This window comes from Taudactylus pleione, unplaced genomic scaffold (genome assembly GCF_031769625.1).
Source record: "Taudactylus pleione unplaced genomic scaffold, aTauple2 ptg000008l, whole genome shotgun sequence".
NCBI classification, from domain to species: Eukaryota; Metazoa; Chordata; class Amphibia; order Anura; family Myobatrachidae; genus Taudactylus; species Taudactylus pleione.
Window position 1 is genome coordinate 3,254,210 of NW_028284411.1, and position 144,179 is coordinate 3,398,388.

General features: G+C 48.9%; 1 protein-coding gene, 1 non-coding gene and 1 pseudogene across 2 annotated transcripts; all 3 read left to right on the forward strand.

Annotated features, from left to right (window-relative positions):
* The first annotated feature begins 17,856 nt into the window (after nucleotides 1-17,856).
* On the forward strand, nucleotides 17,857-111,781 carry SMC3 (structural maintenance of chromosomes 3). The gene is made up of 29 exons (XM_088464790.1): nucleotides 17,857-18,265; nucleotides 51,952-52,027; nucleotides 52,132-52,170; nucleotides 54,772-54,839; nucleotides 58,081-58,152; nucleotides 58,257-58,336; nucleotides 58,631-58,709; nucleotides 58,815-58,932; nucleotides 59,020-59,195; nucleotides 59,350-59,430; nucleotides 60,230-60,394; nucleotides 60,833-60,954; nucleotides 61,558-61,771; nucleotides 63,058-63,161; nucleotides 63,538-63,637; nucleotides 63,785-63,945; nucleotides 80,318-80,459; nucleotides 82,323-82,473; nucleotides 83,778-83,930; nucleotides 84,393-84,544; nucleotides 84,734-84,892; nucleotides 84,998-85,105; nucleotides 85,241-85,349; nucleotides 86,020-86,267; nucleotides 86,440-86,652; nucleotides 86,893-87,084; nucleotides 88,113-88,290; nucleotides 89,511-89,617; nucleotides 111,303-111,781. Exons 1-29 carry the CDS (start codon nucleotides 18,251-18,253, stop codon nucleotides 111,372-111,374), a joined length of 3,654 nt encoding a protein of 1,217 aa, XP_088320916.1. The 5' UTR covers nucleotides 17,857-18,250; the 3' UTR covers nucleotides 111,375-111,781.
* LOC148542811 (U2 spliceosomal RNA) lies at nucleotides 66,733-66,785 on the forward strand (annotated as a pseudogene).
* Nucleotides 111,782-112,428: 647 nt separating the features above from the next.
* LOC148542812 (U8 small nucleolar RNA) lies at nucleotides 112,429-112,557 on the forward strand. The gene has a single exon (XR_015876972.1). It is a non-coding gene; the product is annotated as a U8 small nucleolar RNA (small nucleolar RNA).
* The last annotated feature ends 31,622 nt before the right edge of the window (nucleotides 112,558-144,179 follow it).

The following is a 144,179-nucleotide window of genomic DNA, read 5'->3' on the forward strand; positions in this document are numbered from 1 at the left end:
AGATTTTAAAGTGCCAGCTCCTGGTTAGCACACGTCTTTACCCCATTGTTATGACTCCAGTGTCCCCTAGTGGATGAAGGAGAAACAGAAATAGTGTTCCTAAAAGATCTGCGGTAGACTTGAGCATCTATCCTAAGGTTTTATCTCTTTCAGACACTTATACCTGTCCCTATTTTATTTTTCCAGGAACAGGGGAAGGTGAGTGTGTGAGGGGGTGGCTGAGAGAAAAAAATATGAGATATGGTAAGAACTTACCCTTATCTCTATTTCTACGAAGTCCATAGGGTTCCACAGGATACCTTGGGGTATAGGTGTGACGTCAGTCGCAGGGCACCAAAGAGTTAAGCTTTCAGCCTCCCAGGATGCACTAGGTCCCCCTCCTATACCCCGCCCCCGGGCCAAGGCACCTCAGTTAGTTACCAAGCCATAGGCCGGAGGAGGAGAAGGAAGAGAGAGAACAAAGATCTGGACACATACAAGAATCACATTCTCACCAGAGGGAGACGGAAAACCGGTAACCAGAGCAAAGCCCATCTGCAGCACAGGTGCGACAGGGCGGGAGTCCTGTGGAACCCTATGGACTTCGTAGAAATAGAGATAACAAGGGTAAGTTCTTACCATATCTCATATTTTCTACTTCAGGGTCCATAGGGTATCCACAGGATACCTTGGGGATGTCCCAAAGCAGTATCCTTTAAGGGTGGGGACGCTCCTGTGCAGAAAGGAGAATCCGCCGCCCGAAGGAAGCATCCTGAGAGGCGAAGGTGTCAAACCTGTAGTACCTCACGAAGGTATGGACAGAAGACCACGTAGCAGCCTTGCAGATCTGAACTGCCGAGGCACCACGTCGAGCTGCCCACGAAGGACCCACAGACCTAGTGGAATGAGCCTTCAGAGAAGGAGGGACCGGTAGGCCTTCATGAAGATAAGCTTCAGAAATAGCCATACGGATCCAGGCTGCCAAAGTTTGCTTTGAAGCAGGCCAACCCTTTTTACGGAAGCCATAGAGGACAAACAAAGCGTCCGACTTCCTAAACGAAGAAGTGCGGTCAACATAAGTCCTTAAGGCCCGCACAACATCCAAAGAGGCCTCACCCACGGAAAGACCCGGTGAGTTAAAGGCCGGAACAACTATTTCCTCGTTAACATGAAACTGGGAAACAACCTTGGGAAGAAACTCGGGCCGAGTGCGGAGTACTGCCCTGTTCCCATAAAAAAACAAGAAAGGGGGTCTACAAGAAAGAGCCCCTAACTCAGAAACACGTCTGGCCGAAGCAATGGCCAGAAGGAAAACAGTCTTAGCTGTTAGCCATTTAAGATCCACTGAGCCCAGTGGTTCAAACGGCGGTCCTTGGAGAGCCCTCAGGACCACAGCCAAATCCCAAGGCGCCACAGGTGGAACAAAGGGCGGCTGAATGCGGAGAACACCCTGCATAAAGGTGCGCACATCCGGGATTGTAGCAATCCTACGGTGAAACCAGACAGATAGGGCCGAAACCTGTACCTTCAAAGAAGCAAGGCGAAGCCCATGATCTAGTCCCGCTTGCAGGAAGACGAGAATCCGAGACAGACGAAACTCCCGCGGTGCATAACCTCTCGGTCGACACCACTGAAAGAACGTATGCCACACGCGATGGTATATCCTCGCGGAAGACGGTTTCCGAGCTCGTAACATGGTACGCATCACAGAGCTGGAAAACCCCCAGGACCTCAGCATGGCCGTCTCAACAGCCACGCCGTCAAAGACAGCCGAGTCAGGTCCGGGTGAAGGCAAGGACCCTGAGACAGAAGGTCCGGTCGTAGCGGCAACCGCAGAGGACTGTCCACGGACAGACCCTGAAGGTCTGAGAACCAGTGCCGTCTGGGCCACGCGGGAGCTATCAACAGGAGCGTCCCTCCTTCCAGTTTGAATTTCCGGATTACCCGTGGAAGGGAGACCGGAGGGAACAGGTATGCGAACCGGAACGTCCACCGGACGGACAGAGCATCCACCAGAGACGCCCCTTCGTCTCTTGTGCGAGACCCGTACACCGGCAACTTGTTGTTGTGCCGGGACGCCATGAGGTCGATTTCTGGAAGACCCCACCTGTCCACCAGTAGTTGAAAAACGTCCGGGTGCAGGGACCATTCCCCCGGATGAACGTCCTGGCGACTTAGAAAGTCCGCCTCCCAATTTAGCACTCCCGGGATGAAGACCGCTGATATGGCCGGAAGATTGCGCTCCGCCCAAACCAGGATCCGAGAGACCTCTACGAGAGCCGCCCGACTGCGAGTTCCTCCTTGCCTGTTTATGTAGGCCACGGTGGTAGCGTTGTCCGACTGGACCTGCACCGGGCGACCCTGGAGAAACCGCTGTGCCTGCTGGAGAGCATTGAAGACCGCACGGAGTTCCAAGATATTTATTGGAAGCTCCGCTTCTGTCGGCGTCCACCTGCCCTGGAACAAGTGTGGACCCGAAACTGCTCCCCAGCCCCGAAGACTGGCGTCCGTTGTCAACAGGACCCAATTTGGAACCCAGAACGGACGTCCCTTGTTGAGGTGGGTCGTCTGTAACCACCACGCAAGGGACAGGCGAACCTCCTGGGTGAGCACAATCGTCTGGGACTTCAGAGACTGAGTCAGCCCGTTCCACTTGGACAGGATCAGGTGCTGCAGAGGTCTGGAGTGAAACTGGGCGTATTCCACCATGTCGAACACCGACACCATGGAGCCCAGTAACCTCATCGCCGAGTGTAAGGACACCCGGCGGCTGTGCAGGCAACTGCGCACCCTTGACTGTAAAGCAGAGATCTTGTCCTCCGTCACAAAGATCCTTTGCTGTCCCGAGTCCAATAAGGCTCCAAGATGCAGAATCCTCCGAGACGGGATTAGAGTGGACTTCTGCCAGTTGATTAGCCAGCCGTGCCGTTGCAGCAGTGCAATGGTCAGGTCCAAGTGGCGTAACAGGAGCTCTGGAGATCCTGCCACCAATAACAGGTCGTCCAAATACGGTAACATGCGGACTCCCTGCAGCCGCAGAGAAGCCGCCATGACCGCCATCACCTTGGTGAAAACACGTGGTGCTGTTGCCAAGCCAAAAGGTAACGCCCGAAACTGGAAGTGGTCGCTGCGGATTGCAAACCTGAGGAACTGTCGATGGCGCAAAAGAATAGGGACATGCAGGTAAGCGTCCTGTATGTCCAATGACACCAAGTAGTCCCCAGGTTCCAGCGCCAGAATGATGGACCGTAGGGTCTCCATCCGAAACTTCGGGACCCGCAAAGACTTGTTGAGTGCTTTGAGGTTGAGAATCGGACGATATGACCCATTGGGTTTCTGTACCAAAAATAGATTTGAATAGAAACCCTGGCCCCTCTGGGAGAATGGAACAGGCACTATAACTCCAGCCTGGAGCATAGTGTGCAATACCTTCCGCAGCTCCGTAGCCTTGTTCCGGTCTGATGGGAGACCCGTGGTGAAGAAGCGAGCCGGGGGTCTGTGCCGGAAGGAGAGGGCGTATCCGTGGGAAACCACCTCCAGAACCCAAGTGTCTGTCGTAGTGGTCGACCAACACTGGGCGAACTGTAGCAGGCGGCCTCCCACCCTGGGATCCCCCAAAGGGAGGCCCGGACCGTCAGGCCGCAGGCTTGTCATCTGGCTTGGGGGCCGGACGTCTGGTACTCCATGCCTGCTTCCGGGGCTTGACCGATTTCTTAGGGCCAGCCTGTCGAGGAAACGACTGTGGTTTGGGCCCTAGATGACCGAAAGGACGATGGTCCCGAACCAGAAGGAGCAGCGGCCGACGGGAGACAAGCAGATTTGGCTGCCGCCAGCGTGGCCACAATCTTATCCAGATCCGGACCGAAGAGAACTTCTCCGGTAAACGGCAACGCTTCCAGACCTTTCTTGGAATCTGCGTCCGCCTTCCAGGATCGCAGCCACAAGGTGCGACGAGCAGCCACCGCTGCTGAAGAAATTCTAGACACCAGAGTACTAATGTCTAGAGCCGCCTCGTTGATGTAGGTGGCCGAATCACGGAGATTGCCAATCAACTCCGCCTGTTCGGCCGGACAGTCGGATTCAAAAGAAGCCTCTAATGAATCCGCCCAGCGCTCCATCGCTCTGGCAACCCAGCAAATGGCCATAGCCGGCCGTGCTGCCCCCCCTACAAGGGAATAAGCGGACTTCAGGCAGATTTCTACCTTGCGGTCCGTAGCATCCTTAAGGGAGGACATGGATGGCATCGGCAATGTGGCACTACGGACAAGACGGGTCACGTGAGAATCCACCTGTGGAGGGGATTCCCACTTAGCAAAATAATTATCCGCGAACGGATAAGCCACCGCCAGGCGTCTCTGCGGCTGGTATCTTTTGCCAGGTTGTTTCCACGCCTCCTCTAAATGGTCCACCAACTGACCCGAAAGAGGAAAGACTGTGGCATCGCCCTTCACATATTTGAAAAAGGCATACTTAGATTTAGCCGCTGGGGGAACTTCGTCCTCAATCACCAAGGCTGTGCGGACCGCCCGAATAAGTCCAGGAATATATACTTTGGACTTAGCATCAGCGTCCTTAGTATGGAGAGGTTCCTGATCGTAAGGATCCAGAATCTCCCCATCATCAGACGTCCCTTCGTCATCCTCATAAGGAGCGGACAGAGACGCCACCGGCCTTTTATGAGGCCGCATCACAGACTCCCCTTGCAACACATCCGACAAGTGCTGTACAGAACTCGTCAGGGAGTTAACCCACGCTGGGTCCTGAGAACCCGGGAGCGGGGAAATAGGGAGACTGTGGGGTACCACCAGTTGTCGTGGGAACCCCTGCATGGGTGACGACACCACAGACTGCTGGGACAAACCCATCGGAGTAAACGCGGGCTGCGGAGCTAACTGGCCCACTAAAGCTGTTAACGCCTGAGCGAAACAAGCCCAGGGCGGCTCCTGTACCGGTGCTGTAACCGTAATAGGCCGCGCCATGGACAAACACTGCCGGCAAAGGCCCTCCGCGCTACCCTCCCCCTCCGCTAACGGTACTTTGCACGTGGTACACTGTAGCCGGAGGGGAAAATCACTTTCAGACATGATGGCACCACGTATGTGACCTCTCTCACCAATTAAGTATTAAATAGGCGAGAGACCACCCTGCAGCACCGCACCGCAAGGGCTTTAGCAGAAGAACAGGGACAGTAATAAAGCTGACAGTTTAGAGAAGAAAAGTTACAGGCAGCGCTAGCACAGTCACATACAATGCAGAGAAATAACAATTCCTGCACTAACAGCACTGATTACTCAACTACACAGACACAGGGCCTGGTAGGACACAGCGCTGCATACAAAGACCTGAGCCACAGCGGAGGAGAGGTATGCGGGGGGACCCAGACCACGATGCTTCCGTCCAGCGCTTCCAGCAGCGTTCACCATGCGTTCTGGAGAAGATGGCCGCCGAGGAGCAGAGAGGAGGCTGGCCTGGGGGAGGAGCGCTGCCACAGGACCAGTCGGCAGCATGCAGAGAGGGCTGTGTGCAGCGGGGGAGGCGCCGGCTGTGAGACAGGGAAGGCGCGCTCCCCTGGCATGCATTTAACCCCTGGGACGCCGCAGCGCTACCGCTCTGCTGCGGTCCGCTGTCCCAGGGGGTAGTGGAAGCGCAGGTTGGTCGCCTGGCTCCACGCTGCAGCCAGTCCCCAGGGTGCCCCCTGCCTGGGGACTTAGGACCATGTGATCAGCGGGGACCCACCGCGGGACCCCGCTGCTTACCTCTGTCCCCCTTGAATCCGGCCATGGTCCGGAGCATCTGGGGTCACCGCTAGCTGTGACCCCAGACGCCCACCAGCATCCCCGGATCAGTACCGGCGTTCTGGTACCGGCGGGGTGTAGGGAAGACAGCATGGACGTCAGGACTGACTGTCCATGCTGTTCATCCAGATGTGCAGCCACAGCTGCATGAAGAAAAAGCTTCAGGGGCTCTTCTAGCCCCCACTCCAACAGGTGCACCCGACTCCGGCCGGGCACCAAACTAAACTGAGGTGCCTTGGCCCGGGGGCGGGGTATAGGAGGGGGACCTAGTGCATCCTGGGAGGCTGAAAGCTTAACTCTTTGGTGCCCTGCGACTGACGTCACACCTATACCCCAAGGTATCCTGTGGATACCCTATGGACCCTGACGTAGAAAACTGTTTGTGTAAGGGGGTGGCTGAGTGAGAAAAGCGGTGTGTGTGAGGGTGTGGCTAAGAGAGGAAAGCTGTGTGTATGATGGGGTGGCTGAATGAGAAAAGCTGTGTGTGTAAGGGGGTGGCTGAGAGAGGATAGCTGTGTGTGTAAGTGGGTGGCTGAGTGAGGAAATCTGTGTGTGTAAGGGGGTGGCTAAGAGAGGAAAGCTGTGTGTGTAAGTGGGTGGCTGAGTGAGGAAATCTGTGTGCGTGAGTGGGTGGCTGAGTGAGGAAAGCTGTGTGCGTGAGTGGGTGGCTGAGTGAGGAAAGCTGTGTGTGTAAGTGGATGGCTGAGAGAAAAGCTGTGTGTATGAGGGGATGGCTGAGTGAGGAAAGCTGTGTGTGTGAGGGGGCGGCTGAGAGAAAAGCTGTGTGCGTAAGGGGGTGGCTGAGAGAGGAAAGCTGTGTGTATGAGGGGGTGGCTGAGAGAGAAAAGCTGTGTGTGTGAGTGGGTGGCTGAGTGAGCAAAGCTGTGTGTGTAAGTGGGCGGCTGAGAGAGAAAAGCTGTGTGTGTGAGGGGGCGGCTGAGAGAAAAGCTGTGTGTGTAAGGTGGTGGATAAGAGAGAAAAGCTGTGTGTATGAGGGGGTGGCTGAGAGAGGAAAACTGTGTGTATGATGGGGTGGCTGAGTGAGGAAAGCTGTGTGTAAGGTGGTGGATAAGTGAGGAAAGCTGTGTGTGTGAGGGGGTGGCTGAGAGAGAAAAGCTGTGTGTGTAAGGTGGTGGATAAGTGAGGAAAGCTGTTTGTGTGAGTGGGTGGCTGAGTGAGGAAAGCTGTGTGTGTGAGGGGGCGGCTGAGAGAAAAGCTGTGTGTGTAAGGTGGTGTATAAGAGAGGAAAGCTGTGTGTATGAGGGGGTGGCTGAGAGAGGAAAACTGTGTGTATGAAGGAGTGAGAGTGATAAAAATTATGGTAGACTTACATGGATAACTTTTTTTCTTCTAAGTCCATAGGGTCCACAGGGATCCCATAGGAATATTATGGTTGGAGAGATCCAGGCACCAAACAGTTAAAGCTTCAGCTCCCAGGATGCCTCGGGTCCCCCTCCATATATATCCCACCCTTAGCCACAGGCCTTCAGTTTTGTTAACAAGCCTCAAGGCAGGGGAAGGAAGAGCAATTGTACACCAGAAACACCCTTATACAAGATGAGGGAATCCATGACCAAAAGATAAAATTACCCATACAGCCAGGTGCGTCAGGGTGGGTGCCCTGTGGACCTTGAAGAATATGAGTTATCTAGTTAAGTCTACCATAACTCTAATTTTCTTCTTCAGGGTCCATAGGGATCCACCGGGATACCTTGGGGATGTCCTAAAGCAGCTTCCCTAGGGTGGGGGACGCTCCTGAGCAGAAAGGAGAACTTGTTGCCTAAAGGAAATCCTGAAAGCCAAAAGTAGGAACTCGTCGCCCAAAGGAAATCCTGAAAGGTAAAAGTATCAAAGGCGTAGAATCTAAGACAAGTGTAAACAGAAGACCACGTGGCTGCCTTACACAATTGTTCAGCACAGGCACCATGACTAAATGTCCACGATGGCCCTACAGACTGAGTAGAATGTGCTGTCACTGTGCTTGGGACAGGGAGATCAGCCTGTGTGTTCACCTGAGAGATAGTCATGTGTAGCCATCTTGGCAGAGTCTGCTTATTAGCTGGCCATTCTCGTTTGTGAAAACCATATAATACAAAAATAGCATCTGATTTTCTAACAGAGTTTGAATATATAAATATGGAGAGCACGAACTACATCCAGGGAGGCTTCAACTACAGAAAGATCTGGAGCCTGTTAAGCTGGAACTGCAATTTCTTCAATCACATGAAAATGAGACACTACCTTAGGAAGGTAACCCTCCCTTGTATGAAGAACAGGGGAGCGACAAGAAAGCGCTGCCAAATCAGAGACTCTGCGTACAGAAGGGATAGCGAGGAGAAAAAGTGCCTTCGCTGTCAACCATTTCAAATCTACAGAGTCCATAGGTTCAAATGGGGGAGCTTGTAGCCCTTTAAGAACCAAAGACAAATCCCATGGTGCTACCGGTGGAACGAAAGGAGGCTGAACTCACAGAACTCCTTGAAAAAAAATTTTGACATCTGGTAATGAGGCAATCTTCCTCTGCAACCAGACTGACAGTGCAGAAACCTGCACTCTCAAAGTGGTCAGGCGGAGACCACAATCTAAACCCGCCTGTAGAAAAGCCAGTACCCTGGAAATCCTGAACACCTTAGGATCATACTCCCTATGGGAACACCATTGACCAAAAGAATGCCAAACTCTGTGACAGATGCGGGCAGAGGCAGGCTTTCGTACTGGAGAAATCTTTTGCTCTTAGGATGGAAGATTCAAGAGCCAAGTCGTCAAAGCCAGACAACGTAAGTTCGGCTGCTGGCTGCGTTAGCAGATCCTGCCATAGAGGAAGAGGATATGGACTGTCTATTGATAGATTCTGTATGTCAGTGAACCAATGACGTCTGGGCCAAGCTGGAGCCACCAGTATTACTGTTCCACCTACCTGCTTGAATATCCTGAGTACTCTTGGGAGGAAGGAAATCGGAGGAAAGAGATACGCCAGCTTAAAGTCCCATCTTACTGTCAGTGCATCCACAAAGGTTGCTGATGGGTCTCTGGACCTGGACCCGTACCTGGGGACCTTATGGTTGTGTCATGACGCCATGAGATCTATTTCTGGTAGACCCCATTTGTTTACCAGGAGCTGAAACACTCCCGGATGGAGAGACCACTCACCGGTTTGTATGTCCTGGCAACTTAAGAAGTATGCTTACCACTTCTTTCATGGCTGCGTAACTTCTTGTGCCTTCCTGATGATTGAGGTAGGCCACTGTAGTCACATTGTCGGACTGGATCTGGACCAGCTTGCCCTGAAGCAGGCCCTGTGCCATGACAAGTGCTTTGTATACTGCTCGCAGTTGCGGAATGATTATTGGCAGATGACTTTCCTGATTTGTCCATCTTCCCTGAGGTGTGATGACCTGTCACTGCCCCCCATCCGCGAAAACTGGCGTCTGTGGTGAGAAGCACCCAATTTGGAATCCAGAATGGGCGCCCTTTGTTCAGATGATCCTCTTAGCCACCACAGGAGGGAGTGACAAACCTCTGGAGTGAGAATGATCCTCTGGGACCTTATTAGATTATACTGTCCGTTCCACTTGGAGAGAATCAATTTTTGCAGAGGCCTGGAATTAAACTGTGTATACCCACCATGTCAAAGGTGGATACCAATGATCCCAGGACCTGCATTGCTAACATAATGGACACTCTTTGCTTGTGTAGCAACTTGCGTACTCGCAATGATAGGGCCACAATCTTGTCCTTTGGCAGAAACACCGTTTGTGTCGGAGAATCCAGAAGAGCTCCCAGATGTACCATCTGCTGTGTTGGAGAAAGCGATGATTTCTTCCAATTGATGATCCAGCCGTGCTTTTGTAGGCAGGCTATGGTCAGTTGAAGATGGTTTTGTAAAACAACCAGAGTTTGCGCCAATATCAGAAGGTTGTCCAACTATGGCAGTATTCTGACTCCCTGCTGCCTGAGATAGGCCATCATGACTGCCATTATTTTGGTATATACCCAAGGAGCCATAGATAGGCTAAAGGGTAGAGTCTGAAATTGGTAATGTTGCTGAAGGTCAGCAAACCGTAAAAATTGTTGGTGGGATGGTGTAATAGGAACATGCAGATATGCATCCTGAACGTCCAGGGAAACCATGTAATCCCCCGGGTCCATTGCCAAAATAATTGACCGGTGAGTTTCCATACGAAACTCGGGTACAAGGATAAACCTGAGGGTTTTTAGATTTGGTATATTGGTTTCTGAACCAGGAATAGATTGGAATAATAACTCCTTCCCTGTTGCAACACAGGAACCGGGAATATTACCCCCGCCTGCAGCAGGGTGTGAATGGCTTCTTTAAGGGCCAAGGCCTTGACTGCATCTGATGGAGGATCTGTGCAAATACACTTCTGGGGAGGATGCCTCCTGAAAGTGAGGGCATACCCGAGAGACTACTTCTCTGACCCAGGCATCGGTTGTTTGATGCCAATAATCCGCAAACTGAAGAAGTCGGCCTCCCACCCTGGGATCCCCCGGGAGGAGTTTGCCATCCGGTTTAGAGGCTGGACGTCTTGCCGGGCTAGACTTCTTAGTTTGTCGCCTTGTTGTCTTGCGAAAACTAGTCGGCTTAGAGAAAGACTTTTCCCTTGCTCGTCCCTGGGTACGGAAGGACCAAAAAGAAACCTGCCTAGACTTTATAGTCGCCGTAGATGGCAAACCTGCTGACTTTGAAGCCGCCAGAGTAGCTATTATTTTATCCAATTCTGCACCAAAAAGTACCTTTCCATAGAAAGGTAAGACTTCCAGCGCCTTCATTGATCCTATATCAGCCTTCCAGGATCTTAACCAAGGGGCCCTGTGTTCCACTATTGAAGCTGCTGATGCCTTAGAATCTAAAATTCCAGCATCTACTGCAGCTCCTCCCAGATAGGAAGCCGCTCCTCCCAGATAGGAAGCCGCTTCCCGTATGTGGGAGATATACATCATCTATACTCTGGTAGCATCTGGAAGAGAATCTTCCAATGCCCCCATACATTCTTCAACAGCTTTAGCTACCCAGCCATAGCTGGGCGAGTAACAGCTCCAGATGGTGTAAATATTGCCTTAAGACAGGGATAGGGAACCTCAGGCCTGTGGGCCATATAAGGCCCCCGGAATCATTTGGTCTGGCCCTCTGAGCTTTTTTCTGCTAGCCTCATTTGGCTAGCAGGGTGCCTAGAATGGCACCCTGCAGCCAAAATCTATGCAGCAGTGTGTCACCAGGAGCGTTCTTAAGACGCTTGAGACGGTCACATCGCTGCCCTTAAAGCTCCCGGAGCATCCTCAGGATGCTCCGGTCATTGCTGTAATCACCTGCATTGCTGTAATCAACATTGACAGCACGCCCCCTTTGATCGGACACAACGAGCGAAGGACTTTCCTTCGCTCGTCGCGTCTGGCGCATGCGCACGACGGAGCTCCCTCCGTCGTGCGCATGCTCAGTCCATAACATCGACCCACTTGCGAGCGGACAGCCGCTCGCGAGTGGGTCTGAATCAGGCCCACTGATGGAATAGGCAATGTAACATTTCTGATTAAGGGCCTGATTCAGAGCCGCTCGCTATTGCGGTCGTTCATTCTAAAACAAGGGGTGGCTATTCAAATGAACCGTTCGCTAATTGCGGTCTGTTCACGCCTCTAAGTCTGAACGAGCGAGCTAAACTTGCGGTTGTAATTTTGAAAAATACGCCCCCTGGCCGCTCGCATCATACGTCATGTCCGCTATTTATTAGATTAATCGTGTACATCGAACAGCGTATGACCCGCTCGCTGTTCTTGTGGCTGGTTTTTTCAACCGCTATTTTGCGAGCAGTTCAGAGTAAAAAAAAAACCAAGTGACGTGGTCAATGACGCTGCTGTATTAATTATGCACTCCCTTAAAACGCCCGTTTTGACCTTTAAGCACGCCTGCGTTCGGATCTCCACTCCCCGTTTTCAAGCACCTTCCCCTGTTACCACCCACATACGCCTCCTTCTGTCACTCAAAATAGCAGGCATTCACCATATATAGCGAACAAACGATTTTCGGCTGCACTGACTGATTCGCGCATGTTATTAAAATCCGTACGCATGCGCAGATGTGCGAACATCGGTCAGAACGAACGAGCGGCCGCTTATGAGCGGCTCTGAATGAGGGCCTAAATGCGTTACATGAGCATCCACTGTAGGAGGTACCTCCCACTTTGTACATACAGAAGCTGGGAAAGGATACAGCAATGTTATTCTTTCATTCACATAAAACTGTTTGTCTGGGTTACCCCATGTCCCATCCATAAGCTCAGTGAAAAGTCATCTTCCCACTAGAAACATATAGAACACAGATATACAGGGAGTCTAATTAGCCCTGATTATTTTTTTCAGGTGCAAAAAACAGGAATTTTCCATCATTTTTTTTTTTCACTTTTCCGCAATGGTTTTCTTGTGCTATTCAATTAGCCCTTTATTACACCCCCAAAAAATTCTATTTTCGGGTGAAAACACAGAATCTGTGAATAGGTCACGGTCCTATGAGTCTTCACGTCCATGATCGTGATAATGGGGAAATTATCTGGGATTTTTTTTTTCCCGCCTGTCTCAGGCAGGTGAAAAAGATTCCCAGATGACTGCTGGCTTTGGGGCTAATTTAATAACCCCCCGGGATCAATTAGCCGCAGATAATTGAATTCACCCCAAAGCCATCTTCCCACTAGAAACACGTGGCAAACAGTCCCAGGTACACAAATCAGCGCTTATAACGTCATCATCGCATGTAAATAAAAAGATATAGCCATTTGCACACTGGAAACATATAGAATACGGAGCCTGATTCAGACCCGGTCGCAAAGCTGCGTTTGCATGCAGTCATCCACAGCCAAAGTATGCAACCCCCGTGATCGCTAGCAAGACATTAGCACGCCCACTATGACTTGCCATGCGATCGCGGTATGTATTTAAACACCCACCAGCCTGACACAAAACGTCCACTTTCCCCTAGTAACATACGTCATCGGGAGTGTGATAAACATTCGGAAACATTGGACCCATACGCAGCACTTGCGGCTGACCATACCCTACCGCAAGCACAACCAGTGCTGTTGTGTTTATTTCAACAATCTGACGTGTTTGCTGACGCTGCATCTTAATTACGCAAGCCCCTGAAATGGCGTTCCAACGCACAGACACGTCTACGTTCGCATCACCACACCCTCGGTTCCATCTACCACCCTGTCACTACCCACAAACGGCACGTCCTGTCACTCATGCTTGCGGAGCGTCTGTGTACAGGCTGCGAACGCTTCCCGATCGTATTGACTGGATCGTGCATGCGCACTACGTCTTGTACGCATGCGCAGATTGCACACATTGGCGGACTGCGTGTGAACGCAGCCTTGCGACCGGTCTGAATCAGGCCCACAGTCCTAAGTATACATATCTGCGCTTTACATTAACACACTTAAATAAAAAAGATATAGGGTCTGATTCAGTAAGGATCGCTATTGCGACATCAATTACGCACGCAGTTCAACTGCGACAGTATGCTAATCCATTGCACAATGCAAACTCAGCACTACATAGGGACGCCCCCTTTACATTACACACATCCGTAATGTTTAGCAGAGTAGCGAAACCATCGGTACAATGGAGTACCATCGCAGCCTCACAGACACTTGCACAAGCTCTGACCTTACTCAGATATTGCTAACTTCATTGCACGCTATCAGGCCTCAGGCTGCGTAGGGCATCGCAGTTAATAATTTATGCACAGGCACCTCTGCAACGGTGTTCAAATGCACCGGCATGCCTGCGTTTCGCCAACCACCCCCCCATCACCTCCCCCAAATGACACTACTCTGCGTGGTCTCTGCGATGGCAGCCCTGATTGCAGTGGCCGGTTTGCGCACGCGCACTGTGACGCATACGCAGAATGCAACAATCAACCGATTGCGTACGTATTAGCAACTGCGATCCTTGCAGAATCAGGCTTAGAGCCGCATTCAATTTGAGCGGACCCGCGATACTTTTCCGCCTCCAAGACTTTTCGCCTACATCGCATGTTTTGTAGACGGAAAAGTATCGCGTGCGTGCCCGCGTATCGCCGTATTCAATTTGAAAGTACGCAAAAACGGGACCCGGCGAAACTTTAACAAGTGGAAAGTACTATCAAATAACAAAAAGTTCACCACCAGGTCCGTCAAGGCGCTTTAATGTGGTCAAATCATTCACTCCGAATCATCAAAGCTACTGAAGTTTCTTCACATGTGGTAGTTTCAATCTCACTCAAAAGAAAAAGAGAATAACATAGCATAAAACCTTTAAAACTATATGGATAATTTGCAGTGAATATCAGATGTATTCGTACCGGAACTATTGGTCTACTAAATCTAGTAGAAAAATCCGCTTTTAATGGGAGAGGATACCATCCTATAAAGACATCTATATGGTGGGTCTCTTCGGATAGACAATCCAATCCAGTAATATATAGAAAAAATTAAATCTTGATAGTGTGATAACGTTTTATTTATACAAGCAAAATTCAATGTCAATTGGACGCTTACCAGATAACATGGTCTACTTGTAACAGAGGTAGACAATATAGCAGAGTAAGTGAGAGATCAGGCGTCCCTGGGCATCCACGTTCCCCACCAAGGTAAGTGTTCAAACAAACTAAGGGCCTGATTCAGAGCGCTCGCTCTGAATCAGGGCCCTCCTCCATGAAAATGGAGCGGCCTCCTGGCCGCTCGCATAGCTGTGGGTCACCACCCACAGCATATGCGAGCGGCCAAAAAGATGGTCACGATGGTCTTGACCATCGGACTTGCGACGGAGACCCTGCGGTAGGGACTCCCTGCCACAAGCCCTGGAGTGATTTTGGCTCTATCAGACCCAAAATCACTCCCACTGACATCACTAGTGATGTCAGTGGGGCCGGCTTCAGACGGTAGGCGTTCCCATGGGAACGCCTCCGTCTGGCAGGCACGCCCACCAAAGGGGGCGTGCTGTCAATCAACATCGACAGCACGCCCCCTTTGGTGCGAGACCCGGAGCGATGGGAAGCCCGTCGCTCCCCGGGTATCGCGCATGCGCACGACGGAGCTCCCTCCGTCGTGCGCATGCGCAGTGGGGAACATCGACCCACTTGCGAGCGTACTGCCACTCGCGAGTGGGTCTGAATGACCCCCTAAGTGTCCTCCCCTCGCCAACGTGTTTCAATGCAAATGTATCTTCCTCAAGGCATGAGGGAGAGACACACTAAACCACATATTTATATCCCAACAAACAAAAAGAAACTCCCTTCCGGGAAAAACCTATTTCCAGACATGGAATCGCTAACATCTAGTGACTACTCATGAACATCCTTTAAAATCCCCTCCATATAATCCAGTCCGCATCCGCTCATTTGACCATCACAGATGTATTCCTCCTGATTATCCTCCACGCTCTTCCGTTCTCCAGCCGTAAGTATCGGAAGTCACGTGTGTACATTACATCAGCTGATCTATGTGCGTCACTTCCTGTGACTAAATTTCCGGACCATCCACTCCGGAGCTCTTGTTTGTGTTCCACCGGATAGCCCACCACCATATTTCCTAGTGAGCTTCCGGATCTCCGATTTTAAGGACCAGTTACTAAAGGGAATACTAGCGTTTCACTCCTTTCTCTTATAAGCAGACATTTTCTCGAATTGTATAATACAATTCAGTGGCAGCCATGTTCCAAAAGTTAACATAAAAAACAAAAGACATAAAAAATACATTAGCATCATGATAAATATGGTTATGAGACACTAATATTAAAATCAATATATAAAACCACAATATAATACCCTAAAACCAATAAATAATTAAAGGAACCATTTTAGTTCAAAATCCTTATTCAGACCGGTAGGTATAAGTGTTTTATAAGTATGAATCATATGCATTTAATTTTTAGCTAGATTTTTATTAATATCACAACCTCTACCATTGGTTATTACTCTTTTAAGACCATAAAAATTCTTAATATATTTCACATCACATTGATGAATATTTTTAACTTTCAATATACCGTAAGTCAAGAATGTGTACACTTTTTAGATTTAGATATATATATTGAGAATAATTTAATAAAAACCAAAAACTACCTCAAACCCACGGATTCCAGGTCGTAAATAGATCGGAAAAGTTGTCATCATCAAAATTGGTTAGAGTCCATTCCTCTAGGCCAATTAAAAAGGCTAAAGAGAAATTGTTCAGATAATAATGTGTTTCTTTCCCAAGCAAAGGAAATAGAACAACAATTTAATAAAAATGGATATGATCCTAAAAAAGTGTCAAAATCATTAGGTGTGGTAACTGGTCTGGACAGAAATACATTAATAACTGGTTCAGCCCAAAGGAAAGAAAATAATGATGAAAGGTTTAAATGGGCCTTTACGACTGATATACGTCTCAATATGCTCACGTACAGAGTATTATTAAAAAGCATTGGAAATTATTAAAAAAAGATCCAGTTATAGACGAAGAGCTACCTGCAATTCCAATTTGTATCTTTAGGAAGGCCCCAAACCTTAAGAATAAATTAGTACATAGCTCTCATCCCTCATCACCAAAAACATCAATTGCCACATCGATTGTTTTTTTTAGATGTGGGTCATGTATAGGATGTAGGAGTATTGTCAATACTTTTGGAAATAAAAAAACAGAAGTCGTCATTAACAATTCTAAGTGTACTATTAAGGATTTTATTACTTGTCATTCAACCAATGTGGTATATGGGATAGAATGTTCATGCAATAAATTTTATATAGGGAGGACTAGTCGACCTCTAAAAGTAAGAACTGCAGAACACTTACGCAATATACGTAAGGGACTACAGACTCATGCTCTATCCCTGCATTTTAAAAATATTCATCAATGTGATGTGAAATATATTAAGAATTTTTATGGTCTTAAAAGAGTAATAACCAATGGTAGAGGTTGTGATATTAATAAAAATCTAGCTAAAAATTAAATGCATATGATTCATACTTATAAAACACTTATACCTACCGGTCTGAATAAGGATTTTTAATTAAAATGGTTCCTTTAATTATTTATTGGTTTTAGGGTATTATATTGTGGATTTATATATTGATTTTAATATTAGTGTCTCATAACCATATTTATCATGATGCTAATGTACTTTTTATGTCTTTTGTTTTTTATGTTAACTTTTGGAACATGGCTGCCAGGTATTTGGTGTTTTTAAGCTGCTAAATAGCGTTTTTCTATACGTGGTGCAGAATAGTATTCAGTAGGTTTTTTTTTTGCAGAAAATAACTTATCCCAGCAAATTTGGGGTGCTTGAAAATGGGGGCCAGCATATTTTAAAGTTACTAAAGTTAAGTTTAAAAAAAAAATCGTGAAAAATCCACCTTCCGCAAGCCCCTGAAATGAAAAAAAAACACTTGGGGCATACTTGGGGACCCCCCCAGAGTCAAGTTCGCTAGTTTTTAACTTTGTCCCCCAACATTTATTTTTTTCGCCTCCCAAATTCAATGTGATTTTTTTGGGGTGTCCATAAGTTTTTTTTAAAGAATTTTGACACAGTTTACCTCTGGGGGACTGTCTGAAGGCTGCACGGGCGTTCCCGCAACATTGCACCCCCAATTCTGCACTTTTTTCCGGCTGATATTCATGGGCGAAACTTTTCCGCCTATTACATTGCACTGACTTTCCACCTGGGCGAAAAGTCTTCCAAATTTAATACGGAGGAAAGTCGAAACAGGCGAAAATGACGTCATCGGCGATAAGTTTCCGCCAAAAAGACGCAGAAACGGCTTTTCGCCTCGAATTGAATAAAGGCCACAGTCCTCTTCCCACTGGAAACATAAAGAAAAGGGAATCTTGTATACCAAGAAAACAGCCCCAGCTATATATATAAATATATATATATATATCTGCGCTTATAACGCCATCCTTCCACATTAATATAGATGTTATACAATGTATAACACTGAATACCATAGTGCTGTGTAAGCAATGTTATATGTACACGTCAGGCATAGTACACTATGGGATTGTGCACTTTATACAGAGCTTGTGACCATACATGCAGACACACAGTTACACACATGTTGTATGTGGACACTGGGATTAGAGCGGCTGAGTTTGGCGCCAGTGTCTCCCCCTCAGGACTGTACCATCTCCCCGGGGGAGGACCAGCAGTACCAGCACCGTCTGTAGCCGCTGTGTGTCCCCGTCCTGCTCTCCCCGCTGTCGGTGGGCGCATGTGTCCTCTCCCTGAGCAGCCGCCCGTCACCGGCCCCGCACTGCCCCGGAGCAGCCCCCTCCCTCTCCCGGCAGTTGCCGCGGTCCTCTCTGCGCCTCAGGAGAACGGGGCGCCGCCATTTTGTTTGCTGGCGGGAGACACAGTGCTGGAAACCGAGGGCCCGGGAGAACGGTCTCCGCTACCACCGATCGGGTCCGAGTGACAAGACCTGCGGCTCCCGGCTGCGGACAGCCATGTACATCAAACAGGTGAGCAGGGGGGAAGAGTGGGCCTGGGCGCTGCGGAGAGGCCTGGGCCTCGATTAATCAGAGTGCGCGGAGGAGGCCGGGGGATGAGGGGGCCTGTGTGTCTGCAGTTGGCTGAGAAGTTGTCAGCCCCTAGTTGCTGTAGCCCTGTATACATGTTACTTCTTAGCGTGCCGCCGGACTACAAGTGCCAGCATGCATGGGAACTACAGGTGCCAGCGTGCGCAGGTGATATGACTTGCTGGGACGTGTGATGTGCTAGCTGTATACTGTACCTGGGCACAATAATGCGGGGACTTGTCATTCCACCACCCTGAGGAATTGCCTCAGCATATGTCATTGTAACTTGTTACCCTATAGATACAGCGTTACACTATACATCGCTAGGTACAGCGTTACCCTATAGATACAGCGTTACACTATACATCGCTAGGTACAGCGTTACCCTATAGATACAGCGTTACACTATACATCGCTAGGTACAGCGTTACCCTATAGATACAGCGTTACACTACACATCGCTAGGTACAGCGTTACCCTATAGATACAGCGTTACACTATACATCGCTAGGTACAGCGTTACCCTATAGATACAGCGTTACCCTACACATCGCTAGGTACAGCGTTACCCTATAGATACAGCGTTACACTATACATCGCTAGGTACAGCGTTACCCTATAGATACAGCGTTACACTATACATCGCTAGGTACAGCGTTACCCTATAGATACAGCGTTACACTATACATCGCTAGGTACAGCGTTACCCTATAGATACAGCGTTACACTATACATCGCTAGGTACAGCGTTACCCTATAGATACAGCGTTACACTATACATCGCTAGGTACAGCGTTACCCTATAGATACAGCGTTACACTATACATCGCTAGGTACAGCGTTACCCTATAGATACAGCGTTACACTATACATCGCTAGGTACAGCGTTACCCTATAGATACAGCGTTACACTATACATCGCTAGGTACAGCGTTACCCTATAGATACAGCGTTACACTATACATCGCTAGGTACAGCGTTACCCTATAGATACAGCGTTACCTTACACATCGCTACGTACAGCGCTACCCTATACATCGCTAGGTACAGCGTTACACTACACATCGCTAGGTACAGCGCTACCCTACACATCGCTACGTACAGCGCTACCCTACACATCGCTACGTACAGCGCTACCCTATACATCGCTAGGTACAGCGTTACCCTATAGATACAGCGTTACCCTACACATCGCTAGGTACAGCGTTACCCTATAGATACAGCGTTACCCTACACAGCTAGGTACAGCGCTACCCTACACATCGCTACGTACAGCGCTACCCTACACATCGCTACGTACAGCGCTACCCTATAGATACAGCGTTACCCTACACATCGCTAGGTACAGCGTTACACTATACATCGCTAGGTACAGCGTTACACTATACATCGCTAGGTACAGCGTTACACTATACATCGCTAGGTACAGCGTTACACTACACATCGCTACGCACAGCGTTACACTACACATCGCTAGGTACAGCGTTACACTATACATCGCTAGGTACAGCGTTACACTATACATCGCTAGGTACAGCGTTACCCTACACATCGCTACGTACAGCGCTACCCTACACATCGCTACGTACAGCGCTACCCTATACATCGCTAGGTACAGCGTTACCCTATAGATACAGCGTTACCCTACACATCGCTAGGTACAGCGTTACACTATACATCGCTAGGTACAGCGTTACACTACACATCGCTACGCACAGCGTTACACTACACATCGCTACGTACAGCGCTACCCTATACATCGCTAGGTACAGCGTTACCCTATAGATACAGGGTTACCCTACACATCGCTAGATACAGCGTTACACTATACATCGCTAGGTACAGCGTTACCCTATAGATACAGCGTTACACTATACATCGCTAGGTACAGCGTTACCCTATAGATACAGCGTTACACTATACATCGCTAGGTACAGCGTTACCCTATAGATACAGCGTTACACTATACATCGCTAGGTACAGCGTTACCCTATAGATACAGCGTTACACTATACATCGCTAGGTACAGCGTTACCCTATAGATACAGCGTTACCCTACACATCGCTAGGTACAGCGTTACCCTATAGATACAGCGTTACACTATACATCGCTAGGTACAGCGTTACCCTATAGATACAGCGTTACACTATACATCGCTAGGTACAGCGTTACCCTATAGATACAGCGTTACACTATACATCGCTAGGTACAGCGTTACCCTATAGATACAGCGTTACACTATACATCGCTAGGTACAGCGTTACCCTATAGATACAGCGTTACACTATACATCGCTAGGTACAGCGTTACCCTATAGATACAGCGTTACACTATACATCGCTAGGTACAGCGTTACCCTATAGATACAGCGTTACACTATACATCGCTAGGTACAGCGTTACCCTATAGATACAGCGTTACACTATACATCGCTAGGTACAGCGTTACCCTATAGATACAGCGTTACACTATACATCGCTAGGTACAGCGTTACCCTATAGATACAGCGTTACCTTACACATCGCTACGTACAGCGCTACCCTATACATCGCTAGGTACAGCGTTACACTACACATCGCTAGGTACAGCGCTACCCTACACATCGCTACGTACAGCGCTACCCTACACATCGCTACGTACAGCGCTACCCTATACATCGCTAGGTACAGCGTTACCCTATAGATACAGCGTTACCCTACACATCGCTAGGTACAGCGTTACCCTATAGATACAGCGTTACCCTACACAGCTAGGTACAGCGCTACCCTACACATCGCTACGTACAGCGCTACCCTACACATCGCTACGTACAGCGCTACCCTATAGATACAGCGTTACCCTACACATCGCTAGGTACAGCGTTACACTATACATCGCTAGGTACAGCGTTACACTATACATCGCTAGGTACAGCGTTACACTATACATCGCTAGGTACAGCGTTACACTACACATCGCTACGCACAGCGTTACACTACACATCGCTAGGTACAGCGTTACACTATACATCGCTAGGTACAGCGTTACACTATACATCGCTAGGTACAGCGTTACCCTACACATCGCTACGTACAGCGCTACCCTACACATCGCTACGTACAGCGCTACCCTATACATCGCTAGGTACAGCGTTACCCTATAGATACAGCGTTACCCTACACATCGCTAGGTACAGCGTTACACTATACATCGCTAGGTACAGCGTTACACTACACATCGCTACGCACAGCGTTACACTACACATCGCTACGTACAGCGCTACCCTATACATCGCTAGGTACAGCGTTACCCTATAGATACAGGGTTACCCTACACATCGCTAGATACAGCGTTACACTATACATCGCTAGGTACAGCGTTACCCTATAGATACAGCGTTACACTATACATCGCTAGGTACAGCGTTACCCTATAGATACAGCGTTACACTATACATCGCTAGGTACAGCGTTACCCTATAGATACAGCGTTACACTATACATCGCTAGGTACAGCGTTACCCTATAGATACAGCGTTACACTATACATCGCTAGGTACAGCGTTACCCTATAGATACAGCGTTACCTTACACATCGCTACGTACAGCGCTACCCTATACATCGCTAGGTACAGCGTTACACTACACATCGCTAGGTACAGCGCTACCCTACACATCGCTACGTACAGCGCTACCCTACACATCGCTACGTACAGCGCTACCCTATACATCGCTAGGTACAGCGTTACCCTATAGATACAGCGTTACCCTACACATCGCTAGGTACAGCGTTACCCTATAGATACAGCGTTACCCTACACAGCTAGGTACAGCGCTACCCTACACATCGCTACGTACAGGGCTACCCTACACATCGCTACGTACAGCGCTACCCTATAGATACAGCGTTACCCTACACATCGCTAGGTACAGCGTTACACTATACATCGCTAGGTACAGCGTTACACTATACATCGCTAGGTACAGCGTTACACTACACATCGCTACGCACAGCGTTACACTACACATCGCTAGGTACAGCGTTACACTACACATCGCTAGGTACAGCGTTACACTATACATCGCTAGGTACAGCGTTACCCTACACATCGCTACGTACAGCGCTACCCTACACATCGCTACGTACAGCGCTACCCTATACATCGCTAGGTACAGCGCTACCCTATACATCGCTAGGTACAGCGTTACCCTATACATCGCTAGGTACAGCGTTACCCTATAGATACAGCGTTACCCTACACAGCTAGGTACAGCGCTACCCTACACATCGCTACGTACAGCGCTACCCTACACATCGCTACGTACAGCGCTACCCTATACATCGCTAGGTACAGCGTTACCCTATAGATACAGCGTTACCCTACACATCGCTAGGTACAGCGTTACACTATACATCGCTAGGTACAGCGTTACACTATACATCGCTAGGTACAGCGTTACACTATACATCGCTAGGTACAGCGTTACACTATACATCGCTACGTACAGCGTTACACTATACATCGCTACGTACAGCGTTACACTATACATCGCTAGGTACAGCGTTACACTATACATCGCTACGCACAGCGTTACACTACACATCGCTAGGTACAGCGTTACACTATACATCGCTAGGTACAGCGTTACACTATACATCGCTAGGTACAGCGTTACCCTACACATCGCTAGGTACAGCGCTACCCTACACATCGCTACGTACAGCGCTACCCTATACATCGCTAGGTACAGCGTTACCCTATAGATACAGCGTTACCCTACACATCGCTAGGTACAGCGTTACACTATACATCGCTAGGTACAGCGTTACACTACACATCGCTACGCACAGCGTTACACTACACATCGCTAGGTACAGCGTTACCCTACACATCGCTAGGTACAGCGTTACACTACACATCGCTAGGTACAGCGTTACACTATACATCGCTAGGTACAGCGTTACACTATACATCGCTAGGTACAGCGCTACCCTACACATCGCTACGTACAGCGCTACCCTACACATCGCTACGTACAGCGCTACCCTATACATCGCTAGGTACAGCGTTACCCTATAGATACAGCGTTACCCTACACATCGCTAGGTACAGCGTTACACTATACATCGCTAGGTACAGCGTTACACTACACATCGCTACGCACAGCGTTACACTACACATCGCTAGGTACAGCGTTACACTATACATCGCTAGGTACAGCGTTACACTATACATCGCTAGGTACAGCGTTACACTATACATCGCTAGGTACAGCGTTACCCTATAGATACAGCGTTACACTACACATCGCTAGGTACAGCGTTACCCTATAGATACAGCGTTACACTATACATCGCTAGGTACAGCGTTACCCTATAGATACAGCGTTACACTATACATCGCTAGGTACAGCGTTACCCTATAGATACAGCGTTACACTATACATCGCTAGGTACAGCGTTACCCTATAGATACAGCGTTACACTATACATCGCTAGGTACAGCGTTACCCTATAGATACAGCGTTACACTATACATCGCTAGGTACAGCGTTACCCTATAGATACAGCGTTACACTATACATCGCTAGGTACAGCGTTACCCTATAGATACAGCGTTACCTTACACATCGCTACGTACAGCGCTACCCTATACATCGCTAGGTACAGCGTTACACTACACATCGCTAGGTACAGCGCTACCCTACACATCGCTACGTACAGCGCTACCCTACACATCGCTACGTACAGCGCTACCCTATACATCGCTAGGTACAGCGTTACCCTATAGATACAGCGTTACCCTACACATCGCTAGGTACAGCGTTACCCTATAGATACAGCGTTACCCTACACAGCTAGGTACAGCGCTACCCTACACATCGCTACGTACAGCGCTACCCTACACATCGCTACGTACAGCGCTACCCTATAGATACAGCGTTACCCTACACATCGCTAGGTACAGCGTTACACTATACATCGCTAGGTACAGCGTTACACTATACATCGCTAGGTACAGCGTTACACTACACATCGCTACGCACAGCGTTACACTACACATCGCTAGGTACAGCGTTACACTACACATCGCTAGGTACAGCGTTACACTATACATCGCTAGGTACAGCGTTACCCTACACATCGCTACGTACAGCGCTACCCTACACATCGCTACGTACAGCGCTACCCTATACATCGCTAGGTACAGCGTTACCCTATAGATACAGCGTTACCCTACACATCGCTAGGTACAGCGTTACACTATACATCGCTAGGTACAGCGTTACACTACACATCGCTACGCACAGCGTTACACTACACATCGCTACGTACAGCGCTACCCTATACATCGCTAGGTACAGCGTTACCCTATAGATACAGGGTTACCCTACACATCGCTAGATACAGCGTTACACTATACATCGCTAGGTACAGCGTTACCCTATAGATACAGCGTTACACTATACATCGCTAGGTACAGCGTTACCCTATAGATACAGCGTTACACTATACATCGCTAGGTACAGCGTTACCCTATAGATACAGCGTTACACTATACATCGCTAGGTACAGCGTTACCCTATAGATACAGCGTTACACTATACATCGCTAGGTACAGCGTTACCCTATAGATACAGCGTTACCTTACACATCGCTACGTACAGCGCTACCCTATACATCGCTAGGTACAGCGTTACACTACACATCGCTAGGTACAGCGCTACCCTACACATCGCTACGTACAGCGCTACCCTACACATCGCTACGTACAGCGCTACCCTATACATCGCTAGGTACAGCGTTACCCTATAGATACAGCGTTACCCTACACATCGCTAGGGACAGCGTTACCCTATAGATACAGCGTTACCCTACACAGCTAGGTACAGCGCTACCCTACACATCGCTACGTACAGCGCTACCCTACACATCGCTACGTACAGCGCTACCCTATAGATACAGCGTTACCCTACACATCGCTAGGTACAGCGTTACACTATACATCGCTAGGTACAGCGTTACACTATACATCGCTAGGTACAGCGTTACACTACACATCGCTACGCACAGCGTTACACTACACATCGCTAGGTACAGCGTTACACTACACATCGCTAGGTACAGCGTTACACTATACATCGCTAGGTACAGCGTTACCCTACACATCGCTACGTACAGCGCTACCCTACACATCGCTACGTACAGCGCTACCCTATACATCGCTAGGTACAGCGTTACCCTATAGATACAGCGTTACCCTACACATCGCTAGGTACAGCGTTACACTATACATCGCTAGGTACAGCGTTACACTACACATCGCTACGCACAGCGTTACACTACACATCGCTAGGTACAGCGTTACACTACACATCGCTAGGTACAGCGCTACCCTACACATCGCTACGTACAGCGCTACCCTACACATCGCTACGTACAGCGCTACCCTATACATCGCTAGGTACAGCGTTACCCTATACATCGCTAGGTACAGCGTTACCCTATAGATACAGCGTTACCCTACACAGCTAGGTACAGCGCTACCCTACACATCGCTACGTACAGCGCTACCCTACACATCGCTACGTACAGCGCTACCCTACACATCGCTACGTACAGCGCTACCCTATACATCGCTAGGTACAGCGTTACCCTATAGATACAGCGTTACCCTACACATCGCTAGGTACAGCGTTACACTATACATCGCTAGGTACAGCGTTACACTATACATCGCTAGGTACAGCGTTACACTATACATCGCTAGGTACAGCGTTACACTATACATCGCTACGTACAGCGTTACACTATACATCGCTACGTACAGCGTTACACTATACATCGCTAGGTACAGCGTTACACTATACATCGCTACGCACAGCGTTACACTACACATCGCTAGGTACAGCGTTACACTATACATCGCTAGGTACAGCGTTACACTATACATCGCTAGGTACAGCGTTACCCTACACATCGCTAGGTACAGCGCTACCCTACACATCGCTACGTACAGCGCTACCCTATACATCGCTAGGTACAGCGTTACCCTATAGATACAGCGTTACCCTACACATCGCTAGGTACAGCGTTACACTATACATCGCTAGGTACAGCGTTACACTACACATCGCTACGCACAGCGTTACACTACACATCGCTAGGTACAGCGTTACACTACACATCGCTAGGTACAGCGTTACACTACACATCGCTAGGTACAGCGTTACACTATACATCGCTAGGTACAGCGCTACCCTACACATCGCTACGTACAGCGCTACCCTACACATCGCTACGTACAGCGCTACCCTATACATCGCTAGGTACAGCGTTACCCTATAGATACAGCGTTACCCTACACATCGCTAGGTACAGCGTTACACTATACATCGCTAGGTACAGCGTTACACTACACATCGCTACGCACAGCGTTACACTACACATCGCTAGGTACAGCGTTACACTACACATCGCTAGGTACAGCGTTACACTATACATCGCTACGTACAGCGCTACCCTATACATCGCTAGGTACAGCGTTACCCTATAGATACAGCGTTACCCTACACATCGCTAGGTACAGCGTTACCCTATAGATACAGCGTTACCCTACACAGCTAGGTACAGCGCTACCCTACACATCGCTACGTACAGCGCTACCCTACACATCGCTACGTACAGCGCTACCCTATACATCGCTAGGTACAGCGTTACCCTATAGATACAGCGTTACCCTACACATCGCTAGGTACAGCGTTACACTATACATCGCTAGGTACAGCGTTACACTATACATCGCTAGGTACAGCGTTACACTACACATCGCTACGCACAGCGTTACACTACACATCGCTAGGTACAGCGTTACACTACACATCGCTAGGTACAGCGTTACACTATACATCGCTAGGTACAGCGTTACCCTACACATCGCTACGTACAGCGCTACCCTACACATCGCTACGTACAGCGCTACCCTATACATCGCTAGGTACAGCGTTACCCTATAGATACAGCGTTACCCTACACATCGCTAGGTACAGCGTTACACTATACATCGCTAGGTACAGCGTTACACTACACATCGCTACGCACAGCGTTACACTACACATCGCTAGGTACAGCGTTACACTACACATCGCTAGGTACAGCGCTACCCTACACATCGCTACGTACAGCGCTACCCTACACATCGCTACGTACAGCGCTACCCTATACATCGCTAGGTACAGCGTTACCCTATAGATACAGCGTTACCCTACACATCGCTAGGTACAGCGTTACCCTATAGATACAGCGTTACCCTACACAGCTAGGTACAGCGCTACCCTACACATCGCTACGTACAGCGCTACCCTACACATCGCTACGTACAGCGCTACCCTATACATCGCTAGGTACAGCGTTACCCTATAGATACAGCGTTACCCTACACATCGCTAGGTACAGCGTTACACTATACATCTCTAGGTACAGCGTTACACTGTACATCGCTACGTACAGCGTTACACTATACATCGCTAGGTACAGCGTTACACTATACATCGCTAGGTACAGCGTTACACTATACATCGCTACGCACAGCGTTACACTACACATCGCTAGGTACAGCGTTACACTATACATCGCTAGGTACAGCGTTACACTATACATCGCTAGGTACAGCGTTACCCTACACATCGCTAGGTACAGCGCTACCCTACACATCGCTACGTACAGCGCTACCCTATACATCGCTAGGTACAGCGTTACCCTATAGATACAGCGTTACCCTACACATCGCTAGGTACAGCGTTACACTATACATCGCTAGGTACAGCGTTACACTACACATCGCTACGCACAGCGTTACACTACACATCGCTAGGTACAGCGTTACACTACACATCGCTAGGTACAGCGTTACACTATACATCGCTAGGTACAGCGTTACACTATACATCGCTAGGTACAGCGCTACCCTACACATCGCTACGTACAGCGCTACCCTATACATCGCTACGTACAGCGCTACCCTATACATCGCTAGGTACAGCGTTACCCTATAGATACAGCGTTACCCTACACATCGCTAGGTACAGCGTTACACTATACATCGCTAGGTACAGCGTTACACTACACATCGCTACGCACAGCGTTACACTACACATCGCTACGCACAGCGTTACACTACACATCGCTAGGTACAGCGTTACACTACACATCGCTAGGTACAGCGTTACACTACACATCGCTAGGTACAGCGCTACCCTACACATCGCTACGTACAGCGCTACCCTACACATCGCTACGTACAGCGCTACCCTATACATCGCTAGGTACAGCGTTACCCTATAGATACAGCGTTACCCTACACATCGCTAGGTACAGCGTTACACTATACATCGCTAGGTACAGCGTTACACTACACATCGCTACGCACAGCGTTACACTACACATCGCTAGGTACAGCGTTACACTATACATCGCTAGGTACAGCGATACACTATACATCGCTAGGTACAGCGTTACACTACACATCGCTACGCACAGCGTTACACTACACATCGCTAGGTACAGCGTTACACTACACATCGCTAGGTACAGCATTACACTATACATCGCTAGGTACAGCGTTACACTATACATCGCTAGGTACAGCGTTACACTATACATCGCTAGGTACAGCGTTACACTATACATCGCTAGGTACAGCGTTACACTATACATCGCTAGGTACAGCGTTACACTATACATCGCTAGGTACAGCGTTACACTATACATCGCTAGGTACAGCGTTACACTATACATCGCTAGGTACAGCGTTACACTATACATCGCTACGTACAGCGTTACACTATACATCGCTACGTACAGCGCTACACTATACACCGCTAGGTACAGCGCTACCCTATAGATACAGCGTTACCCTACACATCGCTAGGTACAGCGTTACACTACACATCGCTAGGTACAGCGTTACAGTATACATCGCTAGGTACAGCGTTACAGTATACATCGCTAGGTACAGCGTTACACTACACATCGCTAGGTACAGCGTTACACTATACATCGCTAGGTACAGCGTTACACTATACATCGCTAGGTACAGCGTTACACTATACATCGCTAGGTACAGCGTTACACTATACATCGCTAGGTACAGCGTTACACTATACATCGCTGCGTACAGCGTTACACTATACATCGCTAGGTACAGCGTTACACTATACATCGCTAGGTACAGCGTTACCCTATAGATACAGCGTTACCCTACACATCGCTAGGTACAGCGTTACCCTATAGATACAGCGCTACCCTACACATCGCTACGTACAGCGCTACCCTACACATCGCTACGTACAGCGCTACCCTACACATCGCTACGTACAGCGCTACCCTATACATCGCTAGGTACAGCGTTACCCTATAGATACAGCGTTACCCTACACATCGCTAGGTACAGCGTTACACTATACATCGCTAGGTACAGCGTTACACTATACATCGCTAGGTACAGCGTTACACTATACATCGCTACGTACAGCGTTACACTATACATCGCTAGGTACAGCGTTACACTATACATCGCTAGGTACAGCGTTACACTACACATCGCTACGCACAGCGTTACACTACACATCGCTAGGTACAGCGTTACACTACACATCGCTAGGTACAGCGTTACACTATACATCGCTAGGTACAGCGTTACCCTACACATCGCTACGTACAGCGCTACCCTACACATCGCTACGTACAGCGCTACCCTATACATCGCTAGGTACAGCGTTACCCTATAGATACAGCGTTACCCTACACATCGCTAGGTACAGCGTTACACTATACATCGCTAGGTACAGCGTTACACTACACATCGCTACGCACAGCGTTACACTACACATCGCTACGCACAGCGTTACACTACACATCGCTAGGTACAGCGCTACCCTACACATCGCTACGTACAGCGCTACCCTACACATCGCTACGTACAGCGCTACCCTATACATCGCTAGGTACAGCGTTACCCTATAGATACAGCGTTACCCTACACATCGCTAGGTACAGCGTTACCCTATAGATACAGCGTTACCCTACACAGCTAGGTACAGCGCTACCCTACACATCGCTACGTACAGCGCTACCCTACACATCGCTACGTACAGCGCTACCCTATACATCGCTAGGTACAGCGTTACCCTATAGATACAGCGTTACCCTACACATCGCTAGGTACAGCGTTACACTATACATCTCTAGGTACAGCGTTACACTGTACATCGCTACGTACAGCGTTACACTATACATCGCTACGTACAGCGTTACACTATACATCGCTAGGTACAGCGTTACACTATACATCGCTATGCACAGCGTTACACTACACATCGCTAGGTACAGCGTTACACTATACATCGCTAGGTACAGCGTTACACTATACATCGCTAGGTACAGCGTTACCCTACACATCGCTAGGTACAGCGCTACCCTACACATCGCTACGTACAGCGCTACCCTATACATCGCTAGGTACAGCGTTACCCTATAGATACAGCGTTACCCTACACATCGCTAGGTACAGCGTTACACTATACATCGCTAGGTACAGCGTTACACTACACATCGCTACGCACAGCGTTACACTACACATCGCTAGGTACAGCGTTACACTACACATCGCTAGGTACAGCGTTACACTATACATCGCTAGGTACAGCGTTACACTATACATCGCTAGGTACAGCGCTACCCTACACATCGCTACGTACAGCGCTACCCTATACATCGCTACGTACAGCGCTACCCTATACATCGCTAGGTACAGCGTTACCCTATAGATACAGCGTTACCCTACACATCGCTAGGTACAGCGTTACACTATACATCGCTAGGTACAGCGTTACACTACACATCGCTACGCACAGCGTTACACTACACATCGCTAGGTACAGCGTTACACTACACATCGCTAGGTACAGCGTTACACTACACATCGCTAGGTACAGCGTTACACTATACATCGCTAGGTACAGCGCTACCCTACACATCGCTACGTACAGCGCTACCCTACACATCGCTACGTACAGCGCTACCCTATACATCGCTAGGTACAGCGTTACCCTATAGATACAGCGTTACCCTACACATCGCTAGGTACAGCGTTACACTATACATCGCTAGGTACAGCGTTACACTACACATCGCTACGCACAGCGTTACACTACACATCGCTAGGTACAGCGTTACACTATACATCGCTAGGTACAGCGATACACTATACATCGCTAGGTACAGCGTTACACTACACATCGCTAGGCACAGCGTTACACTACACATCGCTAGGTACAGCGTTACACTACACATCGCTAGGTACAGCATTACACTATACATCGCTAGGTACAGCGTTACACTATACATCGCTAGGTACAGCGTTACACTATACATCGCTAGGTACAGCGTTACACTATACATCGCTAGGTACAGCGTTACACTATACATCGCTAGGTACAGCGTTACACTATACATCGCTAGGTACAGCGTTACACTATACATCGCTAGGTACAGCGTTACACTATACATCGCTAGGTACAGCGTTACACTATACATCGCTAGGTACAGCGTTACACTATACATCGCTACGTACAGCGTTACACTATACATCGCTACGTACAGCGCTACACTATACACCGCTAGGTACAGCGCTACCCTATAGATACAGCGTTACCCTACACATCGCTAGGTACAGCGTTACACTACACATCGCTAGGTACAGCGTTACAGTATACATCGCTAGGTACAGCGTTACAGTATACATCGCTAGGTACAGCGTTACACTACACATCGCTAGGTACAGCGTTACACTATACATCGCTAGGTACAGCGTTACACTATACATCGCTAGGTACAGCGTTACACTATACATCGCTAGGTACAGCGTTACACTATACATCGCTAGGTACAGCGTTACACTATACATCGCTAGGTACAGCGTTACACTATACATCGCTGCGTACAGCGTTACACTATACATCGCTAGGTACAGCGTTACACTATACATCGCTAGGTACAGCGTTACCCTATAGATACAGCGTTACCCTACACATCGCTAGGTACAGCGTTACCCTATAGATACAGCGTTACCCTACACCGCTAGGTACAGCGCTACCCTACACATCGCTACGTACAGCGCTACCCTACACATCGCTACGTACAGCGCTACCCTATACATCGCTAGGTACAGCGTTACCCTATAGATACAGCGTTACCCTACACATCGCTAGGTACAGCGTTACACTATACATCGCTAGGTACAGCGTTACACTATACATCGCTAGGTACAGCGTTACACTATACATCGCTACGTACAGCGTTACACTATACATCGCTAGGTACAGCGTTACACTATACATCGCTAGGTACAGCGTTACACTACACATCGCTACGCACAGCGTTACACTACACATCGCTAGGTACAGCGTTACACTACACATCGCTAGGTACAGCGTTACACTATACATCGCTACGTACAGCGCTACCCTACACATCGCTACGTACAGCGCTACCCTACACATCGCTACGTACAGCGCTACCCTACACATCGCTACGTACAGCGCTACCCTATACATCGCTAGGTACAGCGTTACCCTATAGATACAGCGTTACCCTACACATCGCTAGGTACAGCGTTACACTATACATCGCTAGGTACAGCGTTACACTACACATCGCTACGCACAGCGTTACACTACACATCGCTAGGTACAGCGTTACACTACACATCGCTAGGTACAGCGTTACACTATACATCGCTAGGTACAGCGCTACCCTACACATCGCTACGTACAGCGCTACCCTACACATCGCTACGTACAGCGCTACCCTATACATCGCTAGGTACAGCGTTACCCTATAGATACAGCGTTACCCTACACATCGCTAGGTACAGCGTTACACTATACATCGCTAGGTACAGCGTTACACTACACATCGCTACGCACAGCGTTACACTACACATCGCTAGGTACAGCGTTACACTACACATCGCTAGGTACAGCGTTACACTACACATCGCTAGGTACAGCGTTACACTATACATCGCTAGGTACAGCGCTACCCTACACATCGCTACGTACAGCGCTACCCTACACATCGCTACGTACAGCGCTACCCTATACATCGCTAGGTACAGCGTTACCCTATAGATACAGCGTTACCCTACACATCGCTAGGTACAGCGTTACACTATACATCGCTAGGTACAGCGTTACACTACACATCGCTACGCACAGCGTTACACTACACATCGCTAGGTACAGCGTTACACTACACATCGCTAGGTACAGCGTTACACTATACATCGCTAGGTACAGCGTTACACTATACATCGCTAGGTACAGCGTTACACTATACATCGCTAGGTACAGCGTTACACTATACATCGCTAGGTACAGCGTTACACTATACATCGCTACGTACAGCGTTACACTATACATCGCTACGTACAGCGCTACACTATACACCGCTAGGTACAGCGCTACCCTATAGATACAGCGTTACCCTACACATCGCTAGGTACAGCGTTACACTACACATCGCTATGCACAGCGTTACACTACACATCGCTAGGTACAGCGTTACACTACACATCGCTGCGTACAGCGTTACACTATACATCGCTAGGTACAGCGTTACACTATACATCGCTAGGTACAGCGTTACACTATACATCGCTGCGTACAGCGTTACACTATACATCGCTAGGTACAGCGTTACACTATACATCGCTAGGTACAGCGCTACCCTATAGATACAGCGTTACAGTATACATCGCTAGGTACAGCGCTACCCTATACATCGCTAGGTACAGCGTTACACTATACATCGCTAGGTACAGCGTTACCCTATAGATACAGCGTTACCCTACACATCGCTAGGTACAGCGTTACACTACACATCGCTAGGTACAGCGTTACAATATACATCGCTAGGTACAGCGTTACACTACAGATCGCTACGCACAGCGTTACACTACACATCGCTAGGTACAGCGTTACACTACACATCGCTAGGTACAGCGTTACACTACACATCGCTGCGTACAGCGTTACACTATACATCGCTAGGTACAGCGTTACACTATACATCGCTAGGTACAGCGTTACACTATACATCGCTGCGTACAGCGTTACACTATACATCGCTAGGTACAGCGTTACACTATACATCGCTAGGTACAGCGCTACCCTATAGATACAGCGTTACAGTATACATCGCTAGGTACAGCGCTACCCTATACATCGCTAGGTACAGCGTTACCCTATACATCGCTAGGTACAGCGTTACCCTATACATCGCTAGGTACAGCGCTACCCTATACATCGCTAGGTACAGCGCTACCCTATACATCGCTAGGTACAGCGTTACACTATACATCGCTAGGTACAGCGCTACCCTATACATCGCTAGGTACAGCGTTACACTATACATCGCTACGTACAGCGCTACCCTACACATAGCTAGGTACAGCGTTACACTATACATCGCTAGGTACAGCGTTACACTATACATCGCTAGGTACAGCGTTACACTATACATCGCTAGGTACAGCGTTACACTATACATCGCTGCGTACAGCGCTACCCTACACATCGCTAGGTACAGCGCTACCCTACACATCGCTAGGTACAGCGTTACACTATACATCGCTAGGTACAGCGTTACACTATACATCGCTAGGTACAGCGCTACCCTATACATCGCTAGGTACAGCGCTACCCTATACATCGCTAGGTACAGCGCTACCCTATACATCGCTAGGTACAGCGTTACACTATACATCGCTAGGTACAGCGCTACCCTATACATCGCTAGGTACAGCGTTACACTATACATCGCTACGTACAGCGCTACCCTACACATCGCTAGGTACAGCGTTACACTATACATCGCTAGGTACAGCGTTACACTATACATCGCTAGGTACAGCGCTACCCTATACATCGCTAGGTACAGCGTTACCCTATACATCGCTAGGTACAGCGTTACACTATACATCGCTAGGTACAGCGTTACACTATACATCGCTAGGTACAGCGTTACACTACACATCGCTAGGTACAGCGTTACACTACACATCGCTAGGTACAGCGTTACACTACACATCGCTAGGTACAGCGTTACACTACACATCGCTAGGTACAGCGTTACACTACACATCGCTAGGTACAGCGTTACACTACACATCGCTAGGTACAGCGTTACACTACACATCGCTAGGTACAGCGTTACACTACACATCGCTAGGTACAGCGTTACACTACACATCGCTAGGTACAGCGTTACACTACACATCGCTAGGTACAGCGCTACCCTATACATCGCTAGGTACAGCGCTACCCTATACATCGCTAGGTACAGCGCTACCCTATACATCGCTAGGTACAGCGCTACCCTATACATCGCTAGGTACAGCGCTACCCTATACATCGCTAGGTACAGCGCTACCCTATACATCGCTAGGTACAGCGCTACCCTATACATCGCTAGGTACAGCGCTACCCTATACATCGCTAGGTACAGCGCTACCCTATACATCGCTAGGTACAGCGCTACCCTATACATCGCTAGGTACAGCGTTACACTACACATCGCTAGGTACAGCGTTACACTACACATCGCTAGGTACAGCGTTACACTACACATCGCTAGGTACAGCGTTACACTACACATCGCTAGGTACAGCGTTACACTACACATCGCTAGGTACAGCGTTACACTACACATCGCTAGGTACAGCGTTACACTACACATCGCTAGGTACAGCGTTACACTACACATCGCTAGGTACAGCGTTACACTACACATCGCTAGGTACAGCGTTACACTATACATCGCTAGGTACAGCGTTACACTATACATCGCTAGGTACAGCGTTACACTATACATCGCTAGGTACAGCGTTACACTATACATCGCTAGGTACAGCGTTACACTATACATCGCTAGGTACAGCGTTACACTATACATCGCTAGGTACAGCGTTACACTATACATCGCTAGGTACAGCGTTACACTATACATCGCTAGGTACAGCGTTACACTATACATCGCTAGGTACAGCGTTACACTATACATCGCTAGGTACAGCGTTACACTATACATCGCTAGGTACAGCGTTACACTATACATCGCTAGGTACAGCGCTACACTATACATCGCTAGGTACAGCGCTACACTATACACCGCTAGGTACAGCGCTACCCTATAGATACAGCGTTACCCTACACATCGCTAGGTACAGCGTTACAGTATACATCGCTAGGTACAGCGTTACACTACACATCGCTACGCACAGCGTTACACTACACATCGTTACACTACACATCGCTAGGTACAGCGTTAAACTACACATCGCTGCGTACAGCGTTACACTACACATCGCTGCGTACAGCGTTACACTATACATCGCTAGGTACAGCGTTACACTATACATCGCTAGGTACAGCGTTACACTATACATCGCTAGGTACAGCGTTACACTATACATCGCTAGGTACAGCGTTACACTATACATCGCTGCGTACAGCGTTACACTATACATCGCTAGGTACAGCGTTACACTATACATCGCTAAGTACAGCGCTACCCTATAGATACAGCGTTACAGTATACATCGCTAGGTACAGCGCTACCCTATACATCGCTAGGTACAGCGTTACACTATACATCGCTAGGTACAGCGTTACCCTATAGATACAGCGTTACCCTACACATCGCTAGGTACAGCGTTACCCTACACATCGCTAGGTACAGCGTTACAGTATACATCGCTAGGTACAGCGTTACACTACACATCGCTACGCACAGCGTTACACTATACATCGCTAGGTACAGCGTTACACTATACATCGCTAGGTACAGCGTTACACTATACATCGCTAGGTACAGCGTTACACTATACATCGCTAGGTACAGCGTTACACTATACATCGCTAGGTACAGCGTTACACTATACATCGCTAGGTACAGCGTTACACTATACATCGCTAGGTACAGCGTTACACTATACATCGCTAGGTACAGCGTTACACTATACATCGCTAGGTACAGCGCTACCCTATAGATACAGCGTTACCCTACACCGCTAGGTACAGCGCTACCCTACACATCGCTAGGTACAGCGTTACACTATACATCGCTAGGTACAGCGTTACACGATACATCGCTAGGTACAGCGTTACAGTATACATCGCTAGGTACAGCGTTACAGTATACATCGCTAGGTACAGCGCTACCCTATACATCGCTAGGTACAGCGTTACACTATACATCGCTAGGTACAGCGCTACCCTATACATCGCTAGGTACAGCGCTACCCTATACATCGCTAGGTACAGCGCTACCCTATACATCGCTAGGTACAGCGTTACACTACACATCGCTGCGTACAGCGTTACACTATACATCGCTAGGTACAGCGTTACACTATACATCGCTGCGTACAGCGTTACACTATACATCGCTGCGTACAGCGTTACACTATACATCGCTAGGTACAGCGTTACACTATACATCGCTAGGTACAGCGCTACCCTATAGATACAGCGTTACAGTATACATCGCTAGGTACAGCGCTACCCTATACATCGCTAGGTACAGCGTTACACTATACATCGCTAGGTACAGCGTTACCCTATAGATACAGCGTTACCCTACACATCGCTAGGTACAGCGTTACACTACACATCGCTAGGTACAGCGTTACAGTATACATCGCTAGGTACAGCGTTACACTACAGATCGCTACGCACAGCGTTACACTACACATCGCTAGGTACAGCGTTACACTACACATCGCTAGGTACAGCGTTACACTACACATCGCTGCGTACAGCGTTACACTATACATCGCTAGGTACAGCGTTACACTATACATCGCTAGGTACAGCGTTACACTATACATCGCTGCGTACAGCGTTACACTATACATCGCTAGGTACAGCGTTACACTATACATCGCTAGGTACAGCGCTACCCTATAGATACAGCGTTACAGTATACATCGCTAGGTACAGCGCTACCCTATACATCGCTAGGTACAGCGTTACCCTATACATCGCTAGGTACAGCGTTACCCTATACATCGCTAGGTACAGCGCTACCCTATACATCGCTAGGTACAGCGCTACCCTATACATCGCTAGGTACAGCGCTACCCTATACATCGCTAGGTACAGCGTTACACTATACATCGCTAGGTACAGCGCTACCCTATACATCGCTAGGTACAGCGTTACACTATACATCGCTACGTACAGCGCTACCCTACACATCGCTAGGTACAGCGTTACACTATACATCGCTAGGTACAGCGTTACACTATACATCGCTGCGTACAGCGCTACCCTACACATCGCTAGGTACAGCGCTACCCTACACATCGCTAGGTACAGCGTTACACTATACATCGCTAGGTACAGCGTTACCCTATACATCGCTAGGTACAGCGCTACCCTATACATCGCTAGGTACAGCGTTACACTATACATCGCTAGGTACAGCGCTACCCTATACATCGCTAGGTACAGCGTTACACTATACATCGCTACGTACAGCGCTACCCTACACATCGCTAGGTACAGCGTTACACTATACATCGCTAGGTACAGCGTTACACTATACATCGCTGCGTACAGCGCTACCCTATACATCGCTAGGTACAGCGTTACCCTATACATCGCTAGGTACAGCGTTACACTACACATCGCTAGGTACAGCGTTACACTACACATCGCTACGCACAGTGTTACACTACACATCGCTAGGTACAGCGTTACACTACACATCGCTAGGTACAGCGTTACACTACACATCGCTAGGTACAGCGTTACACTACACATCGCTAGGTACAGCGTTACACTACACATCGCTAGGTACAGCGTTACACTACACATCGCTAGGTACAGCGTTACACTATACATCGCTAGGTACAGCGTTACACTATACATCGCTAGGTACAGCGTTACACTATACATCGCTAGGTACAGCGTTACACTATACATCGCTAGGTACAGCGTTACACTATACATCGCTAGGTACAGCGCTACCCTATACATCGCTAGGTACAGCGCTACCCTATACATCGCTAGGTACAGCGCTACCCTATACATCGCTAGGTACAGCGCTACCCTATACATCGCTAGGTACAGCGCTACCCTATACATCGCTAGGTACAGCGCTACCCTATACATCGCTAGGTACAGCGCTACCCTATACATCGCTAGGTACAGCGCTACCCTATACATCGCTAGGTACAGCGTTACACTATACATCGCTACGTACAGCGTTACACTACACATCGCTAGGTACAGCGTTACACTACACATCGCTACGCACAGCGTTACACTACACATCGCTAGGTACAGCGTTACACTACACATCGCTAGGTACAGCGTTACACTACACATCGCTAGGTACAGCGTTACACTACACATCGCTAGGTACAGCGTTACACTACACATCGCTAGGTACAGCGTTACACTATACATCGCTAGGTACAGCGTTACCCTACACATCGCTAGGTACAGCGTTACAGTATACATCGCTAGGTACAGCGTTACACTACACATCGCTACGCACAGCGTTACACTACACATCGCTAGGTACAGCGTTACACTACACATCGCTACGCACAGCGTTACACTACACATCGCTAGGTACAGCGTTACACTACACATCGCTAGGTACAGCGTTACACTACACATCGCTAGGTACAGCGTTACACTACACATCGCTAGGTACAGCGTTACACTACACATCGCTAGGTACAGCGTTACACTATACATCGCTAGGTACAGCGTTACACTATACATCGCTAGGTACAGCGTTACACTATACATCGCTAGGTACAGCGTTACACTATACATCGCTAGGTACAGCGTTACACTATACATCGCTAGGTACAGCGTTACACTATACATCGCTAGGTACAGCGTTACACTGTACATCGCTAGGTACAGCGTTACACTGTACATCGCTAGGTACAGCGTTACACTATACATCGCTAGGTACAGCGTTACACTATACATCGCTAGGTACAGCGTTACACTATACATCGCTAGGTACAGCGTTACACTATACATCGCTAGGTACAGCGTTACACTATACATCGCTAGGTACAGCGTTACACTATACATCGCTAGGTACAGCGTTACACTATACAACGCTAGGTACAGCGTTACACTATACATCGCTACGTACAGCGCTACACTATACATCGCTACGTACAGCGCTACACTATACACCGCTAGGTACAGCGCTACCCTATAGATACAGCGTTACCCTACACATCGCTAGGTACAGCGTTACACTACACATCGCTAGGTACAGCGTTACAGTATACATCGCTAGGTACAGCGTTACACTACACATCGCTACGCACAGCGTTACACTACACATCGTTACACTACACATCGCTAGGTACAGCGTTAAACTACACATCGCTGCGTACAGCGTTACACTACACATCGCTGCGTACAGCGTTACACTATACATCGCTAGGTACAGCGTTACACTATACATCGCTAGGTACAGCGTTACACTATACATCGCTAGGTACAGCGTTACACTATACATCGCTAGGTACAGCGTTACACTATACATCGCTGCGTACAGCGTTACACTATACATCGCTAGGTACAGCGTTACACTATACATCGCTAAGTACAGCGCTACCCTATAGATACAGCGTTACAGTATACATCGCTAGGTACAGCGCTACCCTATACATCGCTAGGTACAGCGTTACACTATACATCGCTAGGTACAGCGTTACCCTATAGATACAGCGTTACCCTACACATCGCTAGGTACAGCGTTACCCTACACATCGCTAGGTACAGCGTTACAGTATACATCGCTAGGTACAGCGTTACACTACACATCGCTACGCACAGCGTTACACTACACATCGCTAGGTACAGCGTTACACTATACATCGCTAGGTACAGCGTTACACTATACATCGCTAGGTACAGCGTTACACTATACATCGCTAGGTACAGCGTTACACTATACATCGCTAGGTACAGCGTTACACTATACATCGCTAGGTACAGCGTTACACTATACATCGCTAGGTACAGCGTTACACTATACATCGCTAGGTACAGCGCTACCCTATAGATACAGCGTTACCCTACACCGCTAGGTACAGCGCTACCCTACACATCGCTAGGTACAGCGTTACACTACACATCGCTAGGTACAGCGTTACACTATACATCGCTAGGTACAGCGTTACACTATACATCGCTAGGTACAGCGTTACAGTATACATCGCTAGGTACAGCGTTACAGTATACATCGCTAGGTACAGCGTTACACTATACATCGCTAGGTACAGCGTTACACTATACATCGCTAGGTACAGCGCTACCCTATACATCGCTAGGTACAGCGCTACCCTATACATCGCTAGGTACAGCGTTACACTATACATCGCTAGGTACAGCGCTACCCTATACATCGCTAGGTACAGCGCTACCCTATACATCGCTAGGTACAGCGCTACCCTATACATCGCTAGGTACAGCGTTACACTATACATCGCTACGTACAGCGCTACCCTACACATCGCTAGGTACAGCGTTACACTATACATCGCTAGGTACAGCGTTACACTATACATCGCTGCGTACAGCGCTACCCTATACATCGCTAGGTACAGCGTTACACTATACATCGCTAGGTACAGCGCTACCCTATACATCGCTAGGTACAGCGTTACACTATACATCGCTAGGTACAGCGTTACACTATACATCGCTACGTACAGCGCTACCCTATACATCGCTAGGTACAGCGCTTCCCTATACATCGCTAGGTACAGCGTTACACTATACATCGCTAGGTACAGCGTTACACTATACATCGCTAGGTACAGCGTTACACTATACATCGCTACGTACAGCGCTACCCTATACATCGCTAGGTATAGCGTTACACTATACATCGCTAGGTACAGCGCTACCCTATACATCGCTAGGTACAGCGCTACCCTATACATCGCTACGTACAGCGCTACCCTATACATCGCTAGGTACAGCGTTACACTATACATCGCTACGTACAGCGTTACACTATACATCGCTAGGTACAGCGTTACACTATACATCGCTAGGTACAGCGCTACCCTACACATCGCTAGGTACAGCGTTACACTATACATCGCTAGGTATAGCGTTACACTATACATCGCTAGGTATAGCGTTACACTATACATCGCTAGGTACAGCGCTACCCTATACATCGCTAGGTACAGCGCTACCCTATACATCGCTAGGTACAGCGTTACACTATACATCGCTAGGTACAGCGTTACACTATACATCGCTACGTACAGCGCTACCCTACACATCGCTAGGTACAGCGTTACCCTACACATCGCTAGGTACAGCGTTACCCTACACATCGCTAGGTACAGCGTTACCCTACACATCGCTAGGTACAGCGTTACCCTACACATCGCTAGGTACAGCGTTACCCTACACATCGCTAGGTACAGCGTTACCCTACACATCGCTAGGTACAGCGTTACACTATACATCGCTAGGTACAGCGTTACACTATACATCGCTGCGTACAGCGTTACACTATACATCGCTAGGTACAGCGTTACCCTACACATCGCTACGTGCAGCGTTGCCCTACACATCGCTACGTGCAGCGTTGCCCTACACATCGCTACGTGCAGCGTTGCCCTACACATCGCTACGTGCAGCGTTGCCCTACACATCGCTACGTGCAGCGTTGCCCTACACATCGCTACGTGCAGCGTTGCCCTACACATCGCTACGTGCAGCGTTGCCCTACACATCGCTACGTGCAGCGTTGCCCTACACATCGCTACGTGCAGCGTTGCCCTACACATCGCTACGTGCAGCGTTGCCCTACACATCGCTACGTGCAGCGTTGCCCTACACATCGCTACGTGCAGCGTTGCCCTACACATCGCTACGTGCAGCGTTGCCCTACACATCGCTACGTGCAGCGTTGCCCTACACATCACTGCTTACAGCGCTACCCTACACATCACTGCTTACAGCGCTACCCTATACAGCACTAATTAATATATATATATATATATATATATATATATATATATATATATGCAAACAAAGGGAGAGCGCATTCGTAAATAATAAGTAACAAACGTTTTACTGCACAACATATGCTCACATACATTGAAGTTTAAAAAGTTGATCTTAGCTACAAATCAGTCTGATTCCACCATGTCTCAGGATACAGCCCGATCAAGACGCCCGCTCTGGCACACAGCAGGTAACGTCCAGTACGTCCACGTCACAGGCCACGCGCAACTCGTTTCGTCACTATCGACTTCGTCAGGATCTCCCTTTGTTTGCATATCTCTGGAATCTTATGCTCCGTGGCTGGAGACTGGGATGAAGCTGCGCTTGACCTGATACAATTGACTAAATTCTGCACACATTCTAATAGAGACTGTTGCGCTTATTGGATTTTTTTCTATATATCCTTTTTGCCATTTGGTCCGTTGCTGCAGGTGTCTCTGTTTGTGATTAACACTGTGAGAATCATTATTTGTATTTTTACACGTCATAAGCTGGTGGCTTTACCCTGTGACCCTGTAATAATTTAACTTGAGTGTGATTATGGAAAAGCGATTAAGGAAATTTGAAGAATGTCATAGAATGTTCAGTGAACATCTAAATACGGCGTTTGATATTAAAAATTCACATAATACTGATATTTTAGATATGGATACTATATGTTCAAAATTTTAAAACTTATTTATTAAGGAAATGAAATTAAATTGGGAAGTAATTACCCTAGAGAACTACATAGAGTCGAAACGAGTTCCTAGGGGGTTAAGAATGAAAAAAAGTCCCACCTTTGGTAATGAAAGGAAGGAATTTCTACATAATTGGAATCAGATTCTTGAAGACTGTTCTTTAGAATTAATGAGATTGATTATAAGAGAGAGGAAGAAGGAACTAATGGATTTAGATAAAGATATGTCTGAATTAGATAAACAAATAGAGCTAATAAAGGATTTGTCAGAATATAAGGAATTAAGGGCTGAATCTGACTTGCGTATTAACAAATTGGAGCAAGAAGTAATTAGTACGAAAGTAAAAAAGTTTAAACGAGACACTTTTGATTATAAAAACAATTGCGTATAGAATTGGTCTCATATGAAAAGAGATAATTATGATACTGAGACCTATAGGAAAGATAAACAACCCCAATATGGAGGGTGGAATAAAGTGTTAAAAAAGAACACGTTTAAACCGTATATAAATAAAAAAAGGAATGAGACTAAGATCCACAATAGATATGAAACATTGGCTCCAATGTCCCCAGATTTTCAAGAGCGTTACCCTTTTCAGAGGAATCAGAATTGGAGAAATCGAATATGGGGGCAAGAAAAACAGATTTTAGACAGTCCAGGTGTGAGAATAAAGAGAAAAAAAGAAGAATTAAGAGAGGAAAGAGAGGGGGGGAAGAGATGCAGAATTGAGGAGACAAAATCCTCGGTAACAACTGGAATATTTAATCTATCTGATGTGGTTCTAAATGATAATGAAAAACAAATTCTATCACGTGGTCTCACTTTTGCTCCGAATAGTACTCCAAATGGTTTTGAATTATTTATCGATACTAATAGATTTATTAGGAATCTTACTCTTAAAAGGCACTTTTCTAAAGAGATAAATAACAAATTGCCTCATGTAGATGTATGTCAACATTTGAAAAAGAAATCTACTTTTTACCCAGTGGAATCGAGGGGCAATTTTATAGAGACATTTTTTAATTTAGTGAAAAAAGATTTTGATGAGTTATGCAATTCTAAGAATAAAAATAAATTTAAAGACAACTTAAGCAGAGGTGAACGAGACGCCATTAAAGAATTAGAATCAAATCATCAAATAGTTCTAAAAATGGCAGATAAAGGTGGTGTTGTTTTAAATAAAAAAGATTATATTGAAGAATGTTTAAGACTATTGGGAGATACTGAAACGTATGTGTTTTTGGATTTAGACCCAACCAATAGGATTATAAATGAGATTAAAATCATCTTGGAAAAAGGTCTTAATTTAAAATGCATTAATGAAGATGAATTTGGTTATATTTTTAACCCTTATCCTAGGATACCAATTTTTTATAGTATACCAAAGATTCACAAACGCCTCACTAGACCACCGGGACGCCCGATTATTTCGGGCATTAATTCAGCCTCCTCAAACATGTCGGAATATGTTGATACGCAGATTAAGAAATATGTAATACAGTTGAATTCTTATGTTAAAGACTCCACACAGGTGTTATGTGAGTTGGAAGCCTTTGATGGGATTGTACCTTTAAATGGGTAACGATAGATGTGGAGGCATTATATACTAGTATACCGCATAAGGAAGGTATAGTGGCGGTTAGATATTTTTTAGAGAATGATATGGAAGTAGATAATAACAAACGAGAGTTTATACTGGAATGCATTAATTTTATTTTAAAGAATAATTACTTTAAATTTCAAGATTCCTTTTATAATCAAAAGCGGGGTGTAGCGATGGGGACCCCCTATGCACCAAGCCTTGCGAATTTATATCTGGGAAAATGGGAAAGAGAAGTAATAGAGAATAATAATCCCTTTAGCAAATTCATTATAATATACCGCAGATATATAGATGATGTACTTATGGTATGGAAGGGTGATGAATCCAGTTTTGACAATTTTATGGTCTATTTAAATACCAATAATTATAATTTACATTTCACTTCTAATTATAATAATAAAAAAATAGACTTTCTGGATTTAACCTTGGATAGTAGTAACTGTAAAACAGAAGATAATATCAAATCGTACACCTTTATTAAGGAAGTGGACAAAAAAAGTTATGTCCATTTCAATAGTTGCCATCACAAGAAATGGGTATCAAATATACCTCTTTCCCAATTTATTAGAGTACGGTGTAACTGTTCCGAGGATATTAAATATAATGAACAAGTAGAGATATATAAAAAGAGGTTTTTAGAGAAATCTTATCCAGACAAAACAATTGATCTTTGTCAACAAAAAGCTGCTGCTTATGTTAGATCAGACTTTTTTAAAATATAAGGATAAAACTAACAAACGCGATAAGGTGAATAATAAAGTCCCTTTTATTACTACATTTAATACAAAATTGAAAGATATACAGAGGATTCTGGCTAATCATTGGGACATTTTATGTTTGGATCCATTATTGAAGGAAATTATACCTATAAAACCTCAGGTTGTATATAAAAAATCCTCCAACTTAAAAAATAGCCCCTAGCCAGTTAAAAATCAATCACGAAGAATGTTGGTTGAATAAAACAGATGTTTTTTTCCCGTGTAATAGATGTAAGGTGTGTAAGTATGCTAATAAGGATAACAAAGAAGTTTATAATAGTGAAAAGAATAAATCTTGGAAAATAAAAGGGAATTTGAATTGTACCAGCACACATGTAATTTATTTATTACAATGCGGCTGTGGAAAAAGTTACATAGGTAAGACAAAGAGCTTAAAATTAGAATTCTGGAACATACCAGGAACATTGTTAATAAAATAAACAATCATAGTGTCCCGACGCACTTTCTCTCCTGCTGTCATTCAAAATTAGATCATTTCAAATTTCTCGCTTTAGAACAGGTGAAATTAGATGACAGGGGAGGTAATTTATTATTGAAGCTGTCCAAACGAGAAACTTTCTGGATTTATTCATTAAATACGCTTGCTCCAGTTGGACTTAATGATGGATGTGACATAGGCCCTGATTCAGAGCCGGACGCTCTGACCAGAGCGCTCGCTCTGAATCAGGGCCCACCTCCATAATTATGGAACGTCCTCCTGGACGCTCGTATAGCTGTGGGTCACCACCCACAGCATATACGAGCGTGCAGGATGATGGTCGCGATGGTCTTGACCATCGCGACCATTGCCACTGCGAGCCGAAGCCTGCGGTTGAGTTTCTCAACCGCAAGGCCCGGAGTGATTTTGGCTCTATCAGAACCAAAATCACTCCCACTGACATCACTAGTGATGTCAGTGGGGCTGGCTTCTGACGGTAGGCGTTCCCTGGGGAACGCCCCCGTCTGGGAGGCACGCCCCCGGCACGCCCAGAAAAGGGGGCGTGCTGTCAATCAACATCGACAGCACGCCCCCTTTGATCAGACACAACGAGTCCTTCGCTCGTCGCGTCTTGCGCATGCGCACGACGGAGCTCCCTCCGTCATGCGCAGTGCAGACCATCGACCCACTTGCGAGCAGACAGCCGCTCGCGAGTGGGTCTGAATCAGGCCCATAGTCTCTTTTCTGCAAGGCTGAAATAGTAGAACGGGTACCTTTGTGATACGGTTGTTGTTGGATTCTTTCCCTTCCGTGTCGCTTATATGGTGTCTCTCTGTGCTATTAGGTATGCAGTAACTACTATGTCCCTTGAGTTATGGGGAGCAATGACTGAAATTAGCAACCTCTTCTGTAGTATAATTTATAAAAGTATTTCTTTAATCTGATCTTTTTTACCTAAACTAATGAATGTCAGTATTTGTATAAGTTTGTATTAAATGGCAGAGGTGAATATCGGATAAGGTATGGATTACGATTCTTGATGTAGAATATTGAATATTATACTTTATTGATTATTTATTATTTTTAATCATATTTAAAAAAAATGTATATATGAAAGATGTGGTGGTTCTTTTATATATATATTTTTTATTTCTAATTTATCGATATATTAAAAATTAATGTAAGTTCTGAGATCGAAAATTCTCCGATCATCACCTTGCCAAGTTTTTTGATGTCTACAAGTTCTGTGAAATTTATATAAATTGTAGTGTACTTTGAAATAATTTCTATGTCAAATGTCTGTATTAGGATTTATAATGGACGCTGTATGAGTACTACTAATTTAAATTGTTTAAATTACTTCCAATTGGAGTAACATTGATTTGTATAAAAGAGGGTTGGTATAGGGTTGAGCCACACCTCCTGACGAAGTTGATAGTGACGAAACGCATTGGGCGTGGCCTGTGACGTGGACGTACTGGACGTTACCTGCTGTGTGCCAGAGCGGGCGTCTTGATCGGGCTGTATCCTGAGACATGGTGGAATCAGACTGATTTGCAGCTAAAATCAACTTTTTAAACTTCAATGTATGTGAGCATATGTTGTGCAGTACAGAACATTCTATGACATTCTTCAAATTTCCTTAATCGCTTTTCCATAATCACACTCAAGTTAAATTATTACAGGGTCACAGGGTAAAGCCACCAGCTTATGACGTGTAAAAATACAAATAATGATTCTCACAGTGTTAATCATAAACAGAGACACATGCAGCAACGGACCAAATGGCAAAAAGGATATATAGAAAAAAGGGCATTACTTTGTAGTGCAGGGGTAGCCAATCCTGGTCCTCACGAGCTACCAATAGTGCATGTTTTCCAGGTCTCCTCACAGAATCACAAGTGAAATAATTAGCTCCACCTGTGGATATTTTCAAATGTTTTAGTGAGTAATGAATACACTTGTGCACCAGCTAGGTGGTCTGGAAAACGTTAGTAGCTCTCGAGACCGAGGTTGGCTACCCCTGGTGTAGTGTAAGGGGCATTACTGTGTGGCATAATGTATAAGGGGCATTACTGTGTAGTGATAGGTGTATTACTGTGTGGCATAATGTATAAGGGGCATTACTGTGTGGCATAATGTGTTATATGGGTCATTACTACTAAATTGCATAATCTCTAAAGGGCATTACTGTGTGACATAATGTGTAGAAGGGGTACTATTGTGTGGCATAACATGAATGGGCTCTGTCTGGGGTCAATTGTATGTGTTGTTTTTACCTCTGGGGGGTCTTTTAAGATCTTGCTTGTGGCCCCAAAAGTTTTAGTTACGACCTTGAATACAAACAAAGATGCCTCACTAATATATATGGTCACTTTGGATTTAATATGAACTTGCACAGGGCTATTTTTCTGGAAAGTATTTAGAAAAGAAGGCACTCAAAAGAAACTTTAAAATTTAACTTATCTTATGGAAAATACATTTTGGCCCTGGACATTACATCCTAGTTAATAAGAGGTTCAGGAACTGAGGGCCTAATTCAGACCCGCTCGCGAGCGCTGAGCGCTAGCAAGCGGGTCGATGGTGCCCTAGTGCGCATGCGCACGACGGAGGGAGCTCCGTCGTGCGCATGCGCGAGACCCGCATAGCGACAGCCAAGCTGTCGCTATGGGTCTCGCACCAAAGGGGGCGTGCTGTCGATGGTGAAGACAACACGCCCCCTTTGGTGGGCGTGCCGGGGGCGTTGCTGCCCAGACGGAGGCGTTCCCATGGGAACGCCTACCGTCTGGGGCCGGCCCCACTGACATCACTAGTGATGTCAGTGGGAGTGCTTTTGGCTCTGATAGAGCCAAAAGCACTCCTGGGCTTGCGGCAGCAAGACCCTATCGCAGGGTCTCGTCGCAAGCCCGATGGTCGCGATGGTCTTGACCATCGCGACCATCTTTTTGGCCGCTCGCATAAGCTATGGGTGGTCACCCAAAGCTATGTGAGCGGCCAGGAGGCCGCTCCAATTTTAGGTAGGAGGGCCCTGATTCAGAGCAAGCGCTCTGGTCAGAGCGTCCGGCTCTGAATCAGGCCCTGAGTTCCTGCTGAAAAATAGCACTGAACTTGCATAAATCATAAATTTTGACACTTGCTCAGACTGTGAGGCTAAAAGGATACTATTGTAGCTTTAACATAACGCGGGAGCACACTGTGACTAAGTGGCGCCAGCGTCACTTCGTGCAACTTTTTACCTTCAAATGCGTCTTATTCGCAAAGTGGTGCGAATAGAATGCACAAGCAGATTCTGCTGAGTAAAATGATATGCGGCATGCCTATAGTCTGTGTGCGACTGTGGGTGTATCTGCATGCGTAATGCTATGTTACAGTGTCAGTGGCTGTGACACTAACGTAGCATTTCACATGCAGATACTGCCACAGTCGCACACAGACTATAGGCATGCCGCATATCATTTTACTCAGCAGAATCTGCTTGTGCCTCCCATATGCACCACTTTACGAATAAGTCGCATGAAAAGACGCTGGCATTACCGAGCCACGCCATGGCATGGCACAACTAGAAGGACTGTTTAATGCGCAAGGAAGTAAGATGTATCTAATAAATCACAATAAGGATTTACCTAATACACTATTCGGGAAAACATGTTCAGCTACATGTTTTAATCACTTTTTTTCTTATTTTTTCACTTCCACACGGCTGGATTTTTCTGTATCATTTAATATATTTTGCTGCTGTATCACCTATTAACGCTAATGATTCACTATTTTGTTTTTATTGACATAATATAAGATTTTTAAAGACAATGGGGGGAATTCAATTCAATGCGATGTTGAGTAGCCGCGGGAGGGAGCTCCTGCAGCTATTCAATACACCGTGCTGTTTGGGCGTGCTAAGAATTTCTTCTCGCACCCCCCTGGGGATGCGAGTAGAAATCCAACCAGAGTGCCGGGCGCACAGCTATTTTTATTCTTAGCACGGCGCTAACAGCCGTGCGCCCGGCACTTTGGTCAGAGAATGCCGGTTAACGCGCCTTAACAGCCTTGGTAAGGCACGATAACCGGCATTATCCAACCACACAGCTCACTGAATTGAATAGCTCCAGGAGCTCGCTCCCGGCGCTATTCAATTCGCGTTGAATTGAATCGCCCCCAATATTGGATCTGATCGCCTTTTCTTTGATGTATCCCTTTTTCTCATTTTCTTTAGTGTAGCGATGTAAAAAAGACAAATATTTATTGCTTGAATGTCTACATATTAAATATTTGTATAGCAAAAATCCGCTGTGGGATATTCACTGTTGCAGTTTTTAATGCAGCATGACCTAGTATTAATAATCAGCAAAAAATATTAAAATGGACCAACAGTCACCAGATATGTGCAACAAATGTCCAGTGCGCAACAACTGTTTGTGAATTGGTGCTACATGGCGTCACCAGTGTTTTGTCTACAAGTGTTTGCTATAGTTTCACCTTTTAATAGTTGCGACATTATTCTAGTGATCTTGTTGTCGTTTTATGATGCGCAATCTATCGGAGCAGGACTGGAAAGGATTTGCCCTCAGCAGTGTTTGACTTTGAGACTGGAAACATTGGAATGAATTCATGTTTTATTTTATAGTCTGTGTTCTCACAGTAATAGAACTTCAAAAGAATTTTGGGCTGAATTAAGCATTTAAAGCCACCCCCCCCCATACATCTACAAGGGATTGGGACAATTCCACGTTCTGCCAATGGCATGTTAGGGAAAATTGGAGTAATCAACGTGTTAAAAGATCTTGATTTCCCTATCCTGACCCGAAAATGGTCGGAATTGGCAATAAGGTAATTTTTACATGCAGAATTTCCCCAATTCCCCTACCAGTCGCCGATTATTGATGGGGGAAATGTGCCTCAGATGGTATAGGCCCCTTAAGAGTAGAGTCTCAATTTTTATTCCCCACATTTATTGTACAGATGCCAGTGCCACTTATCAAGCTGTAATAAAAGCATCAAAGTATAATATGATACATTCCCTATATTTCTCCCAGGTAATCATCCAGGGCTTTCGCAGCTACAGAGATCAGACGATTGTTGATCCTTTCAGTTCAAAGCACAATGTTATCGGTAAGTGAAATGACAGGTCAACCCGGGGACATACTATGCAGCGGCTAATCTATGACTGTTTATTAAGTCAGAGCTAACACACCTGACCTCCTTGTTTATTTCAGTGGGCAGAAATGGATCCGGCAAAAGCAACTTTTTCTACGGTAAGAACTGGCTTCTTTTACTTCCGTTTGTGTGATTTTTCTGTTTTCTTCCTGATATATGATTGCAGATTAAAAATATGGCACAATAAATGCAAAAGTGGCCATGTTGTACATGGAGGATACGCACTAACCTGCACTGCTTGTAATACACTTATTAGTAGCAGATCCCGCTATGACTTGTGTTTTGAGTCAGACAGCGCTTAGGGCCTGGTTTCAAGTCAGATGCGGCGGCCATGTTTCATGTGTGGGAGCGTTTTATTTTTTTTTTCTCCTCCTCTGCGCATGCGTCCATGTCTGTGATATACTAAGCCTTGGAGAGAGAAAGTGGACGGATATAAAGTACCAACTAGTCAGCTCCTAACTGTCATCTTTCAACACAGCCTGTACAGTGACAGTTAGGAGCTGATTGGTTGGCACTTTGGGCCTGATTCAGAATCGGACCCTATGCCGCGCTCGCTCGTACTGAGCGATATTTCGCAATCTGCGTATGAGTCGCAATGCGAGTGCACAAACCAGTCATTGCGATGGGAAAATGCCCGCCCGTAGCCCGCAGTCGGGCCACTATTTTGAGTGACAGCGCCGTTTGTGGGTGGTAACAGGGGAAGGTGCTCGAAAACGGGGGTGTGGATGTGCAAATGCAGGCGTACCCGACCGACAGAACGGCGTTTATTGGGTGTGCATAATTAGCAAAGTAGCGTCATTACACACGTGACTGGGTTGTATTTTAGCCTGAACTTCTCGCAATGTTGTGGTGGGAAAAGGTTACTACAAGCTCTGCGAGCAGCTCCGATGGCTCTCGATGTTCCCGATTAATCATACAACTGCTGGAGATGACGTGTGTTGCGAGTGGCAAAGGGGCGTCTTTATACAGGTGCGAGCGCATAGTGCGGCCACTCGCTATTACTTAGTGGGCAGCTTTACGCGACTCAGTGCGAGCACATGATTTAAATAGCCGGCCCCTTTTAGCCAGCGAGCGGACGCAAATATCGTCCGGGTCTGAATCAGGCCCCCCATCCACTTTATCTCTCGCCAAGGCTTAGTACATCTACCCCCATATTCCTTAAGCGCAGGAGACATGCGGTATTAGAAATGTTATGATAATGTATTGGATTCCTGGTGGCTCAGCTGATGCACAGAGATGGTCCGCCTTTTGGATGTGTAGTGTCGCTGATAGTGTAGCGTGCAGAGACGCAGAATTTTGTACATAGGAGGCCATATTCTTACTGAGAGTCTACACCTGCCTTAGGGCTGGTGCAAGTTTCGATGGTACCACCGACGATGGCGTCTAAAGATGCACCAAGTGGTACTAGAGTCGGAAGGCGCTGGCAGTGGGCGTCTCAGGTCTTTCACGTGCAGACACACGGATGTACGCCAGGGAGGAGCTTGTAGCAGCATTTGCATAAATTAGCAAAAGCAATACCAGGAAAAGTCGCAGGCACGGATGCTGCAGACACTGAAAGGCGAGTCTCGGTAGAGGTGTTAGGGGAAAATGCCAAACAAACCTCCCACCCAAAATAAAGACAGAGGTAAATGAAGATAATAAACCATCACACGCAAAGTGCCAACTAGATGGTTGGTTGTTCTAGTATAAACTATACTTCTATGTATGAATTCTATGTAGATGTTTCCTAATAAGAGATTTGGGCCCTCATTCAGAGCCACTCGCTAGCGGCAGTACGCTCGTTCCGAGTGATGTTCGCACATCTGCGCATGCGTACGGTTTTTAGTACGCATGCGCGAACCAGTCAGTGCGGCCGAAAATCATTTGTACGCTATATAGCGAATGCCTGCTATTTTGAGTGACAGAATGAGGCGTATGTGGGTGGTAACAGGGGAAGGTGCTTGAAAACGGGGAGTGGAGAGCCGATCGCAGGCGTGCTTAAAGGTCAAAACGGGCGTTTTATGGGTGTGCATAATTAATACAGCAGCGTCATTGACCACGTCACTGGGTTATTTTATAGTCAGAACTGCTCGCAAAATAGCGGTTGAAAAAACCAACCACAAGAATAGCGAGCAGTTCATACCCTGTTCGATGTACTCGATTAATCTAATAAATAGCGGACATGACGTATGGTGCGAGCGCCCAGGGGGCGTTTTTATCAAATAAACGAGCGTATGTTTGCTCGCTCGTTCAGACTTAGAGGTGTGAACAGACTGCAATGTGCGAACGGATCATTTGCATAGCCACCCCTTGTTTTTGAACGAACGAACGCAAATAGCGAACGGCTCTGAATGAGGGCCTTGATGTGCTATTCTGTTAGGGATCCAATAACTGTTCTCTATTTGCACTGACCTGATCTGTGTGATGTGATCATTTTAAAGTCCGTCCATAATCAGGTAGGTAGGAAACGACTGCGCAGCTCGTACACCTGTCTTGTGCTGGTATTTCTAGGAACCATATGTCTCATGAGGCAACATAGTCTTTTACACTTTAATGCTCTTTGAGCAGTAAACTGAGAGATGAACAGTTCCTTTTTATTTTGATTTCTGAAAGTTAGATAACCAGTAACATTAAGATCAGTCCTTTTTAATTGTGGGTGTAAAGTTGGATATCGGCTGTTCTTTTTTGTGTGTAACATGTTTCCCTTTCCCCACCCTCAGCCATTCAGTTTGTCCTTAGTGATGAGTTCAGTCACCTACGGCCAGAACAGAGGTTGGCTCTCTTACACGTGAGTAAATCTTACTGACTGTATTTCTGTATAGCCCAGGGGAGGTTGCGTCTGTCATTTCTGCCTGCTCCTAGAAGGGGCTTATATTTATTCATACCTGTTTATTTTATGCTTTTACTTATCAGTGGCCATCACGTAATATAGCCTGCTTGTAATCCCCTCTCTTCCGCTACCGACCTCTGTTGAAGAGACCAAATAAATTGTCCTCCCACCCAGTGGGCTCACAGGGGACAAATGTGTTACTTAGGGGATGGAAGTTCTAGAAAGCAGAACTACCCCCTTTATGATTTGCCAGAGATTTCCATTGGACATACTGTCGCATAGCTGCCATGTACATATATTAAGATGAAAAATAAACTTTGTTTTAGTCTGTTTGGGGGACATGGTGTATCTTGGGGTATAGAGAGCACTGGTGCTTGAGCAGGCTCTAAAAATCAATCTAAACTTGTTTGTATTCCGCCAGCACTTGCAGCAGGTGGATATCAGTATCTTTACTCAGTGCTCTAGGAGTGGGCATCTTCCAATGTCAGCTGAGAGCTCCGACTTCCACTAGCCTCTAGTGGTAATCCTAGGTCCAGCTCTGGCCAGGGTGCCGGACCGTGAAAAGGGCACTGTCACATTTATCGACGATGCGCCCGAAAAGGGGGCATGGTCACGAGGAAAAGAGCAGTATCCTTTTCGTCCCTCTCGGTGGGCCCAGATCTTATGGACATGCAGGGCTGTCCCCAAGCTAGGAATGGCCATCGATGGCTTGCACCCTCGATGCCCACCGTTGCAGGTGGTGTAATCAAAAAAGGTGGCAGGGCTACGTTCTGTCCAGTCAAGAAAAACAAATTACCCATCGGCCTCCACTCGTCCATCAATGGTGGAGAATTATTGCCTCTCTGCCATTGATGGCAAAACCATCGACAGATAACCGATCGTCAGCAATCGGTGGTCGATGGGCCATCCCTACCCCAATCTCTCCCCTTACTGTGAATGGAAGCACCGGCAGTAAGCTCTGCACCGCAATATTTTCCCCCTGTGTGACACTACAGCGGGCGGGTGGCGATGGCATCCGGCACACTCGGCTAGGCTGTTCTGCGCCCTGCCAGAACAGCCTAGCAGGAAGACTAAGGGCCATATTCAATTAGCTGCGATAAGCCGTTTTTGGCGAAAAGTTTCCGCCGATGACGACTTTTCGCTAGGCGAGAACTTATCCCAGTATTAATTTCCAAAGACTTATAACCAGCAAAGTTGCGGGAACACCCCTGCAGCCTTGGGACAGTCCCCCAAAGGTAAACTGCATCAAAAAAAGTTTAAAAAAAACTTTAGATCACCCCAAAAAAGTACTTTCGTTTTGGGAGTGAAAAAGTTCAAAGTTGGGGGGGCAAACTTAAAAACTAGCGAAATAGACTCATGGGGGACCCCCATATGCAGAAACAGACAAAATCACAGGTGCACAACTCCAAATCATCAATAATATATATAAATGCAATAAAATTTTGCAATCAATAGAGGTTTTTAGCATAATCATGGCCAAGCTTATGGGCCTACCCACCATATCCAGGTAACCTCTTTCGGGTAGGTCCCTAACATACTAAGGTTCAGATCCAGAGCGCAGGACCCCCCAAAAACGGCCAGGCTAAGCCGCCCCAGGGCACCACCATGGTAAGAAAAGTGCAGTGTTAGTTAGGAGCAGCTGCTGCTGCATATAAAGAATGAAAATAAAAAGTGAAGGGTTAAAATGTGTTAAAGGAAAATGTCTTATAATGCAGTGCCCTGAGACAGACCAACCAACGCAATCCAGGGGGACCCACGCCCCAAAAATGAACCAAAATTGACCCCCATATGCCCCAGGTTTTTTTTTTATTGCAGGTGTTTGCTAAAGGTGCTTTTTTTTATGTTTTTTAGAACCTCACTTTAGTGATCTTTAACCATGCTTGCACCTATTTTCATGTACCCCAAATTTCCTGGGACTACTTATTTTTGCCAAAAAACCCCTGCTAAATGCTATTCTTCACCACTTGTGCAAAGATGCTAAATAGCAGCTATTGAGACCATTTCAGCACAACAAATGTCTTCAGCAGGGCTACTCGGGAGGATCCATAGTGATCCCCTATGTCAGTGCATCTTTTGAGGGGTGTCAGGCTGATTTCCCCAAATCTGACAGCACTTTTCACCAGTTTGAGTTTCGCGGGGACACGTTTTCGCGTCCTTTGGAATTGAATAGGGAGAAAAGCGGCCGCGTGCACGAAAAGTGTTTTCTCCAAAAACACACGATGTAGGCAGAAAGTCCGGCAGGCACTTTTCGCGGCTAATTGAATATGCCCTTAAGCCTCAGCACCAGTGATACTCACCATTGGTATGTGATAGGACAATGCTTTGCCGCCAGCCATTTGCCATCCCTGGATGCCCATCAGGGGACAGTAAGCTCTACATCTCTTTTACTGACACTTTGTAGCTGACGACAGCAACTCTGAAAGCAAGTGGTTGGTTTCTGAGCCCCAAGCTTGTCCCATTCCAGTGTCTGCATATAAGCAGTTAAATGTTTTGTTTTCTCACACATCTGTTTTACTGTGTCAGTATATCCAGGGTAGGATGGTATCCTGTAAAGGGTGTGTAATGCTCCCTCCATTTTTCGGTACCCTTCGGTAATCGTCCTTGATTAAGGAGATGATGAGATACATTCTTGGCAGGGATCACTCCTTTTACTTCTAGAATGAAATATCCCGGCCATAGATGGCAACTTGAAGGGATGGGGTTTGAAGAGGCTGTATCTTCCCCGCCAAAAGTTTGGTCCCAAATGACAAAAGCTTATAAATGATTTGGATCTCACGATTTCTGCTAAAAGCTCTGTTTAGAGTTCAGTCATTTCCACAGCAGCAGTTTCCTTGGTACCTAGCCGGACAGTGTTACAGCTTTATAACACATACACTTCCAAGGTATAATCTGAAGCCCCTTTGGTGGTGAGAGATTCAGCCAATGATTCTCACTGGGTGGAATGCTACATCACCATTCAAGGGCCATTTTTATTTCCTTGGGACCTTAACTTGGTCATTTCATCTTTGGGTATCTGTCTAAAAATAGAGCATGGTTTTTAGGGTCTACTCCAGAGCACTTTGTCCCCTAAGGTTAGCAGAGTCTCCCCCCCCCCAAATGTGTTTTCGATAAATTAATGGTGAGCACAGAAATCCTCTCCTGTAACACCCTAAATTTTTACCTTTTAAGATTGACATAATCTCTTTATTCTGTCTTTCAGGAGGGAACAGGCCCGCGGGTTATTTCTGCTTTTGTGGAAATTATATTCGACAACTCTGACAACAGATTGCCCGTGAGTTACATAACTATGTTCCAGCCGTTCCGCCCTCTCGCTTTCTGCTCGCACGCCAGGTGTTTTTTTTTTTTTTACTGTGTTGCTTACGTCTCCTTGATTAGATCGACAAGGAAGAGGTTTCCCTTCGAAGAGTCATCGGAGCCAAAAAGGATCAATATTTCCTTGACAAGAAAATGGTGACGTAAGTGGTGGCGCCAACAGTTTTACCTTTTACTGGTTCATTAAATAGCACCTGCCGTCTGTACACTATGTAGCAGCCACCAGTGAGATCGTGTTCATGGCTTTACGTGGTGACATGGCGCCCCCGTGCTGTAACAGTCCACATTGCCACCAGTATTGCCTGTACTTTGTGTGTTTGAAGGAATGGCTGTGATTTGTTGTCCATAGGATTTCTATACCAAAAAAAGGACTTAAACCAGATAGCTTCTATTACTATTAAATTCAGCAGTACAATGGGAATTTCTCTATTTTGCAGGAAGAATGATGTGATGAATCTGCTGGAAAGCGCTGGCTTCTCCCGTAGTAACCCATATTACATAGTAAAACAGGGCAAGGTAAGGTGCATCCGCTTAGTGACTTATTTCTATATCCTTTTTGTTTATTATTATTTGATTGCATTTATTGGTATTGATGGTAAAGAAGCACATTTCCCCCTGCAGATCAACCAGATGGCGACTGCCCCGGACTCCCAGAGGCTGAAGCTGCTTCGGGAAGTAGCCGGGACCAGAGTCTATGATGAGCGTAAAGAAGAAAGTATCTCTCTGATGAAGGAGACCGGTCAGTACCTGCCCTGGCGCTAGCTCCACGCGTGTTTAGAAGACATATCTGCTATTTGGTGACATCTCCTATTGTCGTTCCTTTCAGAGGGTAAACGTGAGAAGATTAATGAGCTGCTGAAGTACATTGAGGAGCGGCTTCACACACTGGAGGAGGAGAAGGAAGAGCTGGCGCAGTACCAGAAGTGGGATAAGATGAGGAGAGCGCTGGAGTACACCATCTACAACCAGGAACTGAACGAGACGCGAGCCAAGCTTGACGAGGCAAGTCGCTCTTTCTCCCAGCAGCCACTATCCTCGCACGTAGACCTGTCCGGGGTTACAGTGTAGAGTCCTGCTTGTGGCATAGTCTTTTTAGATAACTCTTCTGCCTTCTGTGGCTTTCCCGGTCAAGTGTAATATTCTCTGTGTTCCGTAGCTTTCTTCGAAGCGCGAGACAAGTGGTGAGAAATCGAGGCAGCTGAGAGACGCCCAGCAGGATGCCAGAGATAAAATGGAGGTGAGAGCCACTGCTTCTCTGTATCTGACTATATTTATTTATTTATTTATTAACAGTTTCTTATATAGCGCAGCATATCCGTTGCACTTTACAATTGTAAACATTAATAGAACAAAACTGGGTAATAACAGACAGATATATAGGTAGGAAGGCCCTGCTCGCAAGCTTACAATCTATAGGGAAATAGGCATTGATACACAAGGATAGGTGCTATATATTGCATTTTGGTCCAGCCAGAATGCAGAGTTTCTTGGTGGGCTGCATGATCCATTCACACCGGAATGTCGGCCAAATGTCATGGACTGTGATAGGGGATGTAATTAGATATGGAGGCTATGAAGGTTATGTGGGTGGTTCTGGGATCTGATAAGCTTGCCTGAAGAGGTGAGTTTTCAGGGATCGCTTGAAGGATTGGAGACTAGAGGAAAGTCATATTGTGCGTGGTAAGGCATTCCATAGAGTGGGTGCAGCCCACACAGCATACACTGCAAGGGAGTGCGCCGGCTAAAGTAGTTCTGTATCCCTACTGAGAGTACTATAATAAACTGTTGTATACTTGGGAATTCTTCTCATCTGTCATCATAACATGTCAGATAACCATTAATGTGTAGCGCTACATTATAGCTGAGACTGTGTCTGAGAGCTTTATAGCGGAATAAATAAATCGGGAGCTACCAAATAAATGGCTCTGTCTCAGCTTGCCAAACGCCTGTAGATCTTCTTCTTAGGAGATATAAGTTTATCAGGAGCCACAAGTTTTATGCTTTTGTTTTTATTTAATCCTTTGTGTTTTTGACAGGACATTGAGCGCCAAGTGCGTGAGATGAAAGCCAAGATATCGGCAATGAAGGAAGAGAAGGAGCAGCTGAGCTCTGAGAGGCAGGAGCAGATAAAGCAGAGGACCAAGCTGGAGCTGAAAGCCAAGGATCTCCAAGATGAGCTGGCTGGGAACAGTGAGCAGAGGGTAACTATCTGCTCACGACAAGCAAGGGGTCAGAGGATGCAGCAAGTGGTGGATCAGGAGAGGGGGCGTTGCTCACAGCTAGCAGTGGATTGGGGCACATGAGTTCAGGGTGGTTGCTCTTCAAAAAATAGTGGATTGAGATGACATAATGAGCTTGGTGGTTGCTCGGCGAAAGCAGTGGATTGGGGGGGGGGGAGTGGACAGTGAGCGCAGGGTGGTTGCACACAGCAAACGGTGGCTCAGGCCGTACAGTGAGTGTAGTGTGGTTGAACACAGCAAGCAGAGGGAAGGGGGGCTGACTGAATGCAGAAAGTGTTGTTCCGGTGCACACAGCAATACTCTGGGTGACCAATTCATCTGTGCTCAGTTTCCATACAATTTATTACACCTTTTAACCGTAATTGCTCTATTTATTTTTTTTGTTTTCTTCCATTTAAGAAACGACTCTTAAAAGAAAGACAGAAATTACTGGAGAAGATTGAGGAAAAGCAGAAGGAGCTGGCGGAGACCGAGCCTAAATTCAGCAGCGTAAAACAGAAAGAAGAGAGTGGAATAGCGAGGTCTGTAGTTCATGGGGTGGCACAGTAACAAATACTTTGTATACAGCATTACTATTCCTACTCCCATGTCTAATACATTGTGATCTCTGATTCCGAATTATATCACTATGTACAGATATTCACTATGTCCTCTTACACCTTTCCTTTTTTGCTTCATTTGGCACGAGATGCCAGCACGGCTAAGACATTATTTTCATCATGTGTCACTATTATCAGTAATGCCAGTGATCTGCATTTCATCATTTATTGCATATAACTTTTGTGCTAAAGCTGTCCTCTCCCCCTCGCTCTGACTCCCCCTCGCTCTGACTCCCCCTCGCTCTGACTCCCCCTCGCTCTGACTCCCCCTCGCTCTGACTCCCCCTCGCTCTGACTCCCCCTCGCTCTGACTCCCCCTCGCTCTGACTCCCCCTCGCTCTGACTCCCCCTCGCTCTGACTCCCCCTCTCTCAGTAAATACTAATTAGCAGCGTTCTGTTTTGCTGCACTATAATATATCTGAGCATTTGGAGGTCCTGGGCTTTTTGCCCTGTGTGAGCATTGTTAGCCATGTTTATCTCTTCTATATTCCCTTCTGATAATGTTACTGTAACACTGAATGCAGACTGGCACAGGCCACCCAGGAGAGGACAGATCTATACGCCAAGCAAGGACGTGGCAGTCAGTTCACCTCTAAAGAAGAGCGAGACAAGTGGATTAAGAAGGAGCTAAAGTCCCTGGATCAGGCCATAAACGATAAGAAGCGGCAGATTGCCGCCATACACAAGGATCTCGAAGACACTGAAGCCAATAAGGAGAAAAATCTTGAGCAGTACACGGTAAGGATCTCATGTTTTGTGGGCTGAACGGATGAACTTGATTAAAATAAAAATGAATCTTGCTTGAGATAGTTATGAGCGCTGGAAACTGCATTGTAACTGTTACATTTATTAATTTTTTTTTTTTTGTAATCTCTTTATAATTTTTATAGAAGATGCAACACGAATATTAACACGCACAAAAATTATTTGAAGAATCTACATCTCAAATATATCAAATATTATATCCAGAAAATAAAACGTCACAAAAAATGCACATCGATCGACTTTAAATTTGGAAAACAATAAGAAATAAGTAAAACGTAAAACAATGAGAACACAATAAGAAATAATAAAACTTAAAACAATGAGAAAAAGAATAAGAAAAAAAAGAGAAGAGAAAAGGGGGGGGGGGGGGGAGAATTAAAGAAAGGCAAACTACAGTATAGTAAATCACACACGAAAAGCCCAAATCACTCCATTCCGGGCAACTGTCTGTGAAATGCAGACTTCCAAGAGCCCCAGGTAGCATGAAACTTATTCACTGAATCGTGAGGGAGTGCAATGATGTATTCCATAGAAGCCAAGTACCATATTTTATTCAACAATGAGGCTATTGCCTGGGCTTCAATTTGTTTCCAGTTTGTGGCGATCATCAGTTTAGCAGCATTTTAGATATTGGCCACAAAGTTTGTTCTGGGGTTTAGAGAGGGAGCCAGTGGGTTTGCATAAAAGCATGTGTAGAGGGTCTCTAGGGGGAGAAACACTGAAGCACCTTGGACACCAAAGATGTGACTTCATCCCAATATTTGGATATCGTAGGGCAGTCCCCATCACACAAGGAAATAGGAACCGATTTGGCCACATTGTCTCCAACATAGGTCCAAAGACCCTGGGAAAATCTGATGTAGTTTTGCAGGAACCATGTTCCAGCGAGGAATATTTATTTAATTTTATTGTACAGCTCATGTACAGACTCACGTAATGTAGTAGAGGTCTAAAATCCATGTGTTCCCTTAGATTAGACTTCAGCAACCAGCAGGCCATCAACAGCTACAGGACCACAGTTAGCCCTAACTCTTCCCTAGTAAAATATTATAAACTAGCCTTTGCGGGGTCAACTCTGTCTGCCCCCTCCCTCTTCCTGCTCTATCTGCACCTGCCACCTCTCTGCTGTTCCCTTACTGACCCCAGGTCCTCCACATGGGCCAGAATTATTATAAAGAATTATTATATAGATATGTAATTTTCCAAGTTTGTTTGCTTTCAAATAATTTTGAGTTCATTTACGTATTTTTTATTATTAGAAATTAGATCAAGATCTTAACGAGGTGAAAGCTCGGGTGGAGGAGCTGGATAAGAAATACTATGAGGTGAAGAACAAGAAGGATGAGCTGCAGAGCGAAAGAAAGTAAGTCCGGGGGTATTGGGGTCAGCTACAGGGGGATATCTGCGAGAGTCACCTTTATTACGGGTTAAAGAGCATCAGATGTTACAGCATTGGGGGCAGACCTCTCGTTGCCTGAACCAGCCTGTATGAGACGGCAGCTTATTGGTACCGATCTTAATTATTTGCTGTCACTGGTTCCTGCTTTTTGGTGCATGTTGGTTGAACCCGTATATATAGCTGTTTGTGTGTAAGTTATGGGGGAACTTTTAAATGACAAATCCTGAGGCAGGGTGGATAATGCAAGGGACCTTCGCAATGATTTCTCCGCCTCTTATCTTAATAATATACCCCCCTCCCCAGCATCTCCTGACACCGTAACACCCTCCTCTGTTCTCAGTTACTTGTGGCGAGAGGAGAATGCCGAGCAGCAGGCGCTCGCAGCCAAGAGAGAGGACCTGGAGAAGAAGCAGCAGCTTCTCCGAGCTGCCACCGGAAAGGTGACCTGTTCTATCAGAGTGATCCCTACTAGAACTGACCAATGAGCGGTCTGCACCCACCTGTTAGAGTTCTAACAGACCCGCCCACCGGTCAGTGAGGAAATGTGCAGTGATATAAGATTCTTATTCCGGCTTTTCTCTCCTCAGGCGATTCTGAATGGTATTGACAGCATCAATAAGGTCCTAGAGCACTTCAGGCGCAAAGGCATCAACCAGCACGTCATTAATGGCTATCATGGGATTGTCATGAATAACTTTGACTGCGAACCGGCTTTCTACACGTGTGTCGAGGTCACTGCCGGGAACAGGTAGCGTTTCACCACACTGCTTATCGGTAGCTCTGTGGATGTGGCAGTGATTGTTTTTTAATGCTCCTGCAAAACATTTTTTGAGATGTTCTACCCTCTCCTGCTGGTGCTGGCAATGCTGTTTGTCCGATAAGTAATTCTACAATGTAATTGAATTGAGGCAATGAAATAAATAGACTTGGGGCATTTGAACAGTAAGCTGCCTTGTGATTAAAAGGGATTCGGTCTTCGGTAGCTATACAGGCACAGGACCGCCCACAGGAGGTGCAGCTTCATGGGAGGGATTCTCCTTGGTAAGCCTCCAGTACAGAGCTACAGGGCCCCTGGGGCTGTCTGCCATGGCAGCCCCACATTACACTATTGGGAGGGGTCTGGGGTCTGTCATAGCAGATTCATTGTTACCTGCTGCTGTCTTTTTCCATGTCTGATAAGTGAAGTATTTGCCAAATGTACAGTCAGGTGCAACCACCCTATGCAAGAATGACGTCCAACTGCTACGTCTACTTACAGATGGTGCCACTGGCAGAACCAGCCTAGACAAAATTTATGGACCAGTCTGTTGCGGTACTCTGAAAACTGGCTGCAAGTACCCACAGAGAACAGAGAGGTCCGAATCCATCTCCTGTTGGCTTCAGGTCATGACTCAGTTCCCCTGGGAGCAATTTGGCCTGTGGACAAAGTTTGTGCAGGGCCTAGTTAAATTATTCTCCTTTTAACAGAGGATTATATCATCCCCCCCTCTTCCATTTGGCAGTAGAAGTATCAAGTTCAACTGTGGTTCAGTCCTACTCTGAGTGCTTTTCTCAGGGGGAGAATTTGGACATTAAGGATTCTCTTAGACGGCAAAGTGTAGATGATTTGGTGTGGAGTCCATGACGAACACTAAACATTATGGACAGCAAAGTGTCAGAGGTGACTGACAGCTGTTTCAAAGGAAGAAGATGCAGGTGATTTCTATGAGAGAGAGAGAGAGAGAGACTGACACACTGAGAGAGAGACACACTGACACACTGAGAGAGAGACACACTGAGAGAGAGACACACTCTTTTCTATTGGGAGAGATATTAGACTCCATCATCATAAAACATTCTAGAGAGAGATTTCATTGTTTGCCTCAAGGATTGTTTAATCTGAAAAGTTTTAGAGAATTCGAAGCTTCATTGTCCATTAGTGGTTCCCTGTGACCCTGGTGTGTCGTACATATGGCAATATTGGATGCACCATTTGAACCAATGATGAGATTGAGAGTAGCTTTCTTAGTAACCGTTCTCTCTGCCAGAGGGTTGTAGAGTCGTGAATCTTTTTTTAAATATTTTTGAAGATAAAGGGGTAGATGTACTAGGGGCCTTGGAGAGGGATACAGTACCAACCAATCAGCTCCTATCTGTAGTTTCTCAACACAGGGGCCTCATTTATCAGTATTAAAACTCACTACGAGTGATAAAACTCATTTCTCTTTCATTAACTAGGGGACACTGGAGTTGCTTACGCTGGGGTATAGAGGCGTGGATAACTGGAGCCGGCACTTTAAATAATTTAGAAGTATGAAGCTCCTCCCCCTCTATTCCCCACCAGCCCTCAGTTTAGAAAATGTGCCTATGGAGCTGGTCACAATCTGCTGTGCTCCAGCAATACATTTATTTTATTATTTTAATAGCATTTTCTGCACTTTATTGGTACCCTTCGCCACCTCTTGAAAGGTGGGGTCCGGGTACCTGGCGCCCTGTTATACAGGAAGGAGTGCACAGTGCTTATCAAAAAAGCAACTGACAGCTCCTTATCGCCACACAGCACTTCTGCAAGCACTGAGGACAAGACAGTGTGAGAAGCAAGAGTGCTGTTATCAGAGAGACCATCCAAGGGACGCAGTGAGTACATCAGCTGCGCATCCCCCGGCTCCTGTCCCCGCTGCCGACGCTGGCTTCAGAGCATAGCGCTATAGCCCTGCTCTATATTACATTCTCCATAAGAGTATCCTCCCCTCTCCCCGCTGACACACGCGGCATAGCGCTCCTACTCAGCGGGGCTTCACAGGGGGAGGTGAAAGCTCCAGCGCGACTGCCATTTTCAGAGCCCTTAGGGCATGAAGAAGGGGGGCGGAGCCTAACAGCGCGGGCTCTCTGTCTGCATTCAGAGCGGCAGCGGCTGTTAGAACAGCGTGGCTGCCGTTTCACATGTGTCTGACTGCAGCTCTCCAATTTAGGAAGAGTGTAGCAGCACTACTACAGAAGGGCTGGTTCTCCTGATTGCATCCCTGAGAGCCTGTGAGCACAAGGGAGAGTACAGCAGGGAATCAATTCTGTGGGAAGGGAGTTGTGTGATCTCCTCCTCTGTTTCCCAAACTAGCCTTCTGTCTTCTGTATCTGTCCCTCTGTGCCAAACTCTTTGCAAAAGATGTTTGTTCAAACTGTACAAGCGTGTTATGTGATGCTTGTTTAGTAATCTATCACCTATGGCATGGTACGAGTGATGGCTGGCTTAACGTCACAGTTGGCTGAGGCTCGCACCTCCCAGGTGTCAGGGTTAACCAAGTCTCTAGACACCCTGGTACAGGTTATAGGTACCGCTGTTTCTACTCCCTCCACTTCCTACCAAAGACGGCCCCTAACGACTGTTCTCCAGTCAGTGAGGGTCTGACAAGGAAATCCTCACAACAGAGGATACTAAGGAACGTGAATGGAGGAAGTTTGTATAATGACGGAACGCCTCAAGATTTTCTCTGCCTTTTGGCTAAGATCAAGTGAAAAAGGACTGCAATAAACAGGCAAACAGATCAAGAGAGTCCCATTTAGTATCTGTTCTTATCAGTTTAATATCTGATACGCCCCCTATCTGTGGGCCATATATAGAGTCTGCCTCTACTGGGGTTGAATTCTTATTTCTGGCGGTCAAGCAGGTATTTAATCTACCTGTGGATATAGTTCCTGCATCCCAGGAGTGTGTATTATTTGAGTACGTTACTCCCTGTGTCAGGGTCAGAACAGCAGTACTCAGTTAGCCTGGAACAATTACAATGTAATTGGACGCTACCTATCTTCTCAGTGACCAACAAAAAGTGTCGTCTGTTTTTCAGTTTTCGCGGCCCTAGGGACACTCCACCCTGAACACGCCTGATCTCGGAGGGTCAGGCCTGGTTAATGGGAGACTGCCTGGGAATACCAGGTGCTGTAGGCTAAAATTTTCTGGAATCAACCATATAAGAGGTTCCAAATTCCTGTCTGTTCCTGTTCAGCTACCCATTTCCGTCATCCATGATAGAAGAGGGGGAAACATCTCCCACTGTTGACGCGTCTGCTCACTGTCCCTTTAAGAAAACTACGCTCCCAGTACGGGATGCCTCATTGTTGAGGGACCCTTATGATTGCAAGTTGGAGTCAACGCTGCGCTCTATTTATACTGCAGCGGGAGTTTAACTTAGACCTATGCTAGTTACCGCCTGGGTTAATAAGGCTATGATTTTCTGGGCTGTCCAGATGATTGCGTTAATCAGGTACTTCCAGGGCACAGTTACGTTCTTCTGGCAGAACACATCGTGAGTCTGCAGTTTACCTGGGAGAAGCTTCTAAGGAGCTCTCATATCTGCTTCCGCTATTTCTACTTCAGGGTCCATAGGGTATCCACAGGATACCTTGGGGTATAGGTGTGACGTCAGTCGCAGGGCACCAAAGAGTTAAGCTTTCAGCCTCCCAGGATGCACTAGGTCCCCCTCCTATACCCCGCCCCCGGGCCAAGGCACCTCAGTTTAGTTTGGTGCCCGGCCGGAGTCGGGTGCACCTGTTGGAGTGGGGGCTAGAAGAGCCCCTGAAGCTTTTTCTTCATGCAGCTGTGGCTGCACATCTGGATGAACAGCATGGACTGTCAGTCCTGACGTCCATGCTGTCTTCCCTACACCCCGCCGGTACCAGAACGCCGGTACTGATCCGGGGATGCTGGTGGGCGTCTGGGGTCACAGCTAGCGGTGACCCCAGATGCTCCGGACCATGGCCGGATTCAAGGGGGACCGAGGTAAGCAGCGGGGTCCCGCGGTGGGTCCCCGCTGATCACATGGTCCTAAGTCCCCAGGCAGGGGGCTCCCTGGGGACTGGCTGCAGCGTGGAGCCAGGCGACCAATCTGCGCTTCCACTACCCCCTGGGACAGCGGACCGCAGCAGAGCGGTAGCGCTGCGGCGTCCCAGGGGTTAAATGCATGCCAGGGGAGCGCGCCTTCCCTGTCTCACAGCCGGCGCCTCCCCCGCTGCACACAGCCCTCTCTGCATGCTGCCGACTGGTCCTGTGGCAGCGCTCCTCCCCCAGGCCAGCCTCCTCTCTGCTCCTCGGCGGCCATCTTCTCCAGAACGCATGGTGAACGCTGCTGGAAGCGCTGGACGGAAGCATCGTGGTCTGGGTCCCCCCGCATACCTCTCCTCCGCTGTGGCTCAGGTCTGTGTATGCAGCGCTGTGTCCTACCAGGCCCTGTGTCTGTGTAGTTGAGTAATCAGCGCTGTTAGTGCAGGAATTGTTATTTCTCTGCATTGTATGTGACTGTGCTAGCGCTGCCTGTAACTTTTCTTCTTTAAACTGTCAGCTTTATTACTGTCCCTGTTCTTCTGCTAAAGCCCTTGCGGTGCGGTGCTGCAGGGTGGTCTCTCGCCTATTTAATACTTAATTGGTGAGAGAGGTTACATACGTGGTGCCATCATGTCTGAAAGTGATTTTCCCCTCCGGCTACAGTGTACCACGTGCAAAGTACCGTTAGCGGAGGGGGAGGGTAGCGCGGAGGGCCTTTGCCGGCAGTGTTTGTCCATGGCGCGGCCTATTACGGTTACAGCACCGGTACAGGAGCCGCCCTGGGCTTGTTTCGCTCAGGCGTTAACAGCTTTAGTGGGCCAGTTAGCTCCGCAGCCCGCGTTTACTCCGATGGGTTTGTCCCAGCAGTCTGTGGTGTTGTCACCCATGCAGGGGTTCCCACGACAATTGGTGGTACCCCACAGTCTCCCTATTTCCCCGCTCCCGGGTTCTCAGGAGCCAGCGTGGGTTAACTCCCTGACGAGTTCTGTACAGCACTTGTCGGATGTGTTGCAAGGGGAGTCTGTGATGCGGCCTCATAAAAGGCCGGTGGCGTCTCTGTCCGCTCCTTATGAGGATGACGAAGGGACGTCTGATGATGGGGAGATTCTGGATCCTTACGATCAGGAACCTCTCCATACTAAGGACGCTGATGCTAAGTCCAAAGTATATATTCCTGGACTTATTCGGGCGGTCCGCACAGCCTTGGTGATTGAGGACGAAGTTCCCCCAGCGGCTAAATCTAAGTATGCCTTTTTCAAAGATGTGAAGGGCGATGCCACAGTCTTTCCTCTTTCGGGTCAGTTGGTGGACCATTTAGAGGAGGCGTGGAAACAACCTGGCAAAAGATACCAGCCGCAGAGACGCCTGGCGGTGGCTTATCCGTTCGCGGATAATTATTTTGCTAAGTGGGAATCCCCTCCACAGGTGGATTCTCACGTGACCCGTCTTGTCCGTAGTGCCACATTGCCGATGCCATCCATGTCCTCCCTTAAGGATGCTACGGACCGCAAGGTAGAAATCTGCCTGAAGTCCGCTTATTCCCTTGCAGGGGGGGCAGCACGGCCGGCTATGGCCATTTGCTGGGTTGCCAGAGCGATGGAACGCTGGGCGGATTCATTAGAGGCTTCTTTTGAATCCGACTGTCCGGCCGAACAGGCGGAGTTGATTGGCAATCTCCGTGATTCGGCCACCTACATCAACGAGGCGGCTCTAGACATTAGTACTCTGGTGTCTAGAATTTCTTCAGCAGCGGTGGCTGCTCGTCGCACCTTGTGGCTGCGATCCTGGAAGGCGGACGCAGATTCCAAGAAAGGTCTGGAAGCGTTGCCGTTTACCGGAGAAGTTCTCTTCGGTCCGGATCTGGATAAGATTGTGGCCACGCTGGCGGCAGCCAAATCTGCTTGTCTCCCGTCGGCCGCTGCTCCTTCTGGTTCGGGACCATCGTCCTTTCGGTCATCTAGGGCCCAGGGCAGGCCCAAACCACAGTCGTTTCCTCGACAGGCTGGCCCTAAGAAATCGGTCAAGCCCCGGAAGCAGGCATGGAGTACCAGACGTCCGGCCCCCAAGCCAGATGACAAGCCTGCGGCCTGACGGTCCGGGCCTCCCTTTGGGGGATCCCAGGGTGGGAGGCCGCCTGCTACAGTTCGCCCAGTGTTGGTCGACCACTACGACAGACACTTGGGTTCTGGAGGTGGTTTCCCACGGATACGCCCTCTCCTTCCGGCACAGACCCCCGGCTCGCTTCTTCACCACGGGTCTCCCATCAGACCGGAACAAGGCTACGGAGCTGCGGAAGGTATTGCACACTATGCTCCAGGCTGGAGTTATAGTGGCTGTTCCATTCTCCCAGAGGGGCCAGGGTTTCTATTCAAATCTATTTTTGGTACAGAAACCCAATGGGTCATATCGTCCGATTCTCAACCTCAAAGCACTCAACAAGTCTTTGCGGGTCCCGAAGTTTCGGATGGAGACCCTACGGTCCATCATTCTGGCGCTGGAACCTGGGGACTACTTGGTGTCATTGGACATACAGGACGCTTACCTGCATGTCCCTATTCTTTTGCGCCATCAACAGTTCCTCAGTTCTTCCAGTTTCGGGCGTTACCTTTTGGCCTGGCAACAGCACCACGTGTTTTCACCAAGGTGATGGCGGTCATGGCGGCTTCTCTGCGGCTGCAGGGAGTCCGCATGTTGCCGTATTTGGACGACCTGTTATTGGTGGCAGGATCTCCAGAGCTCCTGTTACGCCACTTGGACCTGACCATTGCACTGCTGCAACGGCACGGCTGGCTAATCAACTGGCAGAAGTCCACTCTAATCCCGTCTCGGAGGATTCTGCATCTTGGAGCCTTATTGGACTCGGGACAGCAAAGGATCTTCGTGACGGAGGACAAGATCTCTGCTTTACAGTCAAGGGTGCGCAGTTGCCTGCACAGCCGCCGGGTGTCCTTACACTCGGCGATGAGGTTACTGGGCTCCATGGTGTCGGTGTTCGACATGGTGGAATACGCCCAGTTTCACTCCAGACCTCTGCAGCACCTGATCCTGTCCAAGTGGAACGGGCTGACTCAGTCTCTGAAGTCCCAGACGATTGTGCTCACCCAGGAGGTTCGCCTGTCCCTTGCGTGGTGGTTACAGACGACCCACCTCAACAAGGGACGTCCGTTCTGGGTTCCAAATTGGGTCCTGTTGACAACGGACGCCAGTCTTCGGGGCTGGGGAGCAGTTTCGGGTCCACACTTGTTCCAGGGCAGGTGGACGCCGACAGAAGCGGAGCTTCCAATAAATATCTTGGAACTCCGTGCGGTCTTCAATGCTCTCCAGCAGGCACAGCGGTTTCTCCAGGGTCGCCCGGTGCAGGTCCAGTCGGACAACGCTACCACCGTGGCCTACATAAACAGGCAAGGAGGAACTCGCAGTCGGGCGGCTCTCGTAGAGGTCTCTCGGATCCTGGTTTGGGCGGAGCGCAATCTTCCGGCCATATCAGCGGTCTTCATCCCGGGAGTGCTAAATTGGGAGGCGGACTTTCTAAGTCGCCAGGACGTTCATCCGGGGGAATGGTCCCTGCACCCGGACGTTTTTCAACTACTGGTGGACAGGTGGGGTCTTCCAGAAATCGACCTCATGGCGTCCCGGCACAACAACAAGTTGCCGGTGTACGGGTCTCGCACAAGAGACGAAGGGGCGTCTCTGGTGGATGCTCTGTCCGTCCGGTGGACGTTCCGGTTCGCATACCTGTTCCCTCCGGTCTCCCTTCTTCCACGGGTAATCCGGAAATTCAAACAGGAAGGAGGGACGCTCCTGTTGATAGCTCCCGCGTGGCCCAGACGGCACTGGTTCTCAGACCTTCAGGGTCTGTCCGTGGACAGTCCTCTGCGGTTGCCGCTACGACCGGACCTTCTGTCTCAGGGTCCTTGCCTTCACCCGGACCTGACTCGGCTGTCTTTGACGGCGTGGCTGTTGAGACGGCCATGCTGAGGTCCCGGGGGTTTTCCAGCTCTGTGGTGCGTACCATGTTACGAGCTCGGAAACCGTCTTCCGCGAGGATATACCATCGCGTGTGGCATACGTTCTTCCAGTGGTGTCGACCGAGAGGTTATGCACCGCGGGAGTTTCGTCTGTCTCGGATTCTCGCCTTCCTGCAAGCGGGACTAGATCATGGGCTTCGCCTTGCTTCTTTGAAGGTACAGGTTTCGGCCCTATCTGTCTGGTTTCACCGTAGGATTGCTACAATCCCGGATGTGCGCACCTTTATGCAGGGTGTTCTCCGCATTCAGCCGCCCTTTGTTCCACCTGTGGCGCCTTGGGATTTGGCTGTGGTCCTGAGGGCTCTCCAAGGACCGCCGTTTGAACCACTGGGCTCAGTGGATCTTAAATGGCTAACAGCTAAGACTGTTTTCCTTCTGGCCATTGCTTCGGCCAGACGTGTTTCTGAGTTAGGGGCTCTTTCTTGTAGACCCCCTTTCTTGGTTTTTTATGGGAACAGGGCAGTACTCCGCACTCGGCCCGAGTTTCTTCCCAAAGTTGTTTCCCAGTTTCATGTTAACGAGGAAATAGTTGTTCCGGCCTTTAACTCACCGGGTCTTTCCGTGGGTGAGGCCTCTTTGGATGTTGTGCGGGCCTTAAGGACTTATGTTGACCGCACTTCTTCGTTTAGGAAGTCGGACGCTTTGTTTGTCCTCTATGGCTTCCGTAAAAAGGGTTGGCCTGCTTCAAAGCAAACTTTGGCAGCCTGGATCCGTATGGCTATTTCTGAAGCTTATCTTCATGAAGGCCTACCGGTCCCTCCTTCTCTGAAGGCTCATTCCACTAGGTCTGTGGGTCCTTCGTGGGCAGCTCGACGTGGTGCCTCGGCAGTTCAGATCTGCAAGGCTGCTACGTGGTCTTCTGTCCATACCTTCGTGAGGTATTACAGGTTTGACACCTGCGCCTCTCAGGATGCTTCCTTCGGGCAGCGTATTCTCCTTTCTGCACAGGAGCGTCCCCACCCTTAAAGGATACTGCTTTGGGACATCCCCAAGGTATCCTGTGGATACCCTATGGACCCTGAAGTAGAAAATATGAGATATGGTAAGAACTTACCCTTGTTATCTCTATTTCTACGAAGTCCATAGGGTTCCACAGGACTCCCGCCCTGTCGCACCTGTGCTGCAGATGGGCTTTGCTCTGGTCACCGGTTTTCCGTCTCCCTCTGGTGAGAATGTGATTCTTGTATGTGTCCAGATCTTTGTTCTCTCTCTTCCTTCTCCTCCTCCGGCCTATGGCTTGGTAACTAACTGAGGTGCCTTGGCCCGGGGGCGGGGTATAGGAGGGGGACCTAGTGCATCCTGGGAGGCTGAAAGCTTAACTCTTTGGTGCCCTGCGACTGACGTCACACCTATACCCCAAGGTATCCTGTGGAACCCTATGGACTTCGTAGAAATAGAGATAACAAGGGTAAGTTCTTACCATATCTCATATTTTCGAACTGCTGTGCGCCTGGTAACCGGATGCAGAATCCAAGCGTGCGGTGAAGGGTTTACCATTCACTGGTGACATGCTTTTTGGCCCGGAATTGGGCAGATGGATATCCCAGGCCACATGGGGGGGTAAGTCTTCCTTCCTCCCTTCGACTGCTCCGGCTCCCAGAGGATCTTACATGGGACCTTCGTTTTCTTTCCTTGCAGGTCGACAGGAACCTAAACTAGCTGAGAAACAGCTGGCATGACGGTTTTCCGCCCCATCTGGGATCTCCTGTGGTGGGAGCCCGTTTTGCAGAAATTTCAACAAGTTTGGAACTAGACCTTATCAGATCAGTGGATTCACACACTGATTTCCCTACGGTAACAAATAAACTTCGAAGTCCCCCCTCATCTCGGTACTTCCCTACACGTCTGCCAATACCTGCAGACAGGGCCAGGGTTCTACGGGAGGCTATCCAGTCTCTACTCCGATCCTCGGTGCTAGTTCCGGTTCAAGAACATCAACGAGGTATGGGGTTTGTACTCAAACCTGTTTGTAGTAACAAATCCGGATGGATCGGTTTAGGACCTCTAGTCCTTTAAAACCTGCATCTTAAGATATATATGTCCCTGCAGTCCATCATTGTGTGGTTGAAACCAGGGGAGTTTCTATTATCCCTGGATATCAAGGACTATCTCCATGTTCCCTTTTGGGAACCACATCAAACCTTCCCGCGTTTTGCCGTATTGCAGGATCACTACCAGTTTCGGGCATTGCCGTTCGGGTTATCCTCGGCTTCCCGCATTTTAACCAATCTCATGTCAGTCATGATTGCTCTCCTTCGGTCATCGGGAGTAAACATAATCCCCTATTTGGACGACTTGTTCCTCAAGGCTCCATCGATATCCCTTCTAACAAACCATGCCTTACTGACATATCACACTCTAATCCAACACGGTTGGATAATCAACTTCAAGAAGGGAGCAGTAGAAAGAAGGTGTCCCTAATTCTTTGTCTGCGTCTCTTAGGGAAGATGGTAGCTGCCTTCGAGGCACTACAGTTCGGATGGATCCAGGTTACCAGAGTGGCCCTCCTCTGGTGGATACAATACAACAGTCTTTTAATGGGCCGAACATTCGGTATGGTTCTGGATCATCGTAACAACGCATGCCAGCCTTCGAGGATGGGGAGCAGTAGTCCTCGATTTTCACTTTCAGGGTTGATGGTCCCCTCTGGATCAGGTGGCCCATAAATGTGTTGGAACTCAGAGCGATCTACTATGCTCTGATAGAAGCATCAGAGTTGCAAAAGACTCGTCGGTAAGAGTTCAGTCCGACAATGCTACAGCCGTCGCTTACATCAACCGACAGGTAGTCGCATGGCCATGCGAGTAGTATCTCAGATTCTCCGGTGGGCCGAGAAGAAGTCAGTGATCCTGTCGGTGGTATTCATCCAGGGTGTGGACCACTGGGAAGCAGATTACCTAAGTCGCCAGGATGTACATCCTGGGGAATAGAAGATCCATCCAAACGTGTTCAACGCGCTGATACGTCGATGGTGTTTTCAGGTGGACCTCATGGAGTCATGATTGAATCTTCAACTCCCACTATAAGTGTCAAGAACTCGCGATCCACAGGTAGAGGCAGTAGACGCTCGGACAGTTTCATGGATCTACAACTTCGTTTACCTTTTTTCCTCCGATTCCACTTCTTCCTTCTAAAAAGGATAAGACATGAGTCAGCCTCTGTCTTTCTCGTGGCACCGAACTGGCCTCGGAGTAGTTGGTTCTCAGACCTTCGGTCCCTGTTGGTAGACGACCCGTCGCCCCTTCATCTGCGTACGGATCTTCTACAGCAGGGTCCTTTTCGTCCACTCCAATTTAGCGCAACTGCGTTTAACGGGGTGGCTCCTGAAACCGATATCTTTGAATGCAGAAGCATCCCAGACTCTGATTCCCACCATGCTACGCTCCAGGAAGCCAGTTTCAGCTGCGCTTTATCGCATCTGGCGTTCTTATATCGAATGGTGTTCCCGTGGGGTCTTCTGTCCGGTTGTCCCGGTTTCTGTTTTTTACTTCAGATGGGACTGGATTCTGGTCTTCACCTTTGAACTTTCAGTGTGCAGGTTCTGCCCTTTCTATTTTCTTTCAACGAAAATTGGCCCTCATTCCTGAGGGCAGACGTTACTTTTGTACCACCGATAGCTCCCTGGTACTTAGCTTTAATTAAGTATTTGTCTTGGAAGAGTGTCCTCCTCCTGGCTCTAGCTTTGGCTCGTAGAGTTTACTTTTGGGTGCTCTGTCCTATAAGCCACCTTAGTTTGTGTTCCCAGGGATGGGTCAGCTTTCCGTGTCAATCAGCCTATTGGGTACCGTCTTTGGTGGAGGACTTCGGTAATTCTTCTAATTTGGATGTAGTTAGAGCTCTCCGCGTCCCTCCGCAAGTCGGAGTCGTTTTTTTTTTCTGTCCTCTATGATGCTGTTCGGAGAGGTTGACCAGCGTCTAAGCAGACGTTGGCACGTTGGATTAGTCTTCAGGCTTATATTAGTGCTGACTGTCGGCCTCCTACGTCCATTCGGCTCATTCCACACTTTCTGTGGGTGCATCATGGGTGGCCGTTAGGGGTGCCTCCAGGTCACAATTGTGCCGTGCGGCCACTTGGTCTTCAGTTCACAAGTGGGTCAAATGTTACAGTTTTGATACGTTTGCTGCTTCGGCATCAAGTTTTGGCCGTCTGGTTCTGCAGGTCCCACAGAGCGCTCCCGCCCGAGGGGAAAACTTTGGGACGTCCCCAGCGTAAGCAACTCCAGTGTCCCCTAGTGGATGAAAGAGAAAATGGGATTTTGGTACCTACCGGTAAATCCTTTACTCTGATTCCACAGGGGACACTGGACGCCCACCTCAGTGCTCTTAGCCTGCCTGTTCGGTTTGTTCCGTATGTTGTATGCTTTGATTATTGTGTGTTCTTCTCTCCTTTTTTACTCCGCTTGTTCTCCATCTCCTCTCTGTCTTCATTTTCTAAACTGACGGCTGGTGGGGAATAGAGGGGGAGGAGCTTCACACTTCTAAATTATTTAAAGTGCCGGCTCCAGTTATCCACTCCTCTATACCCCAGCGTAAGCAACTCCAGTGTCCCCTGTGGAATCAGAGAAAAGGATTTACCGGTAGGTACCAAAATCCCATTGGTGTATGATAAACTGTGCAATCAGCCAATCAGCTCCCGACTGTCATCTGTTTGAAAAATGACAGTTGGGAGCTGATTGGCTGGAGCATCATTTATCCACAGCCTGTGAAATTACACTTTATCTCTTTCCAAGGCTTAAGGTGCTTACACACGGTACGATTTTTTAAAACAATATTGCCGTATTCGACCAATTGGAATGACAATTTGCTAAGTGCAGTGTGTAGGCACAATAACTATGCCGATGCGCGTTCCCTTTGGTCGTGGTCTATGATCTCTTCAACATACAGAAAGATCACGATTTGCCACACATTGTTCCGCATATACGCACGATGAACGATTTCATGAAGGACGAACGATTTGTCGTCACTTTTCCTGGCCACTCCCCTCCACCTTTTTGTGCCAGCCAACAGAGAGAGAGAAGATGCATCGTGAGGCTGTTTGCTGCCAAACGATATATCATTAACGATTTGCAGTCGCTAACAACCCATCTATATCGTTTGATCGTTTGTACAATCGTTCCAAGTGTAGGCGCAATATCGATTTGTCTGGGAATGTTCAGGAGTTCAAGTGAAATCGTTAACGAGATCGGATCGTTGCCTGCATCGTTACATGTGTAGGAGGGGCCTTTAGTACATCTCCCCAAAAGTGGTCCGTAGAGTGAATACAACTTTCCTTAATAGTTGTGTCAACATTTAATATCAACAAAGATATTGGGCGGTATTCAATTGTTTTCTCGTGCCCGATCTCCCGTCCAAAGTGATTGGAGATTGCGGGGTGATATTTAATTGATTCAAATTATCGCGCCCAAAGAGGTTGGTTTTAGCCGCGTAACACTGCTAAACCCGACTAAAGTGCTGGGCACGATTGCGAAAAGTGCATTTTGGGAGCCCAAACGGGTCACTTTCTGCGCATTTCAGCTCCCAACCCCCGGGGTGGGGGTACGAGCTGAAATGCAAGCGCTGGCAGCTGTTCGCACCCGACAGGAGCAATAATTGAATAGCTCTGTTGGGCTCGAAGGGGGAGACAGCTGCCGGCGCCAACAATTGAATACCGCCCATTGCGTTGCCATCCTTTTTTTTGTGTATGCGATAAAGGTGGCGAGGGTCTTTGGTTTTGAAAAATGAAGAGTTCTCACATCACTGTATGTGGGCAACAGGGTCTGGCTGTGCCTGCCTGTGACCTATAGCGATCTTTCAGTGTCTGCCCAGCCAATCACAGCCTGATATCTCCCTGCCTCTTATGTACCTCTGTGCCTCTCCAGTGTATGATTGTGTCCAGACAAGCGTACCTGACATCCTTAAACCAACTACTACTTACCTGATCCCTGGGCAATTGATGTGCTCCCCAGGTGCATTCCTCCGTGGAAATGTCCCTCCTCACTAGACGCTCCTGATGGACATCGAGAATTGATAATCATTGTAGCTCTGCATTCCAGCTCCTCTGGTGCCTGTTTCTAGTCCCCCCCCCCCCCCCTCCTCCTGGGGTGCACTGCCATGGCCGTCCGCCATTGCCCCGTTGTCACATGTTCTTAGACTTCAATATAAGTAAAAGCTCTCAATCCAGCCTCAAAGTTCCATACCACTAACTAAGTGCAGCCAGAAGAATGGCAGTAGGGAGCTACACATCCGTGTACAAGGTGTCTGCTTACTGGGATTGTTCGGAGAAGCTGTGCTATGATCCTATGCCTCTGGCTGCCGAGACCAATGTGGCGAAGCCAGATTGATTTCCACAAAGAAGCTGGATGAGAGGCTGCTGGACATCCAGCTTCTTTGTGGAAATCAATCTGGTTTCGCCACATTGGTCTCGGCAGCCAGAGGCATAGGATCATAGCACAGCTTCTCCGAACAATCCCAGTAAGCAGACACCTTGTACACGGATGTGTAGCTCCCTACTGCCATTCTTCTGGCTGCACTTAGTTGGTGGTATGGAACTTTGAGGCTGGATTGAGAGCTTTTACTTATATTGAAGTCTAAGAACATGTGACTACGGGGCAACCCCAAACTTAAAATAATTATTTTGGGGTGTCCCAATTTATTTTTTTTAAACTTTTTTTTTTTGACACAGGTCATTTTTAGGGGCTAATACCAGGGGTGCAGGCTATTTTTTTTAAAGCCTGCACCTGTAAACCCCAATTCTGCAAATTTTTTTTTTTCGCCATATAAAACATGGTGAAAACTTATCCTCGTTTTTTTTCAAAGACTTTTTGAACTGGCGAAAAGTCTTTGAAACTGAATACGGGGATAATTGAAACATGCGAAAATGACGTATCACTAGGCTGCGACTTTTCGCAGCCTAATTGAATACCCCCCTATGTGTTGGGTTGAACAAAATGTCCCAGCATTATCGGTTGCTTATTCCAAGGCTGGAAAACATGTCATGCATGCCAGAGAATGGTCTCTAAATCCGAAGTTTTTTAGCAGATCATGGAAAGATGGGCTCAGCTAGGGTACTGTGAAGTGTCACACAATTGGCACCAGCCTGGCCAAGACTGTTGTGTTCATGGACATTCTGAGAATAGCTGTAGTTCACTCGTGGCAACTTCCTCTAAGAAAGAACTAGTTAGGTCTGGGACAGTTTTGTCATCTGGAATTATCGCAGCTGGCTTTAGAGATATGGCTGCGAAAGCCGTGATTCTAAAGGGAGAGGGGTTTTACGAACTTTGTTGGGACCATACTCATGACTAGAAAACCCATCATGGAGGAAAAATTATCATAGGTTCTGGAAAACCCTACCTGAGAGTAGACATTGCCAAATCAAAGGAAGGTTGCTACAAAACAGCCGTGAAGCCAAAGTTCACGTTTCTTACAGGAAAAACTGTACCTCTCCCAGCTATGTCCACAGATGGAAGGCTTCTGGGGGATCGGCTTTATAGCTATTCATATCTCATTTTAGTACAAAGCTAAAGGGTTTCTCTGAGCAATGACAACTTTTCAGCCCAAGATGGTTTCAAGCTCCACTTAAAGCAGGTTCCTGGCCGTGAGTGGAGACCAGTCTTCGGATGAAGAGTGGTGTCAGTGAGCTCTTGAATTTCACAAAACTGATGATCTTCTGATGAATTTTCTCCCTCACCCAATCTGGGGGACACTGCTACTTACATTAAGTCCTTTTCCCAGAGACGACTGATGTACACTGCGTGCCAGCCCTTACTTCTTCACGCGTCCATAGGGGACACAGGCTTAGACCATGGATATAGGGTGGAGCAGGAGGAGTCCAGGCACCAACTAAATAAACTCATCCTCTGCTCCTCCCTGCTTACAGGGAGCCGCACTACAGCGGCTGTTACCACCGGTGTGGGAGACCATAAGCCTGTATCATTGCCAAGGGAGACTCTTTGGACTTTTGAAATATATATATGAAGAATATTTTTATATATACAGTTGCTTAAGCTATTATACTTTGTACAAGTAATAAAATGAGGACATGCTCTTGATATGAAGTGCTGTTAGCGGTTTGGAGTATATACAGATACATGTAGGACAGGCTTTTTGTGTTCAGGATCAGTAAATGGGAAGTTTAGGCGAGTGGCTAGTATTATCTCCTGTCTGCCACTGAATTACTATGTGAGGCTGAAGGTTTATATAGGACGTAGTCAGCAAGCTGCCAGATGAGATTTAGAAGGGGAGGACTGGCGATACATTTATACAGGTCGCTCACTCACAAAGCCATAATGGAAATCGCATCCTCTCTCTCTCGCCCCCAGGTTGTTCTATCATATTGTGGAGTCAGATGAGGTCAGCACTAAGATCCTGATGGAGTTTAACAAGATGAACCTTCCAGGAGAGGTCACGTTCCTTCCACTCAATAAGCTGGATGTCAGAGACACGGCCTATCCAGAGACTAACGTGAGTCACGATTTACTCCCGCGGCCTCGGATCCATTGTTCTGAGTCACAGGCCGGGGGCTGCAGCGCGGTGCTGCATACTGAGCTACGGTCACTGACCCAGCGTAGTGGAATAAATCACATCTAGTGAATACATTTAGGGCCGTATTCAATTAGCGGCGATATTATCGCGCCAGCGATAATATCGCCTATTTTTCGGCGATAATTTATCGCCAGTTTTTCATGTGAAAATGGAGAAAACCTTTCTCCATATTAAAAAAGGGAGAAAATGTGCAAAATCTTTATTTTGGGGTAAAAATGTGGATTTCTTACAGAACCCTTTGGACAGACCCCTAATGATATCTAAGCGGAATAAAAAAATCGTAAATTGCGTACTTTGCCGAAAAATGCGTTTAACGTATTGAGTCTGGTATTTTCGGAGGACCATAAGGATGCGCCAAGTGTTTTAAATATCGCACGTGCCTGGCGAAAGCGTCTTATTTAGCGGTTTTAAAAAAACCACCTAAGCCAGCTGCGTTTTTTTCGCTAAAGTATCATTAGGAGGGCTGTCCAAAGGGTTCTGTATGAAATTCCCAAATTTTTTCCCAAAAATAAAGATTTTGCACATTTTTTTTCGCCTGCTCTAGGCTGAAGAAAAGTTTTCTCCAGTTTTTAGGCAAAAAATTTGGTTGATATATCGGACAGACGATTCGCCAAGACGCTGCTATTGCCGACATTTACCTTATGTCAATTTCTAACCATAGCTGGGACATTTACTCATTTTATTTATATACCACCAACATGTTCTTTGGCACTGTACAAATGGTTATATACAGCTGTAATGTCATTAATTCCCTCCAAACCCTTTAATTTCTCCTCCACCACATCTTTTCCCATGTTGTTCATTTCCAACCACCGTCCCATGTCATTTACTTCTTCCCATCATCTTCCCTTCAAATAATTATGCTCTCCTAAGATTCATTCCCTCCTCTCCCCCTGCAATTCTTCCTCTCCCCCTCCTACCCTTGTCATTCATCTTCTTCTTACCCCTGCAGCTCAATCTTCTACCCTCCCGTGTGAGTCATTCTCTCCTCTCCTCTCTGATTCATTCTCACCTATTCCCCTGCCCATGCCATTCATTCCCTGCTCCAACATCCCCCCCATTCCACCGATCCTACTTTGCTTCCCCTTTCATATGGATAATTCTGTTCTGCCAAGGCTTAGGGGTCAGCTCCCTCCTCTCCCCGGGCTTTTAGGGGTCAGCTCCCTCCTCTCCCCGGGCTTTTAGGGGTCAGCTCCCTCCTCTCCCCGGGCTTTTAGGGGTCAGCTCCCTCCTCTCCCCGGGCTTTTAGGGGTCAGCTCCCTCCTCTCCCCGGGCTTTTAGGGGTCAGCTCCCTCCTCTCCCCGGGCTTTTAGGGGTCAGTCCCCCCCCCCCCCATAGTGCCCCCCCCCTGCCCAGTGCGGCTTCTTGCCTGCTCTCCCCTACCGCTGTAGGTCGTTCCTTGTTCTCCCCCCCCCCCCAATACGGCAGGGCTTTCTCCTATCCCCTTGCCCTGTAATCCCTACACATCATTCCTCTCCCATGTCCAACCACTGCTATTCATTCTTTTCCCACTCCCCTGCAGTTAATCCTTTCTCTGCACTTCGTAGCGGTGATAATCCATTTTATACCAGATAACACTCCTCATGGTGAGCTTGGCAGCATGGATACAATGTGTGATAGTATTACTTCTGTGTCCTGCCTGGAGTACAGAGGTTACACTCTAAGTATTAAGCTGTCAGGAAGAGGTAATGTCTGCTTCTGGGTCTGTTTCATTAAGAATAGTAGTATCTAGCATTTTCCTTTTCCTGTGTCTCATCATTATTACGTGTGTTATTTTGCTAGGACGCTATTCCAATGATCAGCAAGCTCCGCTACAATCACCGGTTTGACAAAGCATTTAAACACGTATTTGGAAAGACCCTTATTTGCCGCAGTATGGAGGTGTCCACGCAGCTGGCCAGGGCTTTCACCATGGATTGCATCACCCTGGAAGGTCAGTCTCATCCATGATAACAGAATATATAATGGTCTCTGCGCCAGCTATGGCAGCGAGTGTGTTACGCTGTTGGCTTCTGTCAGTGGAACAAATTATCATTGTAAATTGTAATGTTATAGATTTAATTTGTTCTTGGAAACCAGCCTATGTAAATAAGAGTTCCAGGCACCACTAGATGGGATTAGGCTTCAGATTTCTGCTTTTTATATGGCAGCTGTTACAGAGAACTTGAAAGTATCTCCTCGGCTATATATCCTCCGTGTAAACCCTCCCCATAATCTGTATGCTGAGGCACCTCCATCTGCAGCCAGTCTGCTCTCACAGGACTTTCCCTTGTGTGTTGGCAATGGCTCCAGATCCTCACCTTAATTACCTGTTAAATGACATGTGCTTTGTTCTGCCAGCATTTATATGTGCACAGCTTAAGATACTTTCTCCTACGGCCAAGTGGGGCGCAGACTAGCACCTACCGCAGGGGGCAGGAGACTTGTACAAACAGGCTCCTCCCAATCCTTCCTCAGTCTTTCATGTTCCCCTCAGGAAGGAGGTTGGGACCATGGGCCTGATTCAGACCCGTCGCAAGTGCATTGCGCTTGCAAGCGGGTCGGCCCAGTGCGCATGCGAGCCCCGTAGCGAGTGAGTCCTTCACTCGCTCCGGAGCTCGCAGCAAAACGGAGCAGCTGTCTATGTTGATCGACAGCCCGCCCCTTTTTGTAGGGGGGGTTGGCTGAACAAACGGAGGCGTTCCCAAAGGAACGCCTGCCGTTTGTGGGCGTCTCTACTGACATCACTCGTGATGTCAGTAGTGGACTTCCGGCTCTATTAGAGTTTGAAGTCCACTCGGCATTGCGAGTGCTGTGACCCTACCTTAGGGTCTCCTTGCAATGCCGATGGTCGCGATAATCGCAACCATCTCCTACCCGCTCGCATTAGTTGTGGGTGGGCACCCACAGCTTAGCGAGTGGACAGGAAGAAAAAAAAAAATGACTCCCCTCCCCGATTCAGAGCTTGCGCTCGCAAATAGCGAGTGGCTCTGAATCAGGCCCCATATTTATTTCCTGCGTCATTCATGTTTCTCATACAGTGCCGTAGCCAAGGGAACCGCTGTCTTCTAGGTCCTATCACAGGGTATGGGGCACCTATAGTTGGTGACGAGTGGATCCGCTACTTCCCTGTTTCCTATATTTCCTGATACTCACTTCATGAACTGCCTTGATTTGAGGACTACATGTTTGGGGGGGGGGGGGGGGAGAGGTTCATACATTGCATTTCCTATCTGAATGGGTTCATTTCTGTGACAGGGGACCAGGTCAGTCATAGGGGTGCACTGACCGGAGGTTACTATGACACAAGAAAGTCCCGACTGGAACTACAGAAAGATGTTCGGAAGGTGGAGGACGAGCTTCATGCTCTGGAGGCCAAACTGAATGAGAACCTGCGGCGGAACATTGAGCGTATCCTTTTGTGGCTGTATAAGTGTAATTAGATCTGATGGACGGTGTCTTCTCTCTGATCACTGAAATGGTATCTTACACCGAGGGGTCTATGTACTCAGTCTTGGAGAGAGGTAAAGTACCACCCAATCAGCTCCTAACAGTCATTTTTCAAACACAGCCTGTAACGTGACAGGAGCTGACTAGTTGGTACTTTATCTCTCTCTAAGGCTTAGTACATGATCTTGGAATTAAATTAAAATTAAATCTAATCTCACTCTTTCTTTGTGTGCACTTACCACGTTGGTAATGCCCAGAAAGACCTAGACCTACCTTATCTACATGAATCACAGCAACAAAGTTCAATATTCTCATCCCTGTTGTGTCACTAATCTTTGTATTGCGGAGCCTTCTAGCAGAGCTGCCTGAGGTACTAGTAGTGTAGTCTGTGTGATGTCGCCTACGTTCCTTAGCCCTGTGTAGGGATCAATAATGAAATCGACCAGCTGATGAATCAGATGCAACAGATTGAGACCCAGCAGAGGAAGTTTAAAGCCTCGCGGGACAGCATATTGTCCGAGATGAAGATGCTGAAGGAGAAACGGATACAGTCTGAGAAGACATTCATGCCAAAGGTAGGCTTTGCTGTCCTATTTATGTGTAACGAGTGCAGGGTTATCACTGCTGATGGAAGTGTCAGGCTTAAACAATTTTTATTTTTAGTGTAATTATTATTATTTTTTTTTAAGAGTTGGGATACAGACATCGTTCGTTAATCCGTTTGTATTTACCCTGACCTGTGTCCGTATGGTTTTCTTTCACAGCAACGCAGCTTGCAGAGTCTAGAGGCCAGCTTACATGCCATGGAGTCCACCCGGGAGTCCCTGAAAGCAGAACTTGGGACAGATTTGTTATCTCAGCTCAGTCTGGACGACCAGAAGAGGGTGGATGCTCTCAATGATGAGATTCGGCAGTTACAGCAAGTACGTTACAAAAAGGGGCTAACTGGGATAACGTTTGGGAACTGTTCCGCCTCTCCGGCGGTTGTTCTCCCCGGATGTTCAGTAACGTAAATTTCTGTAACTTAGGAAAACCGACAACTTTTAAATGAGCGAATCAAGTTGGAGGGGACAATCACCCGAGTAGAAACCTACCTGAATGAGAATCTGCGGAAGAGATTGGACCAGGTGGAGCAGGTGAGCACATCTCCTGTTCCCGGCGGCTTTGTGTAGGGATCCCCTGTAGGGACCTGTTGATGAGAGTTGTTTGCTGGAAAGGCTGTGGTTTATGAGTGTGTTTTTTTTTTTTTTTTTGTGCTTGACGCGTCACAGGAACTGAATGAGCTGAGAGAGACTGAAGGAGGGACTGTTCTGACAGCCACCACATCAGAACTGGAGGCCATCAACAAACGGGTGAAGGATACATTGGCGCGGTCAGAAGGTGAATATAAGCTTCATATATAAGCTTGCGTCTACACATATTTGTATAATCGCTAGACTTTGGTCTTAAGTAATAGAATAGCGCACTCAAATACAGACCTGCTGGCCAAATGTATCATTGGGAAAGTATACAGGGTTTAGGAACTAAACACTACTCATACTTTGGCGTCTGTTCTTCTTTTCTTTGGTGCTGGCGGCACTGGGAGTGTATACATTCCCTACCTGCATGTCTAGATATCGGCTTCAGATACTTACAATAATAACTGATACCACTTTCTGATGTAAATTCCCGCCTTCAATCCGGCTTGGAACCGGGACACCGAGCACGTGTTGAAGCCAGGCTACCCCTTTCACACTTAGGAATTACCTGCGTCCTCCCCCTGGGTCGTTACCCTTTACACCAGACCTGGGTCTTGCAGTGACCTGGGTCTTCCGACATTCAGTGGGTGCCTGGAGATGATCTCGTCTCCAAGCACCATTGTCCCCGGCCATTCAAATTGTGGCGTAATCCTTTTTGCAAGTCCGAAGAAAAACCCTGCTAGCGAGCAGGATCACGGACCCGGGACTGTCAGCCTGGGTCACACCTTTTTTAGTCTGAAAGGGGTATGAGTGAGATTCTTCTATTGTGCTGCTGTTTGTGGATGGCTTCTTACCAGACTGTCTTGTGTTAGGTCTCGATGTGACCATTGATAAAACTGAAGTAGAGATAAAAGATCTTGTGAAGAGCATGGATCGCTGGAAGAACATGGAGAAGGAGCACATGGACGCCATTAACCATGACACAAAAGAGCTGGAGAAAATGACCAACCGGCAGGGAATGCTCCTGAAGAAGAAGGAGGAATGCATGAAGAAGATCCGGGAGCTGGGCTCCTTACCTCAGGAGGCATTCGAAAAATATCAGACCTTAAGTTTAAAACAGGTAAATGAGGGGCAATAAATCATTTTATTTCTGCCATTCTCACTCAGTGTCCAGATTCTGTAACCTAACTGGTCCAATTTTGCCATAATTACCGTTTTGGTGCTAAAAACGTTAAATCTCGACCTCAATTTATTTAGCATTTCCTTTATGCCCCGCTGGTCTCTGTTTGCAGCTGTTCCGGAAGCTGGAGCAATGTAACACGGAGCTTAAGAAGTACAGCCATGTGAATAAGAAAGCCTTGGACCAGTTTGTGAACTTCTCAGAGCAGAAGGAGAAGCTCATTAAGCGCCAGGAAGAGCTGGACCGCGGCTACAAGTCCATCATGGAGCTGATGAATGTCCTGGAACTTCGGAAATACGAGGCAATCCAGCTCACCTTTAAGCAGGTTGGTTATTCAGCCAAATGTGGGCCAAAGCCTGAGATTGATGGTTTAGCAGCGGAAATTCCACCTCCTGATGCCCTGGTTATTTGGTTCATTTAACATTTGCTAATACATGATGTTTCTCTGGAAAGTACTGGTACATATTATATCATTTGTGTGTTATAGACCTCGTACCCAATTATAAAGCTATTGGCTGCTGATTTTGTTGAGATTGAACACTAACTTTAACACACATTGTTCTAGGTGTCTAAGAACTTCAGTGAAGTGTTCACAAAACTGGTGCCCGGTGGCAAAGCCACCCTGGTGATGAAGAAAGGAGATATCGAAGGGAGCCAGTCGCAAGATGAAGGGGAGGGGAATGCGGAGAGCGAGAAGGGCTCCAGCTCACAGAGCAGTGTCCCGTCTGTCGACCAGTTCACTGGCGTTGGCATCCGGGTAATGTACAAGTGTGTGTGGTATGTGAGCAAAGTGCCGTACAGCCATATACAGGGGGTGCGTGTATGTAAGTGAACAAGGTGCCTCACTGTCGTATATAGGGTGTGGTAGTGAGCGAGGTGCTGCACAGCCATATACCAGGTGTTTGTGAGCCGCACTGCCGTATACAGAGTGAGCGAGGTGCGGCACTGCCATATACAGGGGGTGTGAGTGAGCGAGGTGCGGAACTGATATATACAGGGTGTGTGAGTGAGCGAGGTGCGGCACTGACATATACAGGGGGTGTGAGTGAGGGAGTTGCTGCACTGCCATATACAGGTTGTGAGTGAGCGAGGTGCGGCACTGCCATATACAGGGTGTGAGTGAGTGAGGTGCGGCACTGCCATATACAGGGTGTGTGAGTGAGTGAGGTGCCACACTGCCATATACAGGGTGTGTGAGTGAGCGAGGTGCAGCACTGCCATATACAGGGGGTGTGAGTGAGGGAGGTGCCACACTGCCATATACAGGGGGTGTTAGTGAGCGAGGTGCCACACTGACATATACAGGGTATGTGAGTGAGTGAGGTGCGGCACTGACATATACAGGGTATGTGAGTGAGCGAGGTGCGGCACTGCCATATACAGGGGGTGTGAGTGAGCGAGATGCGGCACTGCCATATACAGGGGGTGTGAGTGAGCGAGGTGCGGCACTGCCATATACAGGGGGTGTGAGTGAGTGAGGTGCGGCACTGCCATATACAAGGGGTGTGAGTGAGAAGGTGCTGCACTGCCATATACAGGGTGTGTGAGTGAGTGAGGTGCGGCACTGCCATATACAGGGGGTGTGAGTGAGCGAGGTGCGGCACTGCAGTATTACAGAGCGATGATATACAGCCAGCTGCTGTGTGTGAATGCTGGCTTTAGCTATGATGTACAGCTGGGTGCTCGGTGTGAATATTGGAATGAGAGATGATACGTAGCCTCCCTGCTACTGTGCAGGTGAATGAGGTGTATATACATACCGAGCCTTGTGCCTCTCTTCCACAGGTCTCTTTCACAGGCAAACAGGCAGAGATGAGAGAGATGCAGCAGCTCTCCGGAGGACAGAAGTCCTTGGTGGCGCTGGCCTTGATCTTTGCTATCCAGAAATGTGATCCGGCTCCTTTCTACCTGTTTGATGAGATTGACCAGGCTCTGGATGCCCAGCACAGGAAGGCCGTGTCAGGTAACGTCTGTTCTACCGGATCGTTAGGGGTTTGTAGCATCACTTTCTGGCACCTGCGCATCTGTACAACCTCTGTTTCTGTGTTCGCCTTCGCAGTGTCTGATGCTGTAAATCTGACTGCTACTCGCCAAGTGAATCTTTCATTTCTTGTGTGTAATATTTTTAGGTGCTTAAAAATGTTTTAACTTTTTGTCATTCAGAAAATCGCGATGGATTTTCTCACGCCCATCATACAGGGTGTTTCACTCACTATTGGCCACAAAGTTTTTCTTGTAACTTTTAAAGTAATTAACATAAATTTTGTGAAATGTGACGCAGAAAGTGTTCACCATTAGCGTGAAGGCCAGCTGTTCCCCACCCTAGTCAGCAGCGCAGTCCACAATACAAATCGGGACGCCAGTGAGGATATAACCTGTGATTATGCCAGTGAGTGTGGTTCCCCTCTTTGTAATTTTGGACCGCGCTGCATCCTTCACCTCTGGAGCCGCCATTGCTAGTCAGTGGGTATTCCTGCTTCTGACAGTGCTGTTGTGTACTGTGGCATCCCCATTCACCGTGTCAGCGTGTTACGTGCCGATATGAACCGGTATACAGCTGAACAATGCGTTTTTATTGTCCAGACATACTGGCGTGGATAAAGGCCTGCCTTCCTCACGTTTCTCATAGACCAAGGTATTACGTCAATTACTTTATTAGTTATAAGAAAAGCTTTGGCGCCAATAGCGACTGAAACAGATTTTTTTTCAATAAGGCAAAACACTTTAGGTGTACTTATACATATGTATATGTAATTAGGCTGTACGTTTTTAGGCGTAGCGCAGATTTTTCTATTTGTTTATATACTCCTAGGCTTTGTGCAATGTAGGGCTGATGCAGAGATGAACATAGGCCGGTTTGCGGTGTTTTTCCTGCGTGTTTAGGCAATGCGAATCATCTGCTACCTAACCAATACACGCTGGCCGGCATGGACGATATGTCATCTGATCCGCCATATCGGGCAACATATTGTCTAGTGTGTACTTGGCTTAAGCCCATCCAAATTACCACCTGGTCACAATGTAATATTGGGCACATGACCTAAATATCTCATTTGCATGGATTCATTATGATTTGTAGTAATATTATATGGATATCACATATGCACCAATAATCCAGTTCCTTTAGTGCTATTGCTCTGTTTCTGCATGGAGCTTCTCACCTTATTGTTCTTCTTCCCACAGATATGATCATGGAGCTTGCGTCTCACGCTCAGTTCATCACAACGACCTTCAGGCCGGAGCTTCTGGAATCTGCGGACAAGTTTTATGGGGTGAAATTTAGAAATAAGGTAAAGTTAGTCTTCTGGTGATGGCAATTACTGGGTAACCCAGTGATAAAATATACATCTTTATATAACTTGCAGTATTTAAGTTATTACTACTTCTCAGCGTATCTCCTGCCACCTATGCGGGTATTCCCTGTAACTGGGCAGTGGGTATCCCCTGCCACCTCTGTCCAAGTATTCCCTGTAACATGGCTGTCTGTATCCCATGCCACCTATGCAGGTATTCCCTGTAACTTGGCTGTGTGTATCCCCTGGCACCTCCTTCTTGGAATTCTCTGTAACTGGGCTGTGTGTATTCCCTGGCACCTCTGTGTGGGTATTCTCTGTGACTGGGCTGTGTGTATATCCTGGCACCTCTGTGTGGGTATTCGCTATGACTGGGCTGTGTGTATTCCCTGGCACCTCTGCGTGGATATTCTCTGTAACTGGGCTGTGTGTATTCCCTGGCACCTCTGTGTGGGTATTCCCTGTAACCGGGCAGTGTGTATCCCCTGGCACCTCTGTGTGGGTATTCTCTGTAACTGGGCTGTGTGTATCCCCTGGCACCTCTGTGTGGGTATTCTCTGTAACTGGGTTATGTGTATCCCCTGGCACCTCTGTGTGGGTATTCTCTGTAACTGGGCTGTGTGTATCCCCTGGCGCCTCTGTGTGGGTATTCAGTGTAACTGGGCTGTGTGTATTCCCTGGCACCTCTGTGTGAGTATTATCTGTAACTGGGCTGTGTGTATCCCCTGGCACCTCTCTGTGGGTATTCTCTGTAACTGGGCTGTGTGTATCCCCTGGCACCTCTGTGTGGGTATTCTCTGTAACTGGGCTGTGTGTATCCCCTGGCACCTCTGTGTGGGTATTCTCTGTAACTGGGCTGTGTGTATCCCCTGGCACCTCTGTGTGGGTATTCTCTGTAACTGGGCTGTGTGTATCCCCTGGCACCTCTGTGTGGGTATTCTCTGTAACTGGGCTGTGTGTATCCCCTGGCACCTCTGTGTGGGTATTCTCTGTAACTGGGCTGTGTGTATCCCCTGGCACCTCTTATGGGTATTCTCTGTAACTGGGCTGTGTGTATCCCCTGGCACCTCTGTGTGGGTATTCTCTGTAACTGGGCTGTGTATTCCCTGGCACCTCTGTGTGGGTATTCCCTGTAACCGGGCTGTGTGTATCCCCTGGCACCTCTGTGTGAGTATTATCTGTAACTGGGCTGTGTGTATCCCCTGGCACCTCTGTGTGGGTATTCAGTGTAACTGGGCTGTGTGTATCCCCTGGCACCTCTGTGTGGGTATTCAGTGTAACTGGGCTGTGTGTTTTCCCTGGCACCTCTGTGTGAGTATTCTCTGTAACTGGGCTATGTGTATCCCCTGGCACCTCTGTGTGGGTATTCAGTGTAACTGGGCTGTGTGTATCCCCTGGCACCTCTCTGTGGGTATTCTCTGTAACTGGGCTGTGTGTATTCCCTGGCACCTCTGTGTGAGTATTCTCTGTAACTGGGCTGTGTGTATCCCCTGGCACCTCTGTGTGAGTATTCTCTGTAACTTAGCTGTGTGTATCCCTTGGCACCTCTGTGTGGGTATTCAGTGTAACTGGGCTGTGTGTATCCCCTGGCACCTCTGTTTGGGTATTCTCTGTAACTGGGCTGTGGGTATTCTCTGTAACTGGGCTGTGTGTATCCCCTGGCACCTCTGTGTGGGTACTCTCTGTAACTGGGCTGTGTGTATTCCCTGGCACCTCTGTGTGGGTATTCAGTGTAACTGGGCTGTGTGTATTCCCTGGCACCTCTGTGTGGGTACTCTCTGTAACTGGGCTGTGTGTATTCCCTGGCACCTCTGTGTGGGTATTCTCTGTAACTGGGCTGTGTGTATTCCCTGGCACCTCTGTGTGGGTATTCTCTGTAACTGGGCTGTGTGTATCCCCTGGCACCTCTGTGTGAGTATTCTCTGTAACTTGGCTGTGTGTATCCCTTGGCACCTCTCTGTGGGTATTCTCTGTAACTGGGCTGTGTCTTTTCCCTGGCACCTCTGTGTGGGTATTCTGTGTAACTGGGCTGTGTGTATTCCCTGGCACCTCTGTGTGGGTATTCGCTATGACTGGGCTGTGTGTATACCCTGGCACCTCTGTGTGAGTATTCTCTGTAACTGGGCTGTGTGTATCCCCTGGCGCCTCTGTGTGAGTATTCTCTGTAACTTGGCTGTGTGTATCCCTTGGCACCTCTGTGTGGGTATTCAGTGTAACTGGGCTGTGTGTATCCCCTGGCACCTCTGTTTGGGTATTCTCTGTAACTGGGTTGTGGGTATTCTCTGTAACTGGGCTGTGGGTATTCTCTGTAACTGGGCTGTGTGTATCCCCTGGCACCTCTGTGTGGGTATTCAGTGTAACTGGGCTGTGGGTATTCTCTGTAACTGGGCTGTGTGTATTCCCTGGCACCTCTGTGTGGGTACTCTCTGTAACTGGGCTGTGTGTATTCCCTGGCACCTCTGTGTGGGTATTCAGTGTAACTGGGCTGTGTGTATTCCCTGGCACCTCTGTGTGAGTATTCTCTGTAACTGGGCTGTGTGTATCTCCTGGCACCTCTGTGTGGGTACTCTCTGTAACTGGGTTGTGTGTATTCCCTGGCACCTCTGTGTGGGTATTCAGTGTAACTGGGCTGTGTTTTTTCCCTGGCACCTCTGTGTGAGTATTCTCTGTAACTTGGCTGTGTGTATCCCTTGGCACCTCTGTGTGGGTATTCAGTGTAACTGGGCTGTGTGTATCCCCTGGCACCTCTGTGTGGGTATTCAGTGTAACTGGGCTGTGTGTATTCCCTGGCACCTCTGTGTGGGTATTCAGTGTAACTGGGCTGTGTGTATCCCCTGGCACCTCTGTGGGTATTCTCTGTAACTGGGCTGTGTGTATTCCCTGGCACTTCTTTGTGAGTATTCTCTGTAACTGGGCTATGTGTATCCCCTGGCACCTCTGTGTGAGTATTCTCTGTAACTTGGCTGTGTGTATCCCTTGGCACCTCTGTGTGGGTATTCAGTGTAACTTGGCTGTGTGTATCCCCTGGCACCTCTGTTTGGGTATTCTCTGTTACTGGGTTGTGGGTATTCTCTGTAACTGGGCTGTGGGTATTCTCTGTAACTGGGCTGTGTGTATCCCCTGGCACCTCTGTGTGGGTATTCAGTGTAACTGGGCTGTGGGTATTCAGTGTAACTGGGCTGTGTGTATCCCCTGGCACCTCTGTGTGGGTACTCTCTGTAACTGGGCTGTGTGTATTCCCTGGCTCCTCTGTGTGGGTATTCAGTGTAACTGGGCTATGGGTATTCTCTGTAACTGGGCTGTGTGTATCCCCTGGCACCTCTGTGTGGGTATTCAGTGTAACTGGGCTGTGTGTATCCCCTGGCACCTCTATGTGGGTATTCTCTGTAACTGGGCTGTGTGTTTTCCCTGGCACCTCTGTGTGAGTATTCTCTGTAACTGGGCTGTGTGTATCCCCTGGCACCTCTGTGTGGGTATTCAGTGTAACTGGGCTGTGTGTATTCCCTGGCACTTCTGTGTGGGTACTCTCTGTAACTGGGCTGTGTGTATTCCCTGGCACCTCTGTGTGGGTATTCAGTGTAACTGGGCTGTGTGTATCCCCTGGCACCTCTGTGTGGGTACTCTCTGTAACTGGGCTGTGTGTATTCCCTGGCTCCTCTGTGTGGGTATTCAGTGTAACTGGGCTATGGGTATTCTCTGTAACTGGGCTGTGTGTATTCCCTGGCACCTCTGTGTGAGTATTCTCTGTAACTGGGCTGTGTGTATCCCCTGGCACCTCTATGCGGGTATTCCCTGTAACTGGGCAGTGGGTATCCCCTGCCACCTCTGTCCAGGTATTCCCTGTAACATGGCTGTGGGTATCTCCTGCGACCTCTGTCCAAGTATTCCCTGTAACATGGCTGTCTGTATCCCATGCCACCTATGCAGGTATTCCCTGTAACTGGGCTGTGTATATCCCCTGGCACCTCCTTCTTGGAATTCTCTGTAACTGGGCTGTGTGTATTCCCTGGCACCTCTGTGTGGGTATTCTCTGTGACTGGGCTGTGTGTATATCCTGGCACCTCTGTGTGGGTATTCGCTATGACTGGGCTGTGTGTATTCCCTGGCACCTCTGTGTGGGTACTCTCTGTAACTGGGTTGTGTGTATTCCCTGGCACCTCTGTGTGGGTATTCAGTGTAACTGGGCTGTGTTTTTTCCCTGGCACCTCTGTGTGAGTATTCTCTGTAACTTGGCTGTGTGTATCCCTTGGCACCTCTGTGTGGGTATTCCGTGTAACTGGGCTGTGTGTATCCCCTGGCACCTCTGTGTGGGTATTCAGTGTAACTGGGCTGTGTGTATCCCCTGGCACCTCTGTGGGTATTCTCTGTAACTGGGCTGTGTGTATTCCCTGGCACCTCTTTGTGAGTATTCTCTGTAACTGGGATATGTGTATCCCCTGGCACCTCTGTGTGAGTATTCTCTGTAACTTGGCTGTGTGTATCCCTTGGCACCTCTGTGTGGGTATTCAGTGTAACTTGGCTGTGTGTATCCCCTGGCACCTCTGTTTGGGTATTCTCTGTAACTGGGCTGTGTGTTTTCCCTGGCACCTCTGTGTGAGTATTCTCTGTAACTGGGCTGTGTGTATCCCCTGGCAACTCTGTGTGGGTATTCAGTGTAACTGGGCTGTGTGTATTCCCTGGCACTTCTGTGTGGGTACTCTCTGTAACTGGGCTGTGTGTATTCCCTGGCACCTCTGTGTGGGTATTCAGTGTAACTGGGCTGTGTGTATCCCCTGGCACCTCTGTGTGGGTACTCTCTGTAACTGGGCTGTGTGTATTCCCTGGCTCCTCTGTGTGGGTATTCAGTGTAACTGGGCTATGGGTATTCTCTGTAACTGGGCTGTGTGTATTCCCTGGCACCTCTGTGTGAGTATTCTCTGTAACTGGGCTGTGTGTATCCCCTGGCACCTCTATGCGGGTATTCCCTGTAACTGGGCAGTGGGTATCCCCTGCCACCTCTGTCCAGGTATTCCCTGTAACATGGCTGTGGGTATCTCCTGCGACCTCTGTCCAAGTATTCCCTGTAACATGGCTGTCTGTATCCCATGCCACCTATGCAGGTATTCCCTGTAACTGGGCTGTGTGTATCCCCTGGCACCTCCTTCTTGGAATTCTCTGTAACTGGGCTGTGTGTATTCCCTGGCACCTCTGTGTGGGTATTCTCTGTGACTGGGCTGTGTGTATATCCTGGCACCTCTGTGTGGGTATTCGCTATGACTGGGCTGTGTGTATTCCCTGGCACCTCTGCGTGGATATTCTCTGTAACTGGGCTGTGTGTATTCCCTGGCACCTCTGTGTGGGTATTCCCTGTAACCGGGCAGTGTGTATCCCCTGGCACCTCTGTGTGGGTATTCTCTGTAACTGGGCTGTGTGTATCCCCTGGCACCTCTGTGTGGGTATTCTCTGTAACTGGGTTATGTGTATCCCCTGGCACCTCTGTGTGGGTATTCTCTGTAACTGGGCTGTGTGTATCCCCTGGCGCCTCTGTGTGGGTATTCAGTGTAACTGGGCTGTGTGTATTCCCTGGCACCTCTGTGTGGGTATTCTCTGTAACTGGGCTGTGTGTATCCCCTGGCACCTCTTATGGGTATTCTCTGTAACTGGGCTGTGTGTATCCCCTGGCACCTCTGTGTGGGTATTCTCTGTAACTGGGCTGTGTATTCCCTGGCACCTCTGTGTGGGTATTCCCTGTAACCGGGCTGTGTGTATCCCCTGGCACCTCTGTGTGAGTATTATCTGTAACTGGGCTGTGTGTATCCCCTGGCACCTCTGTGTGGGTATTCAGTGTAACTGGGCTGTGTGTATCCCCTGGCACCTCTCTGTGGGTATTCTCTGTAACTGGGCTGTGTGTTTTCCCTGGCACCTCTGTGTGAGTATTCTCTGTAACTGGGCTATGTGTATCCCCTGGCACCTCTGTGTGGGTATTCAGTGTAACTGGGCTGTGTGTATCCCCTGGCACCTCTCTGTGGGTATTCTCTGTAACTGGGCTGTGTGTATTCCCTGGCACCTCTGTGTGAGTATTCTCTGTAACTGGGCTGTGTGTATCCCCTGGCACCTCTGTGTGAGTATTCTCTGTAACTTGGCTGTGTGTATCCCTTGGCACCTCTGTGTGGGTATTCAGTGTAACTGGGCTGTGTGTATCCCCTGGCACCTCTGTTTGGGTATTCTCTGTAACTGGGCTGTGGGTATTCTCTGTAACTGGGCTGTGTGTATCCCCTGGCACCTCTGTGTGGGTACTCTCTGTAACTGGGCTGTGTGTATTCCCTGGCACCTCTGTGTGGGTATTCAGTGTAACTGGGCTGTGTGTATTCCCTGGCACCTCTGTGTGGGTATTCAGTGTAACTGGGCTGTGTGTATCCCCTGGCACCTCTCTGTGGGTTTTCTCTGTAACTGGGCTGTGTGTATTCCCCGGCACCTCTGTGTGAGTATTCTCTGTAACTGGGCTGTGTGTATCCCCTGGCACCTCTGTGTGAGTATTCTCTGTAACTTGGCTGTGTGTATCCCTTGGCACCTCTGTGTGGGTATTCAGTGTAACTGGGCTGTGTGTATCCCCTGGCACCTCTGTTTGGGTATTCTCTGTAACTGGGCTGTGGGTATTCTCTGTAACTGGGCTGTGTGTATCCCCTGGCACCTCTGTGTGGTTCTCTCTGTAACTGGGCTGTGTGTATTCCCTGGCACCTCTGTGTGGGTATTCAGTGTAACTGGGCTGTGTGTATTCCCTGGCACCTCTGTGTGGGTACTCTCTGTAACTGGGCTGTGTGTATTCCCTGGCACCTCTGTGTGGGTATTCTCTGTAACTGGGCTGTGTGTATTCCCTGGCACCTCTGTGTGGGTATTCAGTGTAACTGGGCTGTGTGTATTCCCTGGCACCTCTGTGTGAGTATTCTCTGTAACTGGGCTTTGTGTATCCCCTGGCACCTCTGTGTGGGTATTCAGTGTAACTGGGCTGTGTGTATCCCCTGGCACCTCTGTGTGGGTATTCTCTGTAACTGGGCTGTGTGTATCCCCTGGCACCTCTGTGTGAGTATTCTCTGTAACTTGGCTGTGTGTATCCCTTGGCACCTCTCTGTGGGTATTCTCTGTAACTGGGCTGTGTCTTTTCCCTGGCACCTCTGTGTGGGTATTCTGTGTAACTGGGCTGTGTGTATTCCCTGGCACCTCTGTGTGGGTATTCGCTATGACTGGGCTGTGTGTATACCCTGGCACCTCTGTGTGAGTATTCTCTGTAACTGGGCTGTGTGTATCCCCTGGCGCCTCTGTGTGAGTATTCTCTGTAACTTGGCTGTGTGTATCCCTTGGCACCTCTGTGTGGGTATTCAGTGTAACTGGGCTGTGTGTATCCCATGGCACCTCTGTTTGGGTATTCTCTGTAACTGGGTTGTGGGTACTCTCTGTAACTGGGCTGTGTGTATTCCCTGGCACCTCTGTGTGGGTATTCAGTGTAACTGGGCTGTGTGTATTCCCTGGCACCTCTGTGTGGGTACTCTCTGTAACTGGGCTGTGTGTATTCCCTGGCACCTCTGTGTGGGTATTCTCTGTAACTGGGCTGTGTGTATTCCCTGGCACCTCTGTGTGGGTATTCAGTGTAACTGGGCTGTGTGTATTCCCTGGCACCTCTGTGTGAGTATTCTCTGTAACTGGGCTTTGTGTATCCCCTGGCACCTCTGTGTGGGTATTCAGTGTAACTGGGCTGTGTGTATCCCCTGGCACCTCTGTGTGGGTATTCTCTGTAACTGGGCTGTGTGTATCCCCTGGCACCTCTGTGTGAGTATTCTCTGTAACTTGGCTGTGTGTATCCCTTGGCACCTCTCTGTGGGTATTCTCTGTAACTGGGCTGTGTCTTTTCCCTGGCACCTCTGTGTGGGTATTCTGTGTAACTGGGCTGTGTGTATTCCCTGGCACCTCTGTGTGGGTATTCGCTATGACTGGGCTGTGTGTATACCCTGGCACCTCTGTGTGAGTATTCTCTGTAACTGGGCTGTGTGTATCCCCTGGCGCCTCTGTGTGAGTATTCTCTGTAACTTGGCTGTGTGTATCCCTTGGCACCTCTGTGTGGGTATTCAGTGTAACTGGGCTGTGTGTATCCCCTGGCACCTCTGTTTGGGTATTCTCTGTAACTGGGTTGTGGGTATTCTCTGTAACTGGGCTGTGGGTATTCTCTGTAACTGGGCTGTGTGTATCCCCTGGCACCTCTGTGTGGGTATTCAGTGTAACTGGGCTGTGGGTATTCTCTGTAACTGGGCTGTGTGTATTCCCTGGCACCTCTGTGTGGGTACTCTCTGTAACTGGGCTGTGTGTATTCCCTGGCACCTCTGTGTGGGTATTCAGTGTAACTGGGCTGTGTGTATTCCCTGGCACCTCTGTGTGAGTATTCTCTGTAACTGGGCTGTGTGTATCCCCTGGCACCTCTGTGTGGGTATTCAGTGTAACTGGGCTGTGGGTATTCTCTGTAACTGGGCTGTGTGTATTCCCTGTCACCTCTGTGTGGGTACTCTCTGTAACTGGGCTGTGTGTATTCCCTGGCACCTCTGTGTGGGTATTCAGTGTAACTGGGCTGTGTTTTTTCCCTGGCACCTCTGTGTGAGTATTCTCTGTAACTTGGCTGTGTGTATCCCTTGGCACCTCTGTGTGGGTATTCAGTGTAACTGGGCTGTGTGTATCCCCTGGCACCTCTGTGTGGGTATTCAGTGTAACTGGGCTGTGTGTATTCCCTGGCACCTCTGTGTGGGTATTCAGTGTAACTGGGCTGTGTGTATCCCCTGGCACCTCTGTGGGTATTCTCTGTAACTGGGCTGTGTGTATTCCCTGGCACCTCTTTGTGAGTATTCTCTGTAACTGGGCTATGTGTATCCCCTGGCACCTCTGTGTGAGTATTCTCTGTAACTTGGCTGTGTGTATCCCTTGGCACCTCTGTGTGGGTATTCAGTGTAACTTGGCTGTGTGTATCCCCTGGCACCTCTGTTTGGGTATTCTCTGTTACTGGGTTGTGGGTATTCTCTGTAACTGGGCTGTGGGTATTCTCTGTAACTGGGCTGTGTGTATCCCCTGGCACCTCTGTGTGGGTATTCAGTGTAACTGGGCTGTGTGTATTCCCTGGCACTTCTGTGTGGGTACTCTCTGTAACTGGGCTGTGTGTATTCCCTGGCACCTCTGTGTGGGTATTCAGTGTAACTGGGCTGTGTGTATCCCCTGGCACCTCTGTGTGGGTACTCTCTGTAACTGGGCTGTGTGTATTCCCTGGCTCCTCTGTGTGGGTATTCAGTGTAACTGGGCTATGGGTATTCTCTGTAACTGGGCTGTGTGTATTCCCTGGCACCTCTGTGTGAGTATTCTCTGTAACTGGGCTGTGTGTATCCCCTGGCACCTCTATGCGGGTATTCCCTGTAACTGGGCAGTGGGTATCCCCTGCCACCTCTGTCCAGGTATTCCCTGTAACATGGCTGTGGGTATCTCCTGCGACCTCTGTCCAAGTATTCCCTGTAACATGGCTGTCTGTATCCCATGCCACCTATGCAGGTATTCCCTGTAACTGGGCTGTGTGTATTCCCTGGCACCTCTGTGTGGGTATTCTCTGTGACTGGGCTGTGTGTATATCCTGGCACCTCTGTGTGGGTATTCGCTATGACTGGGCTGTGTGTATTCCCTGGCACCTCTGTGTGGGTACTCTCTGTAACTGGGTTGTGTGTATTCCCTGGCACCTCTGTGTGGGTATTCAGTGTAACTGGGCTGTGTTTTTTCCCTGGCACCTCTGTGTGAGTATTCTCTGTAACTTGGCTGTGTGTATCCCTTGGCACCTCTGTGTGGGTATTCAGTGTAACTGGGCTGTGTGTATCCCCTGGCACCTCTGTGTGGGTATTCAGTGTAACTGGGCTGTGTGTATCCCCTGGCACCTCTGTGGGTATTCTCTGTAACTGGGCTGTGTGTATTCCCTGGCACCTCTTTGTGAGTATTCTCTGTAACTGGGCTATGTGTATCCCCTGGCACCTCTGTGTGAGTATTCTCTGTAACTTGGCTGTGTGTATCCCTTGGCACCTCTGTGTGGGTATTCAGTGTAACTTGGCTGTGTGTATCCCCTGGCACCTCTGTTTGGGTATTCTCTGTAACTGGGCTGTGTGTTTTCCCTGGCACCTCTGTGTGAGTATTCTCTGTAACTGGGCTGTGTGTATCCCCTGGCACCTCTGTGTGGGTATTCAGTGTAACTGGGCTGTGTGTATTCCCTGGCACTTCTGTGTGGGTACTCTCTGTAACTGGGCTGTGTGTATTCCCTGGCACCTCTGTGTGGGTATTCAGTGTAACTGGGCTGTGTGTATCCCCTGGCACCTCTGTGTGGGTACTCTCTGTAACTGGGCTGTGTGTATTCCCTGGCTCCTCTGTGTGGGTATTCAGTGTAACTGGGCTATGGGTATTCTCTGTAACTGGGCTGTGTGTATTCCCTGGCACCTCTGTGTGAGTATTCTCTGTAACTGGGCTGTGTGTATCCCCTGGCACCTCTATGCGGGTATTCCCTGTAACTGGGCAGTGGGTATCCCCTGCCACCTCTGTCCAGGTATTCCCTGTAACATGGCTGTGGGTATCTCCTGCGACCTCTGTCCAAGTATTCCCTGTAACATGGCTGTCTGTATCCCATGCCACCTATGCAGGTATTCCCTGTAACTGGGCTGTGTGTATCCCCTGGCACCTCCTTCTTGGAATTCTCTGTAACTGGGCTGTGTGTATTCCCTGGCACCTCTGTGTGGGTATTCTCTGTGACTGGGCTGTGTGTATATCCTGGCACCTCTGTGTGGGTATTCGCTATGACTGGGCTGTGTGTATTCCCTGGCACCTCTGCGTGGATATTCTCTGTAACTGGGCTGTGTGTATTCCCTGGCACCTCTGTGTGGGTATTCCCTGTAACCGGGCAGTGTGTATCCCCTGGCACCTCTGTGTGGGTATTCTCTGTAACTGGGCTGTGTGTATCCCCTGGCACCTCTGTGTGGGTATTCTCTGTAACTGGGTTATGTGTATCCCCTGGCACCTCTGTGTGGGTATTCTCTGTAACTGGGCTGTGTGTATCCCCTGGCGCCTCTGTGTGGGTATTCAGTGTAACTGGGCTGTGTGTATTCCCTGGCACCTCTGTGTGAGTATTATCTGTAACTGGGCTGTGTGTATCCCCTGGCACCTCTGTGTGCTTATTCTCTGTAACTGGGCTGTGTGTATCCCCTGGCACCTCTGTGTGGGTATTCTCTGTAACTGGGCTGTGTGTATCCCCTGGCACCTCTGTGTGGGTATTCTCTGTAACTGGGCTGTGTGTATCCCCTGGCACCTCTGTGTGGATATTCTCTGTAACTGGGCTGTGTGTATCCCCTGGCACCTCTGTGTGGGTATTCTCTGTAACTGGGCTGTGTGTATCCCCTGGCACCTCTTATGGGTATTCTCTGTAACTGGGCTGTGTGTATCCCCTGGCACCTCTGTGTGGGTATTCTCTGTAACTGGGCTGTGTGTATCCCCTGGCACCTCTTATGGGTATTCTCTGTAACTGGGCTGTGTGTATCCCCTGGCACCTCTGTGTGGGTATTCTCTGTAACTGGGCTGTGTATTCCCTGGCACCTCTGTGTGGGTATTCCCTGTAACCGGGCTGTGTGTATCCCCTGGCACCTCTGTGTGAGTATTATCTGTAACTGGGCTGTGTGTATCCCCTGGCACCTCTGTGTGGGTATTCAGTGTAACTGGGCTGTGTGTATCCCCTGGCACCTCTCTGTGGGTATTCTCTGTAACTGGGCTGTGTGTTTTCCCTGGCACCTCTGTGTGAGTATTCTCTGTAACTGGGCTATGTGTATCCCCTGGCACCTCTGTGTGGGTATTCAGTGTAACTGGGCTGTGTGTATCCCCTGGCACCTCTCTGTGGGTATTCTCTGTAACTGGGCTGTGTGTATTCCCTGGCACCTCTGTGTGAGTATTCTCTGTAACTGGGCTGTGTGTATCCCCTGGCACCTCTGTGTGAGTATTCTCTGTAACTTGGCTGTGTGTATCCCTTGGCACCTCTGTGTGGGTATTCAGTGTAACTGGGCTGTGTGTATCCCCTGGCACCTCTGTTTGGGTATTCTCTGTAACTGGGCTGTGGGTATTCTCTGTAACTGGGCTGTGTGTATCCCCTGCCACCTCTGTGTGGGTACTCTCTGTAACTGGGCTGTGTGTATTCCCTGGCACCTCTGTGTGGGTATTCAGTGTAACTGGGCTGTGTGTATTCCCTGGCACCTCTTTGTGGGTACTCTCTGTAACTGGGCTGTGTGTATTCCCTGGCACCTCTGTGTGGGTATTCTCTGTAACTGGGCTGTGTGTATTCCCTGGCACCTCTGTGTGGGTATTCAGTGTAACTGGGCTGTGTGTATTCCCTGGCACCTCTGTGTGAGTATTCTCTGTAACTGGGCTTTGTGTATCCCCTGGCACCTCTGTGTGGGTATTCAGTGTAACTGGGCTGTGTGTATCCCCTGGCACCTCTGTGTGGGTATTCTCTGTAACTGGGCTGTGTGTATCCCCTGGCACCTCTGTGTGAGTATTCTCTGTAACTTGGCTGTGTGTATCCCTTGGCACCTCTCTGTGGGTATTCTCTGTAACTGGGCTGTGTCTTTTCCCTGGCACCTCTGTGTGGGTATTCTGTGTAACTGGGCTGTGTGTATTCCCTGGCACCTCTGTGTGGGTATTCGCTATGACTGGGCTGTGTGTATACCCTGGCACCTCTGTGTGAGTATTCTCTGTAACTGGGCTGTGTGTATCCCCTGGCGCCTCTGTGTGAGTATTCTCTGTAACTTGGCTGTGTGTATCCCTTGGCACCTCTGTGTGGGTATTCAGTGTAACTGGGCTGTGTGTATCCCCTGGCACCTCTGTTTGGGTATTCTCTGTAACTGGGTTGTGGGTATTCTCTGTAACTGGGCTGTGGGTATTCTCTGTAACTGGGCTGTGTGTATCCCCTGGCACCTCTGTGTGGGTATTCAGTGTAACTGGGCTGTGGGTATTCTCTGTAACTGGGCTGTGTGTATTCCCTGGCACCTCTGTGTGGGTACTCTCTGTAACTGGGCTGTGTGTATTCCCTGGCACCTCTGTGTGGGTACTCTCTGTAACTGGGCTGTGTGTATTCCCTGGCACCTCTGTGTGGGTATTCAGTGTAACTGGGCTGTGTGTATTCCCTGGCACCTCTGTGTGAGTATTCTCTGTAACTGGGCTGTGTGTATCCCCTGGCACCTCTGTGTGGGTATTCAGTGTAACTGGGCTGTGGGTATTCTCTGTAACTGGGCTGTGTGTATTCCCTGTCACCTCTGTGTGGGTACTCTCTGTAACTGGGCTGTGTGTATTCCCTGGCACCTCTGTGTGGGTATTCAGTGTAACTGGGCTGTGTGTATCCCCTGGCACCTCTGTGTGGGTATTCAGTGTAACTGGGCTGTGTGTATTCCCTGGCACCTCTGTGTGGGTATTCAGTGTAACTGGGCTGTGTGTATCCCCTGGCACCTCTGTGGGTATTCTCTGTAACTGGGCTGTGTGTATTCCCTGGCACCTCTTTGTGAGTATTCTCTGTAACTGGGCTATGTGTATCCCCTGGCACCTCTGTGTGAGTATTCTCTGTAACTTGGCTGTGTGTATCCCTTGGCACCTCTGTGTGGGTATTCAGTGTAACTTGGCTGTGTGTATCCCCTGGCACCTCTGTTTGGGTATTCTCTGTTACTGGGTTGTGGGTATTCTCTGTAACTGGGCTGTGTGTATCCCCTGGCACCTCTGTGTGGGTATTCAGTGTAACTGGGCTGTGTGTATTCCCTGGCACTTGTGTGGGTACTCTCTGTAACTGGGCTGTGTGTATTCCCTGGCACCTCTGTGTGGGTATTCAGTGTAACTGGGCTGTGTGTATCCCCTGGCACCTCTGTGTGGGTACTCTCTGTAACTGGGCTGTGTGTATTCCCTGGCTCCTCTGTGTGGGTATTCAGTGTAACTGGGCTATGGGTATTCTCTGTAACTGGGCTGTGTGTATTCCCTGGCACCTCTGTGTGAGTATTCTCTGTAACTGGGCTGTGTGTATCCCCTGGCACCTCTATGCGGGTATTCCCTGTAACTGGGCAGTGAGTATCCCCTGCCACCTCTGTCCAGGTATTCCCTGTAACATGGCTGTGGGTATCTCCTGCGACCTCTGTCCAAGTATTCCCTGTAACATGGCTGTCTGTATCCCATGCCACCTATGCAGGTATTCCCTGTAACTGGGCTGTGTGTATCCCCTGGCACCTCCTTCTTGGAATTCTCTGTAACTGGGCTGTGTGTATTCCCTGGCACCTCTGTGTGGGTATTCTCTGTGACTGGGCTGTGTGTATATCCTGGCACCTCTGTGTGGGTATTCGCTATGACTGGGCTGTGTGTATTCCCTGGCACCTCTGTGTGGGTACTCTCTGTAACTGGGTTGTGTGTATTCCCTGGCACCTCTGTGTGGGTATTCAGTGTAACTGGGCTGTGTTTTTTCCCTGGCACCTCTGTGTGAGTATTCTCTGTAACTTGGCTGTGTGTATCCCTTGGCACCTCTGTGTGGGTATTCAGTGTAACTGGGCTGTGTGTATCCCCTGGCACCTCTGTGTGGGTATTCAGTGTAACTGGGCTGTGTGTATTCCCTGGCACCTCTGTGTGGGTATTCAGTGTAACTGGGCTGTGTGTATCCCCTGGCACCTCTGTGGGTATTCTCTGTAACTGGGCTGTGTGTATTCCCTGGCACCTCTTTGTGAGTATTCTCTGTAACTGGGCTATGTGTATCCCCTGGCACCTCTGTGTGAGTATTCTCTGTAACTTGGCTGTGTGTATCCCTTGGCACCTCTGTGTGGGTATTCAGTGTAACTTGGCTGTGTGTATCCCCTGGCACCTCTGTTTGGGTATTCTCTGTAACTGGGCTGTGTGTTTTCCCTGGCACCTCTGTGTGAGTATTCTCTGTAACTGGGCTGTGTGTATCCCCTGGCACCTCTGTGTGGGTATTCAGTGTAACTGGGCTGTGTGTATTCCCTGGCACTTCTGTGTGGGTGCTCTCTGTAACTGGGCTGTGTGTATTCCCTGGCACCTCTGTGTGGGTATTCAGTGTAACTGGGCTGTGTGTATCCCCTGGCACCTCTGTGTGGGTACTCTCTGTAACTGGGCTGTGTGTATTCCCTGGCTCCTCTGTGTGGGTATTCAGTGTAACTGGGCTATGGGTATTCTCTGTAACTGGGCTGTGTGTATTCCCTGGCACCTCTGTGTGAGTATTCTCTGTAACTGGGCTGTGTGTATCCCCTGGCACCTCTATGCGGGTATTCCCTGTAACTGGGCAGTGGGTATCCCCTGCCACCTCTGTCCAGGTATTCCCTGTAACATGGCTGTGGGTATCTCCTGCGACCTCTGTCCAAGTATTCCCTGTAACATGGCTGTCTGTATCCCATGCCACCTATGCAGGTATTCCCTGTAACTGGGCTGTGTGTATCCCCTGGCACCTCCTTCTTGGAATTCTCTGTAACTGGGCTGTGTGTATTCCCTGGCACCTCTGTGTGGGTATTCTCTGTGACTGGGCTGTGTGTATATCCTGGCACCTCTGTGTGGGTATTCGCTATGACTGGGCTGTGTGTATTCCCTGGCACCTCTGCGTGGATATTCTCTGTAACTGGGCTGTGTGTATTCCCTGGCACCTCTGTGTGGGTATTCCCTGTAACCGGGCAGTGTGTATCCCCTGGCACCTCTGTGTGGGTATTCTCTGTAACTGGGCTGTGTGTATCCCCTGGCACCTCTGTGTGGGTATTCTCTGTAACTGGGTTATGTGTATCCCCTGGCACCTCTGTGTGGGTATTCTCTGTAACTGGGCTGTGTGTATCCCCTGGCGCCTCTGTGTGGGTATTCAGTGTAACTGGGCTGTGTGTATTCCCTGGCACCTCTGTGTGAGTATTATCTGTAACTGGGCTGTGTGTATCCCCTGGCACCTCTCTGTGGGTATTCTCTGTAACTGGGCTGTGTGTATCCCCTGGCACCTCTGTGTGGGTATTCTCTGTAACTGGGCTGTGTGTATCCCCTGGCACCTCTGTGTGGGTATTCTCTGTAACTGGGCTGTGTGTATCCCCTGGCACCTCTGTGTGGGTATTCTCTGTAACTGGGCTGTGTGTATCCCCTGGCACCTCTGTGTGGGTATTCTCTGTAACTGGGCTGTGTGTATCCCCTGGCACCTCTGTGTGGGTATTCTCTGTAACTGGGCTGTGTGTATCCCCTGGCACCTCTGTGTGGGTATTCTCTGTAACTGGGCTGTGTGTATCCCCTGGCACCTCTTATGGGTATTCTCTGTAACTGGGCTGTGTGTATCCCCTGGCACCTCTGTGTGGGTATTCTCTGTAACTGGGCTGTGTGTATCCCCTGGCACCTCTTATGGGTATTCTCTGTAACTGGGCTGTGTGTATCCCCTGGCACCTCTGTGTGGGTATTCTCTGTAACTGGGCTGTGTATTCCCTGGCACCTCTGTGTGGGTATTCCCTGTAACCGGGCTGTGTGTATCCCCTGGCACCTCTGTGTGAGTATTATCTGTAACTGGGCTGTGTGTATCCCCTGGCACCTCTGTGTGGGTATTCAGTGTAACTGGGCTGTGTGTATCCCCTGGCACCTCTCTGTGGGTATTCTCTGTAACTGGGCTGTGTGTTTTCCCTGGCACCTCTGTGTGAGTATTCTCTGTAACTGGGCTATGTGTATCCCCTGGCACCTCTGTGTGGGTATTCAGTGTAACTGGGCTGTGTGTATCCCCTGGCACCTCTCTGTGGGTATTCTCTGTAACTGGGCTGTGTGTATTCCCTGGCACCTCTGTGTGAGTATTCTCTGTAACTGGGCTGTGTGTATCCCCTGGCACCTCTGTGTGGGTATTCTCTGTAACTTGGCTGTGTGTATCCCTTGGCACCTCTGTGTGGGTATTCAGTGTAACTGGGCTGTGTGTATCCCCTGGCACCTCTGTTTGGGCTGTGGGTATTCTCTGTAACTGGGCTGTGTGTATCCCCTGGCACCTCTGTGTGGGTACTCTCTGTAACTGGGCTGTGTGTATTCCCTGGCACCTCTGTGTGGGTATTCAGTGTAACTGGGCTGTGTGTATTCCCTGGCACCTCTGTGTGGGTACTCTCTGTAACTGGGCTGTGTGTATTCCCTGGCACCTCTGTGTGGGTATTCTCTGTAACTGGGCTGTGTGTATTCCCTGGCACCTCTGTGTGGGTATTCAGTGTAACTGGGCTGTGTGTATTCCCTGGCACCTCTGTGTGAGTATTCTCTGTAACTGGGCTTTGTGTATCCCCTGGCACCTCTGTGTGGGTATTCAGTGTAACTGGGCTGTGTGTATCCCCTGGCACCTCTGTGTGGGTATTCTCTGTAACTGGGCTGTGTGTATCCCCTGGCACCTCTGTGTGAGTATTCTCTGTAACTTGGCTGTGTGTATCCCTTGGCACCTCTCTGTGGGTATTCTCTGTAACTGGGCTGTGTCTTTTCCCTGGCACCTCTGTGTGGGTATTCTGTGTAACTGGGCTGTGTGTATTCCCTGGCACCTCTGTGTGGGTATTCGCTATGACTGGGCTGTGTGTATACCCTGGCACCTCTGTGTGAGTATTCTCTGTAACTGGGCTGTGTGTATCCCCTGGCGCCTCTGTGTGAGTATTCTCTGTAACTTGGCTGTGTGTATCCCTTGGCACCTCTGTGTGGGTATTCAGTGTAACTGGGCTGTGTGTATCCCCTGGCACCTCTGTTTGGGTATTCTCTGTAACTGGGTTGTGGGTATTCTCTGTAACTGGGCTGTGGGTATTCTCTGTAACTGGGCTGTGTGTATCCCCTGGCACCTCTGTGTGGGTATTCAGTGTAACTGGGCTGTGGGTATTCTCTGTAACTGGGCTGTGTGTATTCCCTGGCACCTCTGTGTGGGTACTCTCTGTAACTGGGCTGTGTGTATTCCCTGGCACCTCTGTGTGGGTATTCGCTTTGACTGGGCTGTGTGTATACCCTGGCACCTCTGTGTGAGTATTCTCTGTAACTGGGCTGTGTGTATCCCCTGGCGCCTCTGTGTGAGTATTCTCTGTAACTTGGCTGTGTGAATCCCTTGGCACCTCTGTGTGGGTATTCAGTGTAACTGGGCTGTGTGTATCCCCTGGCACCTCTGTTTGGGTATTCTCTGTAACTGGGTTGTGGGTATTCACTGTAACTGGGCTGTGGGTATTCTCTGTAACTGGGCTGTGTGTATCCCCTGGCACCTCTGTGTGGGTATTCAGTGTAACTGGGCTGTGGGTATTCTCTGTAACTGGGCTGTGTGTATTCCCTGGCACCTCTGTGTGGGTACTCTCTGTAACTGGGCTGTGTGTATTCCCTGGCACCTCTGTGTGGGTATTCAGTGTAACTGGGCTGTGTGTATTCCCTGGCACCTCTGTGTGAGTATTCTCTGTAACTGGGCTATGTGTATCCCCTGGCACCTCTGTGTGGGTATTGAGTGTAACTGGGCTGTGGGTATTCTCTGTAACTGGGCTGTGTGTATTCCCTGTCACCTCTGTGTGGGTACTCTCTGTAACTGGGCTGTGTGTATTCCCTGGCACCTCTGTGTGGGTATTCAGTGTAACTGGGCTGTGTTTTTTCCCTGGCACCTCTGTGTGAGTATGCTCTGTAACTTGGCTGTGTGTATCCCTTGGCACCTCTGTGTGGGTATTCAGTGTAACTGGGCTGTGTGTATCCCCTGGCACCTCTGTGTGGGTATTCAGTGTAACTGGGCTGTGTGTATTCCCTGGCACCTCTGTGTGGGTATTCAGTGTAACTGGGCTGTGTGTATCCCCTGGCACCTCTGTGGGTATTCTCTGTAACTGGGCTGTGTGTATTCCCTGGCACCTCTTTGTGAGTATTCTCTGTAACTGGGCTATGTGTATCCCCTGGCACCTCTGTGTGAGTATTCTCTGTAACTTGGCTGTGTGTATCCCTTGGCACCTCTGTGTGGGTATTCAGTGTAACTGGGCTGTGTGTATCCCCTGGCACCTCTGTTTGGGTATTCTCTGTTACTGGGTAGTGGGTATTCTCTGTAACTGGGCTGTGGGTATTCTCTGTAACTGGGCTGTGTGTATCCCCTGGCACCTCTGTGTGGGTATTCAGTGTAACTGGGCTGTGGGTATTCAGTGTAACTGGGCTGTGTGTATCCCCTGGCACCTCTGTGTGGGTACTCTCTGTAACTGGGCTGTGTGTATTCCCTGGCTCCTCTGTGTGGGTATTCAGTGTAACTGGGCTATGGGTATTCTCTGTAACTGGGCTGTGTGTATCCCCTGGCACCTCTATGTGGGTATTCTCTGTAACTGGGCTGTGTGTTTTCCCTGGCACCTCTGTGTGAGTATTCTCTGTAACTGGGCTGTGTGTATCCCCTGGCACCTCTGTGTGGGTATTCAGTGTAACTGGGCTGTGTGTATTCCCTGGCACTTCTGTGTGGGTACTCTCTGTAACTGGGCTGTGTGTATTCCCTGGCACCTCTGTGTGGGTATTCAGTGTAACTGGGCTGTGTGTATCCCCTGGCACCTCTGTGTGGGTACTCTCTGTAACTGGGCTGTGTGTATTCCCTGGCTCCTCTGTGTGGGTATTCAGTGTAACTGGGCTATGGGTATTCTCTGTAACTGGGCTGTGTGTATTCCCTGGCACCTCTGTGTGAGTATTCTCTGTAACTGGGCTGTGTGTATCCCCTGGCACCTCTATGTGGGTATTCTCTGTAACTGGGCTGTGTGTATTCCCTGGCACCTCTGTGTGAGTATTCTCTGTAACTTGGCTGTGTGTATCCCTTGGCACCTCTGTGTGGGTACTCTCTGTAACTGGGCTGTGTGTATTCCCTTGCACCTCTGTGTGGGTATTCAGTGTAACTGGGCTGTGTGTATTCCCTGGCACCTCTGTGTGAGTATTCTCTGTAACTGGGCTGTGTGTATCCCCTGGCACCTCTGTGTGGGTATTCAGTGTAACTGGGCTGTGTGTATTCCCTGGCACCTCTGTGTGGGTATTCAGTGTAACTGGGCTGTGTGTATCCCCTGGCACCTCTGTGTGGGTACTCTCTGTAACTGGGCTGTGTGTATTCCCTGGCACCTCTGTGTGGGTATTCAGTGTAACTGGGCTGTGTGTATCCCCTGGCACCTCTGTGTGGGTACTCTCTGTAACTGGGCTGTGTGTATTCCCTGGCACCTCTGTGTGGGTATTCAGTGTAACTGGGCTATGGGTATTCTCTGTAACTGGGCTGTGTGTATTCCCTGGCACCTCTGTGTGAGTATTCTCTGTAACTGGGCTGTGTGTATCCCCTGGCACCTCTGTGTGGGTATTCAGTGTAACTGGGCTGTGTATCCCCCGGCACCTCTGTGTGAGTATTCTCTGTTACTTGGCTGTCTGTATCCCTTGGCACCTTTGTGTGGGTATTCTCTGTAACTGGGCTGTGTGTATCCCCTGGCACCTCTGTGTGAGTATTCTCTGTAACTTGGCTGTGTGTATCCCCTGGCACCTCTGTGTGGGTATTCAGTGTAACTGGGCTGTGTGTATCCCCTGGCACTTGTGTGTGGGTATTCTCTGTAACTGGGCTGTGTGTATTCCCTGGCACCTCTGTGTGGGTATTCAGTGTTACTGGGCTATGGGTATTCTCTGTAACTGGGCTGTGTGTATTCCCTGGCACCTCTGTGTGGGTTTTCTCTCTGACTTGGCTGTGTATTCCCTGGCACCTCTGTGTGAGTATTCTCTGTAACTGGGCTGTGTGTATCCCCTGGCACCTCTGTGTGGGTATTCAGTGTAACTGGGCTATGGGTATTCTCTGTAACTGGGCTGTGTGTATCCCCTGGCACCTCTATGTGGGTATTCTCTGTAACTGGGCTGTGTGTATCCCCTGGCACTTCTGTGTGAGTATTCTCTGTAACTTGGCTGTCTGTATCCCTTGGCACCTCTGTGTGGGTACTCTCTGTAACTGGGCTGTGTGTATCCCCTGGCACCTCTGTGTGGGTATTCTCTGTAACTGGGCTGTGCATATAAGCCTTGAGCAATCTCCCAGCATGTACTTCTCAACTGGAGCCACCTGGATAATAGTAGATTCATTATATTAGCATATATCTCCAATATATATAACTGTAGTGTTTTACTTTATGAGAATATGAAGAGACTCCGCTGCTCCAGACATATGTGTTCTATAGCGAGAGCACTTTTGTCCCTTCATGACCAGACTAACGGTCACCTCTTGATCATCAAACAGTTCGGCCAGGATAAATTCCTAAATCTTGCATCATACGTCTTTTGGTAGCGTGTTAAAATGCAGACATGGGATTTTCTGGTTATCCCTGATTTAGAGGAAAAACTTAAATAATTTTAACTATTTAGTGATGTCATAAACGCACAGACGTGACGACCTATAGTCACTGCGAGGAGCTCTGCTAAACGATGTAACACGGAGAGGGGAATGCTAGGGACAGGGTGGAGTTCTGTAGTACTATAAACACTGTGTGATTTAGGAGGCCTGTTCCAATGTATGACTGCCATTGCTCGGATCCGATAACACTCACCGGCATCTGCTGCCCTTCAGTCTCGCAACATGCTCACTAATGGCGCTTGGCCTGCCCGGCTTGTTGATGGGATGATACTGGATATGATCCATTTAACTTGTCCTCTCTGTGCTTCCCCGCAGGTGAGTCACATTGATGTGATCACAGCAGAACAGGCCAAGGACTTTGTGGAAGACGACACCACCCACGGCTGATCCACCCGTCAACCATTTCTCTGGCAGACGTTGTACAAAGTGTTCCCTGTTGTTATATTTGCACCAGGTTTTGTATATTTAAGTGTTTAATATTTTGCGCTTGTTTTAGTCGGTTTTTTTCAGGAGCTGTTTTAATACATTTGGACGTCAGGCTTCCATATTTTCTACTATAACTTTGTGTCTTCATGTTCTCCAATGTGATTTTATGTAAACGTTTTTTTTTTTCTTTTTTGGGGGTGGGGGCTGCCCCTAATAGCATTGTCCTGTTTTTATCCTTTTTCAAAGTGCATTTCAACTCTTGTTTTTACCTCACTGCCTTGTGTACGTCTTCTTTTAAATAGCGTCAATAAAACAGTTGATTTTATGGCTTTGTTAATGCAAATTGTATAATAAATCCTTGTATACATTCCAAGTCTGTCATTGCATGTTAGGGAGTAACTTCTGTTGAAATGATTTCTTACTGACCCGGCAGTCACTAGACTCGGGGACAGCAGGGAAACCTCCTGATTTGTTTGTCCATCTGCACAGTTGGGAACATGACCATCATTTTCAGATTACATGGACATGGCAGATCCTTGGTGCATTACCTAAAGATGCACCTATAGTACAATTACCTAAGGTTGCCACCAGAGCCGTAACTAGACTTTCTCTTTCATCCACTAGGGGACACTGGAGGTTGCTTACGCTGGGGTATAGAGGCGTGGATAACTGGAGCCGGCACTTTAAATAATTCAGAAGTGTGAAGCTCCTCCCCCTCTATGCCCCATCAGCCCTCAGTTTAGAAATGTGCCTACTAGGAGCTGGTCACATTATGCTGTGCTCCAGCAATACATGATTTTTATTTTACATTTAGGTTTTAATTTGTTTTTTAAGCATCTTTTTACACTATATTAGGTACCCTTTGCCACCTCTCTAAAGGTGGGGTCCGCGTACCTGGCGCCCTGTTCTTAGTAGAACAGGAAGGAGTGCACAGCGCTTATTACAAAAGCACTGACAGCTCCTTATCGCCACAGCACAACTCTAACAAGAAGAAGCGTGCTGCAGCTGTGAGAGATCATCAGTGAGGGTGTTCCTTACCTGTCCTCCTAATGGAGAAACAGACGTGATGAGTGGATCTGAGTATATGAGTACCCTGATCCCCAGCACCGCTCTGACCAACAACCAGGGTGTGTGTCAACCCGACTACTGCGCTGATGATCCTACCTCCAGGGAACGCAGTGAGTATGGCTGCGCACCGCCCGCCCGCTGCCTAGTGACATAGCGCTGCTTCAGGCGGGGGCAGACAATAGGGAAACAGCCGGAAAAGCTGTCCTCAGTCCCTGCTCGCCGCTAAGAGCTGCAAAGGGACGGCGGGGGCGCATAGCGGGACTGACAGTGAAGGAGCTCCTCCATTAGACGGGGGCAGCCATTTTGGATAATTGATAAGGACGGGGGGCGGAGCCTACACAGCGCGGAAAGCTCAGGCACAGAGCTATTACAAACAGCATGCCTGCCATATTTTGCTCTTAATGCCTGCATTCTCTCCCTCCTGAAGGCAGTGCAGCTGTAAGGCTACAGAAGGCTGGACTCCTGCACATCTGTAATCCTACTACATCCCTGGTACAGACTGTGACTGGGGTGTAAGTGCAGGGAGTCTAATCTGTGGGAAGGTAGTGGGGTGTATCTCCTCCTCTGTGTCCTAGACCAGCCTTCTGTCTCAGATCTGTTCAGTTCTGATTAATCTGAATGACTGTGTGTATCAATGTCAAACTGAATAAAGGCTTCTCAAAAGCTGTTTGCTGTTCTAAGGGTAACAAGCATCCGAGTTATGTGATGCTTGTATACCACGATTACTAACTCGCCTCCATAACCGCTGACATGGTAGGAGTTATGACGGACATAACGTCAGTTAGCAGAGGCACGCAGGTCTCATCCTCCCTGGGTGGCTGGGTTACCCAAGTCTCTAGACACCATGGTACAGGTTATGGGTACAGCGGTGTCTGCACCCTCCAATTCACACCATTTACAGGAGAAGCCCATGTGGCTTAGTGGGTTAGACGCTGATCTCACTACTGGCAGTGATGGCGGAACCCCTGGTTCAAATCTCCTGAAGGCCTTCCCTTTAACGGTACTCCTCAGGAGTTAGAGTCCGCCTCTCCCGGGGTGAAATCTCTAATTTCTACCTCAGGGTCCTTAGGGATCCACAGGGATACCTTGGGGTATAGGTCTTGGCTCCAGCCATGGGCACCACAGAGTTAAAAGATGTCCTCCCAGGATGCACGGGGCCCCCTCCTATACCCCGCCCCCAGGCCAAGGCACCTCAGTTTCAGTAGGTGCCCGGCCGGGAGCCGGTCATCGCAGAGGTGGGCTCTGAAGATCTTCAAGAGCGGTAGCATAGGACTGTCCAGCGGACGTCCATGCTACCGCTCCGACACCCCCGCCGGCGCCGACCACCGGTAGCGATCCGGGGAGCTCGGCGGGCTCTTGGGGGTTCCAGCTAGCGGAACCCCCGGGGGCCTTGGACTGTGGCCGGATGTACGGTGGGCTACTTAAGGTAAGCAGCGGGCGTCTGCGGTAGGCACCCGCTGAATCACAGTCCGGCGTCCCCAGGGCTGGGGGCTCCCTGGGGACGGCAGTATAGCGGATGCCTGCGCTCTCCACTAGACCACCAGGGATACGGGGCTGGAGCGTTGCGATACACGCTCCAGCATCCTGGGGGGTTAATGGCCTGCCAGGGGAGGATGCCTTCCCTGTAGCGCACAGGAGGCTCCTCCCCATCACTGTTGTTAAGGCTTTGGCGGGCTGAGGCAGTGAACTTCCGCAGGCCCGCCTCCCTTCATCCTCCGGCGGCCATTTTATGAAGACGCTGTGGGTGACAAGGGTGCGGAGCCTGGGGTGCCCCTTACATACCTCTCCTCCAGTAAAGGTCAGCGTATGTAGCGCTATCACTGCCAGGCTGTAAGTCTGTGTATGTGATAGTGCACTTAGTGCAGGGTTTTTTTCTGCACGGTATGTGACTCTGTGCTAGCGCTGTGTACCTGATCTTTCTCCTGTCAGCCATTTTACTATCCCTATCTCTTCCTCCTGACCAGCCCTCTCAGTGCCAGTACTGTCAGGGTAGGAATTTACATCACAGTTTTATATATTTCTGTGAGAGGAGTGTCACATACCACTATGTCCAGTGAGGACTCTGTTAGAGGAGCACCTCTCCTATTTTCCTGCTCCAGATGTAAAGCAGGCGGGGGGGAGGGGGCGGTACTTCAGGATGGGTTATGTGCTGCATGTTTGGCCGTCCCTGGTAACTCTGCTGTACCCAGCACCTCTCGGGAACCACCTTGGGCTTGTTTTGCACAAGCCCTGACTGTTCTTGTAAATAGGCTTGCAGCCCCTCCTACCTTTCCACAATTGGGGTTTGCACAGCAGGCGGTAGTCCTGCCTCCTGTTCTGGGAGTTCCGGGACCGATAGTAATGCAGTGCCCCTCCCCCCCCCAACAGGTCCTTAATCTGGCTGACCCAGGTTTGTCTGATTCTGGGGTGCGGAGCACACAGCAGGATCAATCCAGACCTGCTAAAAGACCGGGTCGTCTGATGAGGGCGAAATTGTAGATTTTTCGGACACTGACACTCCTCAAGCAGGGGCTAAGTCTAGTATTTACAATCTAGGCCTCATACGGGCAGTCCGTGCGGCCATGGTCATTACTGACGATAACTTACCTGCAGTGCCTACTCATGCTTATTTTAAAGAGGTTAAAGGAGCTGCAGCAGTTTTCCCTCTATCTGGTCAGCTAGTTGATCACATGGAGGAGGCCTGGAAATCTGCGGGAAAAAGATTTCAACCTCACAAGCGTCTGGCACGTACTTATCCCTTTGCGGAAGATTACTTCACTAAATGGGAGTCTCCTCAGGTGGATTGTCACGTTACGCGCTTAGTAAAGAGCGCAACTTTGCCTATGCCGTCTATGTCTTCTCTGACGGATACTGCAGACCGTAAGGTGGAGGTGTGCCTTAAGTCTATCTATTCCCTTGCTGGAGGAGCATCTAGACCAGCTATGGCTGTCTGCTGGGTGGCCCAGGCTATGGAAAGGTGGGCGGACGCTTTGGAAGCATCATTTGCTTCTGAGGCTACCAGCGAACAGGTTATGTTAGTGGGTAACCTTCGGGATTCCGCTACGTACATTAACGAAGCAGCTTTGGATTTGAGCCTGCTTCTAGGATTTCTGCGGCGGCTGTGGCCGCTCGACGCTCCTTGTGGTTACGTTCGTGGAGAGCGGACGCTGAATCCAAGAAAGGCTTGGAATGCTTACCCTACAATGGGCAGGTCCTGTTTGGACCAGCTTTGGACAAAACAGTGAACACGTTGGCGGCTGCCAAATCTGCGCGTCTACCCTCAGCCCCGACTCCGTCAGGGTCTAAAAATCCGTCCTTTTGGCCCTATCGCCCTCCGGGAAAATCTAGGGTTCAGTCTTTTCCGAGACCTTCAGGTCCCAAAAAGACCGCTAAGACCAAAAAGCAAGTTTGGAGTACCAGACGTCCAGCTGCCAAGCCGGACGACAAACCCTCAGCCTGACGGGTTGGGCCTCCCCTTGGGGGATCCCAAGGTGGGAGGCCGACTTCTGCAATACGCCCAGTGTTGGTTCAAAACCACCACAGACACTTGGGTAAGGGAGGTGGTATCTCAGGGATATGCCCTCTCCTTCCACAGAAGGCCTCCTCATCAGTTCTTTGTAACAGCACGTCTTTCAGATCCAACGAAGGCTCTAGCAATCCAAGAGTCGGTGCGTTCTATGCTTCAGATGGGAGTAATAGAACCTGTTCCGTTATCCCTGAGAGGGACCAGATATTACTCCAACCTTTTCTACTTCAGGGTCCATAGGGTATTCACAGGATACCTTGGGGTATAGGTGTGACGTCAGTCATCGGGCACCATAGAGTTAAGCTTTCAGCCTCCCAGGATGCACTAGGGTCCCCCTCCTATACCCCGCCCCCGAGCCAAGGCACCTCAGTTTAGTTTGGTGCCCGGCAGGAGTCGGGTGCACCTGTTGGAGTGGGGGCTAAGAAGAGCCCCTGAAGCTTTTCTGCATGCAGCTGTGGCTGCACATCTGGATGTACAGCATGGACAGTCAGTCCTGACGTCCATGCTGTCTTCCCTACACCCCCGCCGGTACCAGAACGCCGGTACCGATCCGGGGATGCTGGTGAGCATCTGGGGTCACAGCTAGCGGTGACCCCAGATGTTCCGGACCATGGCCGGATCCAAGGGGGACAGCAAGGTAAGCAGCGGGGTCCCGCGGTGGGTCCCCGCTGTTACATGGTCCAGAGTCCCCAGGCAGGGGGCTCCCTGGGGACTGGCTGCAGCGTGGAGCCAGGTAAGAACCTGCGCTTCCACTACCCCCCTGGGACAGCGGACCGCAGCAGAGCGGTAGCGCTGCGGCGTCCCAGGGGTTAAATGCATGCCAGGGGAGCGCGCCTTCCATGTCTCACAGCCGGCGCCTCCCCCGCTGCACACAGCCCTCTCTGCACTCTGCCGACTGGCCCTGTGGCAGCGCTCCTCCCCCAGGCCAGCCTCCTCTCTGCTCCTCGGCGGCCATCTTCCTGAACGCATGGTGAACGCTGCTGGAAGCCTGGAAGGAAGCATATTGGTCTGGGTCCCCCCGCATACCTCTCCTCCGCTGTGGTCAGGTCTGTGTATGCAGCGCTGTGTCCTACCAGACCCTGTGTCTGCGTAGTTGAGTGATCAGCGCTGGTTAGTGCAGGAATTGATTTTCTTTGCATTGTATGTGACTGTGCTAGCGCTGCTGCCTGTATCTTCTATTCTGACTGTCAGCTTTATTACTGTCCCTGTTCTTTCTGCTAAGCCCTTGCGGTGCGGTGCTGCAGGGTGGTCTCTCACCTCTTTAAAATACAATTGGTGAGAGGGGTCACATACTTAGTACCATCATGTCTGAAAGTGATTTTCCTCTCTGGCTACAGTGTGCTACGTGTAAAGTACCTTTAGCAGAGGGGGAGGGTAGCGCGGAGGGCCTCTGCCGGCAGTGTTTGTCAATGGCGCGGCCTATTACGCTTACAGCACCGGTACAGGAGCCGCCCTGGGCTTGTTTCGCTCAGGCACTTACAACCTTAGTGGGCCAGTTAGCTCCGCAGCCCGTGTTTACACAGATGGGTTTGTCCCAGCAGTCAGTGGTGTCGTCACCCATGCAGGGTTTCCCAAGACAATTGGTGGTACCCCGCAGTCTCCCTATTTCTCCTCTCCCGGTTTCTCAGGAGCCGGCGTGGGTTAACTCCCTGACGAGTTCTGTACAGCACTTGTCGGATGTGTTGCAGGGGGAGACTGTGATGCGGCCACATAAACGGCCGGTGGCGTCTGTCTGCTCCTTATGAGGATGACGAAGGGACGTCTGATGATGGGGAGATTCTGGATCCTTACGATCAGGAACCTCTCCATACGAAGGACGCTGACGCTAGGTCCAAGGTATATATTCCTGGACTTATCCGGGCAGTCCGCACAGCCTTGGTGATTGAAGACGAAGTTCCCCCAGCTGCTAAATCCAAGTATGCCTTTTTTAAGGATGTGAAGGGTGACGCCACAGTCTTTCCTCTTTCGGGTCAGTTAATGGACCATTTAGAGGAGGCGTGGAAACAGCCTGGCAAGCGATACCAGCCGCAGAGGCTCCTGACAGTGGCTTATCCGTTTGCGGATAATTATTTTGCTAAGTGGGAATCCCCTCCACAGGTGGATTCTCATGTGACACGTCTTGTCCGTAGTGCCACATTACCCATGCCATCCATGTCCTCCCTTAAGGATGCTACGGACCGCAAGGTGGAGATCTGCCTGAAGTCCGCTTATTCCCTTGCAGGGGGGGCAGCGCGGCCGGCTATGGCCATTTGCTGGGTTGCCAGAGCGATGGAGCGCTGGGCGGATTCATTGGAGGCGTCCTTTGATTCCGACTGTCCGGCCGAACAAACGGAGTTGATTGGTAATCTCCGTGATTCGATATCAACGAGGCGGCCTTAGACATTAGCACACTGGTGTCTCGAATTTCTTCAGCAGCGGTGGCTGCTCGTCGCACCTTGTGGTTGCGATCCTGGAAGGCGGACGCTGACTCCAAAAAGGGTTTGGAGGCGTTGCCCTTTAACGGAGAAGTTCTCTTCGGTTCAGATCTGGACAAGATTGTGGCCACGCTGGCAGCAGCCAAATCGGCATGTCTCCCGTCGGCCGCGGTTCCTTCTGGTTCAGGACCATCGTCCTTTCGGTCTTATAGGGCCCAGGGCAGGCCCAAACCACAGTCTTTTCCCCGACAGGCTGGTCCCAAAAAATCGGCCAAGCCCCGGAAGCAGGCATGGAGTACCAGACGTCCGGCCCCTAAGCCTGATGACAAGCCTGCGGCCTGACGGTCCGGGCCTCCCGTTGGGGGATCCCAAAGTGGGAGGCCGCCTGCTGCAGTTCGCCCGGTGTTGGTCGGTCACAACGACAGACACTTGGGTTCTCGAGGTGGTCTCCCACGGGTACGCCCTCTCTTTCCGGCACAGACCCCCGGCTCGATTCTTCACCACGGGTCTACCATCAGACCGGAACAAGGCCACGGAGCTGCGGAAGGTCTTGCACACTATGCTCCAAGCTGGAGTTATAGTGCCTGTTCCATTCTCCCAGAGGTGCCAGGGTTTCTATTCAAATCTTTTTTGGTGCAGAAACCCAATGGGTCGTATCGTCCGATTCTCAACCTTAAAGCTCTCAACAAGTCTTTGCGGGTGCCGAAGTTTCGGATGGAGACCCTACGGTCCATCATTCTGGCGCTGGAACCTGGGGACTACATGGTGTCATTGGACATACAGGACGCTTACCTGCATGTCCCTATTCTTTTGTGCCATCAACAGTTCCTCAGGTTTGCAATCCGCAGCGACCACTTTCAGTTTCGGGCGTTACCTTTTGGCCTGGTGACAGCACTGCGTGTGTTCACTAAGGTGATGGCGGTCATGGCGGCTTCTCTGCGGCTGCAGGGAGTCCGCATGTTGCCGTACTTGGACGACCTGTTATTAGTGGCAGGATCTCCAGAGCGCCTTCTACGCCACTTGGACCTGACCATTGCGCTGCTGCAACGGCACGGCTGGTTAATCAACTGGCAGAAGTCCACTCTAATCCCGTCTCGGCGGATTCTGCACCTCGGAGCCTTATTGGACTCGGGACAGCAAAGGATCTTTGTGACGGAGGAAAAGATCTCTGCTTTACAGTCGAGGGTGCGCAGTTGTCTGCACAGCCGCCGGGTGTCTCTACACTCGGCGATGAGGTTACTGGGCTCCATGGTGTCGGTGTTCGACATGGTAGAATATGCCCAGTTTCACTCCAGACCTCTGCAGCACCTGATCCTGTCCAAGTGGAACGGGCTGCCTCAGTCTCTAAAGTCCCAGATGATAGTGCTCTCCCCAGAGGTTCACCTGTCCCTTGCCTGGTGGTTGCAGACGACCCATCTCAGCAAGGGACGTCCGTTCTGGGTTCCAAATTGGGTCCTGTTGACAACGGACGCCAGTCTTCGGGGCTGGGGAGCAGTTTCGGGTCCACACTTGTTCCAGGGCAGGTGGATGCCGACAGAAGCGGAGCTTCCAATAATTATCTTGGAACTCCGTGCGGTCTTCAGTGCTCTCCAGCAGGCACATCGGGTTCTCCAGGGTCGCCCGGTGCAGGTCCAGTCGGACAACGCTACCACCGTGGCCTACATAAACAGACAAGGAGGAACCCGAAGTCGGGCAGCTCTCGTAGAGGTGTCTCGGATCCTGGTATGGGCGGAGCGCAATCTTCCGGCCATATCAGCGGTCTTCATCCCAGGAGTGCTAAATTGGGAGGCGGACTTTCTAAGTCGCCAGGACGTTCATCCGGGGGAATGGTCCCTGCACCCGGACGTTTTTCAACTGCTGGTGGACAGGTGGGGTCTTCCAGAGATCGACCTCATGGTGTCCCGGCGCAACAACAAGTTGCCGGTGTACGGGTCTCGCACAAGAGACGAAGAGGCGTCTCTGGTGGATGCTCTGTCCGTCCGGTGGACGTTCCGGTTCGCATACCTGTTTCCTCCGGATTCCCTTCTTCCACGGGTAATCCGGAAATTCAAACAGGAAGGAGGGACGCTCCTGTTGATAGCTCCCGCGTGGCCCAGGCGGCGCTGGTTCTCAGACCTTCAGGGTCTGTCCGTGGACAGTCCTCTGCGGTTGCCGCTACGACCGGACCTTCTGTCGCAGGGTCCTTGTCTTCACCCGGACCTGGCTCGGCTGTCTTTGACGGCGTGGCTGTTTAGACAGCCATGTTGAGGTCCAGGGGGGTTTCCAGCTCTGTGGTGTGTACCATGTTGCGAGCTCGGAAACCGTCGTCCATGAGGATATACCATCGCGTGTGGCATACGTTCTTCCAATGGTGTCATCCGAGAGGTTATGCACCGCGGGAGTTTCGTCTGTCTAGGATACTTGCCTTCCTACAAGCGGGACTAGATCATGGGCTTCGCCTTGCTTCTTTGAAGGTACAGGTTTCGGCCCTATCTGTCTGGTTTCACCGTAGTATTGCTACAATCCCGGATCTGCGCACCTTTATGCAAGGTGTTCTCCGCATTCAGCCGCCCTTTGTTCCAACTGAGGCGCCTTGGGATTTGGCTGTGGTCCTGAGGGCTCTCCAGGGACCGCCGTTTGAACCACTGGGCTCAGTGGATCTTAAATGGCTAACAGCTAAGACTGTTTTCCTTCTGGCCATAGCTTCGGCCAGACGTGTTTCTGATTTAGGGGGTCTCTAGTAGACCTCCTTTCTTGATTTTTCATGGGAACAGGGCAGTGCTCCGCACTCGGCCTGAATTTCTTCCCAAAGTTGTTTCCCAGTTTCATGTTAATGAGGAAATAGTTGTTCCGGCCTTTAACTTACCTGGTCTTTCAGTGGGTGAGGCCACTTTGGATGTTGTGCGGGCCTTAAGGACTTATGTTGACTGCACTTCTTCGTTTAGGAAGTCGGACGCCTTGTTTGTCCTCTATGGCTTCCGTAAAAAGGGTTGGCCTGCTTCAAAGCAAACTTTGGCAGCCTGGATCCATATTGCTATTTCTGAAGCTTATCTTCATGAAGGTCTGCCGGTTCCTCCTTCTTTGAAGGCTCATTCCACTAGGTCTGTGGGTCCTTCGTGGGCAGCTCGACGTGGTGCCTCTGCAGTCCAGATCTGCAAGGCTGCTACGTGGTCCTCTGTCCATACCCTCGTGAGGTATTACAGGTTTGACACCTTCGCCTCTCAGGATGCTTCCTTCGGGCAGCGGATTCTCCTTTCAGCACAGGAGCGTCCCCACTCTTAAAGGATACTGCTTTGGGACATCCCCAAGGTATCCTGTGGCTACCCTATGGACCCTGAAGTAGAAAATATGAGATATGGTAAGAACTTACCTTTGTTATCTCTCTTTCTACGAAGTCCATAGGGTTCCACAGGACTCCCGCCCTGTCGCACCTGTGCTACAGATGGGCTTTAGTCTGGTCACCGGTTTTTCCGTCTCCCTCTGGTGAGAGTGTGATTCTTGTGTGTATCCAGATCTTCTTTCTCTCTCTTCCTTCTCCTCCTCCGGCCTATGGCTTGGTAACTAACTGAGGTGCCTTGGCTCGGGGGCGGGGTATAGGAGGGGGACCCTAGTGCATCCTGGGAGGCTGAAAGCTTAACTCTTTGGTGCTCGATGACTGACGTCACACCTATACCCCAAGGTATCCTGTGGAACCCTATGGACTTCGTAGAAATAGAGATAACAAAGGTAAGTTCTTACCATATCTCATATTTTTCTGGTTCAAAAACCAAATGGATCATACCGACCTATACTCAGCCTCAAGTCCCTGAACAAGTTTTTAAGGGTCCCTCGGTTCTGAATGGAGACTCTGCGTTCTATTGTTTTAGCTATGCAGCCTGGGGATTTTATGGTGTCCCTGGATATTCAGGATGCTTACCTGCATATCCCCATTGCCAGGGTTCATCAGCGTTACCACAGATTTACAGTGTCGGACCTCCATTACCAGTTTCAGGCTCTACCGTTTGGCCTTTCCACGGCTCCCCGGGTGTTCACAAAAGTAATGGCGGTCATGGCGGCACACCTGCGGTTGCAGGGAGTTCGTCTGTTACCTTACTTGGACGACCTTCTGTTGTTGGCAGGGTCGCCACAAGTCCTTTGCAGCCATCTACAACTGACAATATTTGTATTGCAGGCTCACGGCTGGATAGTGAATTGGAAGAAGTCCTCTCTAATTCCTTCTCAGAGAATGGTCCATCTCGGGGCATTGTTGGACTCTCAGCAACAGAGGATTTTCTTGACGGAGGAAAAGATAGCCCGGTTGCAGTCCAAGATACACAATGTTCTAAGCAGTCGCCGAGTGTCTCTTCTCTCAGCAATGAAGTTACTGGGTTCCATGGTGTCAATGTTCGACATGGTGGAGTATGCCCAGTTCCATTCCAGGCCTCTACAAATGTTGATCCTGTCCAGATTGGACAGAAATCCCAGTCGAATAAAGACGCAGATGATCAGGCTCACTCCGGAAGTGCGCTTGTCTTCGACGTGGTGGTTACAAAAGTCTCATCTCAGCAGGGGACGTCCGTTTTGGATTTCGGATTGGGTCCTTCTAACAACGGATGCCTGCCTTCGGGGCTGGGGCGCTGTGACAGGCCCACACGTCTTCCAGGGCCGGTGGACGTCAGAGGAATAGGACCTGCCAATCAATATATTGGAAATTCGAGCAGTGTTCAGGGCTCTGCAGCATGCAAGACCGTTTCTGCTGGGATAACCTGTGCAGGTTCAGTCAGACAACGCCACCACGGTGGCTTACCTAAATCATCAGGGAGGAACTCGAAGCCAAGCAGCTCTAAGGGAGGTGTCCCGCATTCTGACTTGGGCAGAAGGCAATCTTCCGCCCATTTCGGCCGTCTTCATTCCGGGTGTGCTCAACTGGGAGACGGACTTCCTCAGCCGCCACGATGTACACCCAGGGGAATGGTCTCTTCACCAGGAGGTGTTCCAACTCCTGGTGGACAAGTGGGGTCTTCCCAAAATAGACCTCATGGCCTCCAGACACAACCGCAAGCTGTGGGCGTACGGATCCCGAACAAGAGACGCAGGAGCTCTCCTGGTGGACGCTCTGTCGGCACGATGGAACTTCCAATTCGCGTACCTGTTTCCTCCATTCTCCCTGCTGCCTCAAGTAATTCGAAACTTCAGGCAGGAAGGAGGCAAGATCCTGCTGGTGGCCCAGAAGGCGTTGGTACTCGGATCTCCAGTGTTTATCCATCGACACTCCTTGGCTGTTACCTCAGAGGCCGGACCTATTATCTCAGGGTCCTTGTCTCTACCCGGACCTGAGTCGGCTATCTTTGACGGCGTGGCTCTTGAGACTTCCCTCTTGAGGTTCAAGGGTTTCTCTAGAGCAGTGGTCAATACCATGTTAGATGCTCGTAAGCCGGCTTCAGCTAGAATTTACCACAGGGTGTGGCATACCTATTTTGAGTGGTGTCGCCCTAAAGCGTACGATCCTCGCGAGTTTAGAATATCGAGAGTGTTGGCTTTCCTTCAGGCAGGCTTGGATTTAGGTCTACGCCTTGCTTCACTGAAGGTGCATGTTTCTGCCCTGTCGGTTTTGTTTCAACGAAGGATTGCTACGCGGCCTGATATCCGTACCTTTATGCAGGGTGTCCTTCGCATCCAGCCTCCCTATGTCCATCCGGTAGCTCCATGGGATCTGGCTGTGGTCCTGAAGGCGCTACAGGATCCTCCATTTGAACCTCTGGGTTCTGTGGATCTGAAATGGCTTACGGCAAAGACAGTGTTCCTTTTGGCTATTTATTCAGCCAGAAGGGTGTCGGATTTGGGGGCTCTTTCGTGTCGTCCCCCTTTTCTAATTATTCATTCGGATAGGGCGGTACTTCGTACCCGTCCCAAATTCCTTCCTAAAGTGGTGTCTAGTTTCCACATTAATGAGGAAATTGTGGTCCCAGCCTTTAATTCATCTGATCTCACAGCTGGTGAGGCTTCTTTGGATGTGGTACGGGCTCTGCGGATTTACGTGGACCGTACCAGTTCTTTGAGAAAATCGGACTCTTTGTTTGTCCTTTATGGATTTCATAAGAGGGGTTGGCCTGCCAATAAACAGACTTTGGCACGCTGGATCTGCTTGTCGATTTTCTGAGGCATACACTCATGAGGGACTTCCAGTGCCACCCTCTGTGAAAGCTCATTCTACAAGATCTGTGGGACCTTCGTGGGCAGCTTGACGTGGTGCCTCAGCTCTTCAGCTTTGTAAGGCGGCCACGTGGTCCTCTGTCCATACTTTTGTCAAGCATTACGCTTTGACACATTTGCTTCTCAGGATGCTTCCTTCGGGCGGCGGATTCTCCTCTCTGCACAGGAGTGTCCCCTCCCTTCAAGGATACTGCTTTGGGACATCCCCAAGGTATCCCTGTGGATCCCTAAGGACCCTGAGGTAGAAAACAGAAGATATGGTAAGAACTTACCTTTGTTATCTCCGTTTCTACGAAGTCCTTAGGGTCCACAGGGCGCCCGCCCTGACGCCCTGTGTTTCCGTAGGGTGTTGTTCTGGTCACCAGTTTCTGTCTCCCTTTTCTATGAGAATGTGAATCTTGTGTATTCTAGACTTTCTTCTTCCTTTTTCCTCCCTCCCGGCCTATGGCTTGATACTAAAACTGAGGTGCCTTGACCTGGGGGTGGGGTATAGGAGGGGTGCCCGGTGCATCCTGGGAGGAAATCTTTAACTCTGTGGTGCCCATGGCTGGAGCCAAGCCCTATACCCCAAGGTATCCCTGTGGACCCTAAGGACTTTGTAGAAACAGAGATAACAAAGGTAAGTTCTTACCATATCTCCTGTTTTTGACCTGGGTTGACCCTTTCACACAGAAAAAGGACCTGGGTTCACCCGGCTTGCCCAGGCAAATTCTCTGGTCCTTTTCTCTGTCTTGAAAGGGGTATTAGTGATTAGTTTGGTTTTCCTGTGTTGGAGCATCTTCTCTCATTAGAACCGTCCATCGCTGCATGCCAAGGACGGGGTGGCTGTCTTTGTCCTGGAGCAGATCTAGTTGTAAACGTTAAAGAAATGCGTGCTTGAATCAAAGCCGATACACACGCCGCGCCATTTGGAGAGCCCCGGACAGTCTGATAACTGATCCAGAGCATCCCCATCTTCTGTGTACTGATCCTTGTACAGATTGCAGGATGAAGCCCAAGACCGACCCCAACAATGGAAACCCTCTCAATGTAAGCCCCCTGTGTTAGGGCTGTTTGGATATCGTGTGCGGATATTCCACAGTTTAGGCCACTGACTGTGTCTTCCTTTCAGTATTCTTATAGGACCTAAGATGAAAGATGGGAAGTCGCAACAAAATAAAATCTGTGCAGCTTGCAGTGACTTATTTTCTGATAAAAATATGGTGTATTAGTTAAGTAGTGAAATTCTCAGACTAAAGGAAAAAGCCTCCAAAACAACATAAAGTACAGAGTGAATCTTCCATACCCAAATATTCCGAAATACAGTCTTTGCTTTTTGATGGTTCAAGGTACACAATCTTTGTTAAAGGCACAAAATTATTACAAATATTGTATAAAATTACCTGCAGTGAGTATAAGGTGTATATAACACATAAATGCATTCTGTGTTTAGATTTCGGTCCCATTCCCAAGATATCTCATTATGGTATGCAAATATTCCGATATCCAAAATACCCCTGGTCCCAAGCATTTTGGATATGGGAGACTCATCCTGTACTTATTTCCTACATGATAGAATCCTTTGTCACTTAGGAAGACCTCTCTCAAACATGGAGGGGAAGGGGGAATTCGCTTCGGTGGGATGTGGCGCACTTATGCGCCGTGTGTGGTACCTTCAGCGTTGTTTGATCTCCTGTGCACCTATATGCGGTATGAGAAAAACTAGTCCTGTTTGCATTTAATTGAATTACTGTGGAGATTAAAAAATTTTTTTTTTTAAATATATGTGTTCCAGGGACTAAATTGCATATTTACTAACAGACTATTTTTTATATTGAATTTCAGATGTTAGTAAATGTGCAATTTAGTCCCTGGAACACATCATCGATTTAAATTGATTAAAATTGTCCTCTAGTAAATTTACCCCTAGATCTCAGGGGCTGATTTTCTCGTTCAAAATGGAGTTTCTCGTGTAGTGGAAGACTCGGGTCCTGATTCATTACGGATTCCTACGCCCTCGGAGCATAACATAAGGACGCCCACTTTACCTTACACACATCCGTAATGTTTAGCAAGACTGAGAAACCTTCGGTACAATCGCAGCCTCACGCACACTTGCACAAGCTCTGACCTTACTCAGGAATTGCTAACTTCCATGCACGCTATGAGAGCTCGGGCTGCGTACGGCGTCGCAGTGGATAACCTATGCACGCCCCTGCAATGGTGTTCAAATGCACTGGCACGCCTGAGTTTCGCTGACCACCCCCCAAACGGTACTTCCTGTCATTCACTCTGCGATGGGTCTGTGTAGACGCTGTGATCGCAGTCCTGATCGCAGTGGCCAGTTCGCGCAATTCACAACAATCGGCTGACTGCGTAATCGCAGTTGCCATCGGTAATGAATCCGGCCCTCAGCTAGTAATAAATCTGAGGAATTTTGAGAGAGGCCCAGAACAATGGGCCTTATTCAGAGCCGGTCGCTATTTGCGCTCGCTCGTCCAGAAAATAGGGGTGGCTATTCAAATGAACCGTTCGCTGTTTGCGGTCTGTTCACGCCTCTAGGTCTGAACGAGCGAACAAAACTTGCGGTCGTTTTTTGGGAAACTACGCCCCCTGTCTGCTCGCATCCTACGTCATGTCCGCTATTTATTAGATTAATCGAGTACATCGACCAGAGTATGAGCTGCTCGCTATTCTTGGGGTTGGTTTTTCCTACCACAATCTTGCGAGCAGTTCTGGCTATAAAATAACCCAGTGACGTGGTCAATGATGCTGCTGTATTAATTATGCACACCCTTAAAACGCCCGTTTTGACCTTTAAGCACGCCTGCGTTCGGATCTCCACCCCCCGTTTTCAAGCACCTTCCCCTGTTACCACCCACATACGCCTCATCCTGTCACTCAAATTATCAGGCATTCGCTATTTTGCGAGCACATGAATTTCGGCCGCACTGACTGGTTTCCGCATGCGTATAACGATCCGTACGCATGCGCAGTTGGGCAAACATCGCTTGGAGCGAACGAGCTGCCGCTTACGAGTGGCTCTGAATCAGGCCCAATGTTTCCTGGACTCTGCCCTGAAGGCACCCTAACAGTTCAGGTTTATAGACATTCATATTGGAGCATAGGTGACAATCATTTTATTGTTTGTATTCTATGATAACGATTTCTAGAAGGAAATCTAACAAAGCTCCAAGTCCTTTCACTGTCATCAATTCAGAGACACAAGAACTATAACCCAGAGATGCAATGCAATAAGAATATTTCTCCTTCATTGTCCATAGGGGGTCCACAGGGTTGACCTTGGAGTACATGTTGGGAACCAAATCCGGGCACCACGCAGTTAAAGCTTTCAGCTCCCAGGATGCACTGGGTCCACTCTCCCTATAAACCTGCCCCCAAGCCAGAGGCACCTCAGTTTTAGTTGGTGCCCGGCCGGAGCTGGGTCACCTTTATGCGCAGAGGGGGCTGCATAACAGCCCCTAATCTTTTATTTATTTGAGTTGGGTACATTTTTATTTCATTTTGGAACTCTTCAGAGCGGCAGCATCAGACTGTCCATTGGACGTCCAAGCTGCTGCTCCTACACCCTGACGGCGTCGCGACGTCCGTACAGATCTGGGCATCGCAGCGGGACCCCAGAGTCTGTACTAGCTGGGCTCTGGAGGTATCCCAAGGCTGCAGCCGGATCGACGGGGACAGGTAAGATCGTGGGTCACCGCTGTCTCCTGCCCTGGGTCTCTGGGGACAGACCGTAAGCGCTAGCAGCAGCGGCGGGCTCCCTCTCTGCAGAGGCATGCCCCGTGTGACCGCTAGACCACCAGGGTGTTATTCCGGCAGCAGGAACCGACGTCCCGGGGGTTAATTGCTAGCCAGGGGAGGCAGCCTTCCCTGTCTAGCGGCTCCTCCCCTCAGCTCAGCGCGCATTTCCAGCGCATGGTCTAGCGTCCCTGAGCTGCTTCCTCTGAGGTCTCTAGGTGGCCATTTCCTCTAAGGTGCAGCACAGAACTCCAAGGATGACAGTGAGTCCAGTCCTCCTGCGTACCTCCCCATTTAGGTCAGTGTACACAGCGCTATAGCCTTCCCAGACACTGAATCTGTGCAGTTGAATGTAGCGACATTTGCAGTATATTATATGTAATGTTTATGTATATATATTTCTGCATTGTATGTGCTTTATTCTTTCACCTGTCGTTGTATATCTATCCCTTTTCTTTACAATCTGCCCTAATACAGGTGTACTTAGGGTGGTTCTGAGACATCACATATATATACTTGTCAATATTTGTGAGGTTTGCCACATACTGTTGCGTGCTGCACGTTACCATATTTTAGATGGAACTGTGTGTTGCATACGCTGATAATGGGTCCCTGCAGCTAATCTTAGTGCCAGTCAGGACCAGTATAGCGCTGCTTGATATTTCCACGATGGTGGTTAGTCTGATATGTCTGCCCAGGATATAGAGCACGATACTGCACCCATTTTTGCTATCCTGCCAGCCATGTGCTGCAGGTGTGAGTACGGAGGATTTGACACTGAAAGGTTTATGTATGAGGCGCCAGGCCCCTTACAGGATCCCCCTTGGGCAGTTTGTTTCTCAAGACCCTGGCCTCCATTGCGGATCGCCTGGCGGCCCCCACAGTTGTAACCCACTTGGTGTTGCTTCAACATTCTACCCTTCCCTCTCAGGGTATCTCGCAGTTCTTGCGGTTTACCCCTGTGACACAGACTATCGCTCCCTACCGGGGATTTTCAAATGCCCTCAGGTATCACAACAGTCTGTCATTTCCCTTGCAGGGACTACCACAACAGCCACCCTGGGTGGCTGTCGTTTCTTTTTTGTCGAACCTGCACCTAAATCATATCACCCTCAGTTTAAGAATTAAAGTGTCTTCGGCTGTTTTCCCCCTCTCTGACCAGCGGGTGGATCACATGGCGGGAGTCTGGCTGTCGCTAGATAAGCGGTATCACAAGAGCGTTTGGCCTCATGTTTCCCATTCCCTGAGGATCATTGCAAGTAATAGGAATCACCTCTTGGGGTGGATTCTCATGAATCTCGTCTGATTAAGAGCGCTACTACGCCTCCCATCCTTGCTCGGACAGATTCTATGGATCCGTAGGTGGTAACTTTGCCTGAAATCAATATACTCGCTTTCAGGGGTTGTTGCCCCTCCAACCTTGGCTATAGCTGGGCTTGCAGCATTTGCAGAGCCTTTTCCTTCAAAAACTTCAGGGGATCAGATGCCTTTTTGTTGCTCACATTTAAAATGCAGTTTCATATGTTGGTGTAACTACATCGGATGCCAGTCTCCTAACCTTCAGGGTTACGGATGTGACTGTATTCGCCGCCATACCCTATGGCTGTGCTCATGGAAGGCAGAGGTGGACTCCAAGATAGGCCTTAAAATGGATACCCTATAATGGGCAGATCTTGTTTGGTCCTGACCTTGACAAGATTGTAGCAACATTTTCAGTATCACTCGGCAAATTTCCACCTTCAGCTATTCCCAATCTATTGAGTCTTTTTGTCCTCAGGGAAAGCCTAAAGGACAGTCTTTTCCTAGGCTGTCTGCCTCCACGAGGGCCACCATACCCGGTACCGAGCAGACCTGGACATCCAGACACACTGCTTCTAAACCTACAGCCTGACGGGACAGGTCTTCATCTGGGGGATCCCAGAATGAGATACCGACTTTTTCAGTTCGCCCAGTGCTGGTGTCGAGTCACCACAGATGCTTGGTTAAGAGTTGAAGTCTCTCATGGGTACGCCCTCTCATTGCTCAGATGGCCTCCCCACATGCTTTGCTACACAGGCTCTTCTTCAGCCCCGAACAAGGCCTTACAAGTTCAGAAAGCTATACAGTCCTTGCGGTAAGCAGGGGTAATTATGCCAGCCCCACTATCTCAGCGAGGTACTGGTTATTCTAATTTCTTTTTGGGGCAGAGGCAGAATGGTCTTCATTGGCCTTTCCTCTATCTCAAATCCCTGAACCAATTCCTAAAGGCACCTCGGTTCAGGAGGGAACCCCTACGCTTCATCATCCGAGCTATAGAACCTGGTGACTTTATGGTGTCGCTGGATATTTAGGACACGAACCTACAGGTACCTATAGAGCCCTCTCATCAGCGTTAGCTCAGGTTTGCTGTGCCACAGCAACTCTTTCAATTTTCGGGCTCTGGACTGTCCACAGCCCCACCAGGGTTTACCAGATTTATGGCTTTTATGCTCCTGTATCCGGATGACCTCCTGTGCTTAACAGGATCACCAATGTACTTTAAGGCCATTTCCAGTTAACCATTGGGTATGATTCATCTGGGAGCCCTGCTGGATTCTCAGAATCGGAGAATCCTTCTGACGTTAGACAAGAGCTCCACTCTTCAACTTCGAGTGCGCAGATGTCTCCACAGTCGACACGTGTCATTACACTCTGTAATGCGGGTTCTGGAATCCAGGGTGTCTACCTTCGGAAGGGTGGAATATGCTTAGTTCCATTCCAGGTCTTTGCAAAAACTGAGCCTCTCCTGATGGAACGGGTTTCTCCATAGGATCTCTGTTCTAGGAGCTCTATCTGGGTGGCTATGGCCATCTCCTCTAGGGTAATCCTTACTATGGAAGCCAGTCTCTGGGGTGCAGTGACTGGTCCGCACTCCTTTCGGGGCAGTTGGACGTCTGTCGATTCCGCCCTGCCAATCAACTTAGGTTCAGTCTGACAATGTCACAACAGTGGCTTACATCTAGGAGACACTCGTAGTTGGGCAGCAATGACGGAAGTGTCACACATTCTGACACAGACCAAGGGTCTCCTCCCGGCCATCTCTGCAGTGCTCATTCTGGGAGTTCTCCATTGGGAAGTGGACTTCCTCAGCCATCTCGATGTGCATTCTGGGGGCTAGTCTTTTTTCCAAGAGAGGTTTCAACTCCTAGTGAGCAGAGGGGGCCTCCCAGAGGTGGGCCTCATGGCCTCCTGACTATCACATACTGCCAATGTTAGGGTCCAGAACTAGAGGTCCTGAAGTAACCTTCGGTGACGCGTTGTCAGTAAAGTGGTCCTTTTTGTGTACCTGTTACCTCTGGTCTCCCTTCCACCTCAACTTCTTCGGAAGTTCAATCAAGATGGAGGTACTATCCTGCTGGTGGCTCCAGATTGACCCAGACGTCACTGGTACTTAGAATTTCGGAGTCTCTCCATCGACACTCCGTTCCTGCTGCCTCAATATCCGGACATGTTGTCTCAGGGTCCTTGCCTTTCCCTGGACCTGGATTGTTTGTCTTTGACTGTGTCCGTACTGTGGTCCTAAGGCTTCTCTGGCTCTGTCATCATCGGGATGTTTGGAGCGTGTAGGACAGGTTTTGCTGGGATCTACCTCAGAATGTGGCATACATATTTCTTATGGTATTGTACCGGTAGCTACGATCCTCAGGTGTGTAGGATTTCCAGAAGTTCTGGCATTCCTTCCAACTGGCTTGGGTCTAGCCCTCCGCCTGGCATCCCTGAAAGTGCGGGTCTCTGCACTGTCAGGATGGTTCGGATGTGAAATTGCTCCACTCTGGTATCCAGATCCTCCTTTTAAGGGTGTTTTCTGAATTCTACCTCCCTTTATCCCCCCCCTAGGGGTTCCTTGGGATTTGGCAGTGGTTCTTCGTGCCCTCCTGGGGCCTTCATGTGAACCACTAGTTTTGATAGCCCTTTCATGGTTTATGGCTTATACTCTTTCTTATGGCATTTGCATCTGCTAGTAGAGTGTCGGAACTTGGAGCGTTCTCTTGGGGCTCCCTCTGGATATTTCACCAAGACAGGGTTGTGAGTCGAACTTGCCCTGTGTTTCTTCCTAAAGTGGTTTTTGAGTTCCATATTATTCAGGAACTTATTGTACCGATATTTCAGACTCCAGTCCTATCGGCTGTTGTGGCCTCATTGACTGTGGTCCGGCCTCTCAGGATTGACGTGGTCCGTTCAAGTTCCTTCAGGAAATCAGACTCCTTATTTGTGGTCTATGGATTTCACAGGAAAGGATGGCCGGCCAATAAAGAGATATTGGCTGGATGGCTTCGTATACCTATCTCAGGGGCCTACATATAGGAAGGCCTTTCTCTTCCCGTTGATGCTTATTCTACTCAGGCTGTGGGCGGCTCGCTGTGGCGCCTCGGCTTTTCTGCCTGGCAAGGTGGCCACGTGGTCTTCTGCCCTGACCTTTCTAAGGTTCTATGCATTGGTTTCCTTTGCCTCTCAGGATGCTTCCTTTGGGTGACGTATTCTCCTCTCAGCACAGGAGCGACCCCACCCTTATAAGGACTGCTTTGGGACATCCCCAAGGTCAACCCTGTGGACCTCCTATGGACCCTGAATTAGAAAACAAGAGATATGATAATGGTAAGTTCTTATCTGTTTATACGAAGTCCATAGGGTCCACAGGGCACCCGCCTTGACGCTCCTGGCTTCATATGGGCTGTGTTACTGGTCACCGGTTTCCTGTCTCCTTCTCTGTAAGTATGATTCTTGAGTGTTCCAGTCTTTTTTCTCTCTCCCTCTCTCTCTCCCTCTCCCTCTCCCTTCCTCCTCCGGCCACTTACAAACTGAGGTGCCTCTGGCTTGGGGGCGGGGTTATAGGGAGAGTGGACCTGGTGCATCCTGGGAGCTGAAAGCTTTAACTGCGTGGTGCCCGGATTTAGTTCCCAACCTATACCCCAAGGTCAACCCTGTGGACCTTATGGACTTCGTAGAAACAGATAACAAAGGTAAGTTCTTACCATATCTCTTGTTTTCTTTTACCTCCTAGATGGTAGTTTTGAGCCTTCAAGATTAAAACCCGAAATCTAAAATCAGCCGCACAGTGACTATTGTCAGAATTGGCCCTTTCTAACACCAATAGGTGGCAGTATTGTGCAGTATGTAGGGTCACATTCAGCAAAGGACCAATGCGTTTTAGAGATGATAAGAAATGGATATAAGAGAGGGTTTCATCATTATCCTAAAAATGTCAAAGCTGCCTGAGGAAGGACTGTTTCAGCTGCGGTCATCTTTTTTTTAGTTTGGACGATTGTAGCCTCAGACACAAGTCTCCTGGGATTGGAGAGGGGGGGGGGGGGTTGATGGAGACGAACCAGGATTACCAATAAAGGCCTTGTAATTAAGAACAATCTTAACACGCTCTTCTGAGTGCTGATGGGAGGGCAGTCCCGTCAAAATATAGCCGGACAATGCTATACTGTAGCTTGGAATCGAAAGTGCACAGACGCAGAAAGAAATCAGGAATACTGTGGGCTAGGAAGAACAACATGTACCAGCAATGTCAGATGTGTTTATTTCAGGAGGTAAAGACTGGGAAGCAGATGTTCTAAGCAGAATTCAGCTTCTCCCAAGAAAGTAATCTTTTCATCCAGGCGTATTTCATCAGATCCCCCAGGGAGGGTGCTGACCAGGCCTAGGCTTGATGTTGTCAAGGTTAAACTTCAAAGTAAACCATCTGTGAAAAACCAAACATAATATGCAAGTGCAGATTTTGCTGCTAACTGTCCTTAGTATCAGCACCTGCACCAACCCCATGCTGGGTGCAAAATCTCCGCCAGAAAGAGGCTCTCCTTCCCCGTACTCATGCGCCTCTAGCTAAACGCCAGCGCCACTACCACAAGACAGAACAGTTTTGTCGCCATCCAGTTGACACCCCAAAACGCCTATGTCATGCAAAGAGAGATCCAGCTAAGATTCGTCCAACTCAGAATAGATATGCAAAAATGCGATAGTTCACTTCTGCACATGTGCTGTAAGCTAAAACTCGCTATTTGCGTCTGAGAAAATTAATGCGTCCATCTCAGAGTCACACCCTTTCTTCGAGAAACGTTACAGGGAAACTTCTGCTTTTAACTATTTTTGAAGTGTTTCATTGTGGTGCTACCAAAAAAAAAAAAAAAAAAAAACTAAAAATATAAATTTTAATAGGAGCAAAAAGGGCTGGTTGTATTTTCTGAATATACCACGTCTTCCGTAAACAGCTGTAAGTATAATTTATGTGGGTGCAGCATAAAGAAATTAGTGATGTTGGAATATGATGAGCGCGAATGTCAAAAAATGGTCTCAGCACAGGACTGAGAAACCCTTCAGCAGGGAAGGGTTCAACTGTTTTTGGGCCCCAAATTAATAAGTATGGATTCTACTTTACGTCCTGAATGATCAGATGGCTACATGGTCTGAGCAATCTATTCTCTCACAACCATCTATGTTTTCGGGGTGTGAGGTTAGGGTTAGGCACTAGGGAGAGGGTTAGGTTTAGTCATTGGTTAGGCTGCAGGAGGGGAGGTTAAGGTTAGGAACTAGGGGCAGGAATAGGCTACAGGAAGGGAGGTCAGGCACTTGGGGGAGGGTTAATGCTATGGGAGGGGATGTTAGGGCTGAATGAGAGGAGGGCTAGGATTAGGTTGCAGGAGGAGAGGTTTAGGATTAAGGTACGGGAGGGGAGGTAAGGGTTAGTCACTGGGGGAGGGTTAGGGTTAGCACTAGGGGCAGATTTAGGCTATGGGAGGGGAGGTAAGGGTTAGTCACTGGGGGAGGGTTAGGGTTAGCACTAGGAGATTTAGGCTATGGGAGGGGAGATTAGGGAGAGGGTTAGGCTACAGGAGGGGAGGTTAGATTTAGCCACTGGGAGAGGGTTAGGGTTTAGCACTAGGGGGAGAGTTAAGCTACAGGAGGACATTTTTAGGCTATGGGTGGGGAGGATAGCGTTTGGCTATGGGATTAGAGGTTAGGGTCAGGCATTGTCACCACAACAAGTGCTGCTATACCTGTCGATAGTCATCATCAAATGACCGCTGAATCTGGAATACATTGCTGGAGTTGCTGGTCCCTCTGTAACAGAAAAGTCACCATATGACCACCAGGGATGTTTTGTCAACATTCTATTCATGACGACATTTCATCAGTATTGACATGCCAGTTATGCTACCAGTATGTTTTTGGATTATGGGAGGAAACCCATGCAAACACAAGGACATACCTCACAACATTTGACACCATGAAGGAGGGACAAGTCGCGCGCCGAAGGCGTGCACCCAAAAAGGGGGCGTGGCTTATGGGAAAATGGGTGGAGCCTATGTAAAATGAGGCAGAGCCTTTCATGTTCCCAAATTTTCGTCACTTTGGGGGCGTGCCCAGCACTCTCCTTACGGCAGTCCGTACACATGAGAATAGATGCCGTGCGCATGCGCATGGCATCTGTTCTCCTCCTGCACACCCGCTGCAGCGGTTTGTGCTCTCCCCAACTTCCCCCCCACCGCAGGACACTGCGGCCTGCGGGTGGGACAGCGGAACAATTCCAGAAAAACGGGACTGTCCCGCTGGATGCGGGACAGTTGAGAGGTATGATATATATAACATGAACATCCTTCATCTATTATTTTTATTAGTTTCCAATAGCTTCTTCCTTTTAAATATATGGCTTTACCCTTTTACACTAACAATTATTTAGCCAGATTTGTAATAAAAACTAAAACTAGTAATACCTGCAATCTCTATCTAAAATGCCAGGTGAGCCCGGGAGGTTACCGCATGGTATTTACAGCCAGCCCCAGGAAAGCAGAGAAGAAAACTCTGCCACTTGCAGTCAGGGAACAGTTGGGGGGCGTGGCCGAGCAGAGCGTCTCCTGCATTGATAGGTCCCCCACAGTGTTCCCTCTGATTGACATCACAGCTCTGCTGCTTGCTGACTGTGGTTGGGAGTGCGGGCGTGGCCTAGCGGAATGCCCCTGCGTCATCACGCTGATGGGCATGCCCAGCCCTGTCGGAGCTGCCAGACTGCCCACAGCATGATCTAATGCAGCCGAGTGTGGTGTGCGCACAGCGCGGCAAACTCACCGCTGTGTGCGCTGATAAGCACAGCAGCGGTGACAGAAATCTCCCTCCCCCCGCCCGCGGGACACTGCAGCCCGCGGGTGGGACAGCGGGACAGCTCCCAAAAAACGGGACTGTCCCGCGAAAATCGGGACAGTTGGGAGGTATGCAAGGAGAACATACAAACTCAACACAGAGAATTGAATGGAACCAATGATCAGGGCACCATCATGCACACTGCCTTGTTCAAGGGGTATTATAATACAACATTACGCAATCCCGGGCACGCAATGTCGGAGGCCAGGTCTGGATTATAGGAGGGGCTGTTGCCCAGGTGCCCCCGCACATTGGGGCCCCAACAATGCCGCAAACATTTTGGGTCACTCTTTGCTCTCTCTGGACGGCTCCCGTCTGCAGTGACAGCACAGTCACTGAATGGACCGTGGCTGACATACTCCCTGACCAAGTGTGTGATTCGTGGGTGTATGGGTAGGGGGCGGAGCCTAATGCAGTGAATTGCCCACCCCCATCAGAAGCCTGATGCTGCAACAGGTAGTGTGTGCGCGCTCTCTGTCCCTCCTCCTCCCTCCCTCTCTCTTCTGTCTCTCTATCCCTTGCTCTTTTCCCTCATGTCCTATGCTGCCGGGAGTCAGTTCTCAGCAGTGTTGCGGACATGTAAGTAGTATGCGGTTATCTTGCTGGACAGTGGAGAATCCGGAGACAAGGTAAGGGGCACAGTAGTCGTGGCAATTTTATGGATAGGGTCCCACAAGCCTTAATTCTGCCATGCCGGCAGTATAATCTAGACAGTGGAAAACCTGAAGCATGCAGGTTACCTAACCCTCCCCTCCCGCAGCCTAACTAACCATCCCCCACAGCCAGTCCTTATCCCTTCCCCCAAGCAGCCTAACCCTAATACCATCAGTATCACAGCCGCCAGGGTTTTGACCAACTGCATTCTGTGTGTCAGGATGCAGAGTACATCCCTTTGTAAAAGCAAAAAGACTAGAGCCTGGTATTCAAACAACTACCAGCAGAGGTCACTGTTGTCTACAGATTGTCACATTTCTATTTTCTGTATGTATTATTATTGTTATCATCCTTTATTTATATGGTGCCACAAGTGTTCCGCAGCGCCTTATATAGTACATAAAATTAATACGTGAACAAGAAACAAGTAACTTACAATTTATATACATTGCTGCAATAGCAATTAAAGCACTCATAGTAAGCAGCCGGGAGTTGGCAGAGACGTGTTAGGTGCCCTTATGGGGAGTAAGGAGTAGAAGAAAGTGTAATGAGAAGAACATGAGGGAAGAGGGCCCTGCTCGTGAGAGCTTACATTCTAAAGGGGAGGGGCAGACAGACAGACGTGACACAGAAGGGGAGGGGCAGACAGACAGGCGTGACACAGAAGGGGAGGGGCAGACAGACAGGCGTGACACAGAAGGGGAGGGGCAGACAGACAGGCGTGTCACAGAAGGGGAGGGGCAGACAGACAGGTGTGACACAGAAGGGGAGGGGCAGACAGGCGTGACACAGAAGGGGAGGGGCAGACAGACAGGCGTGACACAGAAGGGGAGGGGCAGACAGACAGGCGTGACACAGAAGGGGAGGGGCAGACAGACAGGCGTGACACAGAAGGGGAGGGGCAGACAGACAGGCGTGTCACAGAAGGGGAGGGGCAGACAGACAGGCGTGACACAGAAGGGGAGGGGCAGACAGACAGGCGTGACACAGAAGGGGAGGGGCAGACAGACAGGCGTGACACAGAAGGGGAGGGGCAGACAGACAGGCGTGACACAGAAGGGGAGGGGTAGACAGACAGGCGTGACACAGAAGGGGAGGGGTAGATAGGGAGGAAGGAGCATGAGGTGGGTTATGATGAGAGCTGGAAGGCCTTGAGAGCCCGTTTGAAGATTGGTGGAGAGTCTGATAGGGAGAGAGTTCCAAAGGTAGGGAGCAGCACAGGCAAAATCTTGGAGGCAGGAGTGGGAGGAAGTAATCAGTTGGCAAGAGAGGCGGCATGCATTAGTTGAGCGAAGTGGTCGGGCGGGAGTGTTAAGGGAGAGAAGGTCAGAAATGTATGTGAGAGAGGATTTGGTGAGGGCTTTGTAGGTGAGTGTAATGGTGCATACACACGGTCAGATCTGTCAGACGAACTACAAACGATGAACTACGAACAATGAACAACAAATGATTTAAACGATTTTACCAACTATTTCATGAACTACGAACGATTTTTGACAGTATTAAAATGAATACAAATCGACCAAATCTGACTGCAAACACATCAGATGTCAGATATCGTTATCTGACATGCGGGAACGCGCTTCGTTCATCGTTGCAGGGGACACATGTCAGATTGTCTTTCAGATATGAACGATTGAACAATTTTTAAAATCGTTATTGTACAAATCTGAAGGAAAATCTGACCAGGTGTATGCTCCATTAGAACCTTGAATTGGCATCTGAAGGGGAGCCAGTGTAGGGCTTGTAGGAGAGGGGAAGCAGATGTAGAGCATCTGGAGAGGAAGATGAGCCGAGCAGCAGCATTGAGAACAGATTGTAGTGGAGAGAGGTGAGAGACTGGGAGGCCAGCTAGGAGAAGGTTACAGTAGTCCAATCCGGAGATGACCAGTGAGTGGATGAGGGTTTTAGTGTCATCCTGGGTGAGGAAGGGTCTAATCCTGGAGATATTTTTTAGGTGGATGCGGCAGGACTGCGAGAGGTGCTGAATGTGTGGTATAAAGGAGAGGGAGGAGTCTAGGATAACTCCAAGACAGCGCACTTTGGGGCTAGCAGAGATAGTTGTGCCATCAATAGATAATGAAATTGTGGGAAGTGATGTAGTGGAAGAGGGTGGGAAGATGATCAGCTCAGTCTTAGACATGTTAAGTTTAAGAAAGCCCTGGGACATCCATGAAGAGACAGCAGAGAGACAGTTGGAGATACGGGTAAGGAGCGAGGGGGTGAGCTCAGGGGTGGAAGGTAAATTTGAGTATCATCAGCATAGAGATGATATTGGAGGTCAAAAGAGTTTATGAGTTCACCTAAAGAGGACGTATATAGGGAGAAAAGGAAAGGTCCAAGAACAGAACCTTGGGGAACTCCTACTGCTAGTGGAAGTGGGCATGTTTTATTAACGGATTTTGAGAAGTAGAAGAGGTCTAAGGGGCATATTTAGAAAAATATTTGTGGGATATCCCCCAAAAAAGCCCATTTTTAGGAGGCCCCTTTTTGTATTGTCTGTTGATCACATCACTTGTGATCCCCACGCAAAAAACATTCCCTCCCAACATGCTGAAAATAGGAATTGGCACACTGGCACATAGCTGCGTCACACTGGGCATGTCCTGTGGGTGGGCTTACTACTTCCATAGTGACAAGAAGTCCTCCAATCTCTCCCCCTCCTAAGGCACCTTAGACTAGTTGCATGTACAGGAGATCCCTTCCTCCGCTGCACCTGGTCACTACGGTTGGTTGGGTGACTGTGTTGCAGAAATCTGGAGGGTTGGGAGTTGTGCAAAAAGTTGGGCTGATGCCAAGTTGAACGTAGCCCTTTTGCGGAGCGCATCTGCATGAATCCATACCGCGCATGGTCAGAAAATGGGAGAACGCAATTACGGATAATGTCCTACCCACTTCCAACACATTTATTCTTATGTCCAGAGAGACAGAACTGGGGTGTTCTCATAAAGACAAAGGCCCTCATTCAGAGCCGTACGCTCTGAGCAGAGCGCACACTCTGAATGAGGGCCGGGCTCCATTTTCATGGAGCATCCTCCTGGATGCTCGTATAGCTGTGGGTCACCACCCACAGGCTATACGACCGTGCATTGTGATGGTCGCGATGGTCGAGACCATCGCGACCATCGAATTTGCGAGCCGGAGCCTGCGGTTGAGGTTTTCAACCGCAAGCTCCGGAGTGATTTTGGCTCTATCAGAGCCAAAATCACTCCCACTGACATCACTAGTGATGTCAGTGGGCCGGCTTCTGACGGGAGGCGTTCCCGTGGGAACGCCCCCGTCAGGGAGGCACGCCCCCGGCATGCCCACCAAAGGGGGCGTGCTGTCAATCAACATTGCTCAGTCCATAACATCGACCCACTTGCGAGCGGACAGCCGCTCGCGAGTGGGTCTGAATCAGGCCCAAAGTTATGATGGCGTAGTCACGCATATGACGGCTATGACCTGGACATAAGCGACAATGCTTGTTTATTTGGTGTAGTTTTTTCACCTAGTATAGACAGAGCTGCCATCAGTAATTGTGGTGCCCAGTGCAGACTAAACACACAGGGCCCCCGGCCTCTGACTCAGAGGCGTAGAATGGAGCGCTGGTGCATATGCTATGATGCCCCCTCCCCAAGTATACTGTTAGAGTCTATGGACCTCATTCAGACCTGCTCGCAAGCAGGTCGATGGTGAGGGCCTGCGCACGCGCAGCGCTCGCACTGCGCGTGTGCAAGCCCCGGAGCGAGTGACAAATGTACTCGCTCCGGGGCTCGCGACAAACAGGGTGGCTGTCAATGTTGATCAACAGCTCGCCCCATTTTGTAGGCGGGGTGGGGGGGTGGCCGAACAAACGGAGGCGTTTCTGAAGGAACGCCTGCCGTTTATAGGCGGCCCTACTGACATCACCAGTGATGTCAGTAGGGAGCTTCCTGCTCTATTAGAGCAGGAAGCTACCTGGGGCTTGCGTTAGACGAGATCCTACCGCAAGGGTCTCGTCGCAAACGCCCCGATGGTCATGATGTAATGCGCGCCTTGTAAAAAAAATAACTTTATTCATTAATTGTGTCTGCCAGGCTGCCCCTGGCAATTGGCAGCGTCTACCCGGCTCTATTCACTCTATTCCCAAGTCTGAATCAGGCCCAGAGTCTTCGCAGTGAGCCACTTGACATCCACTGATTCCAAGGTTTCGAATGGAGGTTCTTGAAGTGCGTGGAGAACCACTGACAAATCCCACGGAGCAACAGGAGGGGCAAAGGGACAAAGGGAGGTTGTATGTAAAACACCCTGCAGGAATGTGTAGAATGCGGTAGGGGAGCAATTCTGCGCTGGAACCAGATGGATAGAGCAGAGAAGTGCACTTATAGAGATGCTAGGCAGAGTCCAAGATCCAATCCAGCTTGAAGAAAGGCAAGTATTCTAGAAACCTTAAAAACTTGAGGGTCAAAGTTTCTAGGAGCACACCACTTGAAATATGTATGCCATACCCGGTGATAAATCGTGGCAGAGGCCGGTTTACGAGCCAGGGGCGGATATAGACAGGGACCCTGAGACAACAGGTTTGGTCATAGAGGAAGTTGAAGAGGAACGTCTATGGAGAGACTTTGAAGGTCGGAGTACCTATGGCGTCTGGGCCAAGCCGGAGCTACCAACAGGACTGTGCCCCCTTCCTGTTTGAATTTCTGAAGAACTCGATGAATAAGAGAAATTGGAGGGAAGAGATATGCCAACTGGAAGGTCCACCTCACAGATAATGCGTCCACAAAGGCCGCATTGGGGTCCCTTGTCCTGGCTCCATACACTGGAAGTTTGTGGTTGAGTCTAGAGGCCATGAGATCCACATCTGGTAGACCCCATTTTTCCATCAGAAGCTGAAAGACTTCTGGATGTAGAAACCACTCTCCTGCATGCACGTTGTGAAGATTGAGAAAATCCGCTTCCAAATAGAGAATTCCTGGAACAAACACTGCGGAGATGGCTGCGAGATGGCGTTCGGTCCATTTGAGAATGCGGGACACTTCTGCCATTGCTGCTCAACTTCGAGTGCCTCCTTGGTGATTGAGGTAGGCCACTGCCGTGGCTTCAAATTATATGCAGAGGGCAGGAATGCCATCTTGGAAGCTGCCAAGGTAGTCACAATTCTGTCCAACTCTGGCCCAAACAGGATATACCCTGAATAAGGCAGAGACTCCAAAGCCTGTTTAGAGTCCGCATCTGCCTTCTATGAACGGAGCCAAACAATACCGTGGGCTACTATAGATTTGGCAGATGCCTTGGAGGCTAGGAGAGCCATATCCATAGCTGCTTCACCCAAATAGGAGGCTGTATCTCTAATGTGAGACATGTAGGACAGCTGTTCCCTAGAAGCATCAGAGGGAAATGTCTCTTCTAGGGCCTCTGCCCAACTCTCAATGGCCTTAGCCACCCAGGCCGTAGCCCTAGCAGGACAAGTAATAGCTCCTGTAAGAGAGTATATAGATTTTGGACAAGCTTCCATTCTTCTATCCGTACTCTACTTCCAGGAGGTTGCAGTATGGATCGGTAAGGTAGCATTTTTGACCAGACGTGTCACGTGGAAATCCACTTCTGGGGGAACTTCCCACTTACTGCAATCAGTAGCGGGAAGAGGGTAAAAGGAAATTAAATGCTTAGGCAGCTGAAATCTTTTACTGGGCATATTCCATGAATCACTCATATGATCAGATACTGTAGCTGATCATAGTGAGGAAATTCTGGTAAAATTACCTTTTGTCGTTTAAAGGATGGCTGTTTTCCATTAGGAGCAGACTCTCTCTTCTTTTTGAAGACTAGATTTTACAGCTCTCACAAGTGCAGTATATTCAATTTAGAGGGGGGCTCCTCCCCCGAAGGGGGAGTCAGAATGAGAGCGATCTGCATCTTCAGCCTCCCCAGATGAGAAATCAGAATCTGATAGCTGGGTGGAATGAAAAAGTAGCCCAGGGTGGGTCCTGAGGGGAGGACACCAGGGCTGATGGGCCCGGGGCAGTATAACATGATGCACAAAGACCATCCTGAATGAGGTCCTCTGAAGCTAAGCCTGCTGAGCAGGACTTACAAGACACCAGAGTGGGAGGAGCAGGCTGCTTGTCATTCTTGCCTCTGCCAGACATAGCTGCAAGAATAATGTAACACACAATCTGGCACAGTGCAGTGAGCAACCCAACTGTATGTGTAATATGGCACAGTGTAGTGCATAACAGCAATATATAGTATGTGATAGCCCTCACAAATATATGGAGATGTGAGGTACAATGAACCTTTAGTATGCCAGGGTTATAGTAGAAGACAGGGAAAGATATAAGCCGACAGTCATATGAAAAAGAAAACAGACTGCAGCGCTAACATAAGTCACATACAATGCATAATAAACAATATAACTGCAGTGGGCACTAAAATCAACTACATAGACCGCAGCGGCTGGTAGGATATAGCGCTGTATAACCTGACCCTTGGGAGAGGTATACAGGGAGACTGGAACCAGTGTTCTCGGAGACCTGAAAGCAGAAAATGGTTGCCGCGAGTCTCAGAGGGGGCGGAGGGTGAGGGAGGAGCAGCAAGACCGCAGTGGAATGGCGCCCTGAGCTGGGGGAGGGACCGCAGGAAGAATGCCTTCTCCCCTACGCTGACATTAACCACCAGGTCCCCTGGCTTAAATTGTGCCCTGCAAAAGTGCTTTTAATGCCTTGTAGTCTAGTGGAGTCCCAGATGAACCGATGTTCACATCAGCGGCCTCCGGTCTGTCTCCTAAGACCGGAGGTAAGACTGCGCATACACAAGGGTCCCTGTGAGCGGGGATCCGCCTTACCTGCCCCTTGAGTCCTGGCTGCAGTCTGGGGTCCGGGGAGCTTTGCTAGCTAGGTCCCACTCAGAGCCCGGCCGAGGGTACCTAGCCGAGGGTAGGTGTCACGCCGCCGTGGAGGGGTGATGGAGCAGCAAAGCAGACAACCAAAGGACAGTCTCGTGCTGCTGCTCATTAGTAGAATAAATGAAACTAAAATTAAATAATAAAAATAAGTTTGGGTTGCCTAATAGCAGCCCCCTGTTAAAAATGGT

Bases quoted from the DNA above. Each gene is read 5' to 3' on its own strand.
- SMC3 (XM_088464790.1), top strand. The intron at 58,337-58,630 runs GTAAGTGGTGGC...TCTATTTTGCAG, and splicing joins CTTGACAAGAAAATGGTGAC to GAAGAATGATGTGATGAATC. The intron at 89,618-111,302 runs GTAAAGTTAGTC...GCTTCCCCGCAG, and splicing joins GGGTGAAATTTAGAAATAAG to GTGAGTCACATTGATGTGAT.